This window comes from Phaseolus vulgaris, chromosome 9, assembly GCF_000499845.2.
Source record: "Phaseolus vulgaris cultivar G19833 chromosome 9, P. vulgaris v2.0, whole genome shotgun sequence".
Classification (NCBI taxonomy): Eukaryota; Viridiplantae; Streptophyta; class Magnoliopsida; order Fabales; family Fabaceae; genus Phaseolus; species Phaseolus vulgaris.
The window spans coordinates 2,315,428-2,459,606 of record NC_023751.2 but is presented as its reverse complement, the minus strand read 5'-3'; the positions used below and the strand labels follow the sequence as shown (position 1 = coordinate 2,459,606).

Genomic DNA, 144,179 nt, shown 5'->3' with positions numbered 1-144,179 from the left:
GCCTTGAAAGACAAAGTGGAGAAACTCATCTAGGCAAGTCACTTCTAAAGGTTCATAAAAACTAATGATGCGGTGAATCGTTCTCCACAAAGAGATCGACATTCATCCTAAGGACTGAAAGAATACACCTAGGGGTACCCAGGTGATCGACTAGTTAGAGGGGATGTACGTTGACAAGATGACCATCAATGGGCGACCAGAAGAAAGCAAAGTGAAAGCCCAGTAAGGAGGACCCGACAGCGAAGTGAAAGTCTCGAACGAAGCAACCACATTAGGCGAAGGGTACGGGAAGTTATCAATGCAATAGCTGGACCAATATCGCTCCACATTCCGAACAAAGAAATAAATTCAACTGCTAAAGGTTTTGCAGGAGGAGGTTGCTCTAATTCGGCCAGGAAGAAACACCTTCGGGCCATCCAATCATCCCATGTTAAATCCCGCCAAAGTAGACCAAGAATACCTCCAGTAACATTCACTGACGATGACTTTACTGCAATTGACGCAACCCAAGATGATCCCATGCTAATAACCGTGGAGATAGATAAATTTGCAATCACCAAAGTCCTGGTTGATCAAGGCAGCTCAGTAGACATACTATATTGGAAAACCTTTCACAAAATGAGAATTCCTGACTCGAAAATCCAACCTTATGAAGAACAAATCATTGGATTTTCAGGCGAAAGAGTAGATACCACGGGTTACATTGACTTGTACACCATATTCGGGGAAAAAGGAAGCTTGGCAAAGACTATAAAGATCCTATTAGAATATATGGCCTTAAATGAGAGGGGGGGGGGGGTTGAATTGTTTAAGAGAGATTTTCGCAAACTTTGAAGGTATAATGAAAATCAATGCTGAATTACAGAGAAAGAAATCAAGGAAACAAAGAACCAAAACTGTTTTAAGATGATATCTGAAAAACAATCGGTTGTTTATACCAGTTAGAACATAAACAGCTTAAAAACAAAATTTAAAGAGTTAAGGGTAAGAGATAAGCACACAAGCAATTTATATTGGTTCATGATAAGTGTCTAATTTCAGTAATATTTCATATTAAAATATAGGCACTTATGAGGATTTATTGCTAATTTACATATAAAATAATCCCTAATTTATGAATTTATACCTTTTTACATTTTTTATGATCTTTATTTGAATAAGAGTATTTTATTCCCAAATTTGGTGTTAATTGCAGATTTCTAAGGAAGAGTGGAGATTTGGATTAAAGATGAATGATTTGAGCCAAAAAGATAAAGATAGAAGGTCTCAGAATGAAAGAAAAAAAGAAAGAAAGAAAGATTGGGCCTTTTTATGTTTTATCATTAGCCCATTAGCGCGACATAGGAAACAACCTAACCCTAGAAAACTAGGATAAATAGAGGGTTAGAGGCTCAACCTTAGTGTGCCAGATTGAGAGGAAAACACCATAGAGTGAATTGTAACCCAATTGGGAGAATGGAAGGTGATAGAAGTATGCGTGGCTAATTCTACCCTTTGGGATTGGGAGTAATCTACTCAAACTCTTATGTATTGAGGTGATATTTTATATATTAATATTCAGTTCTTGATTGATTATTGGTATTGTTGTTTTACTTTTAATTCTCCGTGACAAATTGAGAATCTTAAATCTGACCGGGAGGTATTTTTAGGGTTCGGACCTAAACAACAATACTTAACATATTTGAGTGCTAGGAATAGACTTGAAATGTTAATTGCTATTAAACGTCTGAGCTTCGTTCTAAGTTGTTCTTATAAGTATGCGAGGGATCGATAGTTAGGGAACATTCTTAAGGATTTTATATGCGAGGAATCGATATAAATGATTTTTATACGGGCATCAATTTCAATTAAAGAACTTAATATTAACATGCTAATCAAAATACATGAGAGTGAGAGAGATGAAACTTAATCCCAATTTTTCCAATTGAAGCAACTAATTCTTTGTTTGTTTTCTTATTGATCAGTGCCAACATAATCACTTCAAACTCTTTTTTATTGTTCTGTTGTTATATTTAGCGAATATTGTACTCGATAATTCACTGTTCTTTGTGGGATCGATATCCGTCCTTAGGGACAATTATTACTTCTGACAAACGCGGTGCACTTGCCGTAAAAAGTCATCAAGTTTTTGGCCCCGTTGCCGGGGAACAGATTTGATTTGTTGAGTATAATTTCCTAAATATTGTAAATATTTTATTTTTTTATTTGTTTTGATTTTGTTTATTTTATTAAAATTAGATTTGATTTGATTTTAGTATAGATTTGCTTTTAAAAAAAAAAGAAAGTTGTTGATTTTATATTCTTTTCTTTTCTTTTCTTTACGTTATTTAATTTAGTTTATTTTTATTTTATTTTGTTTTGATTTTGATTTTGTTTTATTATATTTTATTTTAGTTTTTTTAGGATTAGTTTAGGTAGTTTTATTTATGTTTACGTAACTGTTATTTATTTATTTTAATTATATTTTATTATTAGTTTTAGTTTTTATTTTTACGTAAGCTAGTTAGTTAGAATATTAGTTGTTTACAATTATAGTTTTCAATTTTTTTTAACTTTATTTTATTTTATTTTATTTCTAGTATTTATTTTATTTTTTATTTTTTTAGTACGTTATTTTTTGTTTTTAGAGTTTTCTTTTATTCTTTTTTTAATTTTTATTTTATCTATATATTTTTTTTAATATTTTTGTTAATTTTCTCTTAACGTCATTTTAGTGTTTTATTTTTGTTTTTTGGTTTTATTTATTTATTTATTTTATTTTACATATTTTGTTTTTATTTTTATCTTCAAATTTATTTTATTTTATTCTTTTTAAAGAAAAAAAAGTTCTCTTTTTTTTTTTCTCCACTAATATGTTTTAGGAAGAAAGCAACATGAGAGAACAGCAAGCACCACCTACTACTACCAAGGACCAAGGACCAAGACATTTTTCTAGTATTGCAATACCTACTACTACCAAGGCCTTGGAAATAAATCCCGATTTTCTCACTCTCATCCGTGCCTATCAATTTACAGCAATAGAACATGAGGATCCATATTCACATTTGGATACATTTTATGAATTGGTAGGAACAATGGGTTTTCAATCAGGTGATCTTGAAAATGTTTATATGCGCTTGTTTTCTTTTTCATTGGCAGGAAAGGCTAAGGAATGGCTCAAATCACTTCCAAATCAGAGCCTCACTAGCTGGAAGGATATAGAGGAAAAATTTTTGCAAAGATTTTTTCCAATTTCTCGCTACATCAAAGCAAAGTCTGAAATCTCTATGTTTAGACAAGGAGCAAATGAAGTCTTTTGTGATACATGGGAAAGATTTAAGATGATATTGAGAAAATGCCCAAATCATGGGTTTGAAGATATTTCTCAACTGAGCATATTCCTGAATGGTCTTAGATCTGACATAAAGATGCTCCTAGATGCTGCAGCTGGTGGCACAATGATGACCCTTGATGTAGAACAAGCGACAATAATTATTGATGCATTGGCATCAACTGATTATAAAGCCCAACATGATGGACAAGATCTTCAGAATAAAGGGTTGTTAGAAAATGCACTCTTGGCTAAAAATAAGATTCTGACACAGCAGATTGAGCAACTAACTGCACAAATGGCTAAATTGCCCCAACAATTATATGTTGTTCATTCATCTCAAAGCCAAAGTCAGTCAATCAGGTGTGATTTTTGTGGAGGTGTTCATCCTAATGGTCACTGTTTTTATCAGAACAATTCACCTGAAGTTGAGGATCCATCCATGCTTGAAAGAATGAATAAAGTTGAAGACGCTCTGACAAAGATTGTGAGCGCGCAGGACAATATTGTGAGAGCGCAGGACAATAGCATGGCCATGATTAGGAGTATAGAGATCCAGATGAGACAGCTGACCAAACAAATTTCACAAATTGTGGAGGAACAAAGTGGCCAGTTTTCAGTCAATAGGCAAACCAATTCAAAAGAGCATTGCGATAATGTAGTGGCTGAAAAAGAAGAAAAAGATGAGATAGAGGGGAAGAGAGATGAGAAAGAGAGAAGTGAGGAGGAAAAAATAAAGAAGAAAAGTGAAAATAAGAAGAGAGGAGTTTTTGAAAAAGATTTATCATATCCTCATTCTCCTTCAAAAAGCGAGAAGGAAAGAAAATTCTTTGATAAATTGCTCCCTAAAAATTATTTTGCAGGAAATTTGAAGCAAGATTCAACATTTGAAAGATTTCGAAAGATTAGGAGCTATATTGAAGAAAAAAATATAGATCTGGAGGATAGATACAGTGTCATTATTCAAAAAGGCTTGCCTAAAAAATTCAAGGACCCAGGGAGTTTTAACCTTCCCGTGTCTATAGGTGCTTTATTAGTAGCCAATGCTTTATTAGATTTGGGAGCAAGCGTAAATATAATTCCTTTGCCAATGCTGAAGAAAATAGGTGATTTGGAGATTAAACCCACCAAGATGACTTTAAAGTTAGCTGATCAAGTAACCAAGTATCCATATGGTGTGGTTGAAGATGTTCTCGTCAAGGTGGATAAATTCATATTTCCTGTGGATTTTGTTGTGATGGACATGAAAGAAGATGAGGAGGTTCCCTTGATACTTGGAAGACCCTTTATGAAGACTGCTAGAATCATAGTTGATGTCGACAAAGGAGAACTTCAAGTTAGAACTCAAGATGAGGAGGTAACTTTAAATCTTTTTAATGGTCTTAAAAATTTTAATGCAGGGGAAGAATGTGTACAGAAGGATGGATCACAGAGATATTCCACCTTGAAATAAACAGGCGTCAAGCTAGATGACGCTAAACGAGCGCTTACTGGGAGGCAACCCAGTCCACATTTTAGTTTTATGTTGTTTTATTACCTTTGCTGATTTTATTTAAAATAAAAAATAAAAAAAAAGTAAATAAGAATAATAAAAAAAAATCCTATATGCCTCCTCATCATTTTGCAGGTTATGTATTTTTGACCTGGGAACAGGTTCTATTATTCAGGGGGGCAGATCCAGCAAATGAAGCAAGACTGTAGATAAAAATTTTAACAAAATGCTGGATGACTTCTTAAGAATAGAGGATTGAACAAAAATATGGTTTTATCTCTCTAATTCTCTTTTCTTTTCAGTTATTTGGATTTTTTCTTATTTTATTTTTCGGTTATTTTGTTTTCTGTTTATTTGCTTATTTGTTTGGTTTGTTTTTATTGCTTATTTTGAATAAATTTCCTGTTTTATTAGTTTGGTAATTTTAAGTCTTGAATTATCTTTCTTGACTAAATTTCAGTTTTAATTTGTTTGTTTTCTAGTTTATTTTTTTTTCAAATTAAAAAGAACTAGAATATTAATTTTGAATTGTGGAAAAAAGAATTTGTGTTTAAATATTAAGTAGTGAGATGAATTAGACACAGGTTAGAAAAGAAAATATGATTGAATCCCTATTCAAATGTAGTTAAAATTATGATACATGAAAATTTAACAGGATGATTGATTAGGACAGATAATGACAAGACAAAAAGGAATGAGACCATTTAAACCAAGTGAGTGTGTGAACCTTAAACAGTTTTGAGAGTTTTACTGATGATTTGACAGTTGTGGTTGCTTAATTTTTATTTTTGTTGCATCATAAAAGAGCATGAAGATGATTGAGGCATTTGTTTGTGTTAATTAAGAGCCAGGGCCAAAAAGCCAACCTTTATATTAGAATTCCATTTTTTTTTATATCCCCTTTGGGCTAAGAAATTTTTTGTTAATATTGCACCTTAACCTTTATTGATATAATTTTCTACCCTTTAGCATGTCTAAGGAAGGAGAATATAGATGCAATACATATAGAAAAGGGAATGGTTGGTTCTGATTTTGAAAGTTCAAAAAGTTGAAAATAGGAAGAATCTTTTCCTATTATTGAAAAAAAAGAGAGAAACAGAAGAAGAAAAAGAAATAAAAAAAAAGATAAAAAATTCATGAAAATCATGAAAAGAAAGAAAATGGGGAAAAAGGTGACATCGAAAGAAAGTGGTAACTAGATAACATATATGTTCTCTATAATTGAATTGTAGGTATGTTCTTCTTCTTTAAGATGTGCATTTTGTTATCTAAGAAAAACCAATATTTTTTGGAAGCCCAGCCTCATTACAACCCTGGAAAAGACCTCAAGATTCATGTTTCTAATATGTTTGTGATTTGAAGATGAAATGAAAAGCAACTGTGATTTGTTATGATTCAGTGAAAATAGAGAGAAACACTTACCCGTGAGCATATGAGAAGATATTCCTTGATGAATTGTCATTTATTTGTTTTGATTTGATCCTGGAAATATTCCTTGTGTCTATAATTTTCTATATTTGAATTTGGAAGCATCATAAGTTTCTAATTTGATCTGTTGTTTAGTGAATTAAGCTGTTTGATATTTAAATTCAAATATATTCATTTACTTTGCTTGAGGACAAGCAAGATTCTAAGTTGGGGAGAGTGATAAGTGTCTAATTTCAGTAATATTTCATATTAAAATATAGGCACTTATGAGGATTTATTGCTAATTTACATATAAAATAATCCCTAATTTATGAATTTATACCTTTTTACATTTTTTATGATCTTTATTTGAATAAGAGTATTTTATTCCCAAATTTGGTGTTAATTGCAGATTTCTAAGGAAGAATGGAGATTTGGATTAAAGATGAATGATTTGAGCCAAAAAGATAAAGATAGAAGGTCCCAAAATGAAAGAAAAAAAGAAAAAAAGAAAGATTGGGCCTTTTTATGTTTTATCATTTAGCCCATTAGCGCAACATAGGAAACAACCTAACCCTAGAAAACTAGGATAAATAGAGGGCTAGAGGCTCAACCTTAGTGTGCCAGATTGAGAGGAAAACACCATAGAGTGAATTGTAACCCAATTGGGAGAATGGAAGGTGATAGAAGTATGCGTGGCTAATTCTACCCTTTGGGATTGGGAGTAATCTACTCAAACTCTTATGTATTGAGGTGATATTTTATATATTAATATTCAGTTCTTGATTGATTATTGGTATTGTTGTTTTACTTTTAATTCTCCGTGACAAATTGAGAATCTTAAATCTGACCGGGAGGTATTTTTAGGGTTCGGACCTAAACAACAATACTTAACATATTTGAGTGCTAGGAATAGACTTGAAATGTTAATTGCTATTAAACGTCTGAGCTTCGTTCTAAGTTGTTCTTATAAGTATGCGAGGGATCGATAGTTAGGGAACATTCTTAAGGATTTTATATGCGAGGAATCGATATAAATGATTTTTATACGGGCATCAATTTCAATTAAAGAACTTAATATTAACATGCTAATCAAAATACATGAGAGTGAGAGAGATGAAACTTAATCCCAATTTTTCCAATTGAAGCAACTAATTCTTTGTTTGTTTTCTTATTGATCAGTGCCAACATAATCACTTCAAACTCTTTTTTATTGTTCTGTTGTTATATTTAGCGAATATTGTACTCGATAATTCACTGTTCTTTGTGGGATCGATATCCGTCCTTAGGGACAATTATTACTTCTGACAAACGCGGTGCACTTGCCGTAAAAAGTCATCAGTTCACTCTTACACTAAGACCTACATCCAGTCCCCAGAAACCATTGGGTATTCCACTATGCAATCAAAACTAGATTACAAACACCACACACCAAAGTAGTGACCTTGAACCCCTCAAGAAACACACTACCTTTGGCAAACCACACCAAGAGTGTTGATCTTGAACCCCTCAAGAACACACAACACTCCTTGGCAACACAACTACAGAAATACGGTAATTAAGGAAGAAGGGAATAGAATACACCTAGGTATTACAAAGCTTAAAGTTCAGAATTACAATCCAATCCTATTTCACACACTTAAGAATGATCCAAAGCTTTTTCAAATCTTGGAAAAACTGTTTTGATAAACTCTTTCTCTTACTCCAAGATTAGGAGCGTAAAACCACCGTTATATAGACCCACCAAGTGATCAAAAGCATTTAATAAAGGAGCCAAGTTAGTTAGGATCATTTAAAACATTAAAACCACTTAACAGAATTCTGTTAAGGTTTTCAGGAAAACAATCGATTATTTTGTCGAAACAATCGGTTGAATTGCCTTGACAACAAAGTCAAGCTTTTCAAAAACTGTTAAGGTAAAACAACCTGTTGAAATTTTAACAACATTTTAGAAAACTCATCTTTTCAAAAGGTTAAAGATTCAAATGAACTTGGATAAACTTAAGGAGTGAATTAACAAGTTTCAAACAATTAGACAACACACACACACCCAATAACAAGGTCTTCAAACTTTCCTCTTGGATTTGGAGACATCAAAGGATCTTCTTCAACAGATCCGATACTTGTTAGTAAATGCCAACACCTAATACAAGATACTATTGGGTTAGTCGTCCATAAACCGCCTCAAGGCAATAGTCTCCACCCCTCACTTAGCCATGAAATTTTCATCCGCAATTGGAGACATTGTCACAGTCCACGTGGATCAAAAGGTCGTGCACGAATGCTATGTCGCAAGCCTAAAAGTCGAACCTACCAGACGGTATACAAAACTTCACCGCAGTGCCTATCTCTAGAACGGGGGAGGCCAGGCGCCCGAGAACCTACAAGAAGAGAGACGATGGATCACATGGTGGCGCTGGTAGATCTGAATCCTCGACTTGACGATGCACATATGGAAGAGGGCGAAGATCTCCAACCTCTTCCCCTCGGTGATGACAAACGTAAAACATATATTGGGTCATCCTTGAAACCAGATGATCGACGGTCAATTAGCAAAATGTTGATGAATAATGCCGATCTCTTTGCCTGGATGACTGCCGACATCCCAGGGTGAGTCCCAATGTCATCATACACCGCCTTTTCATTTACAAAGAGGCTAGACCAATCACTCAAAAGAAAAGAAAGCTCGGCGAAGAAAGGCATGAGGCCGCTCGAAAAGAAGTCGAAAAATTGTTAAAGGTCGGGTTCATCCAGAAAGCACACTACACATAGAAATAGTCACAACCGTCTGGCTCCACAAAATTTTTAAAATTATTTTCTTTAAATTTTTTGTACGACGTGGTGAAGGCTGCGAACCGAACATTCCCTGGTCGACTTGATAAGGACAACCAACTCACAGAAATATTGGGATGAGTGTTATAATAAAATAGAAAAGATTGGGGTGTAGGGATAAGTTGGAAAAGGTCGCAAAGGACTCAGAACACCGAAAGGATCGTCCACGAGTTAGGTTGTAATTGAATAAGAGCTATATTAAGGATCCGAAGGACCCCCATGGTAAAATCGTCAAAGGGTAAGGTTATATGCAGGTTGGAGAAGAAAGTGTTATTTACAAAGAAAAAAAATCTTGTGGTGCATTTTCCCGATCGTGATACACCCGGTCGGTATGACCACAAATATCTGCCATTATCGCATTGGTCGGATAGTCGGGTTGATGAAAGAAGTGGTAGTTAAAAACTGATCTAAAAAATTAGAATCCCTAAACTTGGTTGGAATTTTCAAGACAGACGGATTGACCCAATCATAGCTTGGACCGTCCGTAGACTGACTCGCATCATCCCCTTTTTCTCACCATTAGACACATTACGTGTAACAGAGGACTCAACATGAATTATACTATCATAAGAGTTGGAGGAAGACGAATACATTACTAACCTTGGTCGGATACAAGATAGAGAAGACAAAATAGCTAGGTCGGCCAGGTACCAAGTTAGGTTGGCACTCGGAAAACTCAATGAAACTTTTCAACTTGCAACCCCTAACAGTCCAAGAAGCTCCTATTTATAGCGATCTTCACGCGAGTCTGCACCGTCAAATTCCACATCATCCAATGGTTCACGCTACTCGGCATACGAAATGACATGAGATCGCCACCGTCGATCTCATATGATGAAACAATGCATACCAGGATGACAATTTTTTCTCAAAAGCAAGTGTCACTTCTCTGCTTGGCATTAAATGCTTTCAAACGGTCACATCTCACCTCGGGATTCCTGCCAATTGTTTGACTCTTCAGAAAACATTCTCTTCGAGTCTGGGGCAAGTGTACGGTCAGTACCAGACGATCCTGACATCGACCATATGAAACAAGTAATGACATAAAGAGCATCATAAGTAACAGGTGTTAGCAACAGTTACCATTAGCATTGAATAAATAATGAGCATCATTAATAGCCATCATGAGCATTAAATAAATAACGAACATCATTAATAGTGATCATTAACATTGAATAAGCAGGGATGCAATATCTCCAAGGTGTAACGGATGGAGACTGGGAACAAACTCATATAAAGGGGGTTGGAAAAATGAGAGAGGTACGTTTTTCAGATCCCACCATAACACACATCCCTAAACTAAGCATTGACTTGAGCGTCAGAGTGCAATCGCAGGTACCCCGGTCGACCAATTACCAGCGTTGGGAGAAGGAGACTTGTGGACATTGGAGCATCGCCTGCACACCAGCCATTCTATGCCAAGCTACAGTCTGGGCCCTTTATTGTCCATACAGTATACTCTCTCTCTTCCTGTTGTTGTCTTAAAATAAGAAATTAAGAAAAGAATGAAAAAGTTAGTTTGCAACATTAATATTAATTTAAAAAATTAAACAATAATTTAATTTTTAAGTAATTCATATGAAATGGTAAAATACTCTATTATACTAATAAAATGAAATATATTAAATAAGTGTAGAACCAGAAAATATTTGTGTAAAAAAAATAATTATAATAAAAAATCTTATTTATATATAAGTATAGATTATATTAAACATTATATCCAAATTAAACTGATTTCCGGTATAAACTTTTTTAGCGTAATGTTTCAAAATTAAATTTGCGTGATTTTTTATTTGTATTGTGAATGAAATAAAGAAGAAGAAATAAATAAAAAGATAGGAAGGGGAAGATGTGAAATAGATAAGAAAATGTATTATTTTAATGGATAAAAGAAAAGAAACTTCAAGTTTCTTTCCACCTTCTTAAAAGAAGGGATGCCATATTAAACTTTAGTAAATATAAATTTAATCCTTTACTCATTATTTTCTAAAATAAATTTTTTTATTAAAAAAAGTACTTCGTTAAAGAGATTTTTGTTCTCGTGAGCCATTAAAAATAAATTCTATCATTTTGTTCACTCTCAGATAAAAAAACATTGACATTTCTAATTTATCATTCTCCTTTTCATTTTCTTTCTCCATATTTTCCTGTAAACAACTTTAAAATATATAGCACATCATTTTCACAAGAGACTGAAAGTTTTGAATAGCTTTCCAAGAGAAATGAAGGATAGTTTACATTAGAAATGTGTAAAAATTGAAAAGAAAAAAGAGTACTCATACTTTGATTAACATAAAGATAAACTGATTTAATAATCTAAGAATCTGACTGAATAAATAATCTATGAATCTGACTGAAGAAGGTAATAGAAAGACAACATAAATAATTTCGTTTGAAGTATCGTTAGGAGATGAGCTTTTTATAATATTTATTTTACTGTTTAATATTAACGAAGTTGATAAAATACTTTTTAATGTAAAAGGATTAAGACACTCTAAAATGTCTTAATTATTTAATTTATTCATTGAAAAAAAAACAGCATATAGTTCAATATATTATTATTTTAATTATATTTCTTTTATATTTTAAATCTAAATTATTAATACATTATTATATGGATGTAAAGTGAGAATATTTGTTCTTGTATGACGTCAAACTATCACTTTTTTAAAGAAAAATCTATAAACAATATAAATAATTTTATTTGAATTTTATTTGCTCATATCTTACAGCTAGTAAATGCCCACCAACAAATCTGCTCTTTCCCTGCCATTCACAGAAACAAATAACTCAAATAAAAGAAGAAAACACAAATACTAAGAATGAAGGACGAAAATTCACACCATTCGAACCCAAATGCCATGGCTTGGAATTTCTCGATGGACCACAAATAGCAGATAGAAACCCGGTGGTGCAAGAACACTGGAACCCGGCGCCGTAACTTCAACCTCGTACGTCGATTCCCCAACCTTGCTCAAATTTTGCGGCTCCAGAACCAACAGCCTCTGATTCATGGAGAACGAGTGCGTGGCAAAAGGCGGCGCCAACATCGTAACCGACACTGAGTCGTTATTCAAACTCGCGATCACCTCAAATCCAACCTTCAATGTCTCACCGTACTTCACTTTTGTTTGGGATGAAGGGGACACTATTGTGGGACGCACGTTAGAGAATCCGGGCTCAAGATAAGCAGGAGAAAACGCTTCCAACCGTAATTCCGTTGGGAACATTACGTTGGTGAAATTGTAATACGTGTGAGGATTGCTCCCAGCCACAAGAACGCGACCGTCGCGAAGCAAAACGGCACTGGAGTGGTACATTCGCGGAATACTGGACGGGTTTTGGAGCTCAAATCTCGATCCGATCCGATTACTCGGTTTATAGAGAAACGGATTCAATACCGGGTTGCGCCCCAATTCCCAGCCCGCAGTCCCTACTGAAGCTCCATTGACGATTAAAACGTCGCCGTTTGGGAGTAACACCATGTCACTCATGACTCTCCCACCGGGCATGGTTTCCATCACCCAACTCGGCTTCGGGTCGGTTATTTTAATCCTAGCGCACGTTTTTAAAGCGCCGGTAAACCGACCTGAGAGGGAATCCGTAAAAGCCCCTCTCGGGGCTCCGCCGCAAATTAAAACCTCAGCTTCCACTTTCGATTCTCGAAGATTCTTCAACGGAAGCAAAACCGCGGAACCGGTACTGGGATAGCACCGTGGATCTCCACCGGGTATTTGAGGGTAGGTTGTGACGACACTGTTCTTATTGTAATCGAATAAGATAGCGCGGTTGTTTGCGAAGATGAAAAGGTTGCCATCGACGTTTAAGAAAACAAAGGGGTAGAGATTATTTTCCGCGGAGGCGTCGTTTGTTTGAACGAGAAAAGGTAAACTGTAAGTGTTCTTAGCCGTGGATTGTGTCTTGGGGTAAAACTCGTAGTTGAATTGCCTTCTTCCGCCGATTATTATTTGTCGTCCATCTGGCAGGATGTGATTGGTGGCGTACCATCTTCGTGCTGAGAGTCCGTTGTCAACTTCGCGCCAGTCGCACGTCCGGCACGGAGTGAGGGCTCTGACTGCGCGGTCTCCGTCGTTGAATCCACCGGTTTGGACTAATGTTCCGTCGGGAGAAACCGACCCGGAGGAGCACCAGACGTTGGTTTGGACGAAGAGGGAGCGGAATTTGTTGACTGCGACGTCGTATTCGATGGAGTGTGCGGTGCAGTCAGTTTTGACGACCATCTCATTTGGGTTGTTGCGGCATCTTCCGTTGGGGAGGCTTAGGTTGGAGAATCCAAAGTCAGTGCGGTCTAGTATGACGACGCGGTCGTTGTGGAGGAGCTGCATGTGCATGCCGACAATGCCGATGCTTTCTTGAAGGAGGTGCCACTGTCCATTGCCGGCTTCCGCCGGCGAAGGCGGTGCTAGGAGGAGGATGTGAAAAATGAGGAGAGGAATAATATGGAGGGAAAGTGAAGGGGTCATTGGTGTGGGTTTGGTGGCTTGGAGAATAGTGAAGAGTGATAAAGTGGTGGGGGGGAGGGAGATGAGGTGCAGTGCAGTATGGTGTGGCTGCTATGGGCTTTAAATACCTCTGCTACCAAGACTTGAAGATGAATGATAGAGAATCTGGGAAATACTTCTCCCACACGCAAGGCAACGCGTGGGATACTGTTATCTTCTTTCTCCTTTCTAGATAAGTTTTTTTTCACCTCAAAATCAGTTACATTTTTACGGCTAGAACTTGTTTTCTTTCTTTGTTTTGGTACAGGATTCTTCTTTTTTACTTTTGAAGAAGAGGTTAGTGAAAAGACCGGTAGCTGCAGCTTGCAGTGGCTTATTTGGTTGGGCTTTTATTTCCACTTTTGAAACTTGTTTTTGGACAAGTTGTGGAAGGAAAGTGAAACTCAAGAAGCCAAGATTTGAGTTGTCGAATCATTGCCAAACATATCTGTAGTCTGAAATGAATTCCAAGAAGTTTTGTCCATTAGTTAAAATGGGAAACTAATACTTTTTGCGCCCTTAAAAACTTTACAATCCCTAGCGGAAATTAGGTGATACGTCTCGGTATTAGATTTTTTATTTTATTATTTATATATAATTAGGTTTAATATTAAAAATTAAATAAAAAAGTTATATGTATCAATTATATATTTAATAAGATTTATGTGATTAATAATGTTAGATATCAACAAATATAAATATATCATTGCATCATCTGCAATAGTTATCTCTTTCTTTCGTATAAAAGAGTCAATGAGAATAAATAAACACTTTTGTTTCTATCTTCATCTTTATACCTTCTTTACTTTTATGGATAACTTCCAACTTTTAATAAGATTGAGAACGAAAAGAAACATGCAAATAAATTTAATAAAACATTTATTTCCTTTTTAGTTTTAAGGGCTTAAAAAATTGTTTTTTTAGACAAAAAAATTAGTAGTGAATGGTTAATGTTTATAAAACAATAATTTTAGTGCTCTTGATAAGAAAAAAAAGAACATTTGAGTCTTTAATAAAAAGAAAAAGGATTTAGGAGAAAAATAATGAAGAAATAAACAACACACGCCATGTGGATAACGCATAAAACAAAATGTGGGTAGGTTTACAGTTGTAGTGTCTTATGAATTTTTTTTGAGAAAGTTACTCATTTGAGAGTGGAGGAAACAAAGTGAGTGAGGGGAAGTAGAGAAAAGAGTCACTAGTGTAGAAAAGGGATTTTACAACGTTTTTAGGAGACATTTTACACCGGTCTTACCATCAGTGTAGATGTGGGTGTTGGACGAAGAGGCGCTTGATGACGACAACTGTAAACTAAACAAAAACTGTATACAAAGTCTTATATACAAAAACGCACTGCATGTAAAGAAGATGAAAAAATTGAGACAAAATAAAAAAAAATAGATAAAAAAAAATGATGACGAGATTAGGTTTATACAAAAAAGGAAAAAAAAGTGAGAATGCGTGGTTTGTCTTCAAGAGTAAAGGATGTGAGAGAAGAGAGTGAGGTTTCAGATACATTAATATTATAAATGTAATTGATCAGTTTAAGAACAATTGAGAGAGAAAAAAGTGAGAAATTTTTATAGAGAGCAAAGTGAGAAGTTTTTTTGTTATAGGAAGAGAAGTGAAAAATTGGTAGGAAACTTACATTTGATTTTTAGATTATAAAATTGAAAAAAAAGAGTGAATACCAAAAAAAGAAAATGATAGGAATGTTCAAGATAACAATAAATAATAAAAAATATCTTATTATATATTTTTAAAATAATAAAATTAAATATTGATATAAAGTTAAAATAAAAAATAAATAAATGTAACGGTTACTAGGAGAATTCTATTTATATATAGATATAAATAATAATGAATATTAAAATTTTGAATTAAAAAATAATGTAAATACTATTTTAATGTATAATCTAAAATGAATTTTGAGATAAAATGTATTTTTATTCTTGCATAAAATGCATGAACCAGACATGCCGTTTCAGAAACAACAATCTAAATATACACGGGCAGTTCCTTTAATACACATCATAATGTCGATAAGCCTTTTTTTTTTTAACTCAAAACAATTATAATTTTTTAAATAAAAAGTTAAAAAATATTCTATTTATGATTATATACATACAAAAGAGCAAAATTAACATGATTTTTTTTTCACATTTAATATTAGAATGTCATGATCAGTTATATTTTTATTAAAGGAATTTGCAAGAAGGACTTATTTCAATATTATATTTAAGGCGCTTTTACTATTAGATGATGTTTTTTAAAATACAGTGACATTTTTTAAATTAATTTTTTCTAAGAGAGCAGTTATTTGGTAAAACCATTTTCTTACAATAAAATGTTGTGTAAGAAGTCGGTTTTACCAAATAGCCACCCTTTTAGACTCTTTTTATTATCTTAGCTCAGAGCACGCTAATTACGCTTTCATACTTCCTTTATCTTTGGCATTTCGTTTTCTCTTATGCTATGTTCTTCTTCTTCGTTTTCCTCGAGTCATTGTCTTCTTCATGCCATTGGGTAAGTTGCTTTCGAGCTCTTTACTTCTTCTTCACCATTGCTTTTAGTTTTTCTTATTTGTATCCTTTCTGCCATTGTTGTGAAGGTCACTATTTCTATTGTTTCATTACCTTTAACGTTAGTCTTTGGATTTTCGTTGTGCCCCATTTGCTTTATCGCCACTGCCGCTGCTGCCGTTGTCGTCGCTCTTCACCACCACCATTGCCTTCACGCACAAGGTTGGTGGATTTTAGTTATTTTTAATATTTCTTTTAATGTTACTAATTTGTTTATTTTTTATTTATTATAATTTGTATTTTTATAAATTTAAATTTAAATTATTTTTGTTTTTAGGTTAGAATAGAATTATTAAATTATTAGATGGTAGATAGATTTATATTATTTAATATTTATAATTAATTTAATGATTTTTAATTTGTATATTTAGTATTTATTATAATTTTTTATTTATTATTAATTTATATTATGTTAGTTTTTAGGTTAGAATAAAATTATCGTGTTGGAATTCAGTACGAGGGTGTTCGACCCTCGACAATTGATACGTAACGTGTTGGTATTGATGATGACCCTCGACAATTGATACATTTTGGTATTGAGTTCGAGGGTGTTCGACCCTCAGCAAACGTGAGATTTCACACTCATTAGTATACACCTGAATGACTATTATAAAATATAATGGATCGAAATTGGATTAATTATGTTCGCATAAGTGATGAGTACGAAAGAGGAGTAGAAGAATTTATACAATTTGCACAACATAACGCGAATAATAGTGGTCATGATGGAGCAAAAATTAGGTGTCCATGCGTTAACTGTTAGAACGGAAAGAGACTGGATGTTAAGAAAATCAGGAAACACCTCTCATGTGATGGGTTTCTACGATCTTATACAACTTGGACATGACATGGTGAAACATTAAATTTACCACATGTTTTTGTAACTAAAGAATATGTGGGGTCTACAATGGATGATGCAGTACATGGTCAAGTACATGATGATCGATTGGAGGACATGATTCGTGATGTGGGAGCTGAGTCTTTTGCAGAAGCGCATGGATATGGAAGTAAGTCAAGCGATGCAAAGACTCCATTGTATCCTGGATCAACTAACTTCACACGATTGTCAACGATGTTAAAATTGATGAATTTGAAGTCAATAAATGGATGAACTGATAAAAGCTTCACGGAATTGCTTGAGTTTTTGAAGGATATGCTTCCAAAGGGACATACTCTACCTAATCGTAATTATGAGGCCAAAAAGATTCTTTGTCCAATGGGTATGGAGTATAAAAAGATACATGCAAGTCCTAATGATTGTATATTATACAGAAAAGATTTTGATTTGTTGAAAAGTTGTCCGAGGTGTAGGTTATCACGTTATAAGTTAAACAAAAAGATGATAATATTATTGAAGAGATAGAAAAGCATGGACCACAAATGAAGGTTATGTGGTATCTTTCCATCATTCCAAGGATGAAGTGTTTGTTTGCAAACCCAAATGATGCTAAGAATCTTAGATGACATGCAGATGAGAGGAAATGTGATGGCATGTATCGACATCCAGCTAATTCTATTCAATGGAAGACATTTGATGACGAGTTTCCAGAGTTTGGTAAAGAATCAAGAAATATCCAACTTGGTTTAGCTACAGACGGAATGAATTTGTTTGGTAATATGAGTATGAATCATAGTTCATGGCCTATTTTACTAGTTATTTACAACTTACCTTTTGGATTGTGCATGAAGCGAAAATACATGATGTTGTCTATGATGATATTTGGTCCAAAACATCCAAGAAATGACATAGATGTTTATCTAAGTCCCCTAATTGAAGATTTGAAGTGAATGTGGGATCAAGGTGTTGAAGTATTTAACGGATTTGCTGATGAAACTTTCAAGATGCATGCCATGTTATTTTCTACCATCAATGACTTTCCGGCATATGGTAACTTATCAGGGTATAGTGTTAAGGGTCATAAAGCATGTCCAATATGCAAAGAAGACACCGCTTCTTAACAATTGAAACATGGAAGAAAGATAATATATCTTTGGCATCAGAGGTTTCTTAGAAGTCATCATCCTTACCGGAGGTTGAAAAAACTTTTAATGGACATCAAGAGACTAATAGTCCACCAACTCTATTAACTGGTGTTGAGGTTTATGAAAAGGTAAATAACATAGACCACACCTTCGGTAAGTCAAAAAAGAAGTCATCTATGACAATCATATGGAAGAAAAAATCAATCTTCTTTGATCTTTCATATTGGTTGAGGTTAGAAGTCAGACATTGTATAGATGTAATGAATGTTGAGAAGAATGTGTGTGATAGCTTAATTGGTACACTTCTTAACATTAACGGGAAGATGAATGATGGTCTAAATTCTCGTTTAGCTTTGATTGAGATGAACATACGAGGCGAGTTGACACCGATAGAAATGTGTAAGGGTACATATTTGCCCTCAGCCTGTTACATCATGTCAAAAGATGAAAAAAAATAAGTTTTTGTCAATGTCTAAAGCGTGTGAAAGTGCCACAAGGACATTCCTTAAATGTGAAGAGCCTAGTGTCAATGCAAGATTTGAAGTTAATTGGGTTGAAGTCTCATGATTGTCACATCTTGGTGCAACAGTTGCTACCGGTAGCTATTCGTGGGATCTTACCAAAAAATGTTAGACATATCATAACCCGTTTGTGCTCATTCTTCTCTTCCATTTGTTGTAAAGTCTTCAATCCATTAAAATTATATGAAATTGTTGTTATCTTGTGTGAATTGGAGATGTTTTTTCCTCCATCTTTTTTTGACATCATGGTTCATCTAATTGTGCATCTGGTAAGCGAGGTAAGACTGTGTGGACCAGTCTACAAGTAAATGTTTACGTGGTGTACATGTGGTAAGCAAATCTCGTTCATAAGTCTTCCAAGCACATTTGTATATATTGAATAACACAGATGAAATTATATCTTACATAGATGCTCATAAAGTCATTGTGAAGGCAGATAACCTAATTCAACTAGATAAATGGGTCTTGATGGAACATAATATAAATTTCATGCCTTGGTTTAAAGATGAGGTGTTAAAGGATTCAAAGGCATCAAAGACCTTGACATGGTTGGTTACTGAATTGAAGTTTGATGTCATTTCTTGTACAAGTTACAAAGTAAACAATTGTATATTTTACACAAAGTCTATGGATGAAAAGAGTACAGTTCAAAATTTTTGTGTTCATGAAGCCGAGTCAATGCAGTTTTTCACTTCGAAAGATACAAATCTTGTACTTGGATCAATGACATACTATGGGTTTATAGAAGAGATATGTGAGGTTGACTATACTAAGTTTTCTATTCCAGTTTTCAAGTGTAAATGGGTTGACAATAAAAATGGGATTAAAATTGATGAATCAGGATTCACACTAGTGGACTTTCGAAATATAGGGTATCGAGATGAGCCATTTATAATGGTTCAACAAGCATCTTAGGTTTTCTACGTCAAAGATCCTACGTCAGAACATTGGTATGTCGTTTTAAATGGGAAAAAACAAGGGGAGACCATAAATGATATTGAAAATTGTGACTCCCGTTCATTCACACCAATGATAATGAATAAAGATGACAATGTAGTTGATGATGTACAGGCAACCTGTAAAGAACACAATGAAGGAATTTACATATGAACATTCAACCCACTATGGTAATAAATATAGAAATATTTTTTATAATACGAATTTAGAATTTTATGTATTTGTTATATATGATTTTCTTTCGATGCAATTTAACTAATGTTTGTTACTTTTTTTTTAACACATATATGGCTGACGATCAGATCCCAATTCAGACGAGCCAACAAAGGACCTACTAGATTGAACATCTCTCCTTGAGACGTGCTGCTGGTGAGAAGATGCCGGTTGACATTGACATAACACTGGAGTGGCTTCTGGTCCTAATGCTAAGACTTTTAGCAACTATCTTGGTGTTGTTTCTCGTGAGAGGCTCTCCATTTTGATTAATTCATTGGATGTGTCAAAGGCTCTCCATTTGTTTCTCGTGGGAGGATGTTCTGGTAAGCTTTACATTATTATCGTTACCATATAATGTTTTTTAATATTCATTGGTCAATTTTAATTTGATGATATTATTTTGCAAACAAATTTTGAAATCCCTAATGTTGACCGCTTCGATCAAAAGATCATATCCATATCGGAATTAAATTCCGTTAGTTTAAGTCAACACTGACGAAGAAATATATTTTTGGCAAGTATAAAGGCAAAAATTCTTGTTTAAAGTACAAACATATTGATAAAGAGACATGGCATCTTTTTGTTCAAAGTCGTAAATGTAAAGCTGTGGATGGTAAGTGAAGTTACTGAACTATTTTTATTTATATAACATTAATAACTTAATATTATTTAATTTATTTTGTTTATTTTATTTATGACAGGATCGTCAGAAGAAAACTCAAGACATAACATTAAAGAATGTTACCCCGCACGTACTATCTCGTTCGGGATTTCGAAAGCTTGAGCAATTACTGATGATGGAAAATGAGCAATCCAAACAGGGGACTGGGTTTGAGATTGATACAGGGGTCACTTTTCCTCCATCACTTCCTCCCCCGCCTCAGAGACCAAAGTATAATTGACGAGTAAGATACGTCAAGAATTAATGGAAGAGATGATAAAGGAGACTGAACGGGTGTGACTAGAGTTAAAACAAGAGTTTCTATCGCAACAAGTTTGTGTTGAGCTGCCTGAGACGAGGGTTAGTTTCGCTCCCAAGAGCACAAAGGGGAGTTGTGCAGCTCCTACAACACCAGCGGAAGATATCATTGGTCAAACAAGCCAATGTGAGCTATTGGTTGAGGGCGACATGCTTCCTCAGGTGGTGGTCATTGAAAAAGTCTATCAAGAGGCCACCACCTTACATAACATTTCTCTCTCCCCTGATGTGCCGTAGGTAATGGTGGAAAGAGTACAAATAGTTAATGCTCGTGTGCCACTACCTTTAGATGAGGTAACAACTGTGGTCGATGCATTTCAGACATTCGTAGCCTGACCCAGATACCTCATTCGAATTATACCAGAACCTTCAATAATAATTTCATTTCATTATATTAATTTATATTTCTATATTACATCTAATTTAATACAAATTTTCTTTATTTTTTAGAAACCTAGTCGGAAACCAAGTCCAAAAAAGAAGCACGAGGTTCCGATTAATGATCCTATAGCTTCCTTAGTTGCAACTGCTAGAGAGATTGGTCATAACCCTATGGACATTCCATGGGATGATACATTTTTTGAAATAAACATTGACATTCCATTGTACATATACATGTTAGATTTGTTATAATTTACAGTTGGGGATCAGGTGCTCAATATAAATATCATTCAATTTTTTATGATGTAAGTATCTTTACCTATATTTCAATTTACTTTATGTTAAATTATTATTGATTATGCTTTAACTAATAACTTGTAGGTATTTGCATGGAGTTTCTATCAATGATGGGAATGAAGATGTCTATAGATTCTTAGATCCCTCATATACTAATCACACTGGAACAAAGAAATGTGAAAACCTAATCATACATCACTAACACCCTGAAAAAAAAGGGAAAACAAATTTATTTATGTCGTTATATTAATGAGTAATTTTAATTATAAGTCGTCAATTATTACTATTTCATGTTTTAAATATTTATTAACTTTTTTCTTGGATGACATAGGGGCCAATGGTAGCTACTTGTTTTATCCAAGTTGATAAACTACTATGTGGTTTTGTTCCCTACACAAGAAGCCATCCACACTTCTGAAGTTTATGATTGATAAGTAAGTACACTATAAACTTAACTTCGTATGTTACTAATTAAGCATCTACTAACGCGGTTTTTTGTACTAATCAGTTCATGATGATTATATAACATCCTAAAAGGTCGATCCAATTCAAATTATTAAAATCTGAAGTGGATGACACTAAAAGTTTGTAATTTTGTATCTTTCTCTTTTCATTGTTTATCAATATTAACTTTTACTCTCTATTGAATTATAGTGTAATAGACAATTAGGAAGCTTTGAGTGTGGCTATTACGTTATGCAATGGATGGTTACCATTGTAAGACTAGACCTTAAAAGTGATTGGAAGCAGATAACATGATGGTAAATTATTTTTATAATTCTTTAACATACATGTATCTTAACACTAATTTATGTGAACTTTATTTTGTAATGCAGTTCTTTATGGATGACCAAGCAATGCCTTCGACCACCATAGAATATGTGAGACATCCTCGGGCCACATATTTCCTGAATTTTGATAACTTTAGGATAACTAATCAATAGTGTAGGAATTAGATAGATTGATAAGAATATAGGTAAAGATATATGTTATTAGTGTTTGTAATACATTTTTATTAATATATATAATTTGATTAACTGAATTAATGTATTTGTCTGACTTAGTTATAATTGAATAAGTCAATTTAGATAGTATTAAATAGAATGTACTAAAAAAATTATCATCTACAAGGACGACTATTTACCATAGCAGTTTTCTTAGACGTTGTGCAAAGGTTTATAAGGGCAGTTATAATAAATAACCGCCTTGCTTTAGAATGGTTTATAAGGGTGATTATGGTAAAAGTTTAGAATGCATACATCTTATAAGGACGACTTTTATATAACCATTCTTTTTGTCTGAATTTAAGAAGACGACTAAATAGTTGTCTTATTTACTTTGAAACATAAGACTACACGTTGATTAAAGATAATTAGAAAATCGTTGTTTTACAATTAAAATAGTCACTATTTTTAAGCTCATCGGAACATGGTATATGTTTAAAAAATTGAGCTAATTAAAACATAAATTACTTGTGAAAACGCGAGCTTTGAAATTTAAGGAAGTAAATTTTTAAAGAAACTGCATAATTGTCGTACTTCCACAGTCACACAAAAATTATTGTGGTGAGGAAGGAATTTGTAGATTTGGACTGCATGTCTCTCCCTTAACAAAAACAAACACATCCACACTTTTGATGTGTAATTTCAGGATAAGAATAAAATATGGATTTTAGAACATATTTTTTTGTTATATAAAAATTTAAGATTTTTGTGAGAAAAAATCACTTTAAATTATCAACAACAACAACAAAAACCTTAATTAAAATATAGATATTATAAAAGGGTGATTTAAAAATAATAATAGCTTAATAACTCACCTTATTACTATAATAATAGATTTTATTTAATAAAGAGAGTTGTTAAGCTATTATTTTTATAAGAAAATATTAAAATTTATTTTTCTCTCATAAAATTTTTTATTAAAATCACGTGATACATAAAAATCTATAAAAAAAGGGAATATTAAAATGAAGATAACCTTAACATAAATTTATTGATGCAAGTAAAATTAGTAAAATTAAAAATTTAGTTGAATAGTCATTGAATGGATAACTTTGACTTTTATTTTTACATTAAAGTCATTAATATGATAATGACTTCTATTTCTTCGAAGATAGTTACTCTAATTATTTATTATTATTTTTTGTATTTTTATTAATTATATTAGTATAAGCTAGTTATAAATATACAAAATAAAATTATTTATGCTATTAAGTATAATTTTATAATTTATATTTTATTTATAATAGTATTATATTTAAAAATATTATTTAATTATTTTTAATATATACTCACTATTGTTTAGATGATAATTTTATTTATTTATTTTTTACTTAAGTTGATTATATAAGTGTGGTAATTATCTATATAAGCAATGAGCCTCATATATATATACATTTTAAAATACTATATACACTTTATCATTATTTTGAAAAATAAAATATAATTTAAAGCATATACTATAAGTGATTTCAATTTTGATTTTACAAAAGCAAAACTCGATATAATGAAATAACCAATCTAAATCCAAATAACAGAAATTATCCAAAATTTATATTCTAAAAAATAATTGAGTACATTTTAAAAACAATTAAATATCTAAAAATTATTAAAAAAGTAATACTATTTTATTTTAGAAAGTATAAACAGTAAATTTTTAACGAATAATATAAATGTTTTTATTTATTTATGACTAGTTTATACGAATATAAATAATAAAAAATACAATTAAAAGAAAATTGTTATTAAAATATCCACTTATTGAACACTCATTGTTGAAGTGATAACTTTTTTTTTTTATAAAATGTTTTGATGTTAGATATGCTACTTGACTTCTCAGTTATGCTGAAATCTTAAATAACAACAATTATTTGTCATTACATGAAAAAAGTATTATTAAAAAAATACAAAAATATGGAAGATTATACTAAAATTCATATGCTAACAAAAATGATACTGTACCGGACGACCGAATGGTTTACGTTAAATGACTTAATGACTTAACTAAATAAAGAACGTGGTTACACGTGGAGCGAACAGTTATAACCTCCGTTGAATAAGTCAAGCACGTTCTCTGGAACACTCCCTGGATTTCAGGAAACCACTAGGCACGACCCAGAGACCACTAAGCATGTCTCTAGCCATCAGTTGTTTGGCCCACATGGCCAAGGCCCAAGTCAACCTACTAAAGGGACTTCTGAAAGGGGGAGCACCATCGCTGACTCGAGCGTCGGAGTGCAATTGCAGGTACCCTCGCCGACCAGCCGGAGCACGCGAAGAGGAAGAGAAACTTGAAGAATAGGACAGCTAAGGACAAGGTAATTATTGTGTATCGACGTGGGTCAACATTGCTCAGCCCCCAATATCCATACAGGTACAATATGTGAATCACACTTGGAGAAAATGATGAAACAACAGGTCGCCCGATACATACTCATTGATCAGGATCTCTATCGGAGAGGATACTCTCGTCCTCTCCTAAAGTGTATTAGCCCAGAACAAGTCACTTATGTGATGAGCGAGCTGCACGAAGGGATATGCGGAACCCATTCCGGAGCACGAACAATGTCCGCCAAAATATTGCGAGCCGGATACTACTGACCGACCGTGCAAGGGGACTGCACCGAATATGTCCAAAAGTGTGTAAAGTGTTAGGAGTTCGGCACCCTGTCACACCAAAAACCAGAAAATCTACACTACATTATATCTCACTGGCCCTTCGTGAAGTGGGGAATGGATATTATCGGACCCTTTGCACCTGGTAAAGGGCAATGCAAGTTCGTGTTGGTCTGCGTCGATTACTTTACCAAGTGGATTGAGGCCGAACCATTGATGGCTATTACTGCCCGCAACGTCCAGAATTTTGTTTGGAAAAACATTGTTTGCAGGTTCGGCCTACCTCAGGTTATTATCACCGATAACGGTCGACAATTCACCGACCGAGGGCTAGCTGAATTCTACGATAAACTCCACATCAAGCATGTCACGAGTTCGGAGCACCCACAAACCAACGGAAAAGGCCAAAGCCGCCAACAAAGTCATCCTCAATGAGTTGAAGAAAAGACTTGGGTCCAGCCAAAGGAAATTGGACCGAAGAACCGTTAGAAGTTCTCTGGGCCTACCGCTGTACTCCCCAATCGACGACTCAGGAGACACCTTACAGTTTGATGTACGGCACCGAGGCCATGATTCCGGTCGAAATAAGTGAACCTTCGTTATGCCGGCAAACGTTAGACTTGGACTTGAACAAAGAAAATCTAATGGTCGGCCTCGACCTCATCAATGAATTAAGGGACAAATGCAGGATAAGAGAATAAGCATGCAAGATACAGGCGCCAAGGAGATATAACTCGAAGGTAAAGCCACAAAGTTATCAAAAAGGAGATTTGATTTGGCGCATGCGTAACGACACTCGGAAGGACGGCGAAAAATTTTCAAGCAACTGGGAAGGACCGTTCCGCATTGCCGACCCAACTACTGGCGGAGCATATTACTTAGAGTATTTATTAGGAAAATCTATACCGAGAACGTGGAATGCCACACATCTCAAATTCTATTACAGCTGATAAATAAATTCAGTGTACTCTTTCCTCGCTCGGTCGTTTTATCCCTAAGGAGGGTTTTCGACCAAGAAGGTTTTAACGAGGCACTTTAAAAAACTCAGTCTCATGAAATCATTACCAGCTTGGCCAGAAATTAATAATTCCATTATTAATTAATTAACCGCGCGGTCGGTCCAAATTATAACTCAAACGTTATCAGAACTACCAGTTTGGTCAGAAATTAATAATTTTCATTATTAGTTTAATTAACCGCGCGGTCGGTCCGAATTATAACTTCAACGTTATCTGAATCATAACTTAAACGTTATTTACCAAGTTTTGGTCAGAAATTAATATATCAATTATTAATTAACTGGTCATTCGGTCGGAATTATAACTTCAACGTTATCCGAATCATAACTTAAACGTTATTTACCAAGTTTTGGTTAAGAATTAATATATCAATTATTAATTAACTGATCAATCGGGCATAACTATAACTTATATTAAAACGTTGTTTATCATTTTTTATCAGTCATAAAACGTTGTTTATCATTTTTTATAAGAAATTACTGATATTAATTATTAGTTCAGTTAAACCGTTCATTCGGTCAGAGTCATCGCTTATTGATCGAGTTGCAACACGATTATTGGTATAAGTCAATCACACAATTCGATCAGTCGGCAAGAGTACTTAACAGAAATGCATAATCACATTAACAGCGGAAAAGAAAAGATAATTGTTCAAGGCAGTTAAAATATAAAGCAATAAATTGTTTTAGGCCCACACCCCGGGTCCAGGTTAAGGTAATTTAAGATGATATCGATGGTTTCGTCCGGCTGTGCAGATTCATCCGATTGTATAGTATCGTCCGCTTGTGGTGTCTCCGCAGTTGGATTCTCCATGATTTGGTCAGTGTCTTTGGCCTCCTCACCTCCAAGCGGCATCAATTGGCCACCTATCACGTCCATATTGGAGTCATACCGCTCGTCATCCACCGGCACATCGTGATAGAAGGCCACCTGTCGGACACCCTGGTTGAACGACTCCTCATTAATACTTAGCATGAAGCCCTGGAGTTGTTCAACTTGGGAGCTAAGTGATTCCTTATCGGCAATCAGCTCTTCCTTTGCCTTCACCATATCGTCTCGTTCGGTCATCACTTTGTTTAGCGTGGCCTTGAGAGCCTCTTGCTCCTCCTTGGCCAACTTTGACTCCTTCTGAGCATCTTTAACGGCCTTCAGAGCCTCCTTCAAAGAGACGGCCGAGTCACTCAATTGCTTCTTCAACTTTGGAATGGACACTGTCTTGGTTCTCTTCAGCTCATCACCAATTGCTCTGCTCACGAAGGCCGCCCGACACTGCACCTCCACCATTTCTTCTATCAAATCCAAACAGGGAACAGTCGATAGGACACCCTCATCCTCAGGGCGTAGATCGAATTGCATAGTAGGGGCCACCCTTACGGATAGCCCCAACATGCTCACCGGACTCCCAGACGACGTCCGGGTCTCAGAACGAGGTGCCTTAGCGGGGCGCCCTCTCTTCTTACCTTGGACTAGAGCGGCAGCGGGCTCGATCGGCATGATTTCCCGCTCGGTCGGCTGAGGCGCGATCCCAGCAACAACGGATATCTTTCAGCCCTTGGCCTACCTCTTAAGGCTATGCATGAATTTCCTTATATTAGGATCCATTTTCAGAACAATATCTGCAAAACAAAACGATTTATAATTAAGAAACGTCAAGTTGTTAACGAAACGACCGAAGGGGAAAGGTGCTCACCATTCAGATCTGTCCATTACTTGGACGACCCATAAAGAGCCACCAGTTCCCAGGTAGGAAGCCTACACGGTAGCTGGTTTACGATCAACAAAATCTCCTTATCGAAAGGAGATAAAGAATCCCAAAACCGATTCTCAAGAGAGGTTGGCTTTTTAGTCCAATGGAACGAAAATTTGGTAGTCCCATCGGCATTATAAAACAAATCTCGGTCGTCCAGTTCAACAAAAACCTTGAAGTAATACTCCTTAAAGTTCTTATAAGAAGTGGTGAATGCTGCAAAATGCACATTCCCCGGACGGCTGGACAGAGACAACCACCCTACGGGAGTACTAGGATGAGTGTTATAGTAATACAAAAAAGACTCAGGCGTGGGCGTAAGGCCAAAAATCTGACAAATGATTCAGAAGGCTTGCAAAATTGCCCACGAATTTGGATGTAACTGGGTCGGCGCAACATTTAGAATACAGAGGACTCTCATGGTGAAATCATCAAAGGGAAAAGTTATATGCAAATGAGAAAAGAAAGTACTATATACAAAGAAAAAATCATGAGGGGCGTTCTCCCGACCGTGGCACACACGGTCGGTCACACCACATATATCAACAGCCAGTGCCTCGGTCGGGCAGTCTGGTGCTAGAAAATCTTTATGTGCAAAAAAGAAATTCATCTAAGTCATCAGAAGTCTTAATTTTGCTAGGAATTTGGAGGATAGACGGATCAACCCAATCTACGATATTAGAGGACTCTACAGAGGAAGGCATAACTAACCTCAACGACGGAACTAACACTGGCAACAAACTCAGCACTCGGCACTCAGAGCAAACGGCACAAGATTCAGAGAGCAGAAGAAGTTGGAAAACCTTCAAACAATCAAATGAGGCGTTATTTATAGGCTGGGAAGTGAGAGAAGAAAACCCCAGCGTTCGTCCAACACCATTAGATCAAACTCAATCCAACGGTTAAGCGCATCCGGCATACGAAACGACACAAAATCCTCAACGTTGAACCCATCAAGATGGGATAGCGCCTCCAAACGGCAGCTCTGCCATGCGTCACATCTCTGCCACGCATTTAATGATGCCAGCTACCAAGCACTACCTCGAAAATCCCACGCGTCTTATACGACTCTTCGGTCATCCACATCCTCGAGCCTGGGGGGCAAGTATATCGGTCGACACCGGACGACTGAAGGGTTTACGTTAAATGACTTAATGACTTAATTAAATAAAGAACGTGGTTACACGTGGAGCGAGCAGTTATAACCTCCGTTGAATAAGTCAAGCACGTTCTCTGGAACATTCCCTGGATTTCATGAAACCACCAAGCACGATCCAAAGACCAGTAAGCATGTCTCTAGCCATCAGTTGCTTGGCCCACATGGCCAAGGCCCAAGTTAACCTACTAAAGGGACTTCTGAAAGGGGGAAAAGGTACGTTTTGGATGATATCAGAGAATTCTCATTGAGCACCATTGCTGACTTGAGCGTCGGAGTGCAATCGCAGGTACCTCACCGACCGGCCGGAGCATGCGAAGAGGAAGAGAAACTTGAAGAATAGGACAGCTAAGAATAAGGTAATTATTATGTATCGACGTGGGTCAACATTGCTCAACTCCCAATTTCCATACATGTACAGATACGGTACAGATACATAGGTGTTAACAAAAGTTGGTAACCTGTTAATAAAATTGAAGTGATAACTTTATTATAAAAGATAATGCTAAAATCAACAATTGAATGATGATCTATTTAGACCGAAATTGTCAAATAATGACGATTTAAATATATAGTTTTTCTCAAATCAATAAATTCATGATGAAATTACACCATTTTAACCCAAAAAGCCCAATCAATGATGGGACGATGATTACATCAGAGGCAATATTTTTCTTTTCTTTGTGTTGAAAGGTAGAAGAAAACTATGGTCCAGAACAGTTCTGGTATTAATTTTGTACCCTTCGTTTATTTAGTATACAAACAAGAAACATTTATTAGGGTACAGTTTTTTCTTTCCTTTTTTCATCAATCATTTTGTAAATCATATAAACAAAAATCATAGGTTTATACTCTATTCCTCTCTCCCTGTTTTCACTTCCATGCATTGCTTCATCCTCTCATTTCTTTCTGTCACAACTCTTCTTGTTTTTACCACATTTAGATTCTCTAGTTACTGGTGTAAAACTAAATTAATATATTTAAACTTTTTCCTATACATCAAAATTAAAAGTTAAAATAAAATTAGTTAGAGATTTCACTTTCATTGAAAATTTGTTAAATTATAATATCTAAATATAATACAAATCACATGTTATAAATCAATGATCACATGATATTAAATTAAACATAAACTTACTTGATATTAAATTAAACATAAACTTACTCGTTAAAATATGATCAGAATAATATAATTTTATTTTATCTCACATCACTAAGAGACATGACAACATTATATTAGACAAAAAATTATTAATATCTCTAAGATTTAAAAAAGAGAGTTTAATTACATAGCTACGAATAAAAATATTGTATGTTTTAAAAGTAGAAAAATATATGATCAAATATCTAAACTAATATCATTAATGTACTTAATTTTCTTTCAGCACGCTTAATTTATAATTTAAATATATTTTTTATCGTTATTTTTTTCATCCCATTATGTTAGAGACTAAAGGATAAAAAAAAATTAAATCCTTCCAGGTGGGAACATTATAATTAAATAAAGTTTTTTTATTAATAAAAATAAATTTAATAAATATGTTCTAACCTTATTATAAAAAAAATATACAATATACCACAATCCAAAAATAATAGTTTTTAAATAAAATAAAGTAAAATTTGAGACTAATTCTTCCTATAATATTATTTACACTTTTATTTCTTACCTAGCACTCTTTTTATTTTTATTTCTCTATCTAGCACCTTTTATTTTTATTTCTCTATCTAGCATTATTTTAAAAATAAATTAAAAATTAATAAATTAAAAAAATTAATCTTAATAATTAAAAAAATAATCAGTGAGAACACACTGTAAGCAATTGAAAATTATTTTTGAGAACATCTCATCAACTTTTTTATTTGGTTTGAAAAGTAAACCAAAGTACAAAGCAAAGTCATAGATCCCTTCTGTCCAATGGTGAGACAACCATGGCATGTTAGGCAAGAAGGAGAAGATTCTAAAGCCTCCTTTGTTTAATTTATCTTTTAAAAGTGATTATAAAAATGCATACAAAAGTGATTATCTTTAAGATTTTACAAAAAAAAAAGAGTTAAAAGTCTATTTTGCTTGGTTAAAATGAGAAAAATACTATTTTATTTTAAAAATTAGTTAATATTTCAAAATTTTGTCACGACTCACTTTTTTTTATAAATAACCAATATATATATATATATATATATATATATATATATATGTGTGTGTGTCAGTATTTTTTTTTAAAAAAACTTAAATAAATATACTGAAAATTTTAAAGGAATTCTAACCATTTATTATGTTTTTATTTAATACATATGGTTAAAATAAAAGATAACTAATACACTATTTCACGTATTTTGTCACGACTCACTTTTTTTTATAAATAACCAATATATATATATATATATATGTGTGTGTGTGTGTCAGTATTTTTTTTTAAAAAAACTTAAATAAATATACTGAAAATTTTAAAGGAATTCTAACCATTTATTATGTTTTTATTTAATACATATGGTTAAAATAAAAGATAACTAATACACTATTTCACGTATTTATGTTTTTCATTAAAGTTTGATTTTTATTGGAACAACTAAATTATAAACATAATAAACAATCAGAATTTATTAAACAGAATCTCCATTTTATTTTAGACTGACTAAAATCTAAATGAATATTTTAATAAATAAGGTTTATTTATAATTAAAGATTTGATAAGACTGTTATAGGAGGTATTAAAGGGTAAACAGAGTTGGGAGATGAAGGAATTATGAAGCATGAAAAGTGGAATAAGTCCCACGCGCCCAATGGTGCACGTAGGGAAGAACCACATATTATGTTTTTTACACGTGCAGGACAGACAGAAACTTAATCGTTTTCTTTCTCTCTCACTAAGTCACTAATGACAGAGACAATGGACGTTGTTCAAATCATACACACTTTTTTCTTTTGTTTTTTTGTCTTTCCTTTTCTACTTCAAATGTTATGTTTCGTCGGTGACTGGTCTTCGCTTTGTTTTCTTCTGAAAAAATAAAACTCAGAATATTAGACATGGACGATCGAAATTAATGTTTGCAGGTGTGAGAATAAATGGTTTGGTAGAAGATTTTACTTTTTCTTTCCTTCTTCATCTGCATGTACCACTAAATCATTTATTCCTCCTTTTCACATTGCAAATCAATATCTCTTATTTCTTCTTCGATTAAACCTTTATCATATACTTACACTCAACTAATTATAAAAAAAAACAAGATTTAACGTGGTTCAGTTGTCAATGCAATTTACATGGACAACTAATTAAGTTTTCATTCGGTTTGTTATAATTTTATTATAAATATAAAAATCTTTTAAATAAATATTATAAAGGGACACAATAAATAAACAAACTTACTAAAATATGGTGTCTATACGACCCAATTGATTTGGTTTCACACTCAACAATTATTCCAATTGGCTCTTTCTTCTCTCCACCCCTTCTAAACACAGCAAAACGATCGGTTAAACACATCAAAACGATCATTTATATTGTGTTTCGAAATTCTGTTACCTTTCAAATGATTAACTATGTTACAAATCTCTCGATACAATTATTATTTGCAAGTTAAACAATAGCATCATCTTAAATTTTTTATTGTAAGCAATTCAAGATATGTATTATTAGTAATACATTTTCAAGTTCTTGTGAAATTTACTCAAACATTTACGAGAAACATGTGTTCGTCTAGAACTCAGGAAGATTGAGCTTCTCTTTGAGTTTTAAGTATGGGGTTTTAGCTCGTATTTATCTAAATATGAAACATACTTTATATTAAAAACATTTTATAAGTATTTAGATGAAATATCAAAGTTGTGATATGATTTGAAATATATTGGCTAAAAGAATTCACTCAAATGTAAACTATTCATACTCTACTAAGTATAATAATTTGAGTAATCGCTCTAATCAATTCAGTTTCATGATATTCAAAGGTACAAAAGATACCAACTCAATCAAATAGTGACAAACAAAAGAAAAAATGTTTTTCAGCGTCCCAAAGTAGTAGAACAAGAAGCTAGAATGCACTGTGCTGAAGCACAGAAGGGAGAGCTAAATATCTAGAAAACCCCTGACAAACATGAATGAAAGGAAGGGTGTGATGAAAAAAACCACACGCGGAAGCAACACACAATCACGAATCAACTACAAAAAATAAATAACACAAGATTTAACGTAATTCGGTTGCCAATCTGCAACTTACATCCACAGGAAACTAATTAAGTTTTCATTCTGTTTGTTACAATTTTATTACAAACACACAAATTTCTTAAATAGAGATTATAGAAGAGACACAATAATTAAATCCACTTACTAAAACATGGTATCTAGTCAGTCCAGTCCAATTGGTCTTAGTTTCACATTCAACCGGGTGCATACACATCAAGATATGGTCATTAGAGTTTTGGGTTGGAAGACTAAGGATCCTACAAAGAATCACAAACTGGATTCTTTCCAATCTCATGAGCAGACGAGGGGCAAAGCAGAAAAACAAGAAAAAGAAATATGGAGTCGGGCTATAAGTGTACACATAGGTGAGAATAATCTTATATGTAGGTGTTGGTGTGGGATGCACACATGCACATCAAAGAACCAAATGTAGATGCAGATAAATCTAAGAATTTGTTAGGCAACTTATCCTACCATGACAATTTTAGAATTTTCACAAAGACAACGTAAGGAATAGCTATCACTCATCTCATAGGGTGCTGATGTCCAACAATTGTATCATAATGGTATTGGAAGGTACTATTAAGAATGGAACATATAACAATATAAATGGGGATCTTAGTTTGGGTGAATTGTTATGTCATTTCAACTAAAAAAATTTGAAGTGCAAAATGGAGGTTATTAAGTATGTGGGAAAATTTATATTAATGGTACAATTGGTTTTTGTTATTAGGGATATGGGTAATTTCTTTTTTTATTACGTATATTGGTAAATTGTGGGTATAGAAAACGATTTTATTTAATGAATTATTTTGAATCAGTATGACTTCATGTATACGAAAAAGAAATAGTTAAAGAAAAGAATGATTTGATTATTATTATTATAAATTTTTTGAGTTTGATAAGTTTAGAAATTAATTAATTGAAGTCGTGGATCTACTAAACAATTTCAAGTTTCGAAAAAAATTTGGATTTTGAAAAAAATCTGTTTCTCCTACATCACTAAAGTTGATTTGAAAATTCAACTTATGTAGGAGTCGTGCAGGTGATGAATAAGTATGATGTTTGTAATGTATTTGGTTTATTTTTTAATTGAATCGTGGTGCATTTGATTATTTGAGTTATGATACAATAATAGTTTCATAATTGATAGTTTCCTAGTTTAAGGACGAGCCCTTGCTCTAATGATTGAAATTTAGCAAAAAAAGTTAATTGGTTTAATGGATTTCACAAAATCACTTCCACATGAAAATAATTATAAAAAAATAAAAAATAAAAAATCAACAAAAAAATGACAATTTTTTTAATTAGTAAAAAGAATGAAAATATTGTTTATTAATATATTTTGCATTTTTTTTAATTTATTACTGTTATAAATTTTTGAAATGTAGGTAATCGTATGAAATTTATTTATTGTGAGTAAGAAAAAAATATTACGTTAAATCATGTAATAAAATAGAGATAAAAATTAAATAGTTTTTTTTATTGACAATAAAAAAAAATAGGAACAATTTTAGGGGTGATCCAACCCTTATACATAAATACATGACAATAAACTCCTATTAGATCACCTACCTACCAACTTAGCAAACCCAACCTTAACGAATCAACCTCATACAAGTCATAGGATTTAATATCCAACTAGAATACAGGAAATATGCAGAACGAGACTTTGCATGAATCCAAGACCATACCTTAACTTGCACCGAAGCGAACACTTCAGACACATCTGCCACTCTGCTATTAAAGATGACCGAGTTCCTAAGATTCCAGATTTCGCCAACCCAAATTGTACCCCAAACGTCGTCAATCGAAACAGAAGCCTGACTCCTCCTTAATTGTGCAAAGTTTGACTTAGAGTCCTTGTGAAATACAAACGACACACCAAGTCACTCAAAGCATAGACACCAAATACGCCAAGCAAACTTGCAAACAAAGAATAAGTGACACGACGACTTCTCCTCCTTCATAAAAATTAAATAGTAAGTTAAGTCTTGTAAGTAGAAATAAAATCTATAACTACTAAATAGTCAAACTTATTTATTATATTATTATTTATGATATAATTATTGTCATTATTATTACCACTATTATTTAAAAAAAATTATATAAAGTATTGTTTTTTCATTGTTATAATTGAGAAGATATTATATTTTTATTATTTTAAACAATACTTATTTTAATATAATTTTTAAGACAAAAAATTGTGACTTAAATATCAATAATTTATAATTGTTATAAGTCACAATTATTGGTGGTGGGTGTATATGTCACACTTACGTACCTATTGAGATGTTTGATGTTGTCTAAGATAAAAAAAAAATGTTACAATTTTAAGAATGTAGATTAAAATAGTCTATATTAAAAATAACTTTAATTAAATATAATTTAAGAAACGTACAATTAAATGTCATATTTTAAATATTTTTTAGCACATTTTTTAATGTGTTTTTTTTTAAATCACATCACAGAAGTGTATAATAATATTAAAATCATATATATTATAAAAAGACGCTAACATAAAAAAAAAAAACTAAAACATAAAAATTATAATGATGCAATTTATGATGTTTATGAAAGGAAGTTTTTCACTAATAGATGTACGAAGAGAGATGTTGACACTTTAACGTAAATGTTGTACGAAAGAGAATCAAAACTTCAATTCATTTGTAAATTCTCTCCTTTTGTAGTTAAACTTAGAACAAAGAATATTTATTTGTATATTATCTCTAAGTTTTTTTTTAAACCAACCATCAATGATTAATTAATAAATATTAGAAAAATGAATGATTTAAAATAAATTAAAGATGTAGGGTTCCTTTTATCATAACCAAAGTACAAAATTTCCCTAATTTTTGAAAGGAAAAAGCATGTATCTGTGCTTCGAATTTTTATGCTTTGATTGTTCAGGAGATAACTTATATCGCAAATGTGGAGTAATATAAAAAAGAAAAAAAAAACGAAAGATGTAAAAGTACTTTATAAATCCATAATAAGATGGCAAAATATTCTTTTATGCTTCGTAAGTTACTCTGGAAGGATATCACATTTTATAATCTTGGAATCTTTAATTTTAATTTTATTTAAAGAAAAAGTATTTATTTTTATTCATATGATTCATCTTTTCCTCAAACATTTTGAAGAATAAAATAGTGTAAAATTAGTTGGGCATTATAAGCACAGAAAAGAAAAAAAACCTATGTTACAATACAGAAACGAAGATACGTATAATCTTTAAAATATAGGACATAGGAACACAGATTTATATATATTATATAATTATGAATTATATAAATTGACAATAAATATTTATGTGCACAACTATGTTCCAGGTTATTTTTTGGAGTAGAAAAATATTTTTCATGACTGGTTCAAAAGAATTTATTTCTTATTTTTATAATCATAATAAAAATTTATAGAATAAATTTGAGTTTTTAAAAAATTAATTTATTTTTCTTTTTTAAAATTATGTTAGAACCGTACTAGAATTTTCAGAAATCCAACAATTACTTTTTGAATTGGAAATACGTGTCCTACAAGTGTCATGCGAGTGTTGATGTTCGATACAAGTATCCGACACCGATACACCATTTAAGAGAAGTTTCTAAGCTTCATAAAAAAAAAAAATAGGAAGATCTGAGTTTGAAATTTGGGCGTGCACATAAACAGAAAAGATAGAAAAGACTTGAGCACATAAATTAGAAGACGATAAAATGTGGGATCAAGCAATTGGTGTGCAGTCTTACTCTTAATCTTAATGATTTGAGTGATAAAAGTCTCAATCCTTAATCCTTGGGTGCCTTAGCCACAAAAATCATACTGTAAAGAGTGACAGTTCCCACAACTTTCTTCCCCATTTGGTGAAGGCATCTCAGTTTTGGAATTTATGTGAAAACACTGACCTCACAAATGTCTCTCTTAACTCAACAAAGTAAGTAGTTGCTGGAGCATTCCTTTCTTTACAACTTTCTTCCACATGTTTATGGAATCTGTCCCACTCATTTAGTTAATTAGTATAGTGTAAAATATAGGTTGAAAGTATTCTATGCGCTCTCCCTCATTCTCTTTGTATTTGGTCTTGTTTTGAACTATATTTTTAAATTAATTACAATCTTCCATATATCGTTAATATTTATAATTAACGTCATCCCCGGTTTATGAGAAATAAATGAGATCCTTTCCATTAACTCCAGAAATCAGCATAAAGACAATTTCATCATATAATCGGACTCAACTCATGACCTCACAACTTATAAGCTAATTTAATTAAGCAAGATAATACATAATTTTTTTTTATAAATTATTTCAATTAACTTGTGAAAATAGATTAACTTATGAGTGTCTATTTTTGTATGTGTTTATTCTCACTAATTTATTTAAAATTCTCTTTTATCAAAAAAGTTAAAGAATTATACTTATACTTTTACGTTAGTTTATAAATTCTTAACTAATCAATAACTTAGTTCTACTAACTAGCACAAAACACATAATTGATTTGGTGACATTAATTTCTGTAAAACGAGTTTGAACATAAAATTAAATATGCACTCTCTTTGAGAACAGACAACATTGTGGGTAACAAAATCAATGATGGTTTAATTATAGTGTTACCTATTGCACCCAAATTCATTGGCCAATTTGAAGGTGTGTAGGGATCTACAGAATGTTGACTTACAGAGTGAAAAAAAAAAACAGAAAGCTTATTTCTTGAAGTCAATATAGTTTCCATTTTAACATGTGTTATACATGTTTAACACCTAATCTGTCACGTCAATGCAAAAAAATGGCATTTAGGCAATTTTCATATCCTTTTTAGATTATGAAAAATATAGGTTGATAACTCTTGTAGTTGTATACAATCTTGATGTGATAGATTTAGAAATAAGTTTATATAATAAAGGGTAAATTTGTAATTAAATAATATAAAAAAGTATTAAAATAATAATATTGTGAATTGTAATGTAATTGTATACAAATTTAAAGTTGTCCATATATCATTGTACTTAGATTATTTGGTCCTACCCAGCTGTTTCCACTAGCATGTTTACCTATTTCAGGTGAAATGCTGCAGGAACAGTTTCAACTAAATCTCAGAATAATTAATGTGGTGACTGCAATTACGGCCTCTAATTTTTTAAACCTTTTCCTTCAATGTAAAATCCTTCTAGACTCCACTTTGCTACAAATATATAAAAATTACCATTTTAAAATAATATTATAATAACGTGTTACGAATTAGAAAAAAGCAAATTCTTAAAAACACTTTAAAGTTGTATATTTAAATGTGAGCATGATAATAATAATTTTCATTTGTCAAAATTAAAAACATGATAATTGTCCAATTATTTTTCTCTATTTTTAACATATTATTAGTTCCTCATAAAGTATATCCTTTACCACTTAATCTTGATAAAATTGAGTGACCCAGTTGATTCTCTAAAACATTTTTTGACTTTAGAAACTAAAGTATTTGTTACGTTCTTTTTGCTTGGTTAAATGTGGATGATACCAACAATGAGGAGTTTTATTCCCTGGTGTCAAATATTGGGATTTGATTTAGGTGCAGTCACAATACACACTCCTTCACGTAATTAATAATTCCAGAACTGTTAGATAAAGATTGGATGAGTCGCATTTTAATTTCAAGTCGAGATCAAATGGAATTCATCCAACGAGGATAATTGGATTAACGTATGAATTTGTTACATGCCAATTGCATCTCAAATTGTCAAATGTAAAAACATAGCTTTTTTTTTTTGAGTTTGAGAAGAGTGATCAGTATGATAAAATCATCAAATAGAAACCAATTTTTAAAGATCAAAGTGTTACTAAGATTTTAACTACCAATTATTTAAATTCTAAATTTGGTAGCAAAAACCTTAGTTGCTAATTAGATACAAATTTAGAAACCATTTAACAATAGAAACTAATTTAATTTCTAATTTAGTCATTATATCAACTAATTTTTTTTTTCTCTAAAATTGATTTCTATTTCATGAGTGTATATTATTTTTTACTGAATTTATTTATTTGTGATTAATGCTTGGGAACCAACATGCAAAATATGTCAGACATTTCTCACACCAAAGAAAAAAACTTGGATTTGTTACCACAAGGACAAGTAAAATGATAAAAAAAACAGCAAAATGAGTCTCCCAAATAGAAGTTAAGTAATTGATATTTTGAAACGTGAGTTTATTTTTGAATTGTGGTTTGGTAATTTAAAACGGTGAATTAAAACTGTTTTGATTTCAAAGTCACGAATATTTTGAAAGGTTTCAGATATTGAGTTATAAGATTTTTCTTAAAAAACTTTTATAATAACTTGTAACTTAAATTTTAATGGAATTGTATCTTAAAAATATATCAGATTTAAAAATACTATACTTATAAGATTTGAAAGCATCCGAAATTTCTAATAAACACTCAAAGTTACAAGAGCCGAAAGAAAGAACATGATAAAATTTAGAAAAAAAAATAAAACTAATACAATTTTTCAATCTAGTAATAACAAATTTTATCGAATAAAAAAATAAAAAATAGTGATCCACAATATGTAATTTCATTAAAAGATATATCATAAGGCATGTTTCTACAATAAAACTAATTCATAAGACACCTGTAAAGTAGAAGGCTCCCCGATTGAGGAGAAATGAAAAAATGATAAAATTCTCTACCAATATTTGTACAAAATACACAGAAAATATACATACCAAAACAAGAAAACTTTAATTCTGGATAATTCTTCTTCAGAAAAAAAAACACACTTCTATTTTAAGGGTTACCAAGTGCAACCTAGAAGGAAATGTTTCTAGTACAAAATTACTATTTCCTATATTGAGTAAATTCACTATCATATTCGAGGAGGATACAATTCCCATACCCCCACTGTTGTGTCTTCCGATGCAGAGGCCATAAGTTTACAATCAGAGGAATAAGTTACAGCGTTGCACTGCCATGTCAGGCAAAAAAAAAAGTCAATGAAATTATGAAAATGTCGTTTTTCATGTCTGCCCCAGATATAGTAAACAGTGACTTACTGTGCCGTGGTGATACTTCAAAATAGCTAAAGCATTTCCCTTGCGGTAATTATAAATCCTCACCCTGCCATAAAGATAACAGAGATATCAAACAGCAGCACTTGCACCATCAATGAAGAGTTGCATTTGAACACGTTCTCATGATCAAACTTGGTGTATATAGACTGGTTCTAAAACGATTACTTTCCAGGAAATATACCAGTGGTGCAGAGCAAAAGAAATGCGCTACCCTAAAATCATAATCAATCTATATATATATATATATATATATTAAATCTGAATCTTCGCTGTTGAGAGTTACCCACGTAATTTACTCTCTTGATGTGTTAGAAGACTTCTTTGTGAAACGTCTTACATTATGTTCTTTACATTTCTTCTAAAAATAAATTGAATCCTAATTTAAATTTTACATTTTTACACACTATATTGAATTAGAAAATACAGACTACACGAGTTGATTAACATAACTTACATGATATTCTCTTCAATTTCAAAAGTGTAATATTAATTTCTGCATTAACACCGATGAAAATACAGCACCACTACTGCATCTGTGTATCTGCATTTTGATCATGTTATATAAAATAAAAATTAAGGGTTTATATTAATTTAATTTATATTATTAATAGACATGCACAGATGATTGATTTGTTTGTGTAGCCATTGAAATGAATAGACATACACAACAAGTGGGAGAGTGATTTCTTTATGGTTAGCTCTTGAAATATTGAATTTTTGCTTTTAACTAAAAGTTTAACAGAGACAGTTGTGTGGGTCAAGAAAGGTTAAGAAATAAAATTTGATTGGAGAAAAATTTGTAGGTAGTGAAGCCTTCATATGAAAAGAAGAAAGTAGTTATATCTTAAGAGTAATTTTAAAAAAATATGTGTACATGAACTGGAATTTGTCTTTATTAATTTTGTTAGGAGCCATTTATACTACGTGTACAACATAGTCAAATTGCAACTTAGATAAAATTTTATAGAATAGAATGCAAATTCAATCAATCTAATAGTTGAAATTTGTTATATTATTTTAAAGATGTATGTCTTTCAAATTTCACTTAATTGAATTTTTTATAGATATGTTCTAATAATGAAAATTTACATATTTTTTAAATATCATATTATTCATTAAAATTAAAAGATGTGATGAGCTTTTAAATAATTTTAAATTGTTTACAACTTTTTTGAGTACATATCTAATTAATAAAAGTATGGAATTTAACGGTTGAATACAATAAATTTGCATTCCATAAAAAGTTATTGCAAGTGTTATTTAACTAAGTATTACACCTCGTGCACACGGATCCTAACTCATTTAGATAGGATAATACCCTAGAATATGAATAACTTCTTTGTCATGAATTATGAGCAGTGAGTTACTAAAAATCAAGAAAACAGTAATATGCATGTTTGGAGTGGGGGGTTGGGATTGATGCATTTAAAAACCTGTGATCCCAGCCAGCAGTTGCAGCAATTTTTCCATCAGGTCGAATAGAGATGCCTGATATGCCTGGTCGCTCCAAACTGATTTCTTTCTTCACTATACATGTACCCTACAGTCAAAATGATATATATAAGACAAAATACAAAGAAGCTGAAAATGGGCGTAATAGGACATGGGGTTATTTATTCTGTCAAAACAAAAATTGGATACTGTTAACGACATGGGGACCTGGAAAGAAGGAACCTGGAGTTGGAAGTTCAAATGGAGAAAAGAGCTATTTGAGTGGGAGAAGGATTGTTTAGGTGTTGGGTATGAAGTCAGATCAATTGGGTTGGGCTGACTAGACACTGTGTTTAGTGAGTGGGTTTAATCATTGTGTACCCTTTATAAATTTTATTTAAAGAGATCATTGTACTTGTAAGGACATAATGAAAACCTAATAGTTGCCCATGTGGATGTAGGTTGCAGTTGACAACCGAACACGTTAAATCTTGTGTCGTTTATTTTTCTGCAGTTGATTCGTGATTGTGTGTATTGCTTCCGCGTGCGTTTTCCCATCAAGTGGTATCAGAGCTTGTTTCGTTTACACACTAAAGATTCGATCAGTAGAAATTAATCGACTCGAGATGTGAAAATTGTGGCTGCAGCGGCATCCCAAAACTAGGATTTCGCAGGGGCGGCAGTAGCATCCCAAAGCTAGGGTTTAGCAATGGTTGCAGTAGGATCCTAAAGCTAGGGTTTCGCAGAGGCGGCAACAATGTCCCAAAGCTAGGGTTTCGCAGGGGTTGCAATAGCATCCCAAAGCTAGAGTTTCGCAGAGGAGGCAACAGCATCCCAAAGTTAGGGTTTCGCAAGGGCTGCAGCAACGTCCCAAAGTTAGGGTTTCATGATGGTCCAGGATTTGCACAACCCAGACCTGCGAAGCAGTAGGCGATGCGACGTGCAGTGGTGTGTGCCGCAATAGGAGTGGTGGCGGCTCGCAACGTTGTGTAGGTGGCTTGCTCGTAGTAGGATCGTGTCCAGGCAGTGCGGCGGAGTGCGCCAGTGCGGCGGCGGATCGCGTTTTGCAACAAACATGTGCAGGTGCTTGCGGTGAGCGAGACGGCACGGAGGTACAGTGCGACGGAAGACGCAGGGTGGCGCGTGCATTTTTCCGCTGGTGCAGTAGTGATGGTGTGGTGCTAGGCGCGGGGTGTGGCTGTTTTTCGCTGCGGCACGAAGTTATGATAGTTCAGTTACTGAGCACATCAATATTTGATCTTAGCCAGACTTACGTCAGTCGGCATTAAGTTCGATAATGAAGTTCAAGTTTTACTATTGCTATTGTCAATGCCTGACTGTTGGTCCAGAACGGTTACAGCAGTTACCAGTTCAGCGGGATCCGATAGATTCACTTTTGAGAAAATTCATGATCACATTCTTGGCGAGGATGTCCGAAGAAGGAGTTATAGAGAATTATCTAGTGAATCGCTAAATGTCATCAGAGATAAGAAATATCAAAGGTAATGGGAGCAAGATCAGAAGGAGTCTTTCAAAGAAAGGGAAATCTTGTCATGGCCCGCAGAAGAAAGAGAGGTTCCTAGATGACAGTGGGTTAGGAGAACCAGTATTCCAGCTGGTAAAAATCTCTAGAAAATTTCTTGTTGAGTATGGAGTATGTTTGTTCTCAGGCTATTCCAAATCCGACAGTTCCGATAAGTGGGAGCCGGTAGGAACAGAGAACGGGTCAGTGACTGACGTGTTGAAACTCAGGGGAGTTTCATAGAAGTCTTCAAGATGATTAAGAAGACTGGTGGCAACTAGAGGTGGAACAGTGAGTTTCGTCAACAGATTCTAGAAGTACATGTACACAGTTGAAGCGCAGGTGAACATTGTTCCGTGCATTTCAGGTGGGAGATTGTTGGGTATGAAGTCAGGATCAATTGGGTTGGGCTGACTGACACCATGTTTAGTGAGTGAGCTTAATCATTGTGTATCCTTTATAATTTATATTTAAAGAGATCATTGTACTTGTAATTGGTGTGCAACAGGACAAAATGAAAACTTAATAGTCGTCCATGTGGATGTAGGATGCAGTTGGCGACTGAACCACGTTAAATCTTGTATCGTTTATTTTTCTGCAGTTGATTCACGATTGTGTGTATTGCTTTCGCGTGCGTTTTTCCCATCACTAGGGTGGAAATTAAAACAAAAGTTCAAGACGAGCGGAAGTGGAAGGCTAACATGAGTGGGGAGTATACGTGAAATCTGCTTACTTAGTTCTACAAGGGCAACAAGTAATAACTCAATAAGACATAGTTTACAAAGAACTATGGGAGGCTAAGATACCACCAAAAGTAAGAGTGGAAAGAAATAGATGAAATATATTTCTGAGATCTCTTACAAATGTGATTACAGTCTCTATTTATAGACTGTTTTACAACCTAATTAAGGAAAGAAATAATAGGTAATGAAAGCAAGAAATAAAGGGTAGTTTAAAGCTGTACAAATCAAATCACTAACAAATCTGTCCTAATAAATATAAAATGGAATATGCACTTAATTATAACATAATTCTCCTGATTATGCAACACTCCCCCTCAAGTTGGTGAATGTATATCTATCATTCCCAACTTGCAAGTAAGATCTTCGAATTGTTTTGTGGGAAGTCCCTTAGTAAACATATCTGCCAATTGGAGTCTTGAAGGGATGTACTCAGTGACTATAAGACCATCATCCAATTTCTCTTTAATAAAGTGTCGGTCTATCTCTACGTGCTTTGTTCGATCATGTTGAACCGGATTGTGTGCAATACTAATAGCGGACTTATTATCACACGCCAAACTCATAAGAGCTTCATATTTTATTTTTAGGTCATCAAGTATGATCTTCATCCATAAGAGTTCACACACCCCTTGAGCCATGGCTCTAAATTCTGCCTCTGCACTTGATCTTGCAACTACATTTTGCTTCTTGCTTCTCCATGTCACCAGATTTCCACCCAAGAACATGCAGTAGCCTGTGGTGGATCTCCTATCAACAATCGATTTTGCATAGTCAGCATCAGTATATACTTTCATGGATAAGTTTTCCCCCTTTTTGAATAGCAATCCTTTTCCTGGAGAGGCTTTTAAGTACTGAATAATTTTATCTACTGCCTGCAAGTGTCTTTCTCTTGGATCATGCATAAATTGACTAACCACACTAACTGCATAGGCTATATCTGGCCTAGTGTGTGAAAGATAAATGAGTTTTCCCACAAGTCTTTGATATTGTGTCTTCTCCACTTTTGGGTTTTCCTCATCATTCCCAATCCTATGATTTTGCTCTATTGGCACTCCAGTGGGCTTACAACCCAACTTACCAATCTCTTTGAGAAGATCAAGGATGTATTTCCTTTGAGAAATAAAGATGCCCTGTCTCGAGTAAGCAACCTCTATCCCAAGGAAGTACTTCAGCTTCCCAAGATCCTTCATTTCAAATTGAGGAGCTAGTCTCTCCCTCAAATTTTGTTTTTCAATCTCATCATCACCTGTAATAATCATATCATCTACATAGACCAAAAGTGGAGTGAGTTTACCATTCTGAGAATGTTTTATAAACAGAGTATGGTCACCTTGGCTTTGTCGGTACCCCAAAGATACCATAGCTTGAGTAAACCTTCCAAACCAAGCACTAGGTGATTGTTTAAGACCATATAGGGCCTTCTTAAGTCTGCACGCCTTATTCCCTTCATTAACAATACCATAACCAGGTGGAATCTCCATGTATACTTCTTCCTCCAAGCTTCCATGCAAGAAGGCATTTTTAACATCAAATTGATGCATTGTCCAACCAAAGTGTGCTGCCAGGGAGAGAATAATCCTGACGGTATTCATTTTTGCCACTGGAGCAAAAGTCTCCTCATAATCGATCCCATAGGTTTGAGTGTACCCTTTTGCAACCAACCTTGCTTTATACCGATCCAGTGTGCCATCAGACTTATACTTAACTGTGTATATCCACCTACAACCCACTGCTTTCTTATCTTTTGGTTTCTCTACAATCTCCCAAGTCTCATTCCTTTCTAACACGCTCATTTCTTCATTCATGGTTCGAATATAGTTCTCATCTTTTAAGGCTTCTTGTACCGATGTAGGGATTTTGATAGAATCAATAGTTGAAAGAAAACTCTGGTGCTGCATAGAAAGTTTTTCTGTAGACACAAATTGGGATATAGGATATTTGGCACAAGATCTTTTTTCTTTTCTCAAGGCAATAGGTAAATCATTTAGGTTAGGTTCAAAAGCAGTATTTAAGGTGTCCTAGAGTCTCACTGGTATGAGTTCTTACCTCCGGTTCAGACAATTGAAGTTGTTGTTCGACCAGGACGAGTTCTTGTTGCCTTCGCTGATATTGTTTTCCAAAATATTTTTCTTCATTATTCTTCTCTGGTAATGATGTTGGTGCAGGGTCTTTGTCATCCTCCCTAAGAATGAAATCCTGCAACAAAGGAAAAGGTGGCAACTCAAGGTCCTCAGCTTCTTGAATACTCTCCCCCTGAAGCTGAGAACTAGGAAAGAAAGACTCTGTTTCATGGAAGGTGACATCTTTGGAAATATAAACTTTACGACTTTGAGGATGATAACATTTGTACCCCTTTTTGTTGGGGGCATAACCGATGAAGACACATTTGATGGCGCGAGGATCTAACTTACCTCGATAAGGACTATGAACATGGACAAAAGCAGGACAACCAAAGACACGATTCTGAAGACTATTCAACATGGGAATAGAAGGATAGAATGTGGTCATAACCTGAATAGGAGTAACACCCTCTAGAATCCGAGATAAGTGGCAGTCAGGACTGCTTCCCCCCAGTAAGATCTAGGAACAGATGTTTGGAAAAGTAAAGCTCGAGTAACCTCAAGGAGATGACGATTTTTCCTTTCAGCAACCCCATTTTGTTGAGGAGTGTCCACACAGGTTAATTCATGAACAACTCCATTTTCCTCAAGGAACTTGGAAAGGTTTTGGTTCACATATTCTCTTCCATTATCAGAACGCAATCTCTTAATTGGACTTTCAAATTGTGTTTGAATCATTCTGTAAAACTTTACAAACAAGTGAAAAACTTCAGACTTATCTTTCATGAGGAATATCCAAGTAACCCGAGTACAATCATCAATAAATGAAACAAACCATTTTGCACCCGAGATATTAGGAATAGGTGAAGGTCCCCATACATCTGAATGAATAAGATCAAAAGGTTTAGAACTTTTATTACCATTGGGAGAAAAAGTTGTCCGATGGTGTTTAGCAAACTGACAAACATCACAATGAAATGACTCAGCAGACACTTTTGTAAATAAAACAGGAAATAAGGACTTTAGGGTACTAAATGGAGGATGACCAAGACGTCTGTGTTGAAGCCATATCTGAAAGGATGACCAAGATTCACGACCTTGCTGAAGATTAGAAGTGTGTGCCAGTAGTCTAGCACACTTTTTACTTTCTTCATGCTGTAAATAATATAACCCGCCCTGCTCTTTAGCAATTCCAATAGTCTTCCCAGTGGCAAGATCCTGAAAAACACAATGGGAAGGGAAAAATACCACTGCACAATTTAAATCTTGGGTAATCTTTTGAATAGACAAGAGGTTATTGGATAGTTTGGGAACATGAAGCACATTTTTTAAAGGAAATGAAGGTTGAAGGTGAATGTTACCACGACCATTAATGGGGGTAGTGGAACCATTAGCAACAGTAATATATGGCTTACCGAATAAAGTAGTGTAGGATGAAAAAGAAGAGAAATGAGGTGTCATATGATCAGTAGCACCAGAGTCTATAATCCAGATATTTTCAGTACTAGAAGCATTAAAGGATAAAAAACTAGAACTCTTACCACTCATAGTAAAGGAACAATAGCTAGATGGCTTACTAAGGGAGTCCTTGAGAGTTCAAAACCAACTGAGTTTTTCAGATTGGCAAAATTTGATCCTGTTCACACAAAAAAAAATCCGCCGGAAAAATTTTCCGGCGGCGGTTTCCGGCAAGCAGTGGCAGTTCCGGCGAGAGACGGCGGTGGTGGTCGGCGGTGGTCAATGGCGGTGGCAGTAACGGTCAATGGTGCAAGGTGGTGGCGGTGGTCAATGGAGAAAGGATAAGGAAAATAGAAAGTTGCAGCAATGAAGGCTGTCAAAAAAAAAAAAAATTGCAGCAATGAAGGCTGCCAAGGAAAATGATTACAGCAATGAAGGCTAAAAAAAATTGCGGAAGTAGAGTCTCCTAGATCAGGAGCTCTGATACCAAGTGGAAAGAAATAGATGAAATATATTTCTGAGATCTCTTACAAATGTGATTACAGTCTCTATTTATAGACTGTTTTACAACCTAATTAAGGAAAGAAATAATAGGTAATGAAAGCAAGAAATAATGGGTGTTTAAAGCTGTACAAATCAAATCACTAACAAATCTGTCCTAATAAATATAAAATGGAATATGCACTTAATTATAACATAATTCTCCTGATTTATGGAGGATGATCATAAACAAGTTACCAACTAAGAATAAGTTGTTTAGGAGAAATATTCTTCACGAGGATTCTGACCGGAACTGTCCAATGTGTTAGTCTAAACCAGAATCATTAGTACACGGTTTGATCACATGCTGATTGGGTTTGGAAAACTAGTTATGGCTGGGTGGAGGTAAGCACTATCTTTTCAGAGTCACTGGAAGCACACTTTGGCAGCATAAACAAGGGGAAAGTTTGTTTAATAAAGAGATATGGGTTTACTGTGGTTTGGGCAATTACTTGGCGTATACAGAAAGAGATGAATAGGTGCGCATTGGAGGGAAAAGTGTTTTGAGGTCAGGAAGTGATTCAGCACATAAGTATTCATGGGAGTGGTATAAGATGGTAGATAAAGATAAATGTCCTTTACTCATACAGTGGTCTGCCAGCCCTGGAGTGTGCATAAGAAACTAAACATGCTGAAATACAAAGGAGACGTGAGAGGAATGATTAGCGGATAAGGTGATCAAAGGAAAAGCAAAAGAGGTATTGGGTTGGGTGTGAAACCTGTCACGGAACTAGAAGTATTGGCAAGGGATTGAGGATCTATTGTGATGATGTTGTTATGTGCATAAGAAATATGCAGAGTGGGAGGGGGACCTGGTATAGATTACGTATTTGTAGGAAAGAAAATATTTTCTGTGGTGGACAGTATTATATGTTACAATATTCTTTGTTGCAGAAGAATATTCGTAAGGGTGAAAACATGGACAGGGTTGTACTCAACAGAAGAGGAATTTTTGTGGAAGGTATATGGCAGATATCGAGTAAGGGAACATTTTTGTCTGCTGTAATAGTATATATAACTTTGTTATTTGTGTTTCTGTAAAAGGGATGGTATCCCTTGTACCAAATGTATATTATTTGATCATTGCTGAAAAAAAAGAAGTTGCAGACAGAAAAGGCATCATAAAAAAGGTAGAAAATAATCATAAAATACAATTAAGCAAACTGTCATTTCTTATTCCCACACCCGGCTTTATAGCTACTCTGTTAGTCATACCAATCGAGTGCAACAGTAAATCCATATTTATATATCATTGAACAAGTGTTAATACTAACTAGGTGGTTTACTTACTGAATATATCTTACTCCCTGCTTATGCATACAAATACAGCATATTTGAATGTGGAAAACAACCTCTAACAAATGAATTTTAAAATCCAAGTTGAAGCCAGTAGTCTTAAGAATGAATCAGTTATGGTGTTGTTTTACCATGGTGCAAGGGAAAGACAGAAGAAAACACAGTTGTTTTGGTATTGTTTTACCATGGATACAAGGAAGCCAGAGAGACAGAAAATCAAAAAAACAAAATAAACTGATAATTGAAACATAACACTAACTTAAGCAGTATCTACAGCTTATATTAATTACAACATAACAGATTCATTCTTAAGATTTTCCTTCTTATCAACATGAAGATTGGAATGATAACAATTAACGAACAACTTTTTGGAGCAAGAAGTTACAGTAGAAGAAAATAAAAGTAAAAGGATGTTACCGAAGAATGATCCAAGCTGTACATTACAATTTTGTCATCAGCAGCTCCTGAGATACCCCCTTTGCAAGACCCGTCAATACAGATGCTCAGAACTAAAAAATTAATCAGTTATTAACTAAGTTGTATGAAAAGATAAAATGAAATCTTAGGAAGCTAATTTCTGTACCTGGCTCAGAATGAAATTTTACAGAAGTTACTGGAACTCTAGGATTCCGTATATCCCACCAAAGCATGGAACCATCCTCGTATCTACATTGGAGTATAGGATATGATGTAGTCAATACCTTAGAACCCCAGACTCTTATTTATATTACTAATTGGGCTATGTACCCCTATTACATGTACAAGGTCAAGGCCACTAACAAGTTAAATAAATTAAAAATAAAAAATCTAAAACAATCCTTATATATGATATTGATAATATTCTATAACACTCCTTCAAGCTAAAGCTTTGTTAGAAGTAGAAAACACGCAATGCAAGAGAAAGAAAGGACACTAGCCCAACTAGCCAAAGAACTTGCCAACTAGCATGTTCCCGAATCACCAAGCCTTCAATTTTGTACGAATCACAAAGCCAATTCAGTACAGAACTTAGCTACCTTTACTAGAAACTACACAAAATCCAGACAGCTAGAAAGAATAGAAGCAAAAAATGGAAGTGAAAGGGTTATCTCTGAAGATATAAAAAAGCTCTCTTAACTTGGGAAGAGAGTGGAAGAACTTGGTGATTTTGCTAGTTATGCTTAAATGGGTTATCCACTCAAGAGAGGCAGTTTTGGCCAGGTGGGAGAGACAGAAGTGTAGTGTGGTTCTTCGCTAGTCTTTCAGGTATAAGCTTGGGAAGTGGAGCCAAATGATTGGGGTATTAACTGAGTTCTAGAGGGTTTATGATTGAGTATTCTTTCTCTTTGCATCTGACATTTAATTTCTTGTGTCATTTGCTTCCAGTACCAAGCCACAAAAAAAGAACCCTTCCAACATTGATTTGGTAATCTCAACCTTGTACCATGGTGAAGTGTCCAGCAACAATACGACTAATAACTTAAATCAAGAAATATTGGATAATCGAAAACACATTTCTAATATTCAAAAACACATATGAACTACACCGATTATGGATTTTTTAATTAACAGTTAGAGGAGAAAATCCTGATCATTGAATAAACATGAACAGTCAAGAGAACATTAAGTTTATAGTAATTATGTGACACCTGAATAACTTGTAATACTGGTCATCCATATGATATTTAATGGTCAACATTGGTTCATTTTGCTTTTCATAATAACTAGTCTCACTTGATATACCCTCTAAGAGATCAAAAGGAGGATCACTTGATATATCTCTTAAAGGAACAAATATTGACCATTGAATCTCAGGAGGATGGCCAATATCAGAACTTGGGTAACATGACCACTGAAAAGGAAAGTCACAGACTATTTTGTTCTAACCCTATACCATACATACTTGATCATTGAATAAACATGAACAGTCAAGAGACACCCTTTCACTTGATATGCTTAACATAATCTACTTAAAGGTCTGAGAGAAGGAGGGTGGGAGAAAAGAGGATTGAAACTATACCCAGCCAAGACATTTAAAAGTCCTTGTGATTCGGATGATAAAAACAATTGAAGTGACATGCACATCCCTGACAAGAAGCAGCTGTACAGATTCAATGAAGGTATTTTTATAAATTATAAGCAACAAAATGTTAAAAAAAAGGGTGTAGGTATGGAAAAAAAAGTTAAGCATCATGAGAGCACCATGTATCCTGAGAAATGAGAATTTTAAAAAATTGATGGTAGTAGTTGAATCTCAATATAGACCCGAACCAAATTTCTACCTTTGTTGCAAGCACTTGAAGAGTCACTAGGATTGCTTGATGGGAGTTGTACAATTTTTTGAGCTGACTTGAGATCCCAAATTTCAACCTTTAAAAATGATTAAATAGACAAGCATAGGGGTTCGTTCATAATTTGACAAATAATATATATAAAAGGAATAAATTAAGTTTTACATGAGAAAGGTTTGCCTACCTCTGAAGAGTTCTCCCCTGACAAAGCCACATATTGTAGCCCTTCATTATTTGTATTTACTGTGAATACAATGAGATTTCATCAATCTCACTTGTATAATATCAAAGTATCTTTCATTAATATAGAGTATAGGCATCTTAGAAACACAAAAGCAAACAACAATATAGAACTGTAAGATGAGGAATTCAGTCCATCACGGCAGCATCTCCAAAAGTGCAATAGCATTTGCAGCCTCTAAAAATAAGGTCAAAGGACTCAAAGAAGACCCTATAAAAGAAATTAGACTGTGGAATTATTAAATTTCAAATATCTATCATCCACACAAGCAAAAGTGTACTAAGTGCATGGTCGAGACTACTTTGGAAAAATTATTGTTTTCTTCAAGCCTAAAAAATAAGCAACTATTTCGAAAAAATAAGTTAACCAAACACAGTATAGGTCTGAAAATTTTAGGATGATGTCAAACCATATTATTTGACGTGTAAGAAAAAAATAACAGCAGCAGTAATAGATATCTTCACATTGCTTCTTGTGAGCAAAAATACAGTTTTTTCATCAATTTTGCAGATGTACAAGTCATTCGCAATAAATTTTACAGAAATAGCCAGGATATGCATGCTGATGCTAAGGATTGCAAAAGATAAAAACAACCGTACAAAATTCTATCATTCCAAAACTATCATGCCAACACAAGATTGCCTACTCCATTATTTTTAAGTTAGTATTGAAATCACCACAGTTCATCGATGCCTTGTTATTTTAATATTGTAAAAAAAGAGGGAATTCTGAATTCAAAATGGAAAAGCTGTCAGAAGTTTCAAAACTTCATAAACGTTAGCCTCCAAACCTCCAGAGCTTTTAGAACAACTTTGATTGGTGTTAGCCTTGTCTCGTTTAGCCTCCAGAATTTCTCCATCAGACATTCCTCCTGGCTCTGTTCTGTAGCAATCTTCTGGCTCTTTCCCTTCTGTTGACCAAACAGGATCATTCTTCAACATGGAAAATTTGCAAAAGTGGTAACTGTTTGTCTTGATTGTAAGTGATGGGATCCTAAGTTTGGAGGTGCAGCAAAACAGAAGGTAAGATGATAACAGTAACATTTCCGTAGCTTGTATCACAAAAACACAAGCTATCCTTTCAAAACTAAAAAAAGGATGAGACATCCGTAGAAGTTGAAGAAGTACAACACCTTGACAAACCAGCATCATCAAATTCCCAAATTTTTACAGTTCCATCCCTACCCTGGCTGCATGTATACAAAATAATCAATATTGATAAATCAAAATATACTTAGATACTAAAATAGAATGAGGGGAGATCAAGTAGAAAGGATGCACCTGGCAAATTTATTGGTTCCTAGGGAAGAACCACAGTCAACAGCAACAATACCATGTGCAACACTATGTAACCTGCAGTATAAAATTAATTTGTATCATGGGTCATAATTTCTGAAAATCAATGATATTCTTTACAAATATGAATGGACAAAAATCATAGAACTAAGCACCATGCAGATGACACAGTTCGATGCTGAAGGGTATCCCAAATTCGCACTTCACCATCAGCAGAACTGCAAGCAAGAAGATGATAATGCAACTAATTATTAAGTGAAACTAATTGTATATGCAACCGACTAAATCTGGGAGATTTTATGGTACACTTATGGGTATGGCATCCAAGGTAAGTCATCTAAACATTTATTGAACACAGATTTTACTGTTAGCAGCCAAACAAATGCTTGATGGATATTGGATACCAATCTACCATACCCAGGGAAAAAATGTGTACCAGAGTAATGCCCATAAAACAAAAACCGACAAACATTTGCAATGAATACCCGGAGAATAATATCGGCTTAAAGGGATGAAAAGAAATGTCTGTGACCGAAGCTCGATGGCCTCGTAGCACTGCCACGGGATCAGGAGGTGGTCTTCTACTCATTCTTTGTTCTTCTTTGTGGTCCACTTGAACTGAACTGACAGTTAGCTTTCCAGCTCACCTATATCGACTTGTCAAGTAAAAAATTTGAATTTCCTTACCTATCACTAAACTATTGGTTTTAGAATGTTCTAAATTCGGACTTGATAGAATTCATATACTCTCCTCTTCATTCATTCTTTGCTCTTTCATTGTGGCAGCTCATGAAGATCTCTCTCCTAGAACTCATTGAATCATAACCAATGTTTTAAACTCGGTACTTTCACATAAATTCAAAAGATTTCACTTTCAAAGTTCTATTTTTCATGTACAAGTTAAAAGTAGCCGACACATTCACAAGGAAAAAATACACATTATCAACTCTCTATGCTTCTGTTGGTTTTTAAGCAGAAGATTGCATTTAACTCTTTGAGCTTTTCATACCACAGGGAAATTCTTTGACCAAACATAAACCAAAACAAGACAAGAATAAGATGGCGATTAGCATATTATCTAATAACTCTAAATTCTAAAATCAATTAATCTTTCCTAGTCTTAGAGCTGAAATGAATAAAAAAATTGACATCAAAACAACTTGGAACAAGAATAATAAAGCATCATCATGACAGCATTTTTTTTGTATATTAATCCTTCAATAACCATAACAAACAGAGAACAGAAATTATCACCCGATGCCAACCCACAAGATTGCAAAAAAAAAAAGGTTTGCAACAAGTGAATTTGCATTTGTAAATAACTTCAATTGAAGTATCACACAAAATAAGCAACTATTACATTTACCAACCAATATTTAACCTAATAATAACATCAAGGACAAGGACAATCGTAAGCGGGAAACCATTTCAAGTAAGGAGCGTATATATTTTTTTAAACCGGACAAAATATACTCAACAAAATACATATAAGATCGAAGTTACCACTTGAAGGTTCCTCCACATATAACTCTAATTTCCAGAAAACCGGGATGCCTAGAAAATTCGAATCTGCAACACAAGACAACTGTAAGGGTTGGGAAAGTTTCTCAAATTAGAATCCCCTGCACAGTCGAGATTGTGAAACTTCCGAAAAGTGAAAGGGGGAGTTTGGGAAGAGAAGTAGAGTATATAACGCAAAAGAGTGAGGTTAGGATGAGGAACATCTATATACACAAAGATGTGTACATCTTTGTGTTTCCATTAAATTTGTAATTAATGTAAACTCAAAGCAATAAATTATTAAATTGCTCAAATGAAAAAGCTCAAGTTCTCAAGTAATCTCAATTTTAGTGTTTTCCACATATGCAAGTTCTTCACTGATAAAATGCAGTCAAGGTTTTATATTCTCAGACTCTAGTCAAATTATAGACTTCAACAAGCAAAAACGATAACATTATTTGGACCTCTATGTGATTTGGGTTATAATGTACTTCTTCAAATAACCCCATATCACTGCCATAAGCCGCAACTGTCTCACTCTTAGCTTGTTTTAACTTGTAAATAAAACAAATTGAAAAAAAAAACACCAAACATGCAAATGCCTACTCCCATCAATGGGATCATGTCTACCCGACTACAACTATTTATAATCAAAATAAAATCATGTGCCTTCAATCAAAATGCATTAGGATGGACAAAATAAAACCATAACAGTTACTGCAACAGAGTTGACTCTAAAAAGCCTAAATAAGACTATTAGAGTAGCGAAAAAAGAAAAAACTTAGCGGAGAACTTGGACTTTTACCATAACAATAACAGCGAATAAAATGGTGATGGTAGAGTTCGCAAACTGAATACAAAATCTTGGTCCGTCTTCCGTTTAAGCTTGCACCCGAATACAAAAAGTCCGCGGGTACAGCCCGTATCTTAAACGAAACTTAATTTTTATAGACTGCAGCCACTCCGCAAAAGCCAAAAAAATTGTTTAAAAAACCAATGAAATCTAATTCCTATACACGTTTCAAATGTTCAATAAATCTAGTGTTTAGCCAAAAGAGAAAGAAAACTTACCAAGAAGAGGATCAAAAAATTTCAAACGGGATGACAGCGAAGGGGAAGCTATAATGAAGACAGAGGAAACGATAACCACTGGAGCAAGAACGGTGAAACCAACGCCAACACAAGAGCACCGTCGAATGGAATAGGGGAGGAGAAGAAGCAACAACACGAACGGGAATGCGAAATCAAGAGAAGAGTCACGGGCGTCAAAGAACATCAAGAGAATAGCAACAGAAGCAAGAATACACAAAAAAAGAAGAGAAGAGAAGAGAAGAAGAGGAACACAACACCAACCGGGAAGAGGGAAAACGCAGGTGAGCGAGAAGAGGAACACGACGGCAACAGAAAGACTAAAAACGCAGGTGAGCGTGAATGAAATATTTATCCTCAAATTTTGATTTTTTACTCCAATTGCCACGTCATCTGCCTGTGTCACGTCAGTCTGCCTTGCCACGTTTTAGTTTGTCAAATGTGAGTTGGTTGAGAGACGGTCATCATAATACATTTGTCATTAACACACATTAGACACGTGGTAGAAGTAACAATGACGTGACAAAGTGACTTTAAAATAGGGTAAAAAAAAATATATTATATCGATTTTTAGTAGCAATCGGTGTAATGTTTATTTTTTTACTCAAAATGACTCATATTACACTAGTTAAGTCATCTAACCGGTGTAATATATAGCTCATAAAAAAATTTATTTTTTTTCATAAAGAATGGGTGAGTCATAAACGTCACGTAAGTAACTACTTAAAGACACACGAGTAATCAGTTTTGCGTGTGCCAGTATATGTGGAGGAGCGTGTGGCTGGGTAACCAGTTCTAGTAGGGTTATTACACCGGTTAAGTCATCTAATCAATGTAATATATGGTTCTTATTAAAAAAATTGGTTCTTTTTCATGAAGAGTGGGTGACCATAAACGTCACATAAGTAACCACTTACAGACACACGGGTAACCAATTTTGCGTGTGTCAGTATATGTGGAGGAACCTGTGGCTGGGTAACCAATTCTGGTAGAGTTATTACACCGGTTAAGTCATCTAACCGATGTAATATATGGTTATTATTAAAAAAAATTGATTTTTTTTTCATGAAGAGTGGGTGGTCATAAACGTCACATAAGTAATCACTTACACACACTACTAACCAGTTTTATATGCGTCACATAAGTAACCACTTACAGACACACGAGTAACTAGTTTTGCGTGTGTTATGGGTCATATATTATAATATAGAGTCAGTGTCACATCCTCACCAAATGTCAAGTCTGTGTTAGTGGCATAGGGTGTTAATAAAACATATTTATGATATATTGAGACCCTCTTATAACACACATTTGACGCTGCAAACGTGGCAATGATGTAGCGGAGTGAGATTGTGTGAAGATAAGCAGCGCGAGCTATATTACATCGGTTCTTAGTAACAACCGATGTAATATATTTTTTCACTCAAAATAACACATATTACATCGGTTAAACCATATAACCGGTGTAATATATGACCCATATTCAGAAGACGTGGAAGATTGTTCCGATTGATGGTGGTGTTGGATCGGAGTGTTTTGCCTTCGATCCTCGCAGCGAAGAGCCTTACACCGGCCTTTTCGACAGCGTTCTGAGAGTTGTGTGAATCTGTTTCGACGTCGACCAGTTCCGCGCCATCGTCCATGACTGCGACCGCACGCGATCCTTGCTGTTAGCGCCAGAGTTGTTCCTGTTGCGCCATCACATCGAGCGCGGCAACGACGATCTCGGTGAGGTGCTGGAGGTTCTTGACGGCGTCGAGGTCGAGAACGACGGTGTTGGCGATCTGAAAAATAAATTGTAACAATATTACTGAGGAATGAAAAGTTAGTTACATTAGATAGCTGAGTCGTTTATAGTGGGCACAAGAGAGAGATGGGTCAGACACAACTACCGCCCAATAACTGCCGGGAGAACATAAAAGCTACAGCCTAATAAAAAAAAAATATACATTGAAGCAAAAGTGTTTTTTATTACTTATACAAATACCACCTCAAATCCAGATTGGGTTATAAATAGATTAATCAAATGAGAAGTAGAAAGAGATTTTGTAGGAATGTCAGCTTGTTGATCTACTGCAGGAACGTCATCTAGTTATTGTGGTGGTAGATATGATATTTAACAGAAATTTATAATAGAATTTCATAGAACAATTACTTTTGATATATGAGAAACAAGACTTCGTTGCACACCACATCATTTTAAGCATACACTCCAATATTAAATGGCTGTTTAAGAATATGGTTGCTCTACCAGTAAATAAAACATAAGGCAGTAAATATTAAATGCACCCAAGCAAAATTGATGGCATTGAGCTCTTCTCTTTACGGTTTTTGGGTGGTTTGCGGAAGCTTTAATGGGTTGTAGGTGGATCAAGGCTCTCCTAGGAGTTGTGGTAGCCTTAGAGGTGCATGAAGAGTAGGGAAATGAGAGAGGTTCGGCCAACTCTCTTTGGTTGGTGAAAGGGTTGAAGATTAAAGCCCTAAATCTATAGAGATTTAGGCAAGGGAGTATGAATGGCACAAATTTGGCAGCATTTCAATACTCAAAATAATCTTGTGAGAACATGAGGTAGGCTCCTCCTTAAATAGCATTTGGAGGACCGGAAATGTAAATGCAAATGAAAAGGAAATGCTAGCCAAATTACATGCACATGTGAGCACATGGGAGCACATGGGAACGTTAGCACATGGGTGTGCCTAGGCTTCACATGGCCGGATTTGCTAAGAGAAAAGGAGGGAAAATGCAAAGTGATGGCACATGTGAGAAGTGGCACCTAAATGGAGGTAAGTTCTAGAATCCTTCCTTGTGTGGTTGGTCTTGAATTTATGCCCATTAGGTCTAGCTAATTGGGTCGGTCCTAAGTTTACTTAGAAATGGATATTTCTAATTAAACTTAGGTTTAGCCTTTTAAGTACCACTTTGCATGTTTCATCACATTTACAAAATGACTTAAACTATGCTACTTTGACTAGAAAAGTAAGAAGAACTATCACACACTAGAGTCTATGACATGTAAAAATGTGTCCTCTTGACCCCTCTTTGACCATGACTCTGGTGGTTGCCTCAATATAGCATTTTAGTGGCCTCTCAAAGGATTGGTGTTGGGGCCTCTTCCATCAAAAGTAAAGTTCACCAAAATACTTTGTAATTACACACATTTGAGAGTGTGTTTATTCTTTTTTTATCATAAGTAAAGTGGGTTAGGAACAATTTACCTTTGATATATGAGAACCAAGACTTCGGTGCACACCACAACATTTTAAGCTTACAAAAACTCCAATATTCGTTGATCTGAAGAAGCAATTAGAAAAAAGTGATTCACAATTAGGAGGTAATATGCCTACTACATTTTTCGGTTGTAGCAAAAATGATGTAGTTAGTTTTCCTATAACTTAATCACAATGATCTTAATAAATGCTTCCCGAAAATGGTCAACACTCATCCAATTTTGAGTATTATAATCACTGATTATGACCATAAACCAATACAAGAAAAAAAAATGCATAGGTGAATGCACTTATGCCCAAGTAGGATCTGAAACATTACAATCAGCACAAAAACAATTATCTTTTTGAAACAATAAATCCTTCATTCTTCTTTTACCTATAAGAGACATGCCAATCATTCAACTTCTCAAGAAAATAAAGAGAAAGTAACTTTACTTTCACAATTACATATGAAAATAAGCAGCATCAGATTGAGGGACGGTCTCAACATATCATGATCCATTTGATTTAGGAGCAGTCACAATACACATTCCTTCACGTAATTAATAATGGCAAATTCTTCCTGCACCATATCAATTTTAACCTCCACCATATCAATTTTTTAAATTTCTAAAACTACCCTTATTTCAAATTAAAAAATCCAGAATAATAATTATAATTGAGAAATAAAAAAATACATGCTGGAAAAAAAATTCTGAACACAAAACTAAATTTACATTCTGGATAAAAAATTTCAGAATTCAAAAATATGTTCCAAAAATTGAAATCCAAAATATTTCAGATAAAAGTTTCAAAACTAATTTTTCCCATTTTTGTGTAAGGTTATTTTCGTCATTTAAAGGGGTATTTTTGTCATTTTCTAGAGTTGATTGGGTGCATATTAAATTGATATGGTGGAGGGAGAAATTGCCTTAATAATTCTTACGGGTCTTTGTAGCGGAGACTAAATGGAGAAGAGGCTACAACAACAGAGGTTAGCAGAAGTAGGTTGCAGCAGTAGACGCTGAAAGGGGGAGAAGGAGGAGAAGTAAGAAGAAGGTTATTGTTATTGCACCGGGGTTGATTCTCCCTGCACCATATCAATTTAGATTTACACCCAACACACTCACTAACGCAAAATGTCCATTTTGTCCTTAATGATTTAAAAAAATTTCCTTCCATATATTCATATCCGTAAGTCAAATTACAAAGTTTCGGATATACAAATTTGGAACTAATATGTCACTTCTGGATTTCACCATTCGGAAGCTTATCTGGATAACATAAATGATATTCCGGATTCAAGATCCGTAAGCAAACATAAATGAGTTTCAAATCTTTATCCTCAACACCATTTATAGCACACCATTCTAGATATGAAAATTCATAACTCATAACTCACATCTGGATACGACTATCCGAAAGCTTAAATGAAAGTTGAAAATGACCTTCCAGATTTCAAAATCCAGAATGTATAAAAATCACTTCTGGATATTGACATCCGTAAGCAAATGTGTGAAAATGGCATAATAAAATTTTAAAATTTTCGTTGGAAACAAGTCAAAATTGATTGGATGACGGAAGCAATTGTCTTTAAAGGAAACTTTTAACATTAAGGAGTAATTTCATTTATTAATTAATTAAAATTTTAAAAAATTAACCAAATCTATATAAGTTGTGTCGACTTCATTACCAAGAAATCGCTAGTGAATTTTATTATAATTAGATTTTATTTTATTAATTTTTTAAAATCATACCATTTTAATAATTACATTATGAAGTTGTATACAATTTTTATTTAAAGACTATTTATTTTCACAAATTAAATTGATTTGATTTTGAAAGAATATTTTATGTTTTATTCAATCTGTCTTTCATCTATAGCAATGATACATATATATAACCATAGCATTAGAACCGTACAGAACCGTACAGATTCTTTTTCTAACATAACATCTGTAATTAAGACTAATTATAGACCCATTAATAGTGATTATATTCCTATAATTAAGTCTAATTATAGACTCATTAATAGTGATTATATTCCTGTAATTAAGTCTAATTAAGTCTAATAATGATTTTGTCCGGTAATACCTCCCCTCAAGTTGGAGCAACTTGACCAAGATGGCTCCAAACTTTTTAGCACCGAGAGCTTTGGTGAAAAGATCAGCTAGTTGTGTATGTGTGGGCGGGCACATAGGATGGAAGAAGGCGCTTGTGAATGATTTCATCTCGAACAAGGTGGCAGTCAACTTCAATGTGTTTGGTGCGTTCGTGGAAGACCGGGTTTTTAGCAATGTGAAGTGCTGCTTGACTATCACAATAAAGACGAATTGGGTCAGGATGAGGAACATGTAGAGAAGCGAGAATGTCTTTAATCCACTTTAATTCTCGGGTGGTCTTAGCCATTGATCGATATTCAGCCTCAGCAGAGGAGGCAGAAACCGTTTGTTGTTTCTGGGTTTTCCAAGAGATTGGGGAAGTGCCGAGTTGAATAAACCATCCGATGAGAGATTTCCGTGTCAGTGGACAACTTGCCCAATCAGAATCACACCACCCAAAGAGTTGTAAGTTGTTCTCTCGAAGTAGGAGTATTCCTTGTCCAGGATGCCCCTTTAAATATCGAACAACACGAAGAGCAGCTTGCCAATGCTCGGAGCGTGGATTTTGCATAAATTGAGATAAAGCTTGGACACTGTAGGCAAGGTCAGGTCGAGTGAAACACAGATAAATTAACCTCCCAACAAGTCTACGATAAGTAGCCGGGTCAGAAAGAAAAGAACCAGTAGCGGAGCTCAATTTGTGATTTTCTTCACATGGTGTAGTGGCGGGTTTCGCACCCAACAATCCGACTTCAGTAATGATATCTAAGGCATATTTCCTCTGACAAAGGAAGATTCCGTTGGGGGAGCGAGCAACTTCAACCCCCAGGAAGTACTTGAGGCGGCCTAAATCTTTCATATGAAAGCATTGATTTAAGTAGCCTTTAAAACATTGGATGGCAGTACCATTATTCCCTGCAATCACAAGATCATCAACGTAGACTAACACAACCAACTGTATGTCATTATTATTGAGAGTAAACAAGGAATGATCCTTCGGGGATTGTTGGAAGCCGTAACGAGTGAGAGAAGAAGATAGTTTAGCAAACCAACACCTGGGGGCTGTCGGAGGCCATATAGAGACTTTTGAAGCTTGCACACTGCCCCTGGTTGAGATTCTTGGAAGCCAGGAGGGAGTTTCATATAAACCTCATCATCAAGATCACCATGGAGAAACGCATTGTGAACGTCCATCTGATGAAGCTCCCAATCTTTTGCGGCTGCTACTGCTAGAGTTGTGCGAATGGTTACCATCTTTACGACAGGAGAAAACGTCTCGTTGTAATCCAAACCCTCCACTTGATGATTGCCAAGAATTACCAATCGAGCCTTGAATCTTTCAATTGTTCCATCCGAGTTGTATTTGATTTTGTAGATCCATTTACACCCAAGTGCCTTCTTTCCAGGAGGGAGAGCGATGAGTTTCCAGGTGTCATTGAGTTCGAGAGCATGAATCTCCTGTGCCATAGCATCACGCCACCGGGGTTCTCGGACCCCTTGAGAAAAGAACAGGGGTTCCTGCTCGGTGTGTAAAGAGGCAAGAAAACTTTGATGATGTTTAGAAAAGGAATCACAATTCACAAAATCATGTATAGGATACGAAACACCTGAGGATTCTGTTGAAGGAGGTGACGGAACAGAGGGGCTTGACGGTATCGTGGTGGCTGCGACAAAATCGCGTAACCGTACGGAAGGCAGCTTCGCACGATGCCCTCGCCCAAGGGGAACCGCGGCCGTCAGCGGTGGTGAAGAAACCGACGGCGCCGTCTCCGTCGGACGCGGCGGTGGATCCGCGGGTAGCGTCGAGGCTTCTATGCACGGATCAGAGTCGTTGATAGTGTGGTCGAAGTCATCTGTGAGGGTAGCATCCTCCTTGGCTGGGATGGGAGATGCAATGGGTTGGTTGACGATGCATTCATCTAGGTTTGAGGAGGCAACTTCATGAAGAAAATGTGAGTCCGTTCCAGTTTCTAAAGAGTTGGCAATAATTGGGTTTTGCAATGGTGGTGCAGTGTCCATCTTTTTGGCTTCAAAATATGGAAATTTATTTTCGAAAAAATGTACATCACGAGAGACAAAGAAAGTTTCTGTTTCCAAATCAAATAATTTCCATCCTTTTTGGCCATATGGATACCCGACAAACACACATTTTCGGCTACGACTATCAAATTTATCCCGCTGTCTATTTTGATTATGAGCATAACATAATGAACCAAATACTCGTAAGTGCGCGTAACTGGGTACACATCCATGGATCACTTCATAAGGGGTTTTTCCTTCTAGAATGGAGGATGGTGTGAGATTGATTAAGTAGCCTGCAGTCAAAACGCATTCCCCCCAAAATTTAATGGGAAGATTGCCTTGAAACCGTAATGACCGAGCAACATTCAGAATATGCCGATGCTTGCGTTCGACGCGTCCATTTTGTTGCGGGGTCCCGACACAGGAAGTTTGGTGAAGGATACCTTGTTGAATGAAATATTGTTTTAGACACATGAATTCAGTTCCATTGTCAGAGCGAACCATTTTAACACATTTGTTGTATTGCCTCTCAACGAGTGTGAAATTTTTTTTCAAAGTCACTGATACCTTTGTTTTTTCTTTTAACAAATAGATCCAAACTGCCCGTGAACAATCATCCACAATTGTCAAAAAATATGAAGCACCACAGGATGAAGGAGTTTTATAAGGACCCCATAAGTCACAATGAATTAAATCAAAAATATTCAAAACTTGATGCGCACTTAAGAAAAACTTATCTCTCGTTTGTTTCGATTTTTCACAAACTTCACAAACTTTATTCAACTCATCACGAGTACATTTCCCACTTATATCAGGAAGCATTTGCACAATCTTAAATGACGGATGTCCTAATCTTTGGTGCCAAAGTGCTAGTTGATTTTCCATCTTGACATGACATGCTTGAGTCTTCCGTACCCCACGATACCAATAAAGCCCATCTTTCCGTTCACCTGCTCCAATCAGCGTCCTCGAAGTGCGGTCTTGTATAATACACAATTTATCAGTGAATGTTACAACACAATTTTCTTCATCCGTCAATTGAGGTACTGAAAGTAAATTGCATTTTAATTTGGGAACATAAAGGACATTTTTCAATTCAAGTCCTTCTTCAAGAGTCACTGTTCCCTGTTCGCAAGCTAGAATACGTTCACCATCGGGTAACCCCACGGGGCACCCTTGTATAGTTTCCTTTTCACTCAAATTTTCCAGTGACCCGGTCATATGGTTTGATGCCCCACTGTCAATAATCCACAAATCCCAAATGCTCTTACCAGTCATTTTCTCTGATTCATTTGATTTTTGTTTGCTGATCATATCAACCAGTACCTTCAATTGTTCATTGGTCAGACCTGCCATCTCAAGTTTCTTGTCGTCATTGTTGGCTTGACTGTTGCTTCCACTAGCGTGTGCCACATTTGCACGTGTCGGGTTACCTTTGTTTCGCATCCCTTGGCGTCCCTTGCCGTTCCATTTGCCTTCACTTTTTGGTTTGTCACCCCACCATTCGGGATATCCGATCAATTGGAAGCATCCCTTTATGTCGTGACCATTTTTACCGCAATGACTGCACGTCATTAATTTTTCTACCTTATCTCCACGCCCTTTTTCTTTGTAGTTGGCCTGCATCGCGAGACCCACGACCAACCCCCTTTCTTCCGTTGATTTGGCCATCATTCTCACTCTTTCTTCTTGTACCAACATAGCATATACGCGGTTCAGAGACGGCAATGGGTCTGAGGCCAGAATGTTTGATCTTACTGTCCCGTAGCTTGCGTCATCCAACCCATAAGGAGTTGATGAACCTTCTCCTCCTCCCTTCGTTTTTCCAACTGAGCACCAATCCCACACTTGCATCCACCACACGTACAAGATGGAATTTTGTCACTGTTAGCAAGCTCATCCCAAAGACCTCCAATTTTCCAAAGTAAGTTCCCACCACCATTCCCTCCTGCTTGCATCTTGACAAGTCCGACTTAGTTGTTGAATTCTAGGTCCATTCACGACCGAGAATCTTTCTTTAATGTCTTCCCACAAGTTATGTGCAGTCTCAGCATATGCTTATCTACCCTTAATTTTGGGTGACTTTTAGTTATATTTATCAAATAATTTCTCACAGATTTTGATTTTCTTAGACTCTTGTTCATGTATAGTAATACTAATACTTAAGTATATTTCTATAAAGAAGTTTTTTCAAGTGAAATTTTAATTGGATGGTTAAACAAATATTTTTTATTATTAATTTATGGTTAATTAAAAAAAAGAAAGACTATAAAACCTATTGTTAAAACTTAAAAGCACTACGGAAAATATGCTAGATGGCTAATACGAAAAAACACGAAATTAGAATAAATTTATTATTAAAAAAATTTAGAAAAGTTATATTAAGTATCATGATTTTTTAGTTTTGAATAAAATTTTGACGGAGGACTCTTTGGTCTATTGAATTGTAGTCAAAATGATATCGCGTTGTTCAACAGCATGCAGCATGATCATGGATGCGCGTCACTGCTCGCATAAGCAGTTCCTCCGGTATATTTCTTTAATGCTTATAAATAATTGTTTCATTCCGTTGCATTCTCACTTCGCATTCAAATACTTCGATTGATTACAATTCCGAATCTAAATCACTGTTGTTGCGTGCTGCGCAATCTGCCACCGTTCGTGAATTTTTCATCCAATCAATTTTGAAGGAATACCGCTGGAGATTCAGAATAATGTCCGAAACGATAAGAGAAAACGATGCCAGATTAACGTCCCAAACGTCGACAAGCTCCAGGTTCTGGCCTCGTTGGATTCCCACTTCCATTGATCATATCATCGCTGCCGAGAAGCGTCTTCTCTCCGTCGTCAAGTAACTAATTCTAAACCCTAGATTTCAAATAAATTTTCGGGGATTCTGTGTTAAAATTGAAAATTCTTTATTTATACACTGAGGTTTTGATGTGAGTTTGGCTATTGATTAATTTATGATGGTAATTAATTGTTTGGGTTTTGGCAGAACCGGTTATGTTCAAGAGCATGTTAACATAGGTTCTGGTCCTCCTGGTTCCAAAGTGAGATGGTTCCGTTCAGCTAGTAACGAGCCGCGGTTTATTCACACCGTCACGTTTGACAGTAAACCTGGTTCTCCTACGCTTGTGATGATTCATGGTTATGCTGCTTCCCAGGGGTTCTTCTTTCGCAATTTTGATGTGCTTGCCTCTCGATTTAGAGTCATTGTTATTGATCAACTTGGGTGAGTGAGTTGTGCTTTTCTTCATCATAATTTTGCCGCATTTTATTGTTGTCTCAAACTGCTTTTCTGGTCGGTCTTGTGCTCCATTTTATTCTGGAAAAGGATAAGTGGATTGGATATATAATAAAAAGATGGGTGCTCAGTCATCAATCTTGTTTGATCCCTTTAATAGGTCTGTTGCACTTCTCGAGATGGGCTACTTTTGTTTATTATGGTAACTGAGGGGAGAAGCAGTGTCAAACTTTGGCTTTCTAATTTGCCTTGTGCATATGATTGTGTCTTTCTTTCACTCCTAATTTTAAAACTTATTTTGCAGATGGGGTGGATCAAGCAGACCTGATTTTACATGCAAAAGCACTGAAGGTTAGTTAAGAGTTATGTTAAGAATGCAATGATACAGTTGGTTTGAGATTTGAATGAAGTTTTACAATGTTGTTCAACTTGGAAGTCGCTACTGTGACAACTTCTTAGAAATCATAATTGGTTGTTGATCATGCAGAAACTGAGGCATGGTTCATTGATTCTTTTGAGGAATGGAGAAAAGCCAAAAACTTGACCAATTTTATACTACTTGGACATTCTTTTGGTGGTTATGTTGCTTCTAAATATTCGCTCAAGGTGAATTTCTTCCCACATTGTACTGCACAACTTTTTTATTTTCTTTTGTTGATTGTTCTGATGCCTATTGCAATCATTTTAATATAGCACCCTGAACATGTACAACACTTGATTCTGGTTGGATCTGCTGGATTTTCATCAGACTCAGATGCAAAGTCTGAGCGGATTACAAGGTTTCGAGCAACATGGAAGGGAGCACTTTTGAATCATCTATGGGAATCTAATTTTACACCTCAAAAACTTGTCAGGTAAAACTACTATGTCTCTGTTATCTTATCTGTTAGTGCTTTGGGTGAAACAAGCTTGTGGTTGCAAGGGGTTGAATCTACTTGAAAGAAGAAATTTGATTTCTCTTTATGCCACATCTAACATTCAATCGGGTTAACTTTAATGCACTAGTTTTGTTTGTCACTTGGTTTATTTATAAAATTGGTACAAAAAATGACATATATACAGAATAGGAATCTAATTGAAATAGAAGGAATTTGGTTAAAGTGATCATTGGCTATATACAATTTGTTCGTTTTTAAATGGAATAACTTTCCGAGCAATTCAATTCTCTGGTACATGGATTAAATGCAGGATTGGATATCCAAATTATATAAATACACTTACTAGAAAAGAGGATAAACTCTTATACAATATAATGTTTAAATTCATTTTTTTTAATAAATTTAATAGAAAAGAATGTTACCAGAAAATAGAGAATATATTATTTTGTACAAAAATGATTGATTATATGTACATGTTTTGGATAAAATACTTCTTTCATTTTTTCATGACTTTTTCTTAATAAAACTTTGGATCACAATTGCATTCCAACAGCATTGTTATATATAATATATACATATACACACATATGTATAATCATTATTCTTTAATTTTTTTTGTCAACAAACATGAGAACGCATATTTCATACAATAAAGCATTAGTTTTCCCCAAGTTGAACATTTGATTTTATTAAGTTGTCTTTGTTTAATATCTTTCTTATATATATTTGGCAGAGGTTTAGGTCCTTGGGGTCCCAACATAGTTCGCAAGTATACAAGGGCTAGGTTTGGCACACATTCTACTGGGGAAATACTGACAGAAGAGGAATCAACATTGTTGACAGGTATTGCAAGATAATTCATTGAAACATGGAATAGATGTAAGAGTACATTCTAATTTTAGTCTTCTGTGCTTTGAAGATTATGTTTACCACACATTGGCGGCCAAAGCTAGTGGGGAGCTGTGCTTAAAATATATTTTTTCATTTGGAGCATTTGCCAGGATGCCCCTTCTTCTCAGGTTTGGTGATTATTCTCTTCCTATTGTTAAATTACAATCTGTCTTCAACTGATTCGTTTTTACTTTGTTATTGTACAACAATGTATTCAGATTTCTGATGTAGTCTTCTGTAAACTGGAGTTCAACAATCACATGTCATAATTAGAATAATTTTTTATTTATAATACAAAATCACATATACATCACTGTTTTTCTGAAACAAGTTTTTGGTTGTAAAACACTGCTTGAGACATCTTTAAGTCAGTTTCGTCCAAGGATGGGTGGACTCCTGACAGACATTTGAAAAAGTGTACTCACTCTTTTAAACTTAATTTTCTTTATGCAAATAGACACATTCATTTTAGTTCTGTTTTAATTAATCCTCCAACTTTACTCTCTCTGCAAATAAATTCCCTAGATTTTCATTTTGTCCTAATTAATCCTTTAGCTTTATTTGTTTTTATGCATAAACATCAATTTTAATTTCATCTCAATTCTTTTTTGAAGCTAAATGAATTATATTAAAAAGACAAGAAAAAGCTAAGCACAAGGTGTAACTAAGCCCCTGTAAAACAGAAATACAACCAAATTAGGAGATGCAAAAAACTCCCTGTCACCGATACAGCAAAAAATTATCTTAGCAAAGAGACCAGTGTGTACACCTCTACAATATATATTCCACCAGTTAATCAATCAAGAAAAATTAATACATGTATTCTACTGGATATCGGTGCCCTACAGTCAATGTCGTGTAATATATGGATGTGATTTCGAGTGCTTCCTTGAACTCTTGTGTGTTACATTCCAAAATCCTAAATTTAGAACCACCACTGCAGTTCAAATCTGCATGTTTTAAATATATCACCGACCACCATCCACATATCACCAAGAGCAATTTAAATAAATATTAACTAATATTGAGGTCTTGCAGAACACTCAATTACAACTTCCACTCCTATTCAACTATCATATCCACCATAGAGAGTTTATGAATAAACTACTTTAGATACTCAACTATTACTTAAAATACTCATCTCAATTAATCCTTAAACCTTACCCTTTCATGAGTAGTCTCTTGTACTAATTATTAAATTAGAGTTAAACTACTAACAAAGAATAAATCCTAACAATTTATTTATTTTAAGCCTCAATCATTTATTAGTTTTATTTTATAAATCATTTACCTAACATTAAAATATAATAAAAAATAGAATTAAAAATCAAATGGACTTTTTATTGTTTCTATTATTATTATGTTTTTCTAAATTTATATTTTATTATTTTTAATACATGAAAAAAAATGGATTGTAACAAAAAAGAAGATAATGATTAATGAATGATTGACATTCAACATAAATAATTTAACTCTAATTTGATATAGAGAACTGTTTGTGAAAAAAGATTAATTATAAAGATGAATTGGAATGAAAATAAATTTCAAGGTGTCTGTTTACTAAAACATACAAAAATTTGTTCAGAGAGACCATGAGGCAAACTTAAACTTTCTTTTGCAGATTTGGTGAATATACTAAATTTTAATGTCAATGCCATACGTGGCTTTAGTCTAATTCTTGTTAAGGCTACCTGATTTACTCGTTTACTTGAGGCACCACTTTTCTTGACTTCGTGTGCAATGTTTTATCGTTTTAATTTTATTTGTTTTTTCCTTTGATCACGTTAATTTTTTGGGTCACCTCTCACGTTCCTGAATGTAAAATATACATTCACGAATGAATGGAAGGTGGATCAGGAAATTAGTGAAGTGGAATAAATTAAAGTCTGTGTTTATCCTCCTCCATCGCTTTGGTCTTGTAGTGCCTCCAAGTGGAAGGTGCCCACCACTTTCATATATGGTTTCGAAGACTGGATGAATTATCAAGGTGCCCAAGAAGCTCGTAAGCTTATGAAGGTTCCATGCGAAATCATCAGGGTTCCTCAGGTATATCTTTTTTCCCATTTCTCCATATGCAGAGTTATTTTTTTATGAGATTAAATATGGTTTTAATCCTTTCAAATAATGGAATGTTCACTTGTAATCCTTCAAAAAATGATCATATTATTTTATGAAAATGTCATGTATGATAACAAAGCGACTAAAATAAGAGGTGAGACAAATTTTCGTGAAGAATAATCTGACGCATTTTATGAATGAGATATTATAATGAGAGGATTTTTTTTAGAGAGATTAAAAAGAATATCACCCTATTTGCAAATGGAATAAAAATATATTTAACCTTGTTTATATTATTCTGATTAAAAATAATAATTACTTGTTGCAGGGCGGACACTTTGTGTTCATTGACAACCCAACTGCCTTCCATTCAGCTGTTTTTTATGCTTGTCGAAGATTTTTTACACTTGATCCGGACAATGAACCTCTTCCTGAAGGTTTAACCTTGGCATAGTTTAGGTCTTATTGACAATCATTCCTATATGTGTATGTATTGTTTCACTGAAGTAGAATTTACAGAGACTAATTTATAATTGTAATTTCAACGGAAAAAAAAATAACTAGTTGTATTTTATTCTTTACTGAAATTTGTTCTATCAAAAGCTTCTTACCCATTATTTGATTGATCTATCATGTGAAGGCAAATTTAGGTTGTACTGTAATATGAGCAAATATTTTTCACTATAGAAAAAAAATATGTTCTGATGTATTGGATGATCCCCTCACACTCACTATTCTGAGTAGTTGCTGCCTGGTTAATAAGTTACAATTTTTTACCCTTTTTCGGTTTTTCTCCAACTCTGGTTGTAGTGAAGAGATGTCCCAATCAAGAAAGGATTGGTACTGCAGCACTGCTTACAGGTTCGAGAACAACTATTCAAGTTTAAGCAGCCTCTGAGGCACTTGTTTAACCGATGATGGATGGATGTATTTTAAACTCTCACTGAGATGATAATTGAGCTCGTTCAAATTAAAAAGACAATGTGAAAAACAATGACAGTCACATGCTTTCCCTGTACTATTCACCCGCATCTCTCCCGTGGACTGTCATAGAAGGGAAAATTGAAAAGGACCCATCGTTTGCTGCACTAAATACGCCGAGTGACTCTGAGTCTGGCAAGTGCAGAAGTGCATGAGCTTTTAAATTCCGGGTTTTTGGTTGTGGGCCATCCTTCTTTCTTACATATTCAAATGAATTCAACATTGACTGATGTTTTTGTTTTCCTTTCAGCCATGCACTGCAATGCAATGCAGACCTACACCATCCTATTTATTGTATCACACAAACAAACAACGTAACATCTTACCGTCTTTTCCAATTCAACTCTGTGCTTGGGAATTGGATTCCTTAACTGGGGTCCATCACACACATCATATTTTTCGTGCCAATATATAATTGCTTCACAAAATTAGTGAGGTTGCGACAATGCACTAGGAGGGTCCACGTTCTGCTCATAACTCCTCTCAAAATCATCGAATGTAGTATTTAGTCTTCTTTTCACCAAGATATAATAAGATGATGGTGACGTTATAATTATTACCATGGACCCCACTTGGCAGTTATTGTCATCATCAAATCTTAGTCGTTTCTATCTGGATTTTTCCTCTACACATATATTCTTCAAAACAACAAATAAAACTATAACTCCTTTCCCCGGTTAACAAAGTACTAATACATACACATGTAATGAACGATATAATTATGTTCAAAAGTACATGCTACAATAACATAATATACGAAAAAATTCAATAGAATCGATTCATTATAACATATATATATATATATATATATGATACTATTGTACTTGTGATTTGGAAGGCAGTGGAATCGCCATTGCGAGAGAAGCTCGAAAATGAACTTCACAAAGTGTTAGTGATACTGCTCCATTAAAATGTTGAGCCAAACGGTTGTATGTGCTGTTCTGACCCCTAATTCCTTATTCCATTTGACTCAAATAAAAACTTTGCACTTGAGTTTTTTTATGAAGTTTTTTCGTTCGCCAACCTTTATTATTATTATTTAAAGTTAAAAAAATATTATTAAAAACAAATGTAGAATGAAAGGAAATATCTGAAATCCGACATATTGAAACGTCTTATTCCCCTTTTTCGATGCGTCTGTCTGATCCATTCCAAGCTCCTCCATGTCATCATAACGGTAACTTTCCTGGATGCTCCTGACTCGACACGTGGGCACATGGCTTTGTGCGACGGCCATCATGGAGCTCCTCCTTTTGGCGGGAATCATTTGGTCCTTCTCTCGCACAAGCAATTTCGTAGTGAGCGTTATTTGACCACATGAAAACGGCGCCGTTCGTCAAAGCCGCACGGATTCTTCTTTTGGCGCAGCCAACAGTAGTAATAATAACAGCACTCCATAGAAGCCCCCTCCAAAATTTGGTTAATTTAATTGAATTCAGCAAAATAACAATACAAATTGTATACAAATTTAAAGCGAAGATGAACAATAAAAAATCAAGCAGGAGAAGGTAGTGTTGTGGGATCAGCTGATGATGGGATTTCCGGTCCGACCCGGCAACCTTGGAGCATGAAAGCAACGTCAGACATAGACGGTCGATCAAGAGGATCCGTTGCCGTGCATAGGAGACCCACTTTCACACCCAACAAAAACTCTTCCCATTCCGATGACTCTGGGTCCAGCTCAAGCAACCCTGGCTCCAACAACTCCGATATTTGGCCCCTCTGTAACTGCTTCTTCACCCACTTCACTATGTCCTCATCCTCCGTGAACATCACCGGTTTCTTCCCCGTTAGTATCTCCAACAACACTATCCCAAAGCTATAAACATCACCCTCCTTTGTAGCCACCCCACTCGATACAGCTTCTGCTGAAACATACCCTAAGGACCCCACTGGAGTCGACGACGACGATGCTTCTGCGGCTGCTGCTACTGTCAACCGCTCCAATCCAAATTCAGACAAATGGGCTTCAAAATCCGCATCAAAAAGAACATTTTGAGGCTTCACATCACCATGAACTATTGGCACCGAGTGCAAGAAAGCTAGCCCTCGAGCAATTCCCAGTGCAATGAGATGACGCATTGGCCAATTCAGCACATGACCATCTTGCTGAGACGCCTCTTGAAGCAGTGTGCCAAGGTTTCCATTGGGCATGTAGTCATACACAAGAAGTCTCACATCGGGTGGGCCTGCATAGTAACCACGCAGGACTGTTAAGTTTCGATGTTTCACTTTGCCCAGTGATTCTGCTTCCTTGCGGAAGTTAACCTCGTCTAAGAACCCATCAACGAAGCGACGAATTGAGAGAACCATTCCATCTTGGAAGGAGGCTTTAAACACCAGGCCATATCTTCCCCTGCTTAACACGTTCTCTTCATCGAAGTTTCTCGTCGCTTCCAATGTCTCCGCGTACGTGATCTTGTTGTTGAACATCACCAGCTTTGGTCCTCCGTTTTCCCCACTCCCTCTGCTACCTGCACTTGTTGAGGGGCTCCTTTTCTTCTCACCCGTCACCCCTTCTCGAAGCTTCTTCCGCCATCTCAACAGGCTGTAAACATACCCACAACAACACAACGCCAAAAGGCATAAACCACCCACTCCCACGCCTATCAACATTATTAGCCTTCTCTTCCTTCTCCTTCTCACCTTTGCACATTCTCTCTGCAACGGCTTCCCGCATAAACCTTGGTTCATTGAAAACACGGAAGGGTTATTGAATCTAACACCAAGCGTGTATGGAATCTCACCCTCAAGATTATTACTAGACACATTTAAATACTCCAACCCAGAAATGCTTGACAGTTCAACCGGAATTTTCCCTTTCAAAAGATTTGAAGAAAGATTCAACACGGTCAAATTAGACAGTTTTGACAAGGAACCTGGAATGTGACCCGTGAAGTGATTACCATCCAATAAGAGGGAACTCATGGCAGCACACTCTGATATCTCATTTGGGATATCACCTTTCAACCTATTGTGCCCCAAATTAAGCTCCTTTAAATGAGAGAGCCGAGAGATGTCACCCGGAATATTACCCTCTAAAAAATTTGATTGCAGCTGCAACACTTCAAGTTCCGAACAACCACCAATCTCGGGAGGTATTTCACCAGAAACACCATTGTGAGACAGTGAGAGAATCGTTAAAGAACTAAGGAACCCGTAAGTTATTGGAATGTCACCAACATATTCATTAGAGCTGAGATTAAGATACCGCAGACTAACTATGCTGCTGAACCCCTCGGGAACTTTACCCCTCAAACGATTCTCTTGAAATGCCACCACTTGCAGACTAGGCAACCCAAAAACCTCAAGGGGCAACTCACCCGAGAGATTCTGCTTGCTCAAATCCAGCACTGTTAGTCTCATTAAATTCCCCAACGAAGCAGGAACCCTTCCCGAAAACCCACACTGACTCAAATTAAGAACTTGCAAACCGGTCATGTCTCCAATATTAGACCAAACTTCACCCGAAAACTTGTTATTGCTTAGATTCAATTCACTCACGTTCCCCAGTTTCATGATCTCCTCAGGAACCACACCAGTCAACTCATTATCACTCAAATTAAGCGTTTCGAGCGCAGAAAGCATTCCAAAACTAGAAGGAACCGAACCAGTAAAAAAGTTACCGGCAAGAGAAAAGTACTTAAGGTTCCTCATTTCCCCGAGAAACTCAGGAATTAACCCGGAGAAGCGATTCCCCGCAAGATCAAAAACCTTTAACAACCTGCATTTCACAATGGTAGCCGGAACTCCACCGGATAACAAATTATTCACGACTTTAAACTCCTCCAACGCTACAAAGTTCCCAATATCAACTGGGAGAGGACCGGTAAAGAAGTTTCCAGAAAGGTCAAGAGCCTTCAACGACGTCGTCGCGCGGGTCAACCACGAGGGAAACTGCGCGTGAACAATGCGATTCTCTTTAACATCCAAAACCTCCAACACGCTGTCGCATTCCCCACTTTGCGGCGCAGAAAACCCCGTGAAGGAATTGAACCCGAGCTTCACGCTTCGCAGGTGCGCGTTGCAGAACACGGAGGTGGGGACCGAACCGGAAAACTGGTTCCGCGAAAGAGAAAGCACCTGAAGCTTCGGCATGGTTCCCAGGGTGGTAGGAAGAAGCCCGATGAGAGCGTTATCCTCTGCGGTGAGGTGCACCAGAGAGGAACAGTTCGCAATAGCTGAAGGTAGGGTTCCGTGAATGCTGTTGGAGTCCAACCAGAGATACTGAAGATTCTGCAGCGTTCCCATGGAGCCAGGTATTCCTCCAGTGAACCTGTTGTATGAGAGGTTGATGAGCTGGAGCTGAGATTTGGATGAGAAGTTGGCCGGAATGTCGCCGGCGAACGCGTTGTCGGAGAGGTCTAGGAAACGTAGGGAGGCGGAGAGGTGGTCGGGGATTTTTCCGGTGAAGAGATTGCGGGCGAGGTTGAGGATTTGGAGGTTGGTGAGGTTGAGAAGCGGCGGAGGAATGTGGCCGGAGAGGCGGTTGTTGTGGAGGTAAATGGCACGCAGGAAGAGGCATTGGGAGAGGGAGGGAGGGATGGAGGAGTTGAGATTGTTGGAGTGGAGGCTGAGTTTGCGGAGTTGGAGGAGATTAGAAAGGGAAGAAGCTATTTCACCGGCGAGCTGGAGACGGGGAAGACGGAGGTGGTGAACTCGGTTGTTGTGGCAGACAATGCCGCGCCAGTCGCAGGGTGCGGAGGGCGTGGAAGGGTCCCAACCGTCGAGGGAACCCAGAGGGTCATGGAGGTTGCGCTTGAATGCGGTTAAGGCTTGAATCTCTAACACAGTGGTGTTTTGCGCAGTGGTTGAGGTTATGGTAAAGATGGCGAAGAAAGCGACTAGTTTGAGGGTGAAAAATATAACCGTTGTTGCCATTTGGGTGTGAATGTGGTGTTGTTGATGGTATTGTGGCGGTGGTGAGGGTGGTGATGGTGAGAGGTTAAAGTGGGTTTTTAGCTTTAGGGGCTGACAGCATTTGTTTGATTGTGTACAGTTGAGAGTTTGAGAATGGAGAGAGGAGCGTTCCGAAGATGACAAGCGTTTATGTTATGCCTTTGCTCGCTGTTGCTATTTTTATTCCTTAAATGCTTTGTTTTTAAGGCTTTTGGGGGAAAGTGTGTGCTGCTTTTCGAATCATGGCCTCTCATGTGGTCCTTCCTCACACTCTTACCTTTCCATCTTACCCTTTACTTACATTTCTCTTCTTATTATTTAATATTTTTATTCTTGGAAACAAATCAACATCTATATTCTAAAGGTATAGATTATTTGACGTGGTAACATAGTGAGATTTTCTGCGCGAATTTTAAAATAGGATAAAAAATATATATTACGTCGATTCTTACTAACAATCGGTGTAATATATTTTTTTTACTCAAAATGACTTATTACTTCCGTTAAGTCATCTAACCGATATAATATATGATCTATATTTAAAAAAAATGATTTTTTAATGAAGAGTGGGTGGTCATAAATGTCACATAAGTAACTACTTACATACACATGGATAACCAGTTTTGTGTGCGTCACATAAGTAACCACTTACAGACATACAAATAACCAGTTTTGCGAGGAACTTGTTGCTGGGTAAAAAGTTATGATAGGGTTATTACACCGGTTAAGTCATCTAATCGATGTAATATATCGTTCTTATTAAAAAAATTGATTTTTTTTTCATGAAGGGTGGGTAACCATAAACGTCACATAAGTAACCACTTACAGACACACAAGTAACCAGTTTTGGTGTTGTGGAAGAACCTGTGGCTAGGTAACCAGTCCTCGTGATGAAAGGTCTTACACCAACGTTCTAATAACGTTCACACCGTTTTCAAACCCTACGTTCTCCCATTTTTTCTCTCCCAAAGCCACATCACCATCATGACATTTACAACAATGTCCTTACCACATCATCCATTAATTCCACGTTTGCAGCGTTAAAAGTCCGTAACTTGACAAAGGTGTTAACAAAACGTTTTCCAATAACTTATTCTCCTTTTCTCTTTTTATATTAATCATAAGAGAAATTAATGATACAAATATTTTTTTTTCACTTTTTGTAATTAATTTGAAAATAAAACAACTTATGCATTGATAGTATATCTTGTGCTAATACTATTATTCAAACACGTATAATCAAATATGATAAGTTTGTTAGTCTTTTCTAATAGTAGCACCTTGAAAATTATAACAGTCATAAAAATTAAGTCGTTGGCAGCATAAAATTGTATTAAATTATCGATATGTTGCCCTTAATTTTTAATTGAAAATATACTATTAAGAGGAAACTAATGTATGCTTTATCAAAAGTTGTAAATTTTAATAATTTTTTAAAATTTATGGGAAATGTTATCCAACGTTACTCTATATTTATTACATACATCGATGTAAGCTATAGTATTTCTTTTATTAATTAATAAAGAATGTATTTTGTTTACAAATACTAGTTAAAAAAGTTAAAGAATATAATTTCGATCATTTGAAATAGATATCGTGTAATTATCGCTTTTAACTAAAAACTTGTATAGATTATTGTATTTTTTTTTATATATAATCTACAAAGTATTTTAAAGCTAGCAACTAATGATTAGTGTATGCTGAGGGAACGTGACTTATACCATCTTAACATTATTTTAACAATGAATTAAAATAATTATTTAAAAGCTAATTACAGAGCTACAATAGAGAGATCTTCTCTAGAATGCCTTTATATGTTTAAATAATGTTAACGATAAATTATATATTAAAAATTGTGAGTTCTGATAAAGATAATTCATAAACTTCAATACTAATTTATAATAAAAAACGAAAAACATTATTTTTATAATTTAACTAATTACATTACAATCTAATTACATAATATTTTATATGGTATAGGTTAAGTAAATGTGCTCCTTTATTGGATATATGAATAATTTTTGGCATGTTTTTTTAAATAACTAATGTAGTTTCTTTTAAGGTGTCGGGTCATATATATAAATGGTTAAAAGTGCATTAAATATTATCGTTGTCTTTAATTAGAATTATTTTCATCAATAAAAAAATTATTAATTTTGAATAATGTGCATTCAAACTAAATAAATTAAAATATATTATTTTTTTCATTTTCATTCACTAATATAAAAAAATTAATAGTCTTGAAACAGGTGAATTATGTGCATATAAGTTGTTGTGATGTTTTGTGAATGACATTTAATATTATGAATGGTAATGGAGAGTACAGGAATAGAAATGGTTTCGTGAAGATATGAACTAACATTCAATATTAAAAATTAATGACTTACTTACTACAGGTATAGAATTTTACTAGCTTCCATGCAACACAGTTTTCTGTGAATTTTTTAAATTAAATTATCATTATTTTAATAATTATATTATTAATATGAAGAATCTAATTTGTTGTTTACTAGTATTATTTGGAAAAAACTTGATTAAGAAGAAAGCTAATAAAATATGAGTTTAACGAGTATACACTGTTAATGGTAAAAAAATGCATTTTTCACCAATAAAGAATCATTGGTATGATTTTTTAAATATTAAAGTGAAATACAATGTGAGTCTATTTTCTGTTTAATGGATCTTATATAAATCAGTGTAAAAATTAATGGGTTGAATCAATGTTAATTTTATAAGGTAAGTATGGTATATTCAAAGATAATTTACATAAAATTTAAGCTAATTCTTATTATTACTTTTTTATTTTATTATTTTATTTTGTAAATATTTTTAATTTTATATTTTTAAAATAAAAAAAATCAAGTTAATGTAATTTTTTTTTCAAATTGATGTTGATCATATAATATACATTGTGACATGTATTACTTGTTATTTTTCAATTTAAAATATTAGGTGTGATTTGTTCCACGTCTTGTATCAATTTAAAAAAAAAACATTATATTAACTCAAATTTAATAGAAAAAAGGTCGAAAATGTTCAGAACTCATCTAGCCAACTCGAGCTGTCGGCATTTGGATAAGCTTCTAGTGGTCTCTCTTCAAGAATCTTTTGGAAATGAGGGACTCCTCCAGTGATGATACTCTGGCGCTCAAGTCAGTAAAAACATAAAATTATAATAAGTATAAGATAAAATATGAGTCAAAAGTACTCCCTCTACTGTGTATTAGATGATTTGAGATGATCCTTTATGTAGACCGAATTGTAACTTAGCCCTAGAACCTCTCCAAGTAGTCTAGGATAAGCGTGTAAAAGATAGATCCTCTTGTTGTTGTTCCCTCTTATATATATTGATCATATCCTACGTAACGTAATCTGATTATGTCTTTATTGAGTCATTAAGGATGATTAAATCTAATAAATAAATAAAGACGTACATTTCCTGTTAAGGATAAGATTTCGATTCTTATATTATGCGTCGGGGCTCAGACCCATCACTCTACAATAACACTAAAATAAAATTGAAAAAAAAGTATAAAAATAAACTATTAAACTTAAAATTTATCTATTAAAAAATGTACACTAAGAAAATTTCTATGTTCTTCCTCCATTAAATAATTATGTTTTGTTGCGTATAATCATGTTGAGTGCAATGGCCTTTTGTTGCTCAAAATATGAAATTCATGAAAATAGAGAAAGAAGCGCGTAATCCGTAATGTGCAGCATTAACAAACTTTGTTGTAATGATTAATTTGGGCAGAAAAGGAGGCAGAGAAAGAGAAAGAGAGAAAGCTATCATCTCCTCGTAAAGAACATTATCCACTCTTCATTGATTTCAGGAGAAATTATCAACCTTCACTTTATCAAGGGAACTATCAAAGTTATTTTCATTATTTTGGGTAATTAAATTAAAAAGTACAATATCACACTCACTTTAAAAATCAACACCAACTGATTAATTTTAAATAAGGTTAATTTTTTTTTTTCATGTACTCTCATATATAAAATTATTGGTAGGTTTTAGTTCAAACTTTAAATATAATGTGTATTTATAAAAAATATTAAAATAAATATTTGTGAAATTTTTGTTACCAACAAATTTAATAAAATATTAAGATATTTTACATTAATTCATCATGAATGTTATAATCGATATCATGCAATACCAATTTAATACAAATAAATTTTAGAGACAAAAAATAATTAATTGATATAATGACTAAATTAAAGACCATTTTAAAGATTAAATAAATTTTTGTTTCTAAATTAGTTTATATTATTGTTAAGTGGTTTCTAGATTGATATATAAGTAGCAACCAAGATTTTTGTTACCAAATTGAAAATCTAAATAATTGGTAGTTAAAATCTTAGTAACTAATTAGACACCAATTTAGAAACTATTTAATGATAATAAAAATTAGAAACTATTTTTTTTAGTCTCTAATTTAGTTACTATTGCAACTAATTATTTTGGTCTCTAAAAATTGATTTTAATTTGATGATTTTCTTGTAGTGATGTTAAATTAAAAAATATTAATAAAAAATTATTTTAATAATTTAATAATTTATTTATTATAAGTATTTAAGAGGTATAAAATTTAGAAAAGAGATGTAATGAGTATAGATAAATAAACACATCTGACCTTTCAAATACTAACTAACATTTGTTATTTTAATTATTATTATTTATTGTATAAATCTGTTTTCTAAGCTATCACAGTTTGTACAGGTCAAATTTCAATTATAAATAATTTGGACTTTTTTTTAAGAAAAAAAACAAGTATGGTTTTGTGATAAGTTGGTGAATTGACTTTATTATTGTCTCCTCCAAAGATGAGTGAAATCACACAGACAAATAAAACAACATTTATAGTGTAGTCCTTTCAATTCCACTAGCAGATATATGTTTGCCTTCAACATGTTTGGACCACACCTCTTTTATAAGCAACACTTTTTCACTATTAAATTGTAATTAATCTTGTTTTTTTAATGATAATTTTCTAAAATATTATAATTTTAATTAATATATGACATTTGATTAGACTATTTAAAAAATTAAAGAATTAGTAAAATTGAATATAACTGATCGATTCCCTAATACAATATTGTGAGTAAAATAATCTTACCTATATCTAAAATATATTTCTAATATAGCTAAGTTTGGGGAGGGATGAGAGACAATTTTTTTTATTTACACTGTTTATATCTATGTGAAATGTTAAATTATTTGATACGCAAGTGATTTTACCTTATTTTTTCAATTTTAATAAATTTTGATATGAATAATGATAATAAAATAATAGTAAATCACAATTTAACAGATCAATATATAAAATTTAATTCTTAAATAAAATTATTCTCAGTGTAATATTTACTTAAAAAACGATATCAATAATAACAACCTATTATTTAATTTTATAATCTAACACTACAAGAAAATCATTAAATAAAAATCAATTTTTTTAGAGATCAAAATAATTAGTTGTAATAGTGACTAAATTAGAGACCATTTTAAAAATTAAAAAAATTGGTTTTTAAATTAATTTTTATTATTGTTAAATAGTTTATAAATTGGTATCTACTTAGCTACCAAAGGTTTTAACTACCAATTATTTAAATTATAAATTTGGTAGCAAAAACCTTGGTTGCTAATTAGATACAAATTTAGAAACCATTTAACAATAATATAAACTAATTTAGAAACCAAAAAATTATTTAATCTCTAAAATAGTGTCTAATTACTATAACAACTAATTAGTTTTTTAATCTAAAATTGATTTATGTTTTTTGATTTTCTTATAGTGTAATAATACATAATATATTCAAATTAATAAAATTTGTTAATAAAATGGATTAAAATAATTTGATTATGCATATTATCTAACCTCAATACCATATTTACAAATTACAAAATTTTCTGTTAAAATAGTGGAATAAATAAAAAAATAGATAATTAATTCATCTAAAAAATATCTCATGATTAAAAACTCCTTAAATCAGTCACAATCACAATACTATAAATCATAAATAATAGTAGTCTTTGGTTAAGAACAAAAAATTATTAAAATACAGTAATTATAAAGGAGGGGACTTCATGGTTTACCCACCCTAGAGAGGAGTTGGTTCTATGAGAATTGCATCATAAATGGGTGTGGAGGGTACCCAACATTGTAATCAATTCATGGATCAATCAACCCATTTTAATTGTGAACACAATAAGTATAGTTGTTAGATCAGTGGGTCATATAATTACTGGGTTTTCTGACTTCACCCACATCACCAGTAGAGTGGATTATACATAAATAGCCTATTAATTGTCTTTTTATACATGTTTAAATGAAAAAATGTGATTTCCAAATTATAACCATAATTTATCTTTTGTACTTCATGCTAAATTTTAATTAATGTTAACTTTAATATTATTCTCTTTAATGATTTAGTGTCCCATTATCAAGATATACATTGTTGGTGAGAGTAATTCAAATGAGTTGTTAGACAGTTAGAAAATGTATTAACTGTTTGTTATTACAATATGAAAGACACACACCTTATGTTTGTACAAAATAGTTTTAGCTTATACAACTTTAAATTAATAATATAAAGATTATTTTTTACAATTTTCTTCTTTTGCTTTTTTTTTTCATGTGTCTGGTTTCTTTTATAATAAGTTAGTATCAAGAGTTTAAATGAAATGTTATCTTGTAATGTATCAACAAGTGTGTGCTTTAATTATACGTTGGAAAATGTATCTTTCCATGTGTGTTGTATAATCTTGAAGAAAAGAGAAATTATGAGTTTAGATAATGTTATTTCTAGCTATTTACCAATGTTTGATTGTAAAAACTGATATTTAGAATCTCAAGATAACTATTATATTCAATTTTCAAAATGTTGAAGAAGTAGTGAAGGTGAAATTTCAAGAATCAGGAAACAATCTCATTGAAGGATGGAAGACAACTCTTTAATTTCTTATGGTTTCTGTTTAGCTGAAATAAAAACCAGCTTGCTCTTAGTTTAGGATAATTATTGGAGTTTACAAAATCCAATAAGAGAGTAAAAGCAAACTTGGGATGATTTGCTAATAAGAGAGTAAAAGCAAACTTGGAATGATTTGCTAATGTGTATGTGATCATATTCACTTAAAATTAGTTTATTCTCATTTAATTGATATTGTTTTTATTTATATATATGTCTTTTTATTTAATGTAGTATTTGATATTCGATTCATTAGGTATTGAAAAATATATTTTATAATTTATAATCATCTCAAAATATCTAATAGAGCTTGAATCAAAATAACTAAGCTTTAGAAGTGTTATGAGCAAAATATTCTGTTACATTAAAAGCGTGAAAAAATACTATAAACAATAATTTTTCTTAATGGATTAGGACATAGTCAAAATGATTATATGATATATTGTGATAGTCAAAATATCACAATGGCTAGATATGAAACTAGAGAAGATACTAAACTTTAAAAAAAAAATTAAGAGTGTTATTAAAGAATATTTAGAACTTAAAATATTTTCTAATGAATTAAAATATGTACAACTTTTTTTTAATCAGGACTAGGGATATTTCAACCATGTAAAAAGAATCTCAATCTAAAAGATATGAGAGTGAAAAAAAATTTTGTCAACTCATATATTCTACAATTAAGACGTGCATAATCCACAATCAAAACAATTTTGTCCATATAAAGCATAAAATATATAAAACTTATATTTCTTATTAATAATTTTTTTCAAGCTAAGTCTTCAATATATAACTAAATTCAAAATAATTTGTTTTATCTTAAATATATGAACATTTAATGAATGATTTCATTTCGGGCTACAAAATATTTTTTTTTTCTATTTCAAAGGAAATAGAAATTATTATTACCACTTACAATTATATTTAAAATAGACTTCAAACATTTCCTCTTTTTTTTCTCTTTGTATGATTTATAAATTTTCTAATTAATAAGTTGACTTAAAAAAAATGTGATTATATCACTAACATAAAACAAAGCTATACATGATTTAAGATAAATGTTTCATCAATTTAAATATCTAAAATAGACTTCAAAGAATTTCATTTTATTTTCTCTTTGTATGATTTATAAATTTCCTAATTAATAAGTAGACTTCAAATATGATTATATCACTAACATAAAACAAAGCTATACATGATTAAAGATAAATATTTCATCAATTTAAAGAGAAATTTCATCAATTATCCCCTTATATGTCTTAAAGAGAAATTTCAATAATTATGTTTGCATAAATAGATATGTTGTGACTAGATTTAAATCCAATCATATAGGTTATGTGTAAAGGTCTAGAAAATAACCTTAGAGTAAAAGTGGTATATTTTAAATGATACCTAAATATTTTATTATTAAAATGAAAATGACATATAAATAGAAAATTCAGTTATTCAGGTTTCATTTTAAAAGAACCACCATCTCTCTAAAAGTTTCCCTTTTCCTTTCTCTCCATTCTCTCTAAGATTCTGATCTCCTCGCTTATCAGTTGTAAGTTCAATTTTGTTCCTCTTTTTCCTTTTCTATCCCTTCTCTCTAAGATTCTGATCTCCTTGCTTATCAGTTTGGCGATCGGAGTCTGCCATTGGACTCCTGACAGTGAATCCTATAAGATTGCCCGATCAGAATCTCTCATAGAGTAAGTTCAATTTTTACCTTTCTCTGAGTCAAAATTTGAACTTGTAGGTCTATCTCAAGCTAAGTGTATGCATGTGCCTCTTTTAGTTTTAGGATTAGTCTTTAGTAGATCAAAGTCTTAGAGATATAGTTAGATTTTTTATCAGGACTCTATGGTGCAGGTTAAGCTACTTTTGAAGATTTTGGTAGGTTTGGAGCTCTTCGTGAGCATATGCTCAAGTAAAGGTAAGGGAAGCTAGTTTAAAATCTTCAATAGAACCCTAGGTTAGAAGATTTGAATGTGAGTGTGACGGGGTCACCAATTCCAGATTTTGTTGCAAGATTTCTTGTTCTGAGTAGATTGTAGTTTGATTGAAATTGAAAGTGTTGTGATTGAGAATTGGTTGTTTGATTTAAATGGTTTTGGAATTAGAAATCATATATATGTATAAATGGACATAATAACTCAATGATTCAATGAGAGTGATTGTATCATGCTGAACAGGAACTGTCAATGTAATGTGTAGATTTATAATTTATGAATTGAATGAGATATTGATTTATAATCTAATAGGTATACTAAGTTATGCAGAATTTTTCTGCATATTTCGCTCAAGCTAAAAATTCTGGGTGCTCTCTGGAGGATTTTAGTCCAAGCTAGCGAATTTTAGCCCAAGCTAAAAATTCTCCGGAGGATTTTAGCTCAAGCTAGCGAATTTTAGCCCAAGTTAAAAATTACGGGTGTTCTCCGGAGGATTTTAGCTCAAGCTAGCGAATTTTAGCTCAAGCTAAAATTCTGGGTGCTCTCTGGTGGATTTTAGCTCAAACTAAAGTAAAATAAAAAAAATAAAATAAAATATTAAACTAATTTTTATTTGCTTTTAAAAGATTGATTTATTTATTTCTATATAGTTTTTCTTATAAAGTATGTAAACTTATATTTCATGTATAGTTAATCGAAAATCTCTTTAATTAGACATTTATATGATTAGTCAATGAATTGTTGTGTATTTTGGAAATTCTAAACATTGGTATGATTTGATTGTTTGATGGTGGATATTATGAGGTTCAAAATATGAATTCTAATCGAGAGACATAGTATTTTCAGGAAAGAAAATACCGTGTTAAGATTGTTTAAGATGTGCATTATTGATTAGGGATTCGTCTAGAAGGAGATATCCTGACTCTCCTGAGATAATGAAATCATATAGATGAAGTTATTCAGGTGGTGAGAGTCGAAGGAGGTTCATATGAATGGGTAAGTTGTTTGAAAGATAATTAACTTGACCTGTTATATGAATTAACCCTGTCATACTAGGAGAGAGATGACATTGAGTGGATTTCACAGTGATGTAGTATGACAGGTGCAGATCTCTGAGTCTAAGTCAACGCACGAGTCTTCCGGAAGTAGACAACCCTGTTATTTGTTTGTGTTTGTTTCTTTATCTGTGATGATCGTGTTTTACACGGGAGCAGATGAGATTGCATGTAATAGAGCTCCTCAGTGAACAATTGGAGTATTGGATAAATTTACCTTTGAATGCTTTGTTTCTTTTGTTGTTTTTTTTTACTTTTAATGTATATATTAACTCCCTATGAAGAGGGATATCGTTTTGAGATACAAATATGATAATCTAATATATATTTACATGTTAATTAGATATTGCATGCATAACATATTAACAAATATGAGAAAAAAATAGGGATGTTACTCATGCGGTATGCCAGTTTAAAAAGTTGATTATGGATTTAGGATTTGGGTAAATTTTCAAATTTTATTAATATTTCCAATCAGGGAACAAAAATAGGATTTGTTAAGAAGATATATTGAGAGAGACAATTAAAAAAAAATGTATCTCTCAATCCATCTATTCTCGTTTATTTACGTCAAATACAGTTATTCTCAACTTGGAAATGCTAAATTGCTTGATGCAACAAATTATATTTAAATCTAACTAATATTTGTTAAGGGAGTATTAAATAAAAAGACAAATTACATTATGCTTTAAAATTTTTAAAAGTATTCCGAACTTCTTTTTTCTCCTAAATGAGATTAATAGAAATATTTTATAATTTTTGTAGAATTATTCAAAATTTATACATTTTATGTAACTTATGTAACTACAAAAAATATAAATTTTGTACAACAATATTTTTCACCTCTTTCCATCGTATCAATGGTCCCATTTTTCAATTTTGTTTTTTGTTTTATAAATATTATTGGTATCGTCTCAATTTCTCCTGCTGAAGGAGGTATGATCCAGATTTCTTACACATTGTCTTTCTTTTGTATTCATGAAACATGGGTTTCTCAGATGTCAATGGGAAGAGGGAAAAAAAGAAAAAAGGTTGCACAAAGAATTGAGGATGATAAGAATTAGGCTATGGAGGCTTTCAAAACAATAGTAGATGGGATTTCTAGGCCTTCCGACGGGATAAGAAGCCAAGTCCAAATGTTTTCTTTGGGGCCTCACCTGAGTTTATAAAACCAACCAGCTTGGCAACAAGTGCTGCACTTTCCCTTACATGGTTCAAGTCTTTAGTATTCGTCCATAAGCACCATGCCAACTGTACACTTCTGTGCTTAGATTTTAAATCCACATCCCACTTCATGTAAAGTTCGTTCTTTTCCTTCCATGAAAACTTCTTATGCACTTGCTTACTTAGCATTTTCCTCTCACGATTCAGTGACATCAAACTGGTCAGTGAAAATGAGAAAAAAGAGTGAAAATACTAGACATGACAGAAGGTTTTTTACAGTACTATTGATCTACAGTTTTTCATGAGATGATCAACTACTTCATATTTTCAGTATCTTTTTACTCTAGCACTTACATGAGCATGTCAATAATATCCAATTTTACTATATAGTCCGCAATATGATCTATTTGGTTCGAATTAATTTCTCAACATATATGATCTAACTAGTCCTTTAAACATTCCACTAAGAAGAAGTAAACAATTACAAAATTTCATCTCCAAAAATGTGAAAACTACATAACACAAATGTCTTGCATCAACAAAAATAAGACACATGCAGTGGACTGCCCTGTCACAATGAGAATCAATCAACGTGATTGGTCATATTTGCAAATGTAGATAGATGCGAATGACATGTTTAAAGTCTATTCATGAAACAAAAAGATTTTACCTTGAATTAGGTGTGACATCCGAGCCATGTCCTGTACTGTTTGTTGCGCTAAAAAACGTGTCCCTTAGGAAAGACAAACGTCTGAGCTCTACATCGAAGTACACAGAATCCGAAAGTTCGCCTTTGATGAGAAGAAAAAAATAGGATCTATGTACCAACGGTATATTACATGCATCCCAAAGTTGAATTGTATCTCTTAGCTGCCTCTCAAAATTACAAGGCTCCGGAGTTCCAATTAAACTGACACCTTTGACTCTGTTCACACGTTTATTGATTCCAGATGCCCTTGCACGTACCTGATAAATAAGTAAAATTATGAATGAGTACTGTTGCAAAATGGATAGACAGCATTAGAGTAAGTGTTAGTAGGTGGGAGTCTGTTGCTTACCATAATATCATCCATGTCCTCGTCCAATGGCTTTTGCTTAGCCCTTTCGTTCATTCCTACAACAAAATTGAGAACGCTGGCAGTATCCTCCGCATCAGAATCCCAAAGGGATTCTACGTCTTCAACTGAAGCATTCCTCTCGTGAATTGAAGATTTTTTTCCGGAAGACTTTCTTTCTGTGGTTTGTAACTTTGATTCGGGTAGGTTGTCCTCATAGCAAACCGAACTAGCAGAGTTTTTCCTTTCGACCTCAGTGGGTAATGTGTAGGATACCTTTTGCGGCTCCTTCAGTTGAGGTGTGGCAGGTTCCTGCTCCAAATTGTTTATGTCTGGATGTTTTGAAGATTCCTGATCCACCTTATCTATTTGAGAAGATCCATTGGATTTCTTTAAGAGGTACACAATAAGGTCGTTGGTATTATCTACGGCAACAGGATTTAACTCACTATGGTCATTCCCTGAGGATGATTTAACATTTATTTTGTGGTCTGTTTCCACTTCTTTTATTTCAATACATGGAACTTCCTTGCAGTCATCTTCAGGTTCAACTCTGCTAGCCATCTCCTCCCAACCATGACATGGATCAGGCCCAGCAAACGTGGGAGAATTGCCATCCAGAAGAAAGTCGTCGTCAGAATTCCCATTGTGCTGTAAACTGGATGTTGTTATTTTAAGATTCTCAGATGCGCTGTCTGTCCTGCGAAGGAGCTTATTAGCAACACCTGACAATTCTGAGGCTGAATATTTGTCATCTCTCAAAAGCTGATCTTTCCCAGCAGACTGGTGTCTATTTTCAGCACAAGATTGAAAGAGATCACGTTCCCGAGTCAATTCCTTGATCACTTTGTCCATCTGCATGCTTTCGAATTATATGCGAAAAAAAAGGATAAACTGAATAAAAATTATCAAAAATAGAATGCTCTACACCAAAATTTTCCTTTCTATATCTTTTTGTAAGTAGATTGTTAAATTTCTTTTGCCAAAAGAAATCACTGAAAGATAATTATCCGATTCAACGCTCGAACCACTTTTTATGGGCTATCCTTCATTCATTTACACTGATTACAAACTCAAACCCTTGCAATTATAAAATGGTAGCGATCACACTTCACAAAATCTAGTACTATTAATTTGAAGATTTAAAAAAATATTTTAAATTAAAAAAAAAACTAAAAATATATTTAACATAATATAAGCGACCCGCAACCAAACTAACAGATTAAAACAATAAGAACTCAACTTATTGAATCTGCTCTCACCTTTTGAATCTGGAGTTCTCTCTCCCTGAGTAAGATGGTATTTGGGGTGGAGTTCCTTAATTCAATCTCCAATCTAGCCAGTTCCTTTTGCAGTTGTTTTACCAAAACCTTGTCTGACATCACTTGATTGACCCGAGCATTAGTAGTCACCTGTTTTGCGCAACCAGCAAAAAGCAGAGTATTTCTTGATTGCTCACTCTGGCTCCTTGCAGGACTAATGGTGCAAATGATCGCTGTTCTGGCATTGCCACCTAACGAGTTCTGTAGAATGCGAGTAAGCTTAGAGTCTCTGTAGGGTACGTGTTCATTTCTTCCCTTGCTGCATACAATAATTATCGTTTAGCATTTAGGGTTTTATACTAAACATTGTAATTGATGAAGTAACAAGGTGAAGGAAAAAATAGAAGGAACTGTAAAATAAGAGAATTTTCATTGATGAGAACGTTGGCCAGGAATATCCAAGTCAAAAGATGAATCAAAACAAATATTTTGAGAAGCAGATGCAGGAAAACACACACGTGCTCCAGCGCTAATCAAAGAAGTCTTGTTTCTCTAAAACGATTAGTAAAAATCCGGCTAATATGGACCATGCTTGGATTAAATTTCCCAAAAGTGTCTCTTTATAATTCCTAGTTCTAGTTTTTTATATTTATGCAAATTTAAATTTAAATAGGATTTGCATGGCTAGCAAACGAACTGGCAACCAGGATCTTCAAATGGAGCATTAGTGTCATCAAACCATTATCGACCACACTTAAACTTTATGGGAGCTTAAGTCAAGTGATGCGTTGATCAAGTTTAGCTTCTCCCAACATATTTTAGTCCTCAACCAATATTTTGATTAAGCTAATATTTTCTTTCATACTTGAAATAAGTTTGTAATGCCCCAACTAATAGATTATATACACAAATTGAATTAAGTTTGTAATGTTCGAAACCAGGTTAGCTTTTGTTTTCAACAAAATATACAAATTTTAAAATTATATACATGTCAATCATAAAATTTTGAAATAAATACCGGAGACGCTTTGTTTTTTGTATAAAAACTATTTTTTTTAGTTCTTCGTGGGTATAAGATACTTTAATTTTTCGTTTATTTGAATAAGCATTTTCCACAACTAATTTGAGCCATTGATGATTCTGTAAAATACTTTGCACACCATTTTCTGGCTCTTCTGATTTACCAAAACTACCACATCCACTCACTAGCAGAACATTCAGCAGTTTCAATGAACTATATCAAGATCCTGTCATTGCATGGCGAACAAACTTAAAGAGAGTAGGAAGCAACTAAATATAAATTTAGAGTAACTATTTTATATTATTATTTTTATCTGTTTTTCTACTATCAGACCGTATCACTAATCATATAAACTCTTTTCGCTTTTTTCTTTGGAAGTGTCTATTAGCACGGTGTCCATGTAGCAAACAGATGGGAGAGTGACCCAAGTACAACAATTGCCCTATGAGATGCCGTACTGGGTTCACGCTTATTCTTCCTGCACCTCCATACGCTCTTGTATCACTCCACAAGTTTTTTATTTCAAAAATGTTTTTTAAATGTAATTTATATTCTGGATTGTATAATTTGAAAGTTTTTTTCTAGATTTGTGAATTAGATTTCGAATTATATAGTCCAGAATTTTTTTTTTCAGATTTGTGATTAGCTTCCGAATTACATAATTCGAAACTCTTTTCTAAATATGAGATTAACTTTAGTTTATATAATCCAAAGTATGTCTAAATTACATAAGAAATAAGCTACTCTCAAATTTAGAAAATTATATAATTTAGAATATTATTTTTTTTAAAATATATTTCGAATTACATACTGAAAGCTATTTCTAGATTCTATATATCATATATATATATATATATATATATATTAGATTTCTTTCTAATTCTATAAAACTGGATAACACTTTCAAATCCAGAAATATATTCTAAATTATGTATCTGAAATGTTTTTAAATAATGAAAAAACTAAAGACACTCAAACTAATGCAAGAAAAGAGTGAAGATCCTTGAGAGTGCCAAGTGAGATAAAATGGAGGAAGAAAGAAATGAAAAAGGTGCATGAATTTTAAAGGTTAATTTAATGGGTGTCACAATACAGGTGCATGACGAAGTATACCTGGCTTCATGTTTTTTTTATACATTGAAAACTTACATTTTTTACCACTACAATATAACTTTCAATACTATTATTTTAATATTTTATTATATCATTTAATTTTAAACTTATTTTTTATTATATATATTTATTTTTAAATTCATGTATACAATTCTAAAGGATGTGAAAGTATATTTTTCTTTTCTTTTCCCCATAAAGGTGATCCATTAAAACATTCTCCACACCACAGGTCGGACTTAATGGATGGGATCCATATATATAATTATAATCCAATGATCACATTCAAAGATATAAGAATCGGTCTATCATGCCCTCAGTTTAATCTAATGGATCCCTTTGTGCATACTTTGTGGTCATTTTGCGGACTTATCATATCAATCTATATCACCTTTTTCATATAAATCACCTAATTTATTAAAGTAAGTAATTAGGCATATAATTACCCAAATTTTAACTATGTATGCGGGAGTAAATTCTACCTTAGTTTCCGAATTACAGTTCCAAGGCTCAGTAAACTGCGATTTATGTGGCTACCTTCTCTCAATCTTGTGCCTGCTGACAATGTTTGAGAAGCACGTTCACTTCCTGCTAGATCAACAAAATTCTGTAGAAAGAAACCAAATCTTGTTGATTTCATTTACGAGTCCATTAACAAACAGAGACACTCCTACTAATATACGGGATACGACAAAGATCATACCACACTGGCGAATAGAACTCCAGATCTTGCGGCGTCAACATAATCACAAGGATTACTTTCAACCGTCTGCAGGAATCATCATTTTGAGAAAATTTAGGAATAAAATGAGAAGAATTATCTCAATCACTAAGCAATTTAATGATAAAAGAAATACCAATCGAAGAATTTGGTGAGATCTGGAGCTAGCTTCGTTCATCGCTGTTTCTTCCGTTGTCCTTTCAGCTGCAGGAAAACACGCATATATGGCTTGAAGTAGAGCACCCTAAAGCCTATAAAGCTGTAAATCGTAAAACAATATGGTAATTGAGCACCCAATACCTGCACATATCGAAAGGAGTTGGTGTAACTGTGTCCTTTCTCTCAGTGTCTCTTCTGTGAGTTTCTCCACAACAGTCCCTTTCTGTTTGAGGTGCATATATTCTCAACCATTCAAAAGAACTAAACAAGGAACTCTTTAACAGAGCAAGGAAATTGCACCACTAAACTTACCTCTGGATCATCTAGAATTCTCAGTGAAGTGGCACCTGCATTTAGAAGATCTCTAACAGCTTCATTATAGATCTCCATGGCAGAGAACTTGACAACAAATTCTCTTTCTTTATGCTGAAACGCAACAAGAAATGTCAACCTTTCGGAAACTATCGAAGAACATCATTATCCATTTCATTGAAAGATGAGACCAGGATACGAATCGTTCTATACCTTCTCTATGTATTCATATATGTCCCTTACTGCATATTCAGTAATGCCAGTCATTGTGTGCGTCTTTCCACTACTTGTTTGCCCGTATGCGAAAATGCTAGCTGAGATTACGTTTCACCAATGAGAAACCCCTTAAAAGAAAAAAGAAACCACATGCCAACACAGAAATAAACATATTACAGAATCAGGAATAATCAAACAAGAAGAAGATTACTCACAGTTGACTCCCCTAACTACAGAAAGGGCAACGTCCTTAATCCCCTGTTCATACACCTGCTTTGTATTGCACTTTTCCCCAAAAACCCTGTCTGTTTCCAACACACCATAAAATTAAATAATAATATTGTGATATAAATTACAAATACCTGGAAAACTGAGAAATCAAATTGTGAAAAAAAAATCAAAAATCCATAAAATATAACAATTCACATGAACCCTAATGATATTAGTATAGACTACAGACATGCCAAAAGTAGCATCTTCATGTTTCTCACCATAGGTGTAGGTATCCATTGACAGTGGTCGCTGTTCTGCATGGCCGTTGTTCTTGAATTTGATGGTGTTGGCAGAAATGCATTCCCAATCAGACACATCGTGCCTCGCTCTTTCTCTCTCGTTCAAAGGTCTTACTCTGATCGAAACGAAGATTCTCTCTTCCTCGGCATTTGAAAGAGGAAAGTTCCCCTGCTCCTCTTTGGTGTCCTCCATGGACGCCGTGTCTCTGATCTTCACCATCCACGCGAAACGCACTTAGCTATCCGAAACGATGACACTCAGTGAATTATTCGCCGTACGCGCACGATTGCAATGGTCGCAACAAGACGTTCCGTTTTTATGGGCAACATTGTTCCTGTAACGCGCTAAACGCAGCGTCCCAACCCCTACAGATAGAAAGATGGAAATGCGCAAGAATGAAATGTCTGGGAAGCAAATCAATGATTGATTGTATTAATGCGAAAATGTGAATGAGCAAATAAGTATAATTACCGTTCTCTGCATCTCTGTCACCGGCGAGTGACCGGAGAAAGAGAGAACGGAGAGGAGGAAGAGATGCAGCAGAATAGGTTTGGTAATGGGGTGGCAAAACCGTTGTGTTCCTTTCCGCACCCACCGGCCAGACATAAAACAGTTACGTTAACCGTTGTGTTCCTTTCAAGTTCATTCACTATTTTGACCCTCGATCAAAATCTCACTCATCTTCACGCTTTCAATGTCAACCCTCTGTGACACGTGCCACTATTTTTCACCTTTTTTTTTATTTCTCGTTATTATATTAAGGATAATGTATCACGGTTCATATTTTTTATACGATCAATATTATTATTTTAATATTTTTTATTATTATTTAATTTTAAATTTATCTTTTATTATATATATTTATTTTTAAACTTATCAAACTTATACAATTTCATAGATCGTGAAACTCAAAAGTCAAAGTATATATGATTTTAATTATTACGTCATATCTTCTTCTGAAAAATTAAATATTTGTTTATTTTATTCCTTTCAGATTCTACTAATGCGTCTGCTTTAGCAAGTGAGATGTGGAAAGTGATTTGGATTGCAGTGGTAAGTGAGTTGTGGAAGCATGTAATTTTTATTGAGAGAGTTGTCGATGGTTTAGAAGTGGTTGCCTTGGTTCAAGTGAAGACTTGATCTTGGATTACGTCCAAGTCTCTCTCTAGTTTATTCTCCTTTTCTGAGTGGTGTCTCGAACCTTTGGTCTGTATGACGATGGTTCCCTGAATTTTTTTTTTAGCTCAGAGTGTATGGGTTGAGTTAGGATTGTTTAGTAATTCTAGGTGTCTGGCGGTGTGAGTGTTGAGATGGAGTGTCTTAGGCATTTTATGTTTGTATAAGGGTTGAATCACCCCTGAAATGATTCACATTTATTTATTTTATTGCCGATAAAAAAAACTATTTCTTAATTTTAATTTTATTTAATTTTTAATTCTTTATAAATTATATTAGATGAATATAATTTACTTTTTAAGATAAATTGAAAATTTAAGACTTCCAAATTCCATCAACCTTATTTTATATCATTTTTTTACAAAATTGTCAAGCTACACCCATAAGACAGCAACCTAATTTTAATTTTATCTTTATTTAATATAACTAATACTTATAAATCAATAATTTTGTAATATTCCCTTTGTTTTATTTTTATTTATACAATTTATTTAAATTTTAAATTATTGGCATTAATACACAACATATAGTTTTGTTTTTATTTCACCCTTCTCACCATTCAAATAAGAATTTGTAGTTTGAGTACAATTATGCTATTTTTAAATTGGAGTATTGGTGTTTATGCTTTAAGTGGTTTAGAGTATTGTTTGTGTCTCACATTGTTCCTAAGTCAAACTTTGATCAATTTAGGATGAGTCTGTCTTCAGATTCGGTTAATTTTGTGTGGAGTACAATTTTGGTTGGGGTGAGAGAAATCTGGAATCACAGGAATTTTATTATTTTCAAAAGGGGTGTGGCTGACGTGTTTGCATCGGTGCAAGTAAAGGTTTAGTCTTGGATTTCTGTAAAAATTCGTTATGTTTCGTTTTCCTATTCTAATTAGTGTTTGAAACCTTTTAGTACGAATATGTTTTTTTTTTAGTTAGTTTGGTGGTATTTGTTTGAAGTTGGTTTTTGTGTACTATGCAGAAGGGTTGAACTACCCCTGAAGTGATTCCCATTTATTTATTTTTTATTGTTGATAATTTTTTTTTTTTGAGTATATATAAATATTTAACAATTTTATCCCTCAAAATAATTCATGAAGTTTCCTCACTGAATCAGAAAACGTATTAGTTATTGCATTTACACCCTAACATCCCACATTATAAAATACTAAATGTGTACACAAGTAGCACCTAGATGATTACTACCAAGAACATGCAATGATCATGATATATCATTCATTGAGTGTGAGCAAAAGAGTTTTGTTAAGGGGACATGTTTTAAAAAACTTAAGTATATTTTTAGCCTTTATATTTGTTGTTTTTATTTTAATCTAAGTATATTTCAAATTTTCTCACTCTTAAATAAATTGAAGTTATTGTTATTAATTTATAACATTTATTTTAAGGTAAGCAAATAATATTTGTCTTAGGATCCTGTAATTTCTTTTATATATGTTACATGTTAACATGATACATAATCCATATATGTTAGTATTGGATTCAGACTCTTTCTATTAAGGCTTTAGAGTATTGTAAACAAAAAAAATTGTAGTTAAAAGAAGAGAGACTCAATTAAATATCAGCGGTTAGATTTTTAAGAGACTAATCACTGTAAAGTTAGTGAATACTCTGCAACATTATTAAAAATAATAATAATAATTCATATACTAGTAAAAAGCTTTAAAACAATTATATCATAAGTTTAACATATAAAAACCAAGAGTGTATTTTGTAAAGACTAAAATAAATAAAAGTATATTTTTTTCTTAAATAAATATAAATAAAAACGTAAATCCGAACTGTATACTACGTCTTATTTAAATGTTTAATTTAAAAACTAAATATATTTTTAGGCAAGAACATTATTATTTACTAATTTTTAGTTTTAAGTATATGCATTTATTTATTTCTATGAATAGAAAAAAAATATGAAAATAGATTAGAAAAATGGAAAAGAAAGTCAATCAGATGTGCATTTGAGCAAAGACAAATACACAAAGCAGAAAAATGACAGAAAAAACTACAAAAAAGGGTAAAAAAATACGGGAAAAAACATGGTGTTATCTCTCAATTGCAATATGCATAAACGAAAATAAAATACATATGTAAATAATAATAATTTTTATTAATTTAATTTTTAACATTTTGGAGAAGAATAGTATACCATAATTTTATGGTATTGTAACTTAGTTTTGTGTCATCATATTATAATGTAAATAGCTACTTTACTATACATAACATTATAGTACCTATAATATATATGATATATAGTTTTAAGAAAAAAATAGAAGAAAAATCATGAATATAATTAGGGTAGATAGAAATAATAGCATTATAATGGAGTGACAGAATAGTGATTGAAACCAAAATGATGAGCTCAAAAAAAATGTTGAAGTTAAGTAAGATAGTAGTAGTTGTGACGATAGGAATGTATGCAATAATATCCACATCCTCAACAACACTGATATCATCATCCTCAACACCAGAACAACTGAATGATGTGAATGAAGGTGACGAATTTTTTGATGCAGAAGATTATGGTATCTGGAACCCTTCTCCTGGTAATTGGGGAAGAGCCAAGGGTGCTCCCGTTCCTCATCAACCACAGAAAGAGAAACCAAAATGCTGTATATAGACATCGCTATCTTCATAATCTCTTTGTTTTCTCAAAATGTTACTGCTAAAAAAAAATTATTATTTATTTTTATTATTTATTTATGTATGTGGAAAGTATAATGTAGTGTTTTCTGTGTTTTGGAAATTTTACATTAAGAACATTTCATTATTATATATAAGTAGTGAAAACCTCTTCCTAATGTGTTAGGTTTAAAGTTCATTAATATGGTATTATAGCCGTCTTGAACAGTGTTGGTTAGACTTATCAGGCCACCCGCTATCGAGTCGTTATTGGACCATTCATAATATGTTATCTCACGCATGATCAATTTTATGAAAAAATAATATCTGATTTTTTTTTTTTTAAATTTAGAACTTCTAATTTAAGAGCTAATTATAACAAATATAAAAGAAAATAAATTGTAATTTCTTTCCCTGGAATAAGATGAATGTCATTTTATTACGGCGAGCAACGTGGTTTCTCGCTAGTGCGAGAGGAAATAGCACTTTCTTATCATTCATTCGTCAAAGCCAGAAGCGATCTTGAAGTTTGAAAAGGTAAAGGAAATCGCAACTGTGAGCTCTACATTCTGATCTATAAAATAACTGCATGTTTGTTTTTCTTGTGTTTGAACTAGTAGGAAGATGATAGATTGCGATTATTGCTTCCACATTTCAGTTCAATCAACGCCTTAGTTTCCATCGGCTTCAAATCAAGTAACTGATGGAAGAAAGGAACTCAATCTTGTTGCCTGCTCATAGACGCACTGCAGCTTCTCTGTTCGCTCTCGCACTTCACCACTCTCAGATTCGTCGAACAGAGACTTCTTCTCCCGTCTCTCAAATTAACGACTCGGACCTCTGGTTTCACCAGAACATTCATTTGCTCTGCTCAGTTTTTAGGTATTCATATATATAAACACAACAAAATTAATGCTGTAATGTACGGTTCTGGATTCTGTGTTAAGATGATAATTGAATGTATAATTTATTCCATTTGATTCTTCTTAGAAGTTAAACTTATTAAATTGGTCTTTATATATATAATCTTTAATTCTGTTTTGTTCTGTTACGAGTTTCTTTCTATCCTTGTTGGAATTAAATTAAGAACCCACGTATAAGAATTAAACTTAGTTAGGATTGAGGGAGAGTGTAAAAAAGTTATATTCTTATTAAATAATAGATTATTCACATTTATGTGTATTATAATTAACATGATTGATTTTTGTAATAATTACTAAAGATGGTATTGGAGACTACTAATTAGGTAATAGTGTAAGTGATATCAAGATTAAACTCGTAATAACAATATGATGATAAAAATTGACAGGTTCCTTGGAGTGGATGAAGACTCCTGGCAGGGCATAAAGGAAACTGCCTGTTCCTCTTCTCATTTCAGAGATAACGTTCGATCTGTGTGTTCTTCATTCCCTTCATTTTCATTTTCTATACTGTAGATTAAAAATGTTTCATGGCTTACAAATAGCTTCTTTTCTTTCTTGTTAAAAAAATTAAAATATAATGATAAAATGATGGTTGCTTCTTTCCAGTTTTTGACATCGCTGTCAGAGGAAGGTGGTGCAACATCTTCTGAAGAATCAAAGAAAGAAGCCGAGTTGACCGAAGCTGTCCATGAGTCGGCGTTGACCTTGAATGATACTTCTCCTACTGCCAATTCTCTAACTAGGCAGAAAACTGGGAGCCAAGATGATATGTGTGACAGTATGGAGAGCTCAGCTTTGCTGCCTATAAAGAAACAAGCTTCTAATACACTAGAAATTGAGACGTTTGAACAATCTTTTGAGGAGGCAACCCTTGTTGGTTACCAGAGGAAAGTGACGGTTCTATACACACTAGTTGCGGCTTGTGTAGCAGACACTGACAAGTCAAAGCAGGGCTATGATGCTCGTCACCGTGTGGCTCTGCGGTTGCTTTCTGTATGGCTTGATGTCAACTGGAATGAAATGGTCTGTGTGCTTGGAACATTAGCCTGCATTTCAAACACCATATGGTATTATAATTTATATGTTACGTTTGTGACGTGTGAATCTTGTTTGTTATGATTGTGATGTCTGAATTTCATACAAAAAAGTTCTCTCCTTAATGATGTGATGTAGATGGTCGTATGTCTCAATGCTTTACTGGTTTTTCAGAAGCCTTGTATCGCTGAAAGTTTACCCTCTTCGTGATATTATGCAGGAAGCAATGGAGTCTATGGTTGCTTTTGCTATAATAAATGAAGCGAATAAAGAAGATGCTAAGGAAGAAGAATCTGCAGGTTCAGAAACTACGCTTGATAAATGGAAGCGTGGAGGTATCATAGGAGCAGCTGCTGTAACTGGAGGAGCCATAATGGCTGTAACTGGGGGCATGTATCCGATACTGAATATCTAACTTAAAGTCGGGTCAGATAATAGGAGTATCTTAAGTATTGAAATGCTTTGACAGGCTTGGCTGCCCCGGCAATTGCTCATGGATTGGGTGCTTTGGCTCCTGCGCTAGGCAGTGTTGTTCCTGCCATCGGAGCTGGTGGATTTGCCGCTGCAGCAACTGCTACAGGATCTGCTGCTGGATCTGTGGCCGTTATGGCATCATTTGGAGGTGTGGAAAATTAAATTTGGTTTGCATACGTTGAGAAAGCATTCACCATCAATTGAACTACTGAAAATACACACAACCTATACTATTTGAGGCAAAAATTTCCCCTTTTCAAATGTATATGGATTAATGCCAAGTGACTTGCTTCTTTTGTAATCCAGCTGCTGGAGCTGGCCTTTCTGGGTGTAAGATGGCAACAAGAATTGGAAATCTAGAGGAATTTGAGTTAAAAAGTGTTGGAGGCGCTAATCAAGGCGTAAGTTCCAAAATGTCATTACACGATACTGATTACTTTGAACTATTAGCTGTTTCAGGGGTTTGGCTGGATCAAGAACACTTGGTAGGCTCACTAGGAGGCACTTGTATTGTGCTTGACTTGATGAACCCAGGAGGATCTTATTATAGTTAATTGTGAAATACCCTAATATGATTATTGAAATTTAAAGGAAACCTCTATTTTCAATTTTCAGCACCTAGCAATTAGAATCTCCATTTCTGGGCATGCATTTGCGGAGAAAGATTTCGTAGAACCTTGGGAAGGTCTCAATGATAACATGGAGAGGTATGAAGAAAAATATCCTCTACAACTAGAATTTTGTTACTGTAACGTATAGAATAAATGTGCTCTACTGTGGTCAAAAGCAGTTTTATCTTTGGATTGCGGCTTTGTTTTTCTTGAGATACACCTTTAATACAGTTTTTTTGTGGGCTGGACCAAACAGAAGTCAATTACTTCAAAATTTCTTACACATTATTTGATAATTTAGTCAAGTTGGTTTTTCATCAGTTTCTATTTTATTTCCAAAACTTTATTCCCATCTTTAATTGGTTATTTTCATAAAAGCGCATACGCTAATAGGGAAGGTTATGTAAAATACTCACAAGTTTTGAAACTTATGTGCCGCTCTTCAGTAAATAACTTCTTCTAATGAATTATTAATTTTACTAAATGTTATATGATATCTGACGGAATCAAACCTACTCTTCTTGAATTCACTTTCTTAATATTTCTAATATTTTATACTAACAACCTGTGTGTATAGGTACGTGCTCCAATATGAGTCTAAAAATTTGATTGCACTGAGCACAGCCGTCCGGGACTGGCTTACTTCACGTAGTTTCTTTGAATCCCCTGTATATATATGTTCTAGTAATGATAAAATATATTTGACATCAAACTTAAGGTTTTGGTGATTAATAATGTTGTAGAAATTGCGATTCGGTTGATGAAAGATGGTGCCATGATGACAATATTAGGCTCACTAGTGACAGCGCTAGCATGGCCAACAACTTTACTTGCCACATTTGATATTATTGACAGCAAATGGGCAATTGCAGTGGACAGGTAAGTGCCTTTCTTGGTTGTAGTATCCATTTAATAAAGCTATGATGGTTATTAAAGTAGCAAACACTTTTGACACTAACATTTTTTTTTTATCACCAAAGAATAAATTATAATAAAAGAGATAATTCAGAGTACCTCAATCCGTATACAAATCCAAGAAACCCAAACCAACTAAAGGTATTGTTTTCTTGAAAAGAAAATATCCCTTCTACCAGCCCAAAAAACCTACACAAAGATCTAAAGATACCATTGCCTAAGAGCTCCCAAAGTACCACAAACCAGCACCCATTATACCACATTCTGCAGAACCATGTGGAGTAATCATGATTGTGGCTGCAGCAAAAACTTTTGCACCTCTAAACTTTACAAACTTAAAAGGGAGATAGGCCTGGAGTGCGCTAAAACGTGCCTCCACATTAGAAAATTCAGCATAGAAGCATCTTGCAATAAGCAATATTCCAGTGTGGGAAAAAAGTCCACAAGCTTTTACTTTGTAGCCCTTAGCAGCTGGAAAGGTAGCAGGAATTCCACCAGCTTTGATTCATATTGAAAAGCTTCTACCCTTCCTTCTTCTCCACCATACGGCTCCCAATTTCCAAGCTTCTATCTCAAGACTGACTTAGAACCTCCATTCCACATGCTAGCTTAATGATATACAATGCCCTGGCATTCTTTTTCCATGAACCAGAAACGGTTTTTAGGCATCCAGTATACCATTTGACAGTATACCAGTCCCTACTTCATCTACCTACCCAGAATTAAACTCCCTGCATCCTTACTAGCATTCCTACTACCATACCATCAAGCTATTTCCTTCCATTCTGCTTCCCTTAACCTACTGCCAATAAATCTTTCAAGACCCCTTCTTCAAGCATAACCCAAATGGAGACCAATTACTCTTACTAGGTCCACGTACTCACCAAATGCACGCCAAAAGTGCTCCTTGGCTTTTTCTGGCTCCAAGTACTTCGTAAACCTCCATCCAGCCCTCCAACCCCAAAGAGAATTTACAAATTGAAATCTTCACTTACCTTAAAAGATAACACCTTTGGTCCACCTCATAAACACAGATGATGGGTTGCTTTTAATTTCAGGTTATAGGCTTCCAGAGTACTCTTGATCTTAAGAATATATTATTAATATTGTTATGGACGTTGTAATAAATGAGTCTGCATCTGCTGATTCTGATCCATTTAACCTCCTTTGATTTAACCAACACGATCAATTAATTTAAATTAAATAGAAACTATATGCTAGCAAAGATTGCATATCTATATCTACACGTTGATACGTATGAATTCGAATTCAAATTTGTTGATTGGGATGCGGACATCAATGTTTAAGTTACCATTATGTAAAATTTGTCTTCGTCGTGGCAAGTATAAACAATTTTAAGTTATGGTTTCTCTTGAACAGAAGGTGTTACTTAGTATCTTGTTGCAAGTCATCTATTATGACCATTTAATTTTCTTACATTATATTTAGCTCGCTTTCTCTTTATTGGAGCAGATCAGACAAGGCTGGTAAGGTGCTTTCTGAAGTACTGTTGACAGGCTTGCAAGGAAACAGGTGACACCATCTAAATTGCTAAAGGTTGATGATAATGTTGTCTCATTGTATAATCCAATATATTTGGTAGCTTTCTATTTATGATCCAGGCCTGTGACACTAGTAGGTTTTTCATTGGGAGCCCGTGTTATTTTCAAATGTCTCCAATGTTTGGCTGACTCCAAAGGAGACAATGGTAATCTAGAATCCCCCACGTATTGGTTTTCATGTGTTTGGAATTTTATACTGTTTGCTTTATAATTTCTTCATACTGTGCTGTCTTATGCAGCTGGAATAGTGGAAAGGGTTGTTTTGCTTGGAGCACCCATCTCAATTGCAGACGAAAACTGGGCGACAGCTAGAAAGGTACCTGGAATTTCTCTACAATTTTTCTTATTATTCCATCCATGAACTTTATCATTTAGAATTTAATGATAGTGCCACCATGCAGATTGTGGCTGGAAGGTTTGTGAATGCTTACTCTTCCAATGACTGGACGTTAGGTATAACTTTCCGTGCCAGGTATGTGCTATCCATATAGGAGACATGTTAAGTTCCACTAGCAAGTGTAACTCTTGAGTCCGCACTACACAATTTTTCATAACAGTTCTAGCATAGAAAAGAGAATAATAGTTAAGACAAGTAATGTGATAGATAGGCAAGGGAAAAAATGAGTTGTAAACATTATTTTACATGAAATTAGAACAAGAATAATAATGTTTTTTTTTTATCAGCAAAGAATAAGTATAAATTAAAAAGAAACACTTTAGGGGTGTCTCAACCCTTATACAAGTTACATAAGCAAGAACAACACTAAGAAAAGCTATACCATAGAATAAAAGACAGTTTTGCTATAAGGATTCTGCATAACTATAGTATAGCTGCAAAGAACACACTGTATTTGTCACCAAAGCTGGTTATGGTATAACTCGGTAGCACTTGATGCCTTCACAGTACCAGTACTAGTAATTCTGTGCCAAACCTGTGGTCCGTTTACTAGTAGCTTATACAGCACACGATTGATGCTTGCTGGTGCAATGTAACCCTCCAGAGGACACATCCAGCAAAGCAAACTATTAAGGTTCTTGCTAAGCTTTACTCATGAAGAGAAACCTCTACACTCCCGAGATCACAGCTGGGCCTTCCTCACTTTACCGCTCACCGCATATCCTAGCCCCTTAAACCGGCTCAACCCCAGCTATAGCAGATGAGTCACATAACACCCCTCAGCAGCATTATAAGGTTCTCTGAACATGATAACACCAGCACATCTAAACCTTCTAATTCTTCTAATCTGCTTTCCTTTACCTGCACCCACTCTACATTCAGAATTCTAGCAACCCCTTCATCACATCCCTTCATCACACCCTGATTATTTTACATGAAATTAGAACAAGAATAATAATGTATTTCACTGAAGGGGTAATATACTCTTATAATATTAATATGGGACAGAAACTAATAAGATGCTCGGTCAGAATTTATCTAACATCGTACTCTGCTATTCTAATTTCACCACAGAATATTTAGGTATAGACAATTTTTTTTATCATTGTTAGAAACCTAAAATTGATAAAATCCTTTATTTTTGTGTAATATTTCATCATGTACCGGAGAATCTCAAATATTGCTGCCAATTGCTCCACGTCCTTAGTTCACTGTCTTGACCTGAAATGAAAACTACTTTACCCTTGTTTGTTATATCAAAATTGGGAAAATAATGTATAACTCACTCTTACTCTACACACCTTATCTGAGAGCATGAAACCGGAAGGAAATACCTGATTTCCGTCAATTTTTGACGTGCTACAAATCATACTCGTCAAAGACAACACAAGGTCGTAAATTTTTTTTTCTATATTTTTTTTAATGCAGTTTATTCTCTCAAGGATTGGCTGGAATTCAATCTGTTGATATTCATGGCATTGAGAATGTAAGTTATTTTCCATTATATGCTCGATGCAACTATTTACTTTGCAACGATTTATTTGCCTGAAGGTGACATTTTTTCTTTTTGTTGCTTTGCAGGTTGATGTGACACATCTTATTGAAGGCCACTCTTCCTACATTCGGATGACACAGAAAATACTGGACCAGCTTCAATTGGACAATTGTTGTTCTATTTCAGCATCGGAGAAGAGAATAAATTAATTCAAGCGTATAAATTCAAGCGTCATAGTGTTTTTGTAAATGCCTCTCAATCATCAGTGAATAAAAAGAGTTCTCCAGTTTTTTCCCTTTTTCTTTTTCTCCATTCTATGAACTGTGTTAATGAGTGCTGTATGGGAGTTTTAACAACCAAGAGTACTCCAACACCTTAAACTACCTTCATTTTAATTATTTCCTTTTCTCTTTATTCTTCCACTTTTATTTTCAACAGCTTTTTTTGAGAAATTTTTTTTATCAACAAATAATTAAATAAATAAATAGAGAAGGTATCCCAAAACTTTTACAAATAAAAAAATGTCCATTTTAAACCAGAAAACTGGCTAACAACTTCAAACAGCACCTACAAAAAGCCGTTGGCCTAATAAGTTCAAGGTATAAATAAATCTGTTAGTACATGTAAATCACCAACACAAAACCAGTTCATTAACCTTTTTTCCGAGAGATTAGTATCTAGATATTTTTTCTTCCAGGCTTATGCCTGATCTGTAGTTATAGATACATATATGCAATATACGCTTACTTATTTTGTTAGTAGTTTTTGGAAACAGACTAACTTCTAAGGAAGGCCACACCTGAACAATCAATTACCAAAAGGTGGCTAGGACCTGGAAGAGTGTATAGTGCAGCTTTATATACAAGTTACAGAAGAACTATTAATTGTAACTACAACCTGTTTCTTTAGCTGTCTACTAAATTGTGTATGTACACATAAACTACGAATGATCTTTGTATAAAAAAACTATGAATGATCAATAGGAGTTTTTGACTTTTACTTTTTATATTTTATCCCAAGTCTCGAGATTTTAGAATTTTATATTACTCAATAAATTTTAACACAAAATAGTTTCTAAATTTATAAAATTGTTAAATAACTTTAAGTTTAAGGCTTAAATTTTAAAAAAACTGATCAAACGCTAAAAAGGATGATTTTAGATGTACCGTTGGATGAGAAAGTATGTGCTTTTTGTATGGTGCAGTGAAAAGGAAGATGGATAATATGCTTCCGTGTCTATATTTGACATGAAAATTACATGGAGAATAAGACATAAATAGCTTAGTTTAAATGATTGGTGGTAACTATTTGCCCACCAATTGACAAAAAAAATGTGTAAATGGGCGCAGATGGAGAGCACTGTATGGCAGTGCATTATTGCCCATCACCTTTTTCGGCTTCAATACTAAAACCCAAAAAGCAAAACAGTCAACAAAAGCTTAACATTATAGGTTTGATTGAAACACTGTCCAAGCTAATCTATTGTGACAGCAGGAATGGTGTTGGAATTATGCCGGAAAACAGCATGAGTTTAAAAGAAACAAACACTATATTGTTAATCAAGACATCATTGCTTCTATCTTAATCTAAAATATCGTTGCTTAGGTAGTGGAAGACTGTCATGGTCTTTAATTAATTACTAAGCTTCATGTAACATGGAGACCTTTTAATATGTTAGGTAGAAGTTATACACGAAGATTTTGGAAAAAAAATTAGTTTTCCCTAACGTGATGTAGCTAAGCCAAATTAGAGATACGTTGGTGCTTGAGACTTGAAATGGTATGGTCAAGATTTTTGTGCCATAACATTTCGAGTCTCGATGATCCTCAGTTTTCTTATTTAAAACAAAGTAAGAGGAACAAATATTTATGATGTTGTGCTTTTCAATCTTATATTTACCATCATTTCATTGGTTTATGAATACTATAAGGTGCTTATTATACTATCGGTATTTTTTTTTTAGTTAATATTGGGTTTCACGTGGACGGTGGGAGGAGTGTATTTTGAATTACATATCTGGTGTGGATGGTATGCACAGCAACCCAACTTTCCCATTTTTTTTTACCTAAAAGCAAGTTCCTCTAGATCTTGCTTTCTTCTTATATAAGTGTGTCACCCCAATTTATTCTCACAAGACTACACAAATATTTTTTTTGTTAATTGTTTGTGAAGTTGTCACTTATTCACTCAATGTGTATCATCATTCCAATAACAATATATCTGTAAAGACCGTCAAAATACCTCCCAATGCAATGTCATAGAAAATGAAAAAGAAATCTAGCCATCTAACTTAATGTACAGTAGGTACTAGAACCAAAAAGAAAGAGGATGAAAGCAAAATGCAATTGTAAGTTTTGTTTTTACCAAGAATAATATTTTAATTTAGATCAATCTTTAGACCAAAAGTAAAAACAACTTATGATTCAACCTTAAAACCTCTTTGAATAATATAGTTGATGATAGCTGTTATTGCCGACTCGAAGTCGGTCGGAGTATGGATGAGCTCTCTTTGGACTCCCTTCTGGTGGTCGGTCGCCAACTGGATGAGGTGGTTAGTAATAGTCTCTTGGCTTTTAGCAAACTGATCTTATGGAGATGAGGGGCTCCATCTGCAATTATACTCCAACGCTAAAGTCAGTAAGAGCACAAAATAGAGTATATATGGTAAAAATATATTGCAAAGATGCAAGTTGAGATGATACTCCCTGTGGGTGGGTGTCTATTTATAAGCGTCCATGGACTTGGATTTCTGACCCAGGAATTAATGTGTCATTTCAGAGTAACTCTCTATAAAATCTGGATATAAAGTATATAAATCGGAATAGTTAAACAGCGTAATCAGGGATAATAAGGATAATATTTATTAAGTTATTGGGGATATACATTTATATTTATTACGCTATCGGGATATGAAATTTATATTTATTACGCTATCGGAAATATGTGTTGTGCAGGAAAAACGTTATACTTTCCTTTAGTGGAATTCGTTCCTTGCTAACGTTGCGTGATACTGGGCCAAGGCCAAAACAGGTCGTGTTTTTGGACCTGTTAGGTCGGTTCACGGCTCATGGTAAGCTCTCACGCGATCACTTTCCCTTATAGATCCTTAGTGAGCTCGGTCAAAATGCCTACCTGATTCGAAATGGTACAATAGGAAACCACATAAACAAACTGAATCTAAGAAGTAGACATCCAAATTTAAGAATGAATTGTCACTCACAATAATATAATTGTTTTTAATCCAACAAGTTGGCACATGCTAGAGACGGAACGTGAATTTTGTATTAAATAGATCATTCATATAACATAAGACCACTATGTAACCACTATCCTAACCCCTAACCCGATGTTGTTAGGTGAAATTTGTCTTTGATTTTCATATTCCAATCAATGCTAGCTATGAGAGGGGAGTATAGGTTTTGTTATATGAATTATACATTCATTTTTCCTCAATCTCATTTCCAAAAAAAAGCCACTGTTTTTAATTTTTCATCAAAATAATTAACTGTCACAGTTAATTAACTTCAATCTTTGCTATCTTTCTCCTCACACATCCAGTTTTTTCGGCTACTTTAGCATTTGCTTTGTGGCATGTAGCATAAATTGTTAAGTGGTATTATACAAATTGATTGCATTTATTTGGAAAGAATTAAAGTTGAGGTTATCCTAAATAGAATATTATGGTGGGAGTCCATTATTGGGAAGCAAGGTGGCAAAGGGGGGTAAAGTGTGCAGTGTTAGTGGGAGAGGTTAGGGGACAAAGTGGGGACAAAGTAAGGACAAAGGCATCACCTTAACTGCTATGCAATCTTATACTACATTTCACTTGGTGGGGTCCGACACTGTTCAGTTCTTCATCCAACATCCTAATAAAATTCTCACAACCATATGCTACTGTGTGTGTATATATATAAAAGTTATATTGTGCTTTATATGTATTGTACAAAATTTTGTTTGTAGTGTGTGAAGTTGAAGATGGAGAGCTTCAGAACAAGTTTTGGGGTCCTCTGTCTAATCCTTGCCCTATCGACGACAATTGTTGGGCTTAGATGTGACGATCTGAAAAATGGCGACGCTTCTTCTAGTCCTACTCCTAGTGAAGGGATAAAAGAAGAAGTAAAAGGAAAACACAACACCTCCTACAACAATAATAAGAAAGTCCACGTCAAGAGTAGTGTGTATTATGGAGGGGGTGGAGGAGGAGGAGGTGGTGGATGGGGATGGGGTGGGGGTGGGGGTGGAGGAGGAGGGGGAGGAGGTGGTGGATGGGGAGGTGGAGGTGGTGGAGGAGGAGGAGGAGGTGGTGGTGGCGGTGGGGGTGGAGGAGGAGGAGGTGGTGGTGGTGGGTGGAGGAGATGTGGAGGGCATGGAAGAAGGAAGAGGCATGATTACAAAGCAAAGAAGAAAGGGGTGTATGAGGAGGAAGAGTATAGGTTAGGAGAATATGCAGAATGCAAGAGAAGAACACCATGCTGGGGCATGAGGTTGGAATGCCCTTCTGAGTGTGGAGGACATTGTTACTACGATTGTCACCATATGTGTAAGGCTCATTGCCGCCAACCCTGAAATCAATGTACCCTTTCTATAAGGAATCATTTCATCACATATATCACTTTATTGTGTTATAGTAGATAAAACATTTAATTAATTGTATATAAATAATACAAATCTAATTAGTTTTATTGAATTGAGATAGATCTAAAGTTGAGTTCGTAATACCTACGAGAGTGTAATTAAACACGGTAACTTCACATTCCTATCATATTATATAATTATCAGATATACATTTTTTCTCTCTTCATATTATGAATATTTTTTCATTAACTGAATCTTCTTTCATTATGCCCATAATATATATATATATATATATATATATATATAAAAGGATTTTATCCATCATACTATTGTTATATTTTATAATATCTCTTTATTTATCAGAGTAATCAGTTTTTTCTATCTTTTCAGTTATATTATTCTTATTTATATATAAGTATCTTTTTGAACATGTGTTTTCTTTTCCAAAATTAAGGTTCACATCTTTGATTTCAATCTATCACTTATTTGGGCTTGAGTAACTATGAAGATTTATTATATTATGTTTCATATTTTATTTTAAATTATGTATATATTTATTTCAACTTGATTGTGATAAAATTATTTTATATTTATATATTATGAATGTCTTTTAATTTATTTATGTTTTATTATATTCATATTTATTATTCTTAATTAGTTTTGAGCGATCGAATTTGTTTTAAAAAAAGTGCAGAGTCCTACATATCTTTAGATATTATAATCTCTAAATTGTTTTATTTTTTTTAAAATAAAAAAAAAAGTATGCACAACACAATTTCTAAAGTTCTTTAATTGTTGCTTTCCTCTTCCTAATAGCAATTGATGCTGTTCTTATCTTTCTTTGTTTCTTCGTGGATTTTTAGTTAATCTCACTTACCATGAAAAACCTATTAAAACTCTTTGTCATTCAAGTGAAACAAAAAAAAGTCTCATGTCATAATAAGTTATGTCATAATAAAATGATTTTAGTTCAAAATTAAAAAAAAAATTGTGTTAAATACACATAATTTTAATTAAAATTTAATTAATTTTATATATAGATGGTACGATTTCAATGTTAAATAAAAATAATTGAAGTTTGCATAGTTATAACGACTTGAAGTTATGTAACTTATGTTTAACTTCTTTAATAATTAATAAATAAATAATGATTTAGAAAATGAAATATAAATTAAAAAATATTAATAATTTGTTGAATAAAATATTTATTATATATAGTCCAAAAAACAAGTTAAGGGTAGAGTAAAGAATCATGTGCGTATTTTATATACTTTTTAAATTGGTTGTGTTTCGTTTTGTTTCATTCTTTTACAAATACTGAGGGCTATTTATTAGTAAGGAATTTTCTGAAGTTTGTAGTGAGTGACCTAGAGTAGAACGTAGGTTTTTTAATTCAAAAAGTTTAGGAAGAGTACTTATAATAAAAGTATATATTTATACATATTAAATATATTAAAGTGAATGCTTTCAACATTGTTAGGTGAAGAATATCATTGTTAAACAATACTCATGGCTCTGACCTGGCCATCAACTATCCACAATTAATTAAGACAAAGCAAACTCAGCAACCATTTGTTTTAAATGCTGAATCTTTACCTTTTGAGGGGGGGAAATAGTAATTAGCTTTTTAAAAAAAAGATACATTTATTTAATAAAGCCAATTAACAAATACAGAACAATATTATTTTGAATTGAAGAGGGAGTAAACAAGAAAGAGAGAAAAAATGTAAAATGGAATTGTTTGAATTAAGAAAAACAAATAAATGAAAAATATAAATTAGAGTTAAAATAAATAAAAAGGATAAAATTAATAAGTAAAAAGTATTTTTCAAAATAATAATACATAATAAACTACTCACTAGTACAACAATTTTCACTAGTACAACAGTTTAAAACAACGACTCACATTTTTTAAATTAACTTGATTTAAGAATGCGGTTATTACAAATAGTCGCATTTTTAAAACTTTTTTTACCCTAACTCAGAAGTGCGCCACTTACGTTTTCATATTTTCATTTTCCTCGCGCTTCGTTTCTCTTCTATGTTTCCTCTTTTATTTGCACTGTCTTCGTGTCTTTTGTAAACATTGTCTTTCTCTCTTCTTCTTCACCATTATCACCTTGCTCCATCGTGTATTTGCATTTCATTGAGAAATTTTTATTTGCATTTTCTGGACTTTTATTTATGTTCTTGGTTATCAGGCCTTCCAAGTTCCAATATCAATCCATTATTTGTATTATTTTTTTTATTCAGAACATGTCAGATTCATATTGGGATGAAATGCTAAGAATGTGAAGAGGTATGATATGGATGCACCAAAAGATAAAAAAAAAATGCTAAAATAATGACATGTTCTTCGAAAAATATCAAAGTTAAGAACTTTGATTAGAAACACAAACAACAACGAAAAAAGAGAAGAAATCCTAAATGTCATACATAAATGCGATTTATAAATGCGGTTATAGTAAATATCTGCATTTATAAATCGAATTTACAAATACGACTAAATAACCATCTTCTTATCTCTTCGATTTAAAACTACGTATATATTAAATACGACTATATAGTTGTCATTTTAAATTAAAAATAACCGTCGTTGAGTGTCTTTCCAATTTTTAGAAATGAATGGGCTAAGTGATTTGTGTGAAGTAACTAAGTAGTATTAATTAAAGTGCTACATTGGTCCTATTTGTTGTTTGTTATGTTACTCTTTGTGGACCCACTTTGCAAACAAAAAATACAATAAATTTATAAAAATGTATATTTTTCTCTCATATCTATGAAAAAAGTTGAAGAATATATTATATAATAATCATAACGTAACATGATCAATTATATTATATATATAATCGTAGTATAATTAATTATATAATATAATATAATAATAAAAATAATAAATCTTATTAGTAATAATAAATTTAATAGAATTATAATAATGATTATTATAAATTAATAATAGTAACACTAACAATAATAAAATTAGAATCAAAAGTAGTGATAAATTTATATAAGAATAATAAAAAGTAAATATATAAAATAATAATACAAAAATTATAATTTGATATGTAACTAAAATTAATACATAATAACAAATGTTGATTTGATCATTTTATAAATATATCATTTTATATTTTTTAAACATATTATATAAATCAAATTACTTAGAAAATTTACAAACTTTTCATTTATTTCTCATCACTTTCACTTTTTTATTCAATTTAAACAATTTTCTTTTTTTCCCTCTTTAGTTCAAACACAACAATAAAAAAGTTTAACCTTTATTTTTTTTTCTCTAAAAAAAATAGGAGTATATTTGCGCATATTCACTAAAAAATGTGAATAAGTTAAGCCCAAATCCATTAAATAAAAATAATTGTAGAGATAAAAATGTAATATATCTTAATATTATTTTTTAAGAAAAAAAAATATTTATAAATTAAACCTTTATTCAAACCCCACACAATTAATGTCAAAAGAGAGAAAATTGTACATTAAGTTTTTTTTGGAATATTATTCATATATTTCTTCTCCTTTGCCAACAACATACTTCAATTTTACTTCCTAGAATACTTTTCTCTCTCTTCCTTTTTCAATCCCTCTCGTCAATTCATGTGTAAGGATATTTCTGAAACTTTCATAAATATAAATCTGATCATTATTTAAAAATAGATTTAATCCTTTCATAAGTTTTGATTTTAATCTTTCAATTATAAATTTATTTATAAGTGTAAAGATCAATTTTATAACTTTACAGAGAAAGTCTAAATTAAATAAAAAGTAAATATTTATTATATAAAAGTCATATATAATATCAAATCAATTTATTTTTATTCATCTCTCAAAATTACATAATCTCTTATTTTTGTTTAGATTTAAGGTGTTTATGTTTTTTTTTTCGACTAGAGCATACAAATTAGAATATAACACAGTATAGTTTGATCTGATTTTGGTTTTCTTTAAACTTTGATCTTTAGTTTTATGTTTATCTTATTATATGCATGTGTAACATGAGCATTGAGTTGAACAAATGAAGCCCTATTAATTTAGGTTTATAATTATATATTTGATTTGTGAATTAGGTTTCTAAGGAGCAAATTATGGCTTCCTTAAATTTTCTAAGTATTTGGAAGAATTTTTTAAAGAGCATAAAAATTAAGAGAAGCTAATTTCATTTACTATTTTACAAATGAGAATTGATATTATAATACATGTAATTGATGAATCTTTAATACTTCATTTACTATATTTTGGAAATAAGAATTGATACTACACCTATGTGTAACTGATGAATCTTTTATGCTTCCTTGAGAGTTACCTTAAGTTTTGTGAGAGTTTTCAGAAGTTACTATTGGAATGAGGGATCTAGGATCTAGGCAGTCAACACATATTGGAATGAGGGGTCAATCTTGATTTATCTGTCATTTTTTTAAAGTTGTTTATTTATTTTAATATATATATATATATATATTAAAAATACACTCAATTATCTAAATATTTTGTAAGTATTTATTTAAAATTATTTAATATTTTTAATTATTAGGATCAAAATGAGGTGAATGTTGATCATCATTGTTACATTCGTCATCATTATTATCACCTTAATTATCAAGCTCTTCTGAAGAAATAGAGGATCGATCATCAACTTTCACGAAGACCTAAAAAACAAATAAGAAAATCACCTTATGACACTTCGTCTCCAATACATCTTACTTCATTTAATCAATGGTGTAAAAAAGGTTAAAAACGACAGTTATTTTAACTGTAAAATGACGACTGCCGTCTTTGATCAACGTGTAGTCTTATGTCCCAAAGCAAAGAAGACGGCTATAGCCGTCTTCTTATATTCAAACAAAGAGGGTGACTATGGTAGAAGTATCCCTTTTACACCTCCCTTATAAGATGTATATATAATATATGCATGAGGTGTAAAAGGGCGATTTTTACCATAACCGCTTTTATAAACCATTGTGAAACATCTAAGAAAGCGGCTATTTGCCTTAACCGCCCTTATAAACCATTGTGGAGCATCTAAGAAGACGATTATGGTAAATAGCTATCCTTGTAGATGGTAATTTTTGTAGTACATTCTGTTTAATGTTAATTCCCATCTAAATTGACCTGTTCAATTATAACTTAGCCAGACAAATACATAAATTCAGAGAATCAAATTATATATATTGATAAAAATGTATTACAAACACTAATAACATATATTTTTACCTATATTCCTATCTATTGATTAGTATCCTAGAGTTTTAAAAATTTAGGAAATATGTGACCCAAGCATGTCTCACATATTCTATGGTGGCCAAAGGCAGTGCTTGCTCATCCATAAAGAAATGCATTACAAATTCAGGTTCACATAAATTAGTGTTAAGATACACATATGTTAAAGAACTATAAAAATAATTTACCATCATGTTACCTACTCCCAATCACTTTTAAGGCCTAGTCTTACAATGGTAACCATCCATTGCATAACGTAATAGCCACATTCATAGCTTCCTAGTTGTCTATTACACTATAATTCAATAGAAAGTAAAAGTTAATATTGATAAACCATGAATTAGACACATTAAAGTGAGTGAACAAATATACTTTAAATACCTTAAGGTGCATTAAAGTGAGTTTTTTTTTTTTTTGCATTTGCACTTCCCCTCCCAATGAACAAACACTGAAATAATAAGATTTTTATGTTAGAACACATTACATTATGTAATGTATGATTAATAAATTTGTGAATGTAATATAATCATAATGGTTTGATAAATCTCTAATTTGCAGTAGGAAACATGATGCAAAATTTCAGAATTTTCTGACAATTGAAAGCATGGGAACTAAAACCTTAAAATACTTGAAAAATACCTAAATAATAATTAAAAAAAATAGTAAACGATGGATTTTTGGAATTTTGGTGGACCCCAATCCCCTTTGGGTATTCGCCACGTGATTCTTTACCTCGTTTCGAACAACTTTTATTTTTTTACGTGTCTCCATCTGACTTTTTGTCAAAAGTTATGATCGTTTGAATTTTTTCATGCTAATTTTTGTTTATTCCAAATTTATCACTCTTCTCATTAATGTCAGGACTCCTCCATCAAATATCCACTAAATCAAGTTCCCACAAATCCTAAACTATTAACTAATCAACACATATATTCAAATATTTATTTAAAATTTTAAAATCCTAAACCCTAAAAATACTAATCTTCTATAGTGGAGTTGCAGGTGCAACCAAGTCCACGGTGACAACATGTGGTGGAGGTGTTGGTAGTGTGCGGAAGGTGTTGTCGGCGTGCGGAGGTGAAGGAGTTGGCGTACGGAGGCGGAGACAGTTGTTTGCTTACTTGGAAAATAAGATCACTACAAGAAAATCATCAAATAGAAACAAATTTTAGAGACAAAAAATAATTAGTTGCTATAGTGACTAAATTAGAGACCATTTTAGGGACTAAATAATTTTTTTGGTTTTTAGATTAGTTTCTCTTATTGTTAAATGGTTTCTAAATTGATATCTAATTAGCAACTAAGGTTTAAACAAAAAAAAGCAATGACAAAGAAGAAGTAGAGAGCTCGAAAGCAACTTACCCAATCACACGAAGAAGACAATGGCTTAAGGAAAACGAAGAAGAAGCACATAGAAAAAGAGAAAAACGTAACTGGCGCGTTAAGAACTAGGATAATAAAAAAAACTCTAAAAGAGCGGCTATGAGGTAAAGCCACATTCTTAAAGTAATTTAATTTAAAAAATATCACCACATTTTGAAAGACAACGTATAACTATACAAATTAAAAAATATTACTTTTTGCATTAATAAATGTAACAATATTCATGTTATATTTTAATTGTAATTTTCCCCCTCTTATTTATTTTTTGCTCAAATTTATACGTTCAATTTATATACGCGTTAAATGTGTTTTACTAAATATACCAATAACTTTTAATTAAATAATACATTAATAATATTTTTCTAAGTAAAGTCGTGTGATATTCACACAATTTCAATTAAAAAAAAAACTTTAATAACATTATACAAAGTCATGTTAACGTGATTGTTTTCCATAACTTTTATACTATGAAATTGAGTAAATTGAAGTCAGGACTTACCCATATAAATTATTTAAAAAGGATACGTACATTTCAGTAATAAAATTAACATCTCTGTTGAAAAAAATTCCAAAAAGGAAAGGTCAAGATGATAAGTTTCCATTACTAACGTTTATTTGGAGATCCAATGGTGATGTGCACTTTTCGATAACTCAACCCCTTCGTTAAGCATACAAAATATAGTAACGTCAAAATTTGAGAGCATGTATGCATCAAATTGTGAAAGCAAAAAGGTGAAGGAATCTTCCATTTGTTCCAAGAGTTGTCACAAGATTCCAGGAGTACTTATCTCAAAACAATATTTTTCTTTTGAATGTGATAGTTGTCACTCACTCTGTTCACTTTAAATAACATTTTTCAATAAAAAAATTGTTTTAAATTAATTTCTTTCTGTAAAACCAATAATACATTAAATATTTAAAAATTACAATAATAATTACTTACATCTTTTACTTTCTAGTGTATTTTGGTGAATGGTGATACTTTCAAATATTACGATTTTTATTTTTATATTTTATTCAGATTTCACATTTTAATTTATGATGAATTCTTTAAATGGTCAGTTACATAAATACACTTATTAAATACTTTTTACATTATCTATAGAATAAATTTTTAATTTAATTTGATATTATAAAAATTCTATGTATTAAAGATTTTAATATCATAAAAATATTTAGAAATCCAATAATATATATAAGAATATTTCATTGTATATAAATGAATACAAATCTCACCCATAAATCGATTTAATGAGATTGAGTTAGAATTGAAATTCACTTTGTAATATGTTATCAGAACTATTTAAAGTTTATTCTACGGGTATTTGTCGGGTCTATACCATTCTGTTCACACGTGTTTATTTTGTAATATACTATGTGAAAAGAACATGGAAGTTTTTAATAATATTTTTTTTTGTAAAATTAAATTATAAAGGTTCGGTTTAGTTTTAAAATTTATATTTAGAAATTAAAAACTAAAAATTCCGTAACATCCAGAACAAGAATTATATAGTCCTGTGAAGGACTAGAAGAGCACTGATAGAAAGAACAGCTCAACTTACATGAGCTGTTTGTAAGCTTTCGACACAATTGATTATTCAAAATTGGAGAAGCCATCACTGTTACCCCTTCTTTAATATCTTTCCCTAACGTGTATTGGATTAGCACAAATGTCTTAGGATTTGCCTTTAACTCCTGTCTTTTTATTGCATTTTCCTAATGTCACTTTCTTGGTCAAATAAACAACAATTTGTAAGCAGATATTTCTTTTGGATATGACTGAGATGATTTGTAACTGTACCTGTGTAGGACTTGAGATGGGAACACTAACAGTTGTTAATATGTGAGGTTAGAGATTTTTTTTTTAATATATTATCAAAATTATTTAAAATATATTTTAACAAAAATTTATTAAATCACTTATTATCATATTATTATCGAATATATTTGTTCTGATATATCAATATAGTTCCACATTTCTCAGGAATCGAGATCAATATAATCGCACATTTTTCGGGAGTCGAGGTCAAAGACAGTTTATATACTCTTTTATCTCTCAATTCATTTTGATACAACTTTTAAGAACAAAATCGTAACAGAGGACCAACCTTCAAAACAGTCGGATGTTCAAAACAGTCAAATGGAGTCATTCTTCCTAATGATCTTATCTCTCGAATTTATACAATATTTTTTATTAAATTAAACTCAAAATTTATTTATTAATATTTGAGATTATTTTGTAATAATTTAGCTGTTTAAATTTTCTTTTATCGATGACAGTACCTTTGTAGAGAAGGAGATTTTGACAGGATTTGAAACCTTTTTGAGGCAATGAAACATGAACAATAATTGTTGACAGCGTGATGATAAATAATAGGTGAGTGGTGATGATTTAACAAATCCTGTATTTTCATCTGGAACCCTGTCTCACTAACTGTTCTACCTGCTCCTGTCGTTTATTGTCCTGCTCATGTCTCTGCCACACCTCATTGCTATCACACCAATATTCTTCTTCTCCATACTCACTTAACTCTCCACTATTCATTCATGTTCTTCGCTCTTAAAAAGAAAGAAAAAAGTTTTATTAGGTGTATTATCACTTGTATAGAAAATATATATATTACAATTTAATTAGGTAAAATATTGCCTACAATAATTATATATAACTTTATAATTATTATTTATTTTCTTAATACTTCTCTTAATTCTCAACAACTTCATTACCTTAAATCCTAAACATTGTTGATGTCTGTCGTCCTTTCATTTATGCCATGTGATTAAGCGGAAATTTGAAAAGTGAGTCATACAATATCTTATTATCTTTAAGCAATTCAGATTTGAAAAAAATATTAAACAACTCTAAATAATTGATTAAGATAATATTTTTTATTTTGTAAGTTAGAGTTACTTGTATTTTAACAATTTTTATTACCATATTAATATATTCTACGATAAAGTTGTTAAACCACTTTAAATATTTTAGAAAAATCTCTTAATCTCTAATAAGAGATGCTCTTTAATTTAGAGAGCATCAAGGAAAGAAGGTCTTAACACTTCATCTTAATGTATTTAACACTTTTTTTCTCCAGATCTGATCAGCATTTAATTTTAAAAGCTTATTTGTTTTGTAACATGCAGCAGAAACAATTCCAAGTTTGATCCCAGAGAAGTCTCTGGAAACGTTTGTATTTACAATTTGGAAGAGATAGAGTAATATGTAGAAAACCCAAGAGAGGAGGAGGTAGCAGAGTGTACTTGAGGAAGAAGATGGACAATAAAGAAACAAACAAAACTAACTCAACAGTATAAAGCAAGGGGAGAGTGAAATTCAAGTGACACAGTAGCTAGCTGTAACTAGCTGTATCTGTTCTACCAAAGAACCTTGGATCTCTTGGAAACGTTGCTGGGAGGACTCATCTGAGGAACCACGAAGTTATCATCCCCCAAACTTGATCTAATGCTACCTTCCCTTCTCTCCTTGTATCCATTCTGCTCACTCGTCTGTTCCCAATATGCAGCAGAAGAAGGTGGCGCTTGAGGAACCCAGATCCCACCAGGGGAGAACGAAACCATGTTTTCCTCACCAAACAGCGAACACATCTCATCACCGTTCTGCAATTCATCATCAACGTGTTAATCTCAGATCCAATTAAACGAAGCATCAGTTGCCACAACAAAAATTAAAATCACCACCCAAAAATTCTTGAAATTTTGTAAGAAAAAAAACATTTTTGTTACTAAATTTGGTCGCTAATGAATTGATGGAAGGTTTGAAGTGGAATAAACTAACCTTAGAGCAAGCAAAGGTTGAATGGGAATCGAGGAAGTCTTCGAACTTCATGCCCGGGATAGTGTTTATCAAGTACTCTGATATGCTGCTACCTGTGAAACCAGGTTCTTGATTTGTTTGCAAGTTTCCCCCAGGTTTAGGCGGTGAGGGTGTTGAAGGAGGATTGGAAAGTGGGTGTGAAGAATCGAGAACAGGGTTTTTCTTGGGTGATGATGATGATGATAGTGAAGAAGAAGAAGAATAAGGCAGGAGAGAAGCAGAGAACTTGATCCCGGTGAGGAGAAACCTGCTATGGTTCTTGGTGAGTTCGTTGGCCGAATGAATGGAGCCGTCACACTCTTTGCACAGAATCGCTCTATCTTGCTGACAAAACACAAAAGCTCTTCTCTCCTACAACACAACAACTTAAATTAAACTATGTAATGATAAGAACAATAATGTAATCATTAGTGATTAAGATTTAACTGTTATTTGTTGATGTACCTGGCAAACATCACAGAGAGGAAAATGCTTAGCAGAGGGGTGGGTGAGAGAGAAGCGTTGGTGTTTGGAGGCGAGCTTGTTGGCGTGGTGGACACGGTGGTCGCAGGCGTCGCAGAGGGCGGCCTCATCAGCGGTGCAGAATAAAGAAGCCTGGTGTTTGTTACACACGTCGCACTGGATCTTCATATTATTATTATTATTTAGGTTTTTTGTTGTCTGACCTTAGATTAATAGAAATGAGGTTTTGATTTTGAATTGAATTGAAGGGAGATGAATGACTGATTCGTCTACGGTTAAGTTAAATACAGTGGAGACGAGTCAAATCAGCGAGCAAGCAACGCGAGTTAGGGTGTCATGTTTCACGTTCTTACTTATTCAGTCGGTTAATGCGAGACTTCAAGGGATTAAATAATTCTCTTTCACCCCAAACACTTCTTCTATACCATCAGTTACTACCATTAATTATTAATTTCTACCATTTTTTTAATTTCGATAAATCATAAATGCGATCACTTACTATATGTAGCACAAATATGATACGGATACGACACAGACACATATACGACACGAACATAAATACGGAGATATGAAAAATCTTTAAAATGTAGGACACGGGGACACATATCTATATATTATATAATTATGAATTATATAAATTGACAATAAAGATTTATGTGTACAAGTATGTTTCAGATTATTTTTTTGAGCGGAAAGATGTTTTTCATGACTGGTTCACAATGATTTGTTTTTTATTTTTATAATCATAATAACAATTTATACAATAAAATTTGAATTTTGAGAAAATTAATGTATTTTTTCTTTTTAAAATTGTGTTAGAACCGTACCAGAATTGTCAGAAATCTAACAAATACTTTTTGAATTGGACATTTTACGGATACGTGTCCTACAGGTGTCATACGAGTGTTGGTGTTCGACACGAGTATCGGACACCGACACGCCATTTAAGAAGAGTGTCCGAGTTTTACTACTACTACTGTAGTAACATATAAATATTTAAAAACCAACTATATTATTTATTTATCATTTATGAACTTTATTTTATGTGGTCAGATTAAGTGGTTCTATTAGACTACTAAATAAATTATATAAAATATAAATGAACAAATATCAGTATTAATTAATTAAATTAACACACAAGAAAACTCATTAAAATGTAGTATTTCCCGGTGTCTCATTTAAATAAAACTTGAAGTTGCGTTGAGAAAAAACCATGAAGTCACCTATTTGGTTTGTTTATTTATCAATTGTCACATTATTAGTGTTTAGATTGGGAATTGATAATGAACCCATGTATTTATTTTATTCTTAATAACAGAAAATAAGGTAGAACATAAATAGTTATATGTTTACTATTATCTATCCAATAATATATAAGAGTAAAACATTTAATCAATGATCACATAACATGATATAACATACATCATATGCATAAGTTATATTACATTTTTACACTATAATACAAAAGAATAACTTTTATGAAATTGCATCTCTCATATCTCACTTTACATCACCTTTGTTAATATATGTGATTTAAACTATCAATAAAATTAAAATATTCCTTTTTTATATGTTTAATAGTATAATTTTTGGGACCACAATGTTATTTCGTGTATCTCTCATCATACACTTATTAAAGGACCACAATCATATAAATATTCACACACAACCACATCACGATGTCATATGTGTGTGTTCACATACTACAGTATATAGTGTATCGGACATGTATAGAGTTTCTTAAAATTTTCAAGATCCACAATTTTTTTCATGTGTCCCAACTTAAGAAACATGTGAGAGATGCATTAGTTTCAACTGATCAACCTTATCAAATGGAAGGAAGGTTGAATGAAAGGTAATAAGAGACTATTATAGATAGGATGACGGTAAAGCGCAATGAAAGTACCATCACCAAAGTTTTGGTAAAATGGAAATACAACTCCCACTAAATGTTACATGGGAGTTCTACTACGATTTAAAGAAGGAAAACACATTTCATTCAATCGTTGAGGTCAAGAATATTCTCATGGAAGGGGTATTGTTGAGCAGACAAATCAGTTTGCTATATAAGAAAAAATAATTATTGTATAGACAAATGTTTGTAATTGCATACCTGTAGGTTTTCTCTCAATATCAATCCAAAAATCCTCTTCATTCTAGGTTTTTCCTCGTTACACTTGTGTTATTTGATTTCCTTTGTAACACTTTAATTGTTTCTTTCATATGAATTCACATTACACACGCATAGTTGCATGTCTAACATGTTTCATAAACTTTATGCGCTACCATCACACCTTAACGTTTAAGTAGTCTCTTGTCACTTGAATGTCACTTATTCTAAATGAGAGAAAAGCATCTCGACATTATTCAAGCCTCAAAGCATAGCTTAAGTAATATGCTTTGTTGTTTGAACGTTAATGGTGACATTAAATGGTATATGATGATGACTCATCACTTAAGTCATACTAACCCAAAAACACATACTTTTATATTTCAATAAGTCTGTACTTATTACGAAGTGGACTTTAAACCTAACTCAATCCCATAAAACCGGCTCATAGGGTTGAAGTTTGCACCCACTTATATACAATAAAATATCCTAATCTCTAGTCGATATGAGATCTCCAACACACCCCCCTCACACTGAGAGTGACATCTCGTGTGTGGGACAACATATTATGGATGGTCCGATAACAACCCGATAGTGGGTGACTTGATAAGCCCAACAAACACTCGCTAAGATAGGCTTTAAATGACTCTGATATCATATTACGAAGTGGACTTTAAGCCTAACTCAACCCCATAAAACCGGCTCATTGGGTTGAGGTTTGCACCCACTTATATACAATGAAATATCTTAATCTCTAGTCGAGTGGGATCTCAAAAAAAAATACTTCTATTAAGTATACATTATCTTATTCAAAGTGTTATTGCATTTTAATTCAACCAAAATTACATTTGATATATCTTGTTTACAACTAAATGATTTTATACAATTTTGTAATTCTCTTTATCTAATGGAGGTAGCATCCTACTAATCACTACAAGAAAATCATTAAATATCAACTAAATTTAGAGACAAAAAATAATTAGTCAATATATTGACTAAATTTGATATTGTTTTAGAGACTAACAAATTATTCGTATTTAAAGTGGTTTCTATTATTAATATAAATTAATAAAATGTTTCTAAATTGATATCTAAATTAACTACTAAAATAGTAAGTAACTGAAATCTTGGTAGTTAATGGTTAGATATAATTTAAAAATTATTCTATAAATTTTTATTAATAATATAAATTATTTTAAATACCAATAATTTTTTAATTTATAAAATAATCTCTAATTTAATTAAATAATAATTACTTATTTTAATTTCTAAAATTAATTTATATTTAATCATTTTCTCATAACAAATATCTAACTCTTCTAATCAATAGTTTTCTTGTAAATAATAAGTTATATATTATCCATAAAACCAACATTACTTTCATATTTTCAATTTCTCATTTAAATGAACCAATTAATGAATTGATATCTTAATTTTTAAATATCACAGTGAGGAAGTGTATAGGGTAAACATTTGAAAGAAAAAGCTATGCATATGTAGTTCAACTATTAGATGTTTTTTAACAGGGTTTTAAATTTTTGTTTTTAATTGATTTTTGCAGCAGTTAGAAAAATAATAATTGAAAGATAATCACAATTTTAAAAATTAATTAAATTATAATTTATAAAGATTATAGAGAGACACTAATTTAATACAAGTATATTAATAAAATAACTTGGGTTTGAGTAGGCCAATATGTTGCTGTAAATATTTTATAACTCCTTTGGCTCTCTGGCGATTACACATGTATTTTAATAATATCAACAAGTCATGTCAAATAGCCATTTAGAATAATTCTTAGTATGGATTGGATCGTACGACCCAAAAAGTAAATCTACTCAAAACTCACATGTTTTTAAGTTTTTTAACAATCACAGTGACGACATCTCTTACGTAAGCATTTGCTATTGATTCAAAAATAAACAAGATTTCTTTTAAAATAATTTATATATAAAATTTATAAAGAAGAAAAATGCAGAACTATGTACATACTATTAACACGTTAATTTCATTTTAAAAAGTAATTTATGAGCAAATAAAATATAGAACAAATGATGTGATAATTAAATTGAAAATTTATAAAGAACTAATATATAATTAGTAGTAGTAATATTATTATTAGTAGTAATTAGTAGGAAGTTGTGGAGAAAGGTTCTCTATAGAATGAAGAGTGGATGTGTCATAATTTAAGGGAATATATGTGTGAAGATTTGATGAAATGTGAATAAAGTGATTGTGTTTGAATTCATGTATTTTATAGTGAATGTCTGAGAAAAATGGTTGAAGTTTGTCAGTGATGAAGTCCTGAAAATTTTTTAAAAATTTAAAATATAAGATTATAAATTTATTCTTATTTTTAGAAATATTTTGAATAATTAAATATGACATATTTTTGTGTTGATTTGAGTTAATTGAAATTTTATAAATTATTTTTGATAGTATTAAATAATTATTTTTGGATAAAATACGACTTACTTGACAGAAAATTATCAATATATGTAAAAATAGAAAATTGTTATATATAAAAAAAATATTCATAAATTTAAAAATAAATAATAAAAAAAAAATTTTGTATTAAATGTAAATAGTAAATATATTTATAATAATAATTATATAAATAACTATATATGTTTGTGTTATATTAAAGTTTTATTTTATTGTTATTTTTATTAATTATTATTATTCTGTTTTATTAACAATATTATTACATATTTGTGTTAGTTAATGTATCATTCTTTATTTTAATTTGTATAATAAAACAATGAAAAAAAAAATAATGTGTCACTTTTATGTAAAAAAAACACTAAAATAGAAAAAATACACCCCTTTAAATGGCTTTACACGAGGTTTTATATATCTCAATAAAGATTTCAAAAACAAACATTGTTCACCTTACACTACAAGAAAATCATGAAATAGAAATCAATTTTTTAGAGATCAAAATAATTAGTTGCAATAGTAACTAAATTAGAGACCATTTTAAAAACTAAATAAAAAATTGGTTTCTAAATTAGTTTCCATTATTGTTAAATAGTTTCTAAATTGGTATCTAATTAGCAACTAAGGTTTTAACTATCAATTATTTAGTTTCTAAATTTGGTCTCTAAAACATTGATTGCTAATTAGATACCAATTTAGAAACTATTTAACAATAATAAAAACTAATTTAGAAACCAATTTTTTATTTAGTTTCTAAAATGGTCTCTAATTTAGTTACTATTGTAACTAATTATTTTGGTCTCTAAAAATTAGTTTCTATTTCATGATTTTCTTGTAGTGTTAATTCCTCCCTTCCTCTTCCATACACATAAGTGTATCTAAAGAAAAATATAGATGTTCGTCATATAAATAGATTTTTCTTTTAAAGCTAACATAGCATTAAAAGAAAAAATGGGTGATAAATCCATTGAAACAATAAGATAAATATTTTTTTTAAAGTATAACCATTTTCCTTGCTCTTTGAAATAAATTGTCTTCTTTTGAGGAAAAACAAACATATAAGAGACTTTTTATGTGAGTTTGTATGTTAATTTTATGTTCATAACCTGAAGTTCTAGTGGACCAAGAATATTTGGTTCAGAGAAACATACAACTAATCCTTCACCCAATTCCTTACGCTTGTTTTTGAGTTGAGATATTTATTAACTTTACTTATCAAATATTTGTGTTCTTTGTCATGAAGTTTGGTTGTTGTTGCATAAAGGGAAGAAATTTGATACATGTTTATGAGACACATTCTCAAATTTTCTTTTTAACACAAAACTCAATTTATCATATATTTAACCATGTTATAGGTATTGATACCTTCATCCTCTTATATCACACTTCTCTTCAACTAATAACTCATTTGGTTATAGGTACCGGTGATGGGTGTGTTAGAGCTCCCTGTGATGGCGACACGCTTGTGGAAAACAAATATCATTTGGTTGAAAAAGTATGCAACGGAAAGAGACCAAAGACGATGCATGAGACAATAGAAGGACTATGGGATCTGCAACTTAGAATGGAAGCAACAAGGCAAAAGTAGAGTAAAGTTTTTCTTGGCAAGTGTAGAATGAGATATACCTTTTGCAGCAAAATAGTTGATGCTAGTGCAAGTGAAAGCAATGCATATTGTCTTAGCAACTTTGAAGGAATATTTGACCATCACTAGAGGTCTTTATGGGAATGGTTTTGGGAGTGTATATGTGAGGAAATTGGTTTAAAGTATATTGTGCTAGAAATATGCAGATTTGCTGCCTAATATGTTTTATTTTATATTTTCTATAGTGCTGGAAAATACAGAGTTGATGCTCTGAAAAACATTGATTCTTATAAGTTTTTTAGTTTGTTGAGATGCTTTTGGATGTTTTCTCGTGGTTTGTTTTAGTACATGTATAAGGGTTAGGACACCCCTAAGATGTTCCCTTTAATTAATTTAATATTTGCAGGAAAAAAAATTAATTCTTCATTTTTTTATTTACTTTTAATCTCTAGTAAAAGGTTGGTAACCAAATCAACCATCTTGAACATAATTCCAAACTCAAATTCATAATTCATTATATTTTATTTATGAATTAAACTTAAAATATTCAGTTCGTTAGATAAAAGAAAATTCTGATGAACACAATTTTATTTCATTTATTTATGTACGTACACAATAAGTATATTTTATATTAATAATTTTATATAAATAATTTTATATTAACTCTATTTTTGTATAAAAATATGAAAGAATTATAATTTTAAATGAATCCGTTGAGGTATTAGTGAATTTAAATTATGTGATATTTGGTGTTTCTTATAGTAGAGATGATTTTAAAGATAATAACAATTAAAAATTTAAATCATATTAAATTTATAAAATAAAATTTTAATTAGTTGGTCATTTTTTAAATTAAGTCTCATCCTTTTATCGATCAAATAATAGTGTAGGAATGCAAATCAATTACGATCAATTATAATTTCTTTTAGAGTTCTCTTTTTTCCTTTAAAAATTATTTATTTAGTCTTTTCTAAATTTATATTTTTTTTATTTTCAAATACTTATGAGCTAAGAAGGTGATTTTCATTAATATCAACTTTTAATTTTTTATGTTGTGAATTTTTTTTTTTCATATAAAACAAACTCCATTCAACATTAGTTACAAAGAAGTTTTAAAAGATAAAATTGTTTGTGGTTTAGTGTATGGAGAACGAAGTAATGTAATAATATGGTTGACAACCTTGATAATTATTAAATGGATTTTATGTCTAACTCAATTTTATAAAATCAGTTTGTATCAAGACACCTTTCATGCCGAGACCTTCCAACTTGTAGACTTTAAGTGTAACTCAACCTTATAAAATAATTTATAAGGTGAGATTTGCACCCACTTATATACTTTAAAATGTCTTTATATCTAGTATATGTGGGACCTCCAACAATAATATTATTTTAAAAAAAAATTGAGTATTGAATATGTACATACTCATTTGATGTGGTTGATCTATTTAATGAAAGTTGTATAAGAGTATAGGATTTGTAAGGATTGGTAGTTTATGTTTGAAAGTCAATTTTGGGTAAATTCATAGAAATATGATTTTGCATAATTTGCTTAGCAAATGAGAACACTACAAGAAAAACGCGAAACGGATTAAAATCCGTATGTAAAATCAACATTACATACATATTTTATCTTTAACCACTACACCAAGCAAATGTTTTAGTATTATTATGATTTTTATTATACTTATTATTATTAACAATATTAATAATATAAATATAATTTATTTTTTTATTATTAATAATAATTATATTAATATGTATAAATTATGTTAATAATAATAAGTATAATAAAAATGATAATATGACTAAAGAACTTGTCTGGTCTAGTGGTTAACGCTTTCCTGGTCACTGGAAGAACAAAGGGTGATTCACTCAATAGATGAGATTTTGCCAAATGAATCTCAACCTAAGAGGAACTTTAAAATTTTAATCAATTAAATTCACTTAGAAAAAAATTATTAGTTCAACTATTTTCATGAATTTTCTTATGGATGAGATTTTACCTACGAATCTCAATCCAATAGAAAATTAGAAATTTAATCATATAAATTGCATAGAAGGCTCTAATTCATTAAATGAATTTTTTCAAAATATTAAATATTAAATGATTCGTGGCTTGAGTGAATATAATACTTTATTGTTGATTTAATTATGTGAATTGAATTAAGAAGATGTTATGATGATAAATGATAATGTGATTGATTAGTTGGTATGTTGAGAATGATGTTTTTAGTAATTATGATAGTGGTATTATTCTAATAATGATTTGTACGAGTACATAGTTGTCCAAATAGATATTATTGAGATATTATATAAGTATTAATGTGTGTTTTGTAAATTAAGTTGAGAGTGAAAGCTTAAAAAATATAATGTGATGAAGAGTTAATGTAGGTTTTGTAAATTAAGTTGAGAGTGGAAGTCACTTATACTCAAGTGGAAGTATAAAAGTCATCTTGATATGAAAGATTATTTGATAGACTATATATATATATAAATAGTTAGATTGTTAAGCATACTAAATTGATGTTAGTCACAAAATTTAAACTTAATAACAATCTTTTGGTTTTTTTTTCTCAGCAAAATAACAATCTTTTCTAAGTAGTAAGTTATTACATTTATAATGTGAATGCTTTATGTGATATTTAATAAATATTATATGAAATTATTCATACACTTTTTACACGGTGTGTTTAATTAAATCTCAGTTTACTATTTAAATTATGTTAATACTTTTAATTTTATTATTACCATATTTTAATATGGAAGGAATTAGTTATGAAAGTGACCGAACTTGAAAAAGTCAATAGCTTAAGTTATATATATAATTTTTCCTTTTATATATATGTGTGTGAAATTTTTTAAAGTTTTATAACATTTAAATATATTTAGAGACTCCACATATAAGAAATGTGTTTTGGGATCTCACATGTTAAGTAGAGATGGACTAAAACAAATCATATTAAAAATTTGAATCAAAATTTAAAGTGAATAAATTGAATTGATTTATACTTAAACTATTTTTTTTATTCGACATAAACAATTTCTAGTTCTACTCGCCAATAGCATTTTAATAAAAATGTTAAGAACAAGAACTAATGTATTACTTAAAATAAGAACTTTTAATAATAACATTTGCATATTCGCTCTTCCGTAGCTTGAAACAAAGTAGCTGTAACGCTATTTATTATTTTTTATCTTTGTATTCTCCTCAATTTAATATATCTATCGATATATATATACATATTATTTTTATTTTTATGTTATTTTTTTGATTGGTCAAACCTCGTTACTACCATTTTAAAAAGAAGAGTCTGAATGGTGTGGCGAGTGGATTCCGATTCCGTATTTAGCGGGAAACAAAAGTGGGGACGAAAAGTCTAAGGAACCAATATTTTATTTTTAAAGGCACTTTCCTATTTATAATGATGCCATGTTATGTTACACGTCAGACACGTATTTAAGTGTCTCATGCGTGAGAAACATTGCAACTATCGGCTATTTATTTTCTAATATAATTAATTTATTCAATTCCTTACCTAACACCATTTACATCTTTATTTTCCTATCTAGCATCCTTTTGTTTTTATTTCCCTATCTAGTACCTTTTTGCTTTTATTTCCCTATCTAGCACTCTTTTATTTTTTATTTCCCTATATAGCACCATTTTAAAAATAAATAAATAAATAATAAATTTTAATTTTTTTTATAATTTTAATTTTGAATGCATTAAAAAATAAATATTTTTAATATTTAAAATAATTGGAAATATAATTAATGAATAAATAAATGAGTTTTTACAAAATAAAAATAAAAAAGTAATAAATTAAAAATGTTTAGTTTAAAATTATTATTTTTTTAAAATGAAGAAAATAAAAAATTAAACTATACAACAACATAAAGTTGAATCTATAAACATAAATTAACATTTATTTTTATTATTATTGATGATATAATCATGTTAATTTCAAGTAAAAAATACAGGACATAATTATAAAAAAACCAAAGTCAATTAGTATTAATTAATAGTGAACACATAAATAATATTGAAGTGTCTACCCTAAATGCAAAATTCTAAAAAAAAGCTAATGCAAATGCTACACTTAATGCTTAAAAATGAGACTAAAAAAATACAAAACTAAATAAGTATAGAAGATAAAAACAGCAACAATAAAATAAAAACAAAAAATAAATATAAATAAAGAATGACAGAAAAAAAAATAACAACTAAAAATATAAAAGATATAAAATAAAGGCAAAACAAAATAAGATAAAAATAAAAGATATAAAAAAAATTCAAACAAATAAAGATAAGAGATATAAGGCGATATTAAATAAGTATATGTTGATCATAAAAAGGAAAATAAATAAAAGATGATCATTCATTTGATATTTTCTTCAGTGGTACATTAAATAGTTTGTGCAAAATGAAACATAATTAATGACGAGAATTGCACAATCCAGTAATTTTTTTTATAATTTTAATTTTGAATGCATTAAAAAAATATATTTTTAGTATTTAAAATAGTTAGAAATATAATTAATGAATAAAAACATAAATAGAAATAAATAAAGAATGGCAGAAAAAATAATAATATTGTCAAACACCAGGACACACAAAAAGAACGTGTTCCAACATTACTAGACCGTCTACTTTTCGTCATTAATTATGTTTCATTTCGCACAAAGTATTTAATGTACCATTGAAGAACATATTAAATGAATGATCATCTCTCATTTATTTTCCTTTTTATGATCAACATATACTTATTTAGTATCGCCTTATATCTCTTATATTTATCTTGTTTTGATTTATTTGATTTTTTTTATATTTTTTATCTTTATCTTATTTTGTTTTTCCTTTATTTTATACCTTTTATGTTTTTAGTTGTTATTATTTTTTCTGTCAATCTTTATTTATTTATGGTTTTTGTTTTTATTTTATTGTTGTTGTTTTTATTTTCTAGACTTATTTATTTTTGCATTTTTTTTCTTCTCATTTTTAAGCATTAAGTGTAATGTTTGTATTAGTTTTTTTTTTGAATTTTGCATTTAGGTAAACACTTCAATATTATTTATGTGTCCACTATTAATTAATACTAATTGACTTTGGTTTTTTTTATAAATATGTCCTGTATTTTTTACTTGAAATTAACATGATTACATATTCAATAATAATAAAAATAAATACTAATTTATGTTTATAGATTCAACTTTTATGTTGTTGTAGAGTTTAATTTTTTATTTTCTTCATTTTTAAAAAAAATAATTTTAAACTAAACATTTTTAATTTATTACTTTTTTATTTTTATTTTGTAAAAACTCATTTATTTATTCATTAATTATATTTCTAATTATTTTAAACATTCAAAATATTTATTTTTTAATGCATTCAAAATTAAAATTATAAAAAAAAAATAATTTATTATTTATTTATTTATTTTTAAAATGATGCTAGATAGGGAAATAAAAAATAAAAGAGTGCTAGATAGGGAAATAAAAACAAAAGGGTGCTAGATAGGGAAATAAAAACAAAAGGGTGCTAGATAAGAAAATAAAGATGTAAATGGTGCTAGATAGGGAATTGAGCCTCGAATCGTATGTCTTCGACTAAATTTCCTATCTAGCACCATTTACACTTTTATTTTCTCATCTAGCATTGTTTTATTTTTATTTCCCTATCTAGCACCCTTTTGTTTTTATTTCCCTATATAGCACCCTTTTACTTTTTATTTTCCTATCTAGCACCATTTCAAAAATAAATAAATAAATAATAAATTAATTTTTTTTTATAATTTTAATTTTGAATACATTAAAAAATAAGTATTTTTAATGTTTAAAATAGTTAGAAATATAATTAATGAATAAAGAAATGAGTGTTTACAAAATAAAATAAAAAGTAATAAATTAAAAATGTTTAGTTTAAAATTATTTTTTTAAGTAAGAAATTAAACCCTACAACAACATAAAAGTTGAATCTATAAACATAAATTAGTATTTATTTTTATTATTATTGATGATGTAATCATGTTAATTTCAAGTAAAAAATACATGACATAATTATAAAAAAACCAAAGTCAATTAGTATTAATTAATAGTGGACACACAAATAATATTGAAGTGTCTAACCTAAATGCAAAATCCTAAAAAAAAAAAACTAATGCAAATGCTACACTTAATGCTTAAAAATGAGAAGAAAAAAATGCAAAAATAAATAAGTTTAGAAAATAAATACAACAATAATAAAATAAAAACAAAAAACAAAAATAAATAAACAATGACAGAAAAAAAGAATAACTAAAGACATATAAGATATAAAATAAAGGCAAAACAAAATAAGATAAAGATACAAGATATAAAATTAAATAAAAATCCAAACAAGATGATCATAAAAAGAAAAATAAATGAAAGATGATCATTCATTTAATATTTTCTTTAATGGTACATTAAATAGTTTGTGCAAAATAAAACATAATTCATGACGAGAAGTGCACAATCCAGTAATGTTGGGACATGTTCTTTGTGTGTCCTGATGTTTGACAATATGAACATTTTTTTATTCGATCATGTTGTTCTCTTATGTCCATATCAGTCTTTATTCGACTTGAATTAGGCCTCCACTTTGATGTTATTTTCATGTCGGGACTTGGGCATAGTATTTGACCAGTGTATGCAGGCCAATACTCTTTATTTCTGAGTTCCATCAAATAGTATTCCGTGAAAGATCTGTTGCAATGTTGTTGTTTTTATTTTCTATATTTATTTATTTTTACATTTTTCTTCTTCTCATTTTTAAGCATTAAGTGTAGCAATTGCATTAGTTTTTTTTTATGATTTTACATTTAAGGTAGACACTTCAATATTATTTGTATGTTCAATATTAATTAATACTAATTGACTTTAATTTTTTTATAATTATGTCCTGTATTTTTTTACTTGAAATTAACATGATTACATCATCAATAATAATAAAAATAAATACTAATTTATGTTTATAGATTCAACTTTTATGTTGTTATAGAGTTTAATTTTTTATTTTCTTCATTCTTAAAAAAAATTTAAACTAAAATTTTTTAATTTTATTTTGTAAAAACTCATTTCTTTATTCATTAATTATATTTCTAACTATTTTAAACATTAAAAATATTTATTTTTTAATCCATTCAAAATTAAAATTATCAATTTCTTTTTAATTTATTATTTTATTTATTTATTTTTGAAATGGTGCTAGATAGGGAAATAAAAAACAAAAGGGTGTTAAATAGGGAAATAAAAACAAAAGGGTGCTAAATAGGGAAATAAAAACAAAAGGGTGCTAGATAGGGAAATAAAAGTGTAAATGATGCTAGACAGGGAATTGAGACAATGTCGTCAGTATTTTTTATTTTTTATTATTAAAATTTTTAAAATCATAATATTACTACAACAATAAAAAAATTATTATTTTATATTTATTAATTAATAATTTTCAATTTAATGGAGTAAATAAATAAATAAAATGAAATAATGATCAATTTGATGAAGCGAACATGTTAAGAAGAGAGTATGAACACCACCCTCAAACAATGACTTGAAAGATTTGGTTGCGAAAGGCGGGACAAACAATATGCTATAATTGCAAATCCAAGTTACGAAGATCCAATCTACCTCGCGTGAGAAAGATCGCGTCAAAAATCATAGATTAAAAAATTCTAGTGACGAATTTGGAGAAACTTCGATGCCACATTTGTGATGAGAATAATAGGTTATCCGTGAAGAAGGATATTGGAGTTTTTTTTATCAGCAAGCAAGGATGCAATTGGAGTGGAGAAGATTAAGTTGTTTTATTCTTCGTTCACATCTTCGTCCATCCAGTTTTCTCAAGCGAGGCATTCAAATATGGTCGTCTGCCAAATACTACCGTTACAAATTGAGTCATCGGTGAAGAAACCATTGTTGTCATTCATTCATATTTTTTTTTGCAAAGAAATAATAAGAAACCAAATGATAAGATGAAATAACAACTATGGTTTTTAAGAGAGATGAAGATATGGGAAAAAAACTAAACGTTTAATAAACTGCTTTACATTCAAAAATTTAAAATTGGTAATTGCTTTTTACAAAATGATAGAATATTAGTTTTAAAAATAAAAAACAAAAAAAGTTTCCAATTAATTATAAATAATGAAAAGACTGAAATGTCAAAGATAAAAATATTAATATAAAGGTAAAATTGATAAACACCAAAAGAACAGTTAAAGAGGGGAATCTCTTTTATATATATATAGGTATAGATAAAAAAGAAAATAATTTCCAATTAATTATAAGAATAATTAGTTATTTATTAAATGCTTAAAAAATAATGAAATGATTGAAATGTCCAAGATAAAATAATAAGGGTAAATTTGATAAACATCAAAATAACCGTTAAAGAGGGAAATCCCCTTTATATATAGGTATAAATAACATTACTTGTTATTTTTAATAATATTACTTTTAGTATGTATTGTTCTCTTAGTGCTAACTTCCTCCTCCGTTGTTAAATCTGCTTCTACCTCAACGTCTTCCTTCTCTCCTTTCATTATCTTCCTCTTCTCCGTAAACTCCAAGTCCAGATGGTATTTACAAGAGACACTTTAACGCTCAAGTGAGATCTCGATATTCGGTGTCCGGTGCAATTAATGCATGATGATAACGTATATTTTTCTCTAAATTTATAACTATTTATGTGATTATCATGGACTATTTGTTATTAGGTTGGATTAGAGTTTTGAATTATAAAGAATAGTGTATTACCTAATGCTTAATCACTGTTTGGTCACTTTAACATCTTCTGTTAGACTTAACGAATTTGTTCATGTTGATCGGCACTAACTGAATGTTGAGGTATCATCCTTCGTCCAGGATCGACCGGTATAATATTTTTTACAAATTTTTGATTGAGGGTGGTATTTTTTGTTTATTTTGCTAGAAGCCATTTTTCTAATTTATACTTTAAATTAAAATTGTGTCTTTCTTTACAAGCCAGTAAAAATATTAATTATTAATATGTTAGCATGTTATTCATACGTCTTTTTATTTGACTTTTTTTGTCGATAAGTATTTTTTTTAATAATGTGAGCAGCTACCTCAATCAACGTTGCAGTACTAACTTCCAACTTTACGGGAGCCTAACCTCTTCACATATCGATTCAGAAGAAAAAAAATCCACTTTCCTTAAGAATTCTACAAAAATTGACTCCAAATCAATATTTTATTAATCAATATCCACGTTAATCAAAATAATAATAAAAATAAAAGGAGATCAACCTCGGTTTTGATCTCAAATGAAATGAAACAAAAGCGAAGAAACAGATTTTTTTTTTTTAAAGAATAAAAGAAATCCACTTAAAATGAAAGCAAAGTGCCTGAAAATTTTCAGTAATTTATTAATGATCAAAACAAATTTAAAATCAGTTATTATAATTATAACCAATGATTAAATTATACCCTTTTTCAGTCCTATTTCATTGTAATTTATAACCCATGATTATAATTACAATTAACTTCTATTAACTATCTTCAATAACTTCCGCTAAGCTTACACTTACCATCATGGTTAATAGCTTTAGGAGTTTTATTACTACGGTCTTCATTAATTTTGTCTGTAATTTTTTTTTAATTATAATTGTGTTAAAATGAAATTGTTTTACACTTACTTAAAAATAAATATTATAAAAGTCAACAGAGTTATTATATTAATTTTAAATCGTGTGTCTGTGTTATGTAAATGTATTTTGTGTTAAAATAAAATGGTGAATTAATAAAAATTCTGATGAAAGGTATTAAGAGATCCATGAAACTTGGAACTTAAAAAATTTAATTTATAACCATTAGAATATTGATGTAAAAATGGGATGATTTATTTGGAGTTGGAATATGAACCCGATCCAACATCTTCGCCCATAACCCCTTATTTGGTGGATCTCTATCCCGAACCAGGAATATAGTTAACTCCACACCCTACACTACATATTCTAATATTTCACCTCTCTTATTCACTCCTATTTGTTGGGAAGAACATGGGAATTGGAAATCTTATGGGATTGTTTTTCAATTAATACAATTAAAAAAAATAAGAAAAATCAAAGTTCTACTATAGCTCATGTACGTCTTTATCCGTACTCTGTATATTGGATCAATTTGTTTAAGATTAAAAAAAAAATAAGTGAATTTAGTGTAAAATATTTAGTATTTATTTTTTAGAGATTTCAAAAACAAAAGTTAAAACTTATGTTTGTCTATGATAAAAATACATTTAAAAAAAAAATCAAAGTTGTTGATTTTACGGCAAGTGGCTTAAAATAACTTTTGACTATAATAATTTGTTTTCAACTTCGGATTAATTTAAATAAATTAAAATAAACATAAAAAATCAAAAGAACGTTATTATTTCTCTAGAAAATACTCTGTGCTGAAAAAAGCCATACACAATCAGGCCTATTATATTACGTAAGTAAATGCAATATTGATCAACACTCATATTATAGCACTTAAAGAAAAGTTATGTAGTTCATTTTGTATTGTTTTTTAGTATGTTCTTTTTTTGTTGAGATTTTTTTTGTTACAAAACTTTAAATTTAACAATACATCTTACTTTTTTTTCTGAAAATTATTTTACATTTTCCAATTTGTTGCGTTAAATAGGATGTGGTCAAAAGTAAGTAATGAAGTTGCTGCATTATGTATTTCCAATAATTCATAATATGTTGCGTTATGTGACAATTATTATGTTAAAAGTGTTTATTTAATAATAAGAAATCAGCATATAATGTTTTCCAAAATTATGCATATGTACGATTATATATTTTAAGTTCTGACTTGTTATTTTTGGAACAATGTGTTTATAATTTTTTATGCGGTTAGATGTATAAGGCGGCTACATCAATATATGATTTTTAAAATTACTTTCTTCATTACTATCCCATGGATATTTTATCTAAAAGATTTCTTATGCTTTAATTTTACAACTATGAAAAAAATTAAACATATATATATATATGAAAATAACACATTTAGTTCATACTTTTTATTATTTTTGTATTTTATAAATCTTATTTAATTATTTTGATAACACTACAGGTCTTTCGAGAAGGTGATATTGAGAAAAAAGACCCTACAATCATCCTGATCATAATAATTTTGTTTTTGGTAGATTTTATCTATATTTAAATTATGTAATTAATAATTAATGTAATTTTGATTTATAATTATGATAGAACATATTCAATGCAATATTAATAATTTTTTTTTCAACTTCTTTAATATTATAATATTACAAATTATGTTTATAATTTTTAAAATATGATAGTATCGTTAACTATTCTTCATTTCATTTTATCGTGTTCTAAGTATTTAAAAATGTTTTTAATATAACAATTGTTTTTTACATTTATATAATTTAATTTGAACTTATAAATTATTGTATAACTAATATTATAATTTAATATATTCCATTTAAAAAATTAATATATATGATTTATTCATTATTTAAATATGAAATATTTAAAATATTCCTGGTTCAAGACACTAGTAGATTTATATATAGACTACGGGAAGACAAGCACTCCCGTACCTCTACATTGCACTTTTATTTTTTATTTTTACTATTATTATATATATACTTATATTTATTTAAATGAAATATATATTTATGTTTTTAGGAAGAGACTCTCAGGAAGCATGAAAGCCATGTTATTGATTGAGTTTCAAGAGATTTGAGAAAAAAAAAGATAAAGTGAGAAAGAACAAAGAAAGAAAACACACTAATAAAATATCATAAATTCAAATTGGAATGCAGACTGTAAAAATTGAAAAAATGAGATATATTTCAAAAAATGAAATTAAAAAAAAAACTATTCTACCTTCAAACTGATTCTAATAACTATTTTAATATGTTTTAGAAAAAATAGGAAATGACATAATATTCATAATACAGTAATAAAATTAAATAGATATAAGGATAAAATAGGAAAAAATTGAAAACAAGTACAGAAGAAAATCTCCTATATACAAGTATAGATATATAAATATAGATATGAATAATAAATAAACGGCAAATGGAATGATAATTTTATTACTTGTCCATCCTCAAATTAAAATGCTATTTTTTGAAATAACCGATCGCTGTTTGTACTTCACAGGCCAGTGAAGTAAAAAAAGGTAAAGGGTAAACCGTAATAAATAAATGAATAGAATTGGTGCTTCAAAGATTAATATATCCTATGAATGGGGGGTCCAAAATAAAGAGCATGCGTCCTCTTTACCTTACAAAATGAATGCAGGGCGGTGATGAGATTCAATTTTGACTTTCAGGGTTGGATAAATTTACCATGTAATATAACAGAACTTTCGGGTTGAATGATCTACTTTTGCGGGCAAAAGAAATCCATTCCAGGGGAAGCACGAGTTCACCAATAAATGCAATGACATACAACAATTGGGTCACTGCTAACCATTTACCAAAAATCAGAAAGTGCAGTAAAAATAAGCACCTTCTTTGTTAGTGGACCCTCTTGCTTCATTTACAACCAACACTAAAAGGTTTGTGAATTGTCAGAAATGTGATCCAGGTACCGCTTCACACGATTTTGATTTATCTCAAATATCAAAGGTATGCCCCTCACCTACAAAATAGACCACTCATTGAGACTCCTCGGAAGTTAACTAAAGAAACGCTACGAAGAACTCACGTTTCCTACTAATTCAGGTAATCCAAACAACGTCGTTTAAGTTTTGAACACAGCCAACCCCAATTCCCCAAAAAAAATAAAAATAGTGAGATAAAATTCTACGTTCAGCTCATATATAAATTAAATCATTTTATGAACCAAAATAGACTTGCTACAACAGATCAGATATGGAATTCGAATGACAGAAACCAGTAACGTGTCATTCTTATAATTATAAGACCAGCTACCCTTATTAAAGACATATGGTGGCATTGGAGTAAAAGGTGCAAAGAAATCCATGATTCTACGTATTTAATCCAACTAATAAATAGAAGAAACATTGAGTAGTGAAGACAACACCTAACTGTTCTGCATATTAAACTCCCAGAATTAAATTCTGGGAAAACCTAGACACTTGCTTTCTGCTTAAACAAAAATAAAGATGTTGTAATGCAAAGTACAGAAACAGGGACGTTAGGCATTATCTGGGATACTTGGCATGAAAAGACTATTATTCTAGCAGCACTAAATCAAAAGGATTCGACAACACATGGGCAAGAACATACAAAGACGAAAACAACATAACTTAACCAATAAGGATAATGATAGACCCCTTTTACTGATTCCAAGTTGAATGCTAAAGGAAAAGAATGAAGAGAAATAAAAGGATATACTGATAACACAGGGATCGGGAGGACTGAATATGATATGTAGAAGATAATAATTTTGTTTTGGAACATAATTGAATGCCGAGTGCACAAGGAATAGCGGGAGGTTGGATAAGAAATTACAGTATATAAAAGAGAAGTGTAGGAAATGAAAGAAGCCATATGATCATACCTCAATTAGATAATTGGTATGCAGTCTTTGAGACTGACCAGTTTGCACTTCTTTGCTATTTACCAGGATTGAACTCTTGCCGAAGTTTTTGATGTAGAATGACCCCTCTTTATCCATCTTGATAATTGCCTACAAGTTAGCCACGGGAAAACATAATCTATTAAAGTCAACCTTATTCGGTAGTGAAGACAACACCTAACTACGCCGAACTTATAATATATTAAACTACACATTAAAAAAATTATAATTCTGCATCCCTACTATTTGAATTTACATCATGTCAACATCACATCATAAGTAAAATGACCATTACAGCAAGACTGTGGATGAAATGAAACAGTTTGCCCTTTATGACCAGATTAATAACCCGGAAACAATAAAGCATTACATAAATCCTTCATAAACTAACATAAATTATATCCAATCACAATTCTTCATCCATTAAATTCCTAGCATGGCATTGATTTTCTTTGAAGCTAAAATTAGAAGAGGTATATTGAGGTTATTAGTACAGTATAGCTTATTTTATGATGTAACACTGTTTTCTGAATTGGAAATGAGACGTACATTCTGCATGTTTATCAACATGTATCAAATGCAGCAAAAAGTTGATGCAGCCTAAGTGTAAGTAGGTAAATATAACTAACCTGACGTCTAGATATTGAATTGCTATACCCTCCTTTGCTCAAGTCAATGTCTACAGGAAAACCTTCCGTCGCTCTTCCAAGTAGAACCTGCAGGATGAATTGAGCCATCTTAAATATTGAAGGGAAAAAAATCCCAGTGAACGGCTGTTTTCAAAGCACAATTATGCTTATAATTGCAGATAAGTCTGTACTACTACTACTACTACTACTCCCTTCATTCTTTGACTTTCATCACAAAACTCACTCAATTTACAAGCAGATTGCTGCCAGAAGTCCGGAGCACAATCTGAACTAAACAACCAAAAATGTGTGTAATGCATGTGAGAATTTTTTAGTAAAAAAAAGATAACAACCTCTTTATGCTTTGAGGTTTTTGAAAAGGAAACAATGAAAAAAATCTCTCAAATGACAAGTTGGCCAAGCAAGCACAGGCTCAAATACCTCAGGTTTCTTAATATAATGCTTTGAGTGGCGACCATATAAAATGGCAAATGCTCCATGTGCATCAATGGCTCTCTGAATACAAGAATGGGCACCCTGTTCCAGCCTCATGATAGCTCGCTTACTTTCCACATGTTGATATCTTGATACTAAATTGTAATAATAAGATATATAGTTAGGCTATACTGAAAGAAAGTAGATAGTGGAAAGTAGCAAAATATTAATATGCTATCATTGATCTTAGTGTGAATATTGTAATAAAAAAACAATACTAAGTTCCACAAGCATATTCAGTGGATATATATGATGATCAAGGCAAATATACAAGCACAAATGCATGGAGACATTATGGACATAATTGATAAGGTTCAACAAATTCCCTATATTATGCAACTGACTTGCAGATCCATTATTACTTTATCAGCAAACTGGAAATCCTTAGAAAGAGCATTAAAGGATTGTAACATCTTCAAAGAAAAATGCCGCAACCCCCTCCCCAAAATGCTTCTCATTTTATCTTTTTACTTAACAATTTGTAAAGACATGTAAAAATATGGGCAACCATAAAGAATCCCTTAGAAGCTGTCAACAACCCGAGTAACCGATGCATGCTCCCATACCATTGAGTTAGGTTATCACTTTACTTTAGGTATGTTCTCTATATCTCTTCTCCAAATAAAAAGAATAACAAATAACAGAGTACAGAAAAAAAAAATGAGGGCTGTGTGATACCTTCCTCATTATAAGAAGAATCCAGATGATCATCAGGATCCAAGTCCATATCAAGTACCTGTAGGAGGGAAGAATGAGTGAATCAAAGAATGAGACTGAAAAAGGCCAAGTGTTGACAGAATTTTTTTTTTTTTTTCGGCAAAGAATTAATGAAATGGCCAAGTGTTGACAGAATGATTGATGCAATACAACTTACCATTGCTTCTACGTCAGAATAAGAAGGAAGTTCATCGTCACTCTCTATATATTGCTCTTCCTCATCTAATGTTAGAGGATCTGCCACCAACTCTGACTCAATAACATCTGAGGATCCAACTTCAGCACATTTCAACTGGTGATCTTGAAGTGGCAAACCTAAATCTTGTTCATTCTTCATGCTAGAACCATGAAGTTGGGGATGATTTCTCAAGTCGTTAGAACTAGCTGCCGATTTCTTAATGAAAGGATTTGCCATATGATTGCTTTGATCCTTTGCCAAGTCAGCATTGGTAGCTTCTTCCTTTTTATTTGCATGCAGAAGAGTCTTTGTAGTGTTCGCAGCATCATTTCCACCTAAGCCACCAGAAACAGCAACAGAACTGGTAGATACTATGTGGGATGCATGATTAGCAGGTAACTCGCATTTTACCTTAGAACCACCATCAGGTCCCAGAAAGCAAGGAGATCCCATCATCTGAGAAGATGATTGAGATTCTACACAGATTTTCTTCTCTATATGCATCAAAGTTTTACCTCTTCCAGTAGCTCTATGCTTATTAAATCCATAATCCTGTACACACGATGACATTGGTTTCTTGGATGCTTTAAAAATCAGTTTAGATGAAGGGGGAAATATGACAGGAGGCACATCAAACGGTAGGAAAACATCTTCGTTATCTGGAATTTCTTGTTCCTCAGTGTTTAGGGAACAGGAAGGAACTTCATTAGTTAGTCCATGAAAGAGGGGGCCTTCAGCCAAGGGAGGAGATGAAATATGGAACTCTAATTTGTGAACCACTTGTACACTACTAGAGGTTGACACTGGGTTGTCTTCTACCTCTTTGAGACATGAAACTGACTGGTTTAGAACATGTGCCTGTGAGACAATTATTGACTCTGGTTCATCCATTTTAGGGACCTGCGACTCTGTTTCATCCTTTTTATGGACTTCACTTGGATTAACATCATTTGTAGAATTTAGTAGGAGCGAACTCAGACCATCAAAGTAAGATTTGTCAATCCCTTCTTCTCCATCGACATCCATCAGAAAGAGCTCTTCCTCACTACTGAAGTTGAGGAGAGAATTGGACAGTTCTTCCAAATAAGCCTCCCCACACGCAATCGAATCATTAAAACCATCACACGCCATATCAGGTTCTTTGATGCCCTCATCTGTATTCCAGACTGGTATTTCAGGAAGTGACGCTAAGTTAAATGAAGTTCCACACTCTAACTCGGTTGAATCAAATGCATTTTTTTCATCAAAATCAGGACACATGTTTCCAGGGTCATTGTTGATGTGATCCAATGCGGGCAAGGGTATTCTCTCTAAACTATCGTCACCAATCCACCCATCAATAGTCAATTCTCCGGGAACATCCAATTCGTCAACAGCTTCATCCAAAGGCACGTCGTCTCCAATAAATTGAGGCTCTTCCTTAAGTACATTATTTAGCCTGGCAGGCAGATTCTCTTCAACTGCACTGTCAACTCCAGAGAAAAACACACTGGCAGTAACTCCATCAGAAGCTACATTATCATCCATAGCATTTTCAGGAGGAAAATCATACTCAGCAGGAAGAATTAAAGCTCCACCTTCAGTCAAGCAGTTTCCAGACAAGGGGTCACTTCCATGCGCTGCATAATTACCATTCCCCGGATCAACTAGAAAACTTAAGTCCATGGAAGTTAACATGCTATTGCGAATTCTTCTGCGCCTTGCATAATACAAATTGCGAACACTTCCAGACTTGCTCTTAGCTGAAACAACTTTCTGTTCTCTGGAATGTCCAAACCTGTAAAACTTGGATGGGAGAGGCGAAGCTGAAAGCTCAAAATTTGTCATGCCCGCAGAAGCTTCTGCAGAAATGACAGGATCATAGAGGAGAGAATACCACCTATCTTGTATCTCTCTGATACTATATTTTCGAGAAAATAGCACTGCACCTTTGGCAAGTGACTCCAGTGAAGCACCAGCCTACAAATTAAAAGCTAAAATTAAATTAAACACTTAAACCCGAATCCTGGGCTATTCTCCAAAATGAAAACCAGAACAGCAAATAGATCTATTTGTCAGCAACTCTTCTCTCGGAACTAACTTTTATGCCTAAACTAACAATAATGTAGGCGCCAATTCCACGGTTTGGTTCCCATACGAGGTGTATGATTATTTGTCAGAGAAATTGCGAGTGTATTGGTTATACATACAGGCAGCAAAAAGGTATAAGCAAAAAGAGAGGGTTTAAATTGAAATTAGAGGGAAATGATTCTGGAAAAAGGCAGCACAATACAGGATAATGAGAGATGGAAAGAGAAATGAAAGGGAAAAAAATCAGAAATTGAAAGTGAATAGAAG

General features: G+C 32.4%; 11 protein-coding genes and 1 pseudogene across 19 annotated transcripts in view; 4 read left to right on the top strand and 8 right to left on the bottom strand.

Annotated features, from left to right (window-relative positions):
- The first annotated feature begins 2,873 nt into the window (after positions 1–2,873).
- LOC137820642 (uncharacterized) lies at positions 2,874–4,758 on the top strand. The gene is made up of 2 exons (XM_068624824.1): positions 2,874–4,667; positions 4,711–4,758. Exons 1-2 carry the CDS (start codon positions 2,874–2,876, stop codon positions 4,756–4,758), a joined length of 1,842 nt encoding a protein of 613 aa, XP_068480925.1.
- LOC137823221 (small nucleolar RNA R71) lies at positions 3,247–3,352 on the bottom strand (annotated as a pseudogene).
- A 5,386-nt stretch (positions 4,759–10,144) lies between the features above and the next one.
- Positions 10,145–13,614, bottom strand: LOC137822035 (aldehyde oxidase GLOX-like). Of its 2 annotated transcripts, none has more exons than XM_068626920.1 (2): positions 11,885–13,614; positions 10,145–10,521 (listed from the first exon to the last, which is right to left on the bottom strand). In XM_068626920.1, exons 1-2 carry the CDS (start codon positions 13,523–13,525, stop codon positions 10,465–10,467), a joined length of 1,698 nt encoding a protein of 565 aa, XP_068483021.1. In that variant the 5' UTR covers positions 13,526–13,614; the 3' UTR covers positions 10,145–10,464. The 2 variants fall into 2 exon arrangements, with proteins under 2 accessions (XP_068483021.1, XP_068483023.1); XM_068626922.1 differs by having other exon boundaries at positions 10,145–10,511.
- Positions 13,615–39,719: 26,105 nt separating this feature from the next.
- Positions 39,720–56,078, bottom strand: LOC137820826 (protein DECREASED SIZE EXCLUSION LIMIT 1). 3 transcript variants are annotated; one of them, XM_068625092.1, is made up of 17 exons: positions 55,944–56,078; positions 55,662–55,739; positions 54,594–54,659; positions 53,778–53,900; positions 53,576–53,708; positions 53,246–53,308; positions 53,076–53,147; positions 52,928–52,984; positions 52,586–52,788; positions 51,739–51,797; positions 51,546–51,633; positions 51,284–51,350; positions 49,868–49,950; positions 49,702–49,793; positions 41,668–41,774; positions 40,217–40,280; positions 39,720–40,128 (listed from the first exon to the last, which is right to left on the bottom strand). In XM_068625092.1, the coding sequence occupies exons 5-17, from the start codon at positions 53,677–53,679 to the stop codon at positions 40,030–40,032; spliced, it is 1,158 nt and encodes a 385-aa protein (XP_068481193.1). In that variant the 5' UTR covers positions 53,680–53,708; positions 53,778–53,900; positions 54,594–54,659; positions 55,662–55,739; positions 55,944–56,078; the 3' UTR covers positions 39,720–40,029. The 3 variants fall into 3 exon arrangements, with proteins under 3 accessions (XP_068481193.1, XP_068481192.1, XP_068481191.1); XM_068625091.1 differs by having other exon boundaries at positions 53,778–53,894; XM_068625090.1 differs by lacking the exon at positions 53,778–53,900 and having other exon boundaries at positions 53,576–53,737.
- A 5,783-nt stretch (positions 56,079–61,861) lies between these two features.
- LOC137820637 (uncharacterized) lies at positions 61,862–64,864 on the bottom strand. Its single transcript, XM_068624812.1, has 3 exons — positions 64,156–64,864; positions 62,309–62,925; positions 61,862–61,903 (listed from the first exon to the last, which is right to left on the bottom strand). The coding sequence occupies exons 1-3, from the start codon at positions 64,862–64,864 to the stop codon at positions 61,862–61,864; spliced, it is 1,368 nt and encodes a 455-aa protein (XP_068480913.1).
- A 538-nt stretch (positions 64,865–65,402) lies between these two features.
- On the top strand, positions 65,403–70,714 carry LOC137821636 (probable 1-acylglycerol-3-phosphate O-acyltransferase). 2 transcript variants are annotated; one of them, XM_068626319.1, is made up of 10 exons: positions 65,403–65,539; positions 65,701–65,861; positions 66,009–66,245; positions 66,562–66,608; positions 66,745–66,863; positions 66,951–67,111; positions 67,869–67,978; positions 68,055–68,154; positions 69,949–70,072; positions 70,413–70,714. In XM_068626319.1, exons 2-10 carry the CDS (start codon positions 65,725–65,727, stop codon positions 70,536–70,538), a joined length of 1,161 nt encoding a protein of 386 aa, XP_068482420.1. In that variant the 5' UTR covers positions 65,403–65,539; positions 65,701–65,724; the 3' UTR covers positions 70,539–70,714. The 2 variants fall into 2 exon arrangements, with proteins under 2 accessions (XP_068482420.1, XP_068482419.1); XM_068626318.1 differs by lacking the exon at positions 65,403–65,539 and having other exon boundaries at positions 65,564–65,861.
- Positions 70,715–72,464: 1,750 nt separating this feature from the next.
- Positions 72,465–76,149, bottom strand: LOC137822355 (probable LRR receptor-like serine/threonine-protein kinase At4g36180). The gene has a single exon (XM_068627239.1). The coding sequence runs from the start codon at positions 75,944–75,946 to the stop codon at positions 72,560–72,562; it is 3,387 nt and encodes a 1,128-aa protein (XP_068483340.1). The 5' UTR covers positions 75,947–76,149; the 3' UTR covers positions 72,465–72,559.
- A 10,434-nt stretch (positions 76,150–86,583) lies between these two features.
- On the bottom strand, positions 86,584–94,084 carry LOC137820960 (kinesin-like protein KIN-7F). Its single transcript, XM_068625317.1, has 13 exons — positions 93,927–94,084; positions 93,434–93,820; positions 93,158–93,247; positions 92,940–93,040; positions 92,727–92,840; positions 92,556–92,637; positions 92,392–92,459; positions 92,238–92,303; positions 92,017–92,141; positions 89,404–89,722; positions 88,145–88,996; positions 87,757–88,052; positions 86,584–87,303 (listed from the first exon to the last, which is right to left on the bottom strand). The coding sequence occupies exons 2-13, from the start codon at positions 93,672–93,674 to the stop codon at positions 87,024–87,026; spliced, it is 2,634 nt and encodes an 877-aa protein (XP_068481418.1). The 5' UTR covers positions 93,675–93,820; positions 93,927–94,084; the 3' UTR covers positions 86,584–87,023.
- A 3,582-nt stretch (positions 94,085–97,666) lies between these two features.
- On the top strand, positions 97,667–105,081 carry LOC137821573 (uncharacterized). Of its 4 annotated transcripts, none has more exons than XM_068626230.1 (16): positions 97,667–97,792; positions 97,914–98,137; positions 98,565–98,649; positions 98,785–99,201; positions 99,434–99,602; positions 99,683–99,835; positions 99,994–100,088; positions 100,303–100,394; positions 100,876–100,946; positions 101,042–101,177; positions 102,687–102,746; positions 102,836–102,921; positions 103,015–103,091; positions 103,177–103,247; positions 104,601–104,658; positions 104,754–105,081. In XM_068626230.1, exons 2-16 carry the CDS (start codon positions 97,959–97,961, stop codon positions 104,874–104,876), a joined length of 1,872 nt encoding a protein of 623 aa, XP_068482331.1. In that variant the 5' UTR covers positions 97,667–97,792; positions 97,914–97,958; the 3' UTR covers positions 104,877–105,081. The 4 variants fall into 4 exon arrangements, 3 of the variants coding, with proteins under 3 accessions (XP_068482331.1, XP_068482332.1, XP_068482330.1); XM_068626231.1 differs by having other exon boundaries at positions 97,672–97,792; positions 97,873–98,137; XR_011082842.1 differs by having other exon boundaries at positions 97,677–97,792; positions 97,876–98,137; positions 102,853–102,921.
- A 3,561-nt stretch (positions 105,082–108,642) lies between these two features.
- On the top strand, positions 108,643–109,233 carry LOC137820635 (uncharacterized). Its single transcript, XM_068624809.1, has one exon. The coding sequence runs from the start codon at positions 108,643–108,645 to the stop codon at positions 109,231–109,233; it is 591 nt and encodes a 196-aa protein (XP_068480910.1).
- A 9,719-nt stretch (positions 109,234–118,952) lies between these two features.
- LOC137821994 (B-box zinc finger protein 21-like) lies at positions 118,953–120,534 on the bottom strand. The gene is made up of 3 exons (XM_068626833.1): positions 120,125–120,534; positions 119,642–120,031; positions 118,953–119,463 (listed from the first exon to the last, which is right to left on the bottom strand). Exons 1-3 carry the CDS (start codon positions 120,308–120,310, stop codon positions 119,221–119,223), a joined length of 819 nt encoding a protein of 272 aa, XP_068482934.1. The 5' UTR covers positions 120,311–120,534; the 3' UTR covers positions 118,953–119,220.
- Positions 120,535–138,343: 17,809 nt separating this feature from the next.
- LOC137821208 (uncharacterized) overlaps positions 138,344–144,179 on the bottom strand; it is a 6,176-nt gene continuing 340 nt past the window's right edge. The window contains exons 2-8 of one of the 2 annotated variants that reach the window (XM_068625686.1): positions 141,822–143,801; positions 141,626–141,683; positions 140,894–141,042; positions 140,453–140,539; positions 139,806–139,934; positions 138,789–138,920; positions 138,344–138,659 (exon numbers count right to left, since the gene is read on the bottom strand). In XM_068625686.1, the coding sequence (XP_068481787.1) occupies positions 138,831–138,920; positions 139,806–139,934; positions 140,453–140,539; positions 140,894–141,042; positions 141,626–141,683; positions 141,822–143,801 (2,493 nt within the window). In that variant the 3' untranslated portion in view covers positions 138,344–138,659; positions 138,789–138,830. Of the gene's footprint in view, positions 138,921–139,805; positions 139,935–140,452; positions 140,540–140,893; positions 141,043–141,625; positions 141,684–141,821; positions 143,816–144,179 lie in introns of both variants that reach the window. The other variant, XM_068625687.1, reaches the window with a different exon arrangement.

Bases quoted from the DNA above. Each gene is read 5' to 3' on its own strand.
- LOC137820960 (XM_068625317.1), bottom strand. From the start codon at position 93,674: ATGGTGAAGATCAGAGACACGGCGTCCATGGAGGACACCAAAGAGGAG. The intron at 93,248-93,433 runs GTGAGAAACATG...TGTTGGAAACAG, and splicing joins AATGGATACCTACACCTATG to ACAGGGTTTTTGGGGAAAAG. The intron at 92,142-92,237 runs GTATGATCTTTG...TTCTTTCTACAG, and splicing joins GAGTTCTATTCGCCAGTGTG to AATTTTGTTGATCTAGCAGG.
- LOC137820826 (XM_068625092.1), bottom strand. From the start codon at position 53,679: ATGAGTAGAAGACCACCTCCTGATCCCGTGGCAGTGCTACGAGGCCAT. The intron at 51,634-51,738 runs GTAGGCAAACCT...TCATTTTTAAAG, and splicing joins CAGGGGAGAACTCTTCAGAG to GTTGAAATTTGGGATCTCAA. The intron at 40,281-41,667 runs GTTTTTAAATGC...TCTTTATGGCAG, and splicing joins ACTGCTGGCTGGGATCACAG to GGTGAGGATTTATAATTACC.
- LOC137821636 (XM_068626319.1), top strand. From the start codon at position 65,725: ATGTCCGAAACGATAAGAGAAAACGATGCCAGATTAACGTCCCAAACG. The intron at 67,112-67,868 runs GTAAAACTACTA...TATATTTGGCAG, and splicing joins ACACCTCAAAAACTTGTCAG to AGGTTTAGGTCCTTGGGGTC. The intron at 68,155-69,948 runs GTTTGGTGATTA...TTGGTCTTGTAG, and splicing joins AGGATGCCCCTTCTTCTCAG to TGCCTCCAAGTGGAAGGTGC.
- LOC137822355 (XM_068627239.1), bottom strand. From the start codon at position 75,946: ATGGCAACAACGGTTATATTTTTCACCCTCAAACTAGTCGCTTTCTTC.
- LOC137820642 (XM_068624824.1), top strand. From the start codon at position 2,874: ATGAGAGAACAGCAAGCACCACCTACTACTACCAAGGACCAAGGACCA. The intron at 4,668-4,710 runs GTAACTTTAAAT...ATTTTAATGCAG, and splicing joins TTAGAACTCAAGATGAGGAG to GGGAAGAATGTGTACAGAAG.
- LOC137821573 (XM_068626230.1), top strand. From the start codon at position 97,959: ATGGAAGAAAGGAACTCAATCTTGTTGCCTGCTCATAGACGCACTGCA. The intron at 100,089-100,302 runs GTAAGTTCCAAA...TTCAATTTTCAG, and splicing joins TTGGAGGCGCTAATCAAGGC to CACCTAGCAATTAGAATCTC. The intron at 103,248-104,600 runs GTATGTGCTATC...TTTTTAATGCAG, and splicing joins GGTATAACTTTCCGTGCCAG to TTTATTCTCTCAAGGATTGG.
- LOC137821994 (XM_068626833.1), bottom strand. From the start codon at position 120,310: ATGAAGATCCAGTGCGACGTGTGTAACAAACACCAGGCTTCTTTATTC. The intron at 120,032-120,124 runs GTACATCAACAA...GTTGTGTTGTAG, and splicing joins CTCTCTGTGATGTTTGCCAG to GAGAGAAGAGCTTTTGTGTT. The intron at 119,464-119,641 runs GTTAGTTTATTC...GATGAATTGCAG, and splicing joins CAACCTTTGCTTGCTCTAAG to AACGGTGATGAGATGTGTTC.
- LOC137820637 (XM_068624812.1), bottom strand. From the start codon at position 64,864: ATGCAAGTGTGGGATTGGTGCTCAGTTGGAAAAACGAAGGGAGGAGGA. The intron at 62,926-64,155 runs GTATTCTAGCTT...TTCTTCATGAAG, and splicing joins GGGGTTACCCGATGGTGAAC to TTGCCTCCTCAAACCTAGAT. The intron at 61,904-62,308 runs GTAATTCTTGGC...TTGTGATTGCAG, and splicing joins AAAGATTCAAGGCTCGATTG to GGAATAATGGTACTGCCATC.
- LOC137822035 (XM_068626920.1), bottom strand. From the start codon at position 13,525: ATGACCCCTTCACTTTCCCTCCATATTATTCCTCTCCTCATTTTTCAC. The intron at 10,522-11,884 runs GTGTGAATTTTC...TCTTATTTTAAG, and splicing joins ATGGCATTTGGGTTCGAATG to ACAACAACAGGAAGAGAGAG.
- LOC137820635 (XM_068624809.1), top strand. From the start codon at position 108,643: ATGGAGAGCTTCAGAACAAGTTTTGGGGTCCTCTGTCTAATCCTTGCC.